The following is a 144,179-nucleotide window of genomic DNA, read 5'->3' as shown; positions in this document are numbered from 1 at the left end:
ATATACAAAATGGGTCAGGAAAACATTAGTAAGCATATAAATTACTTATTCTGTCAGAGTGGATAGATGTGATTAATTAATCCAACACAATCTCTGGCTCAGTATTTTTTTTTTATTATTATTATTTGATATTTTGCAGCCATGAAATGTGCAGCCTCATGGCCACTAATGAAGCAACTGTGCTTAGAAAACTGTATGTAATTAGAGATGTGTTATCTTAGTAACGTTAACCGCTAGAACCACCTGGAAATTATGGCATTCTCCACTGCAACTGGGTCACGTTTCCCTGGAATAAAGTGTAATTACTATGTAAATGACTTGCTCTACAGTAGGTCTGATTGCAAAGTTTGTAGAGCAGTAGTGAGTTGCCAGCACTAAAATGAACTGTTGATTAATTAACACTGCTTTTCTGTTGCTGGGTGGTTCAGTAAGTTCATAACAGTCACCGCCCGTCTAGAAAAGCAAAGCAAATTTCCAGTCGAACTAAACACAACAATAATCAGTCCAGTTCTCAGCTGACTCTCCCTCTACAGTGTGCACTCGATACAACTTGTCACAAAATACTACAATCTTCAGAAGTCATCACTCTATGTCTCATGAGAATGAACATGTTGTCACTGTATATAGTATACTATACATACATTTCAAACTATAGTTCCATAATCTGTCACGAAGGGCTTGACTGCATTGTGTTCACAGTTTTCAGTTTCATTTCATTCATTATGTATAACTCAGGTGAGGGCATCCATCTCTTCCCAGACAAGCACCTCCTCAGGTGTGTTTGAATAATTCAGTGGGCCCTCCCTTCCCTGTGTGTGTATGGATTGATCCATGCTTTGTCCCATTATTTGTGTTTGTGGCTCAGTAGGCCACGACAGCCATTTTCCTCATTCTCCCCTTTATTTCATCGATACCAACATTTCTCTCAAACCTCAGTCCTTTTCCTTTGCTTTTCTGTTTCTCTCTTTATCAGACTCAACTCATAATTCGTCCGTCCCTCACTTCAGCTGGACTTTCTGGTCCTTTCTTCACAGCTATTACTGCCACTACTTGTGCAGTTCACAGTAAAGACACAGCTGTTTCATGTGATCAACAGCATATATACAGATCAGCCACAACATTATGTCCTAATATTGTGTAGGTCTCCCTTGTGCCTTCAAAACAGCTGTGACTCGTCAGAGAGTGGACACGGGCCTTCTGAGGGTGTCCTGTGGTGTCTGGCAACAGAATGTGGTCAGTGGGGGCCTTTGGGTCCTATGGGTTGAAGGGAGGGGCTTCTGTGGATCAGGCTTGTTCCAGTGCATCCCACAGATACTTGATCAGTTTGGGATCTAGTGAATTTGGAGGCCAGGTCAACACCTTGTGCTGTTTTTCATCTTTTTTTTTTGGGTTGTTCCTAAACTGTTTTTGTGTGGCAGGCTGCATCCTGCTTGGGATGGCCGCTGCCTTCAAGGAGTGTCATTGCTATGGGGTGGGGGTGCCTGGTCTGGTCTAAGTAGGTGGTACATGTCTAAGTAACATCCACACGAATCCCAGGTCTAAAAGTTTCCCAACAGAAATTGTCACAAGACGGTCAATGTTATTCAATTCTCCTTTCAGTGGTTTTAATGTTGTGGCTGATCGGTATATATTTTCCCCTGAGCTGTTTTCTAAGACTACTTCTACTTCATCTTTTCCAAGAAAAAATCACCTCCATTTTTACTTAAGTGTTGTCAGTTTACTGTTCAGCTTATCGGCTGTGTTTTCTTTTGTCCTCTCTTTCAGGCTTACTCTGTTTACGATGAAGAGATTGGCTACTGCCAGGGACAGTCGTTCTTGGCTGCAGTGCTGCTGCTGCACGTGAGTTGACAAACCAGCAGGCTCCTGAAAAAAATCTAAGCCTTTCAAACAATGTCACGGGTTGAGAGGAATTGTTTTGCTTTCATGTGACACCTGTAGCTTTTTCAACCAACTGCAACACTGGGGGATTGGCTTGGGTTGTTTAAGTATCTACCATTTCTCAGATTCCAGACAATGGACATGCTCTTGAAAAACAGAATATATTTGTTTTATTTGTATTTATAATAGATGATGTGGTCTTTTTCATTTGTTAACATAGTTTGGCTTGCTTTTAAGCACTCCTGCTGGCCAGAGGAACTCCATCACTGCCACCTAGTGGAAAAATATTGTCTGTATTACTTTAGAAAACACAATGAGACAAGAAGGGATGTGTACAAAGTAACACAATTAAATACCTTTATGAAATGTGCAGCTTTTTATGTTATATTTATGGGTTATATTAACCACATGTGAAACTTGTATCATGGTCTGACCTGGTAAGAAGCACTGATTACTCAATCTCTTTCCGTCCTTCAGATGCCAGAGGAGCAAGCTTTCAGCGTGCTGGTTAAGATCATGTTTGATTACGGGCTCAGGGACCTTTTCAAGCAGAACTTTGAGGATCTGCATTGCAAGTTCTTCCAGCTTGAGAGACTCATGCAGGTTTGTGTTTTGCATTTGCAGATCTGAAGTGTTTTTTCCTGAACGTACATCAGTCCACTATGTTCACACACACAGTCAGAGTTATTTGGCATTTACTCACCAGTTCTACTTTTTGATCTCTCAATGGCATCATTTATACTGATGTTTGCTTTTCTCCAAATACCTTTCTTTTTGTTTATTTTTTCTTTACTGCATCTATTGATTTAATCCATTTTTTTTTTCCAATTTCTTTGTCTCCACATCCTCTTTTCTTCTTTCCTCCCCTTCGTACGTAATTTGCTTTCAACCTGTCTTTACCAGGAATATATACCAGACCTGTACAACCATTTCCTGAATGTGGGTCTAGAGGCACATATGTATGCCTCTCAGTGGTTCCTCACCCTCTTCACAGCCAAGTTCCCTCTTTACATGGTCTTCCATATAATTGACCTGCTACTGTGTGAGGTGAGTAATAAAAACACTCAGATGTTGTGGGTTTGACTTTTAACCAGTTCAGTTAAGTTATATGTATTCCATCATGACACAAACATACTTTTTTTGGCCTGAATGTGACGCTCTACCTGTCATGAGACGTGTGTCTCATAAATCAGCTGAATAATGTCATTGCTATAATGAGCGTAGTGTGGTGCTGTAACGAAGCACCACAGCAGCAGGAATTGGGAGACTGTTTAAGATTTAGTGAACTATTAACAGAACCAGGGAAGCCTTCCTCAGATCACACACAACCTTCAGACTTAGCTGAGGATTGATCTCCATGGTGGTGCAAGCTAAACAACTGTCTGCAAGATCCCATGGAAAGTTCTGTAATTACCAGTTCAAGCAGTACTAACAAATCATCTGCAAGGAAAGCTATCAGATACTGTGCATTTCCAAATATTCAAAGGAAGGTTGGTAATAGTATTAACATCGACTGCAGCAAGGCCCTTATTATGTATACAGTTTAAATATTACTCTCCCTTGTTTTTAATTAATTTTAATCTGTGATTATTCGGCATTGTGTGTTAAAAATATTTGTACATCAATTACAGTACAAAGCTGCATTAATTTTGTTCAATGTACAGTAATTAATTTGCTTAATGCGCTTTAATAATCTGTTTTTCTCAGGGCATTAGTGTGATCTTCAATGTTGCCTTGGCACTTCTGAAGGTAAGTTAAACCACACAAAAATGAATCCACACACACACACACGCACAAAACCACTGACAAACACAGCTCTGAGTAGAAGCAGGAACAGAGAGCTTGTGCCAACGGGAGCTTTGGAAAGAGTTCACACGTTGGCACATGTGAGCAGGTGAGACACATGCACACTGTCACCCTACTGTTCTGTGCTGAAAGTGGCGCACATGTTTTTTGTTGAAGGTGAGTTTTGCCAGAATAGAGTTTCAGCTATGAAAAAAAAAAAATCTTTGGAGCAACTTTTGTTTTAGATTGATTTGTAGACTTTAGATGGTTTCACATAAACCTGTTCTTTATCATATCTGTCATATCTGTTTTTTACCAAACCAAAACATTGTCTTAATAATTGTGTTTCTTCATGTTACACAAAGGAAATAAATCTTTTCTTGACAAGAATGCTTGGCTTGGATAATATAAATCTAGTCCTAACATACTTTTTTTTTTTTTTTATCATCAGACATCAAAAGACGATCTAATCCAAACAGACTTCGAGGGAGCACTCAAATTCTTTCGTGTCCCAGTTCCGAAGAGGTACCGCTCTGAGGAAAATGCAAAGAAGCTGATGGAGCTGGCCTGTAGCATGAAGGTGAGTTTAGAGCAGAAAGCAACAAGCAAGTCATTGTTCCATGTTAGCATTCAGTGGCTACGGTTATTCAGCCTCTCATTTCCTCAGACAATCACGTCATGGTCGGTTCACTATTAAGTAAGTGTTGTCAATAAGAACAGTTTAATGTCCTTTTAAATATTCAGAAATCTGTATCTGTAATACATTTTGAGATTTGGAAAGAGAAAACCCAACATGGCAAACAAGCTAGCAGCTCTGATCATTACGTGATCAGGTCAAAAATAGAAATGGATATTTTTGTTATATTAAAATCTGCATGCATCAGTGCTGCTCAGATACCAGTAGGGGTCACTATTGAACCTTATCACGGGCTTAACAGATTAAAAGAGCACACACTTCTCTCTTCCCGTATTTTTCACACACACGCTCACACCTGCGTCCTGACCTGTTTTGAACAGTCTGGCCTAGTTTAGAGGACCTGACTTTCAAGGTAACTTTGGTGTGAGATATTTATTAGCGCAAACTCTGTAAAGGAGCCAGCATGGAGAGAGATTTGAACTTTTTGCCTCTGAGTTAGACAGGTGGGCAGCAGAGAGATCACACGATGAGCTGCTTCAGCAAAAAGAATTATTGGAGAAGTTTCAGTACCCATCTTATGGGCATCACTTCTGAGTATGAATCATGAGACGGGCTGCCGATGCCTCTCAGGTGGGAGGAATAACCACTACAAAAGTGAAGATTTTGTAGTTGATGCTTCCAAATTTCACACTGCACCCATGTGAATTAAATACATTCATGTAAGAACCAAGACATATATCAAAACCTCATTTACTGCAGACTGCCTTGACAAGTTATGAAACATGTTATTTAGCAAGAGAAAATAATTCCACAAAGTAATTTGGCACTTCAGTGAACTTGGTGTGATTACTGTGATTTTAGAGCTGGAAATTAAATGTGAGTCAAGGTAGGCTAATCTGGAGCGTGGATGTCACTCTAGCGGGATTATCTGACCAGATTTACCGGTGCCCTCATTGACTAATGATTCTCTCTCCTGACTGGACCACAGATTTTATAACTTTATTCAGTGTCATCACAGATTTGTGATGCTATATCTTTAAAACAAACAGCAGCAGCACCATGATATTAATATTAGATATATAACAGTGCTAAATTTGTTTCATATTGCAGATTATCCCTCGGGTCGGTTCGTTTGGGCTTGTGTGAACAAAGCAATCGCACTCTTTTACACAACAAATAAACAAAGCTGAGCCTGGTTAGAGAGAGTTGTCTCAGCTCGATTGCAATCGCTCCCTGGAGCGGTTTGTTTGCAAAATCAACACACATTACCCATGAACCGATTTAACTACCAAGTGAACATGTTCATATACAGAACACTGGTACACGAACCACATAATAACAATACATCCCAACGCCCACATTCCTATGCTGCCTATGCTCCACTCTGAACTCGATTACAGTACAGACTGTACTGCATATTTGCTAATTTATAATGGATCAAAGTTTATATTATAAATCCCGATAACTGATGTCTATAAATCATGGCGGTAGTTGAGGGGGCCCTGGATGCTCTACTCTGTGTCCCTAATTGCTTTTCTTAGCAGTAGCTTCTGGAGACCCAGCTGTCCGTCAAGGCTGTGAGAGAGAAGATGAAAAAACAATGAGAAAGTGATGGATGAGGCAACTCCTGCCCCGAATGACCTCCCGTACTTTTTCTTTTCTTTCTCCCATTTACAGAACACATTGCAACAGAACACACTAAGAGAACGCATGCAGGCACACACGTGAGCTGAACAACATGGGGATTATGCTATCCTAGTTCTACCACATCATTAGGCGATAAATGCTCAGGGTATATGGATCACCAGGTGTATACTGTAGTATAATACTAAACCTGATTGGGAATGGAGGCGAGCGTGCAAAGACAACATTGCATTGATTGTGCAGCCTTAACTAGACACATTAAAAATTCGCAGAACAGTCAGTCGTGCTTCAGTTTGCAACTATGTTAAACCAGAGAGTAACAGAGAAACTATAAAGAAACCATAGTAGTGTGTAATACCAGATATTACATCCTAGTCCATCATTAGAAAACAGATAATTTACTGTTACTTACTATCTGTTTTATGTATTACTTGGCCATAAAATTAGGATCTGATCTTCATCTAACTCATATGTATAAAAAACACAACTTGTGTAGTCTCGTAAACACACAAAATATTGAAGACACTCATTAAATGCTCCCTCTGCTCATGCAGAAACTAAGCAAGCCTTGAGATTTAATGATGTGCAAACCTCCTTTGGTACTATCTACGGATCAGACAAGGTAATATACATATTCTAAGGATATTTGGTTTGAACACCTGTCTTGAGGGTGTTCCGCAGTATCCCTCCCTGTGGGTTTGAAGTCTGGCCTCAGGTTGCTCCAAAAGGCAAATCTTCTTCGCTTGAAGCTGTTCTGGCAGTGAGACGGACTCCCATGTTTACAGTCATCATCCTGCTGCGTCATCCAGGTTCCAACGAGCTTTTTAACTGCACAGCCACCCTGACATTATTTATAATAATAAACTTCTAGGGAAAGTTTCTGCAGTGTGCTAAATCATCTCCATCTTTATTAACTTGCGTAACCGTGTACTCATTACAGGTTTATGCAAATTAACAAATGTCGATCACTATGTCTTCTTCTCTGCATCACCAGAATGCTTTTTGTGGATCGTAAACACAGAAGATTTAAGTCTCGATTTTCTAATCAACAGTTTTAATCTTGTTTGATATGTCTCCAGGTTCATTAACTTCTGACTCCAATTAGCTTTTCATTGACGTCATTATCTTAGGAGTTCACACTCTTATTTTCTGCATACGTGATGTATTCAATGTAGACGATAACAGAATAAGTGTAACTTCGATGGAAAAACAATGAGAAACAATATCATATGACTATGTTCTAGGACAAATGTGTTGCATGTACACAGACAGCTTGCTGGATTGCATTCTTGCTTTGAAAAGCTACAGTGTTATTTTTATGTGTGCCAGTATAAGCACATTTTAAGACTATGACTATGTGAATGTGTAAATATACTGTAATATATACCTATAGCTTGTCAGTTAAATTATCGGTAGTAAAACTGGGCAATAATCACTTCATATTTTCTATTGCATGTTATTCAAACGTTGGACTGGACTAACAAAAGCCTCCATCAAGTAAAGATTAAAAATCTTGTGTCCTTGTGTACAGAAGATTGGAAAGACTCTTCCCTGGCAGCCGTCTTAAGTGCAGCAGCCAAAGACTAGTGGGCTAGTATATATTTCCTTTCTTCATCATCTTTCATGATAACCAAACATTCGTTTTTCTGGCTCTTGCTCCTCAACAGATCAGCCAGAAGAAGCTGAAGAAATTTGAGAAGGAGTACCACACCATGCGGGAGCAGCAGGAGCAACAGGAGGCCCCCATCGAGAGATACGAGGTAGACATATGCACACATATTGAGTTCACAATAAGCATGAAGATTTTGCTTTTGTCTCAGCATGACTTCTTCAACAGTTACATCAATTCTGTCTGAAATACTGCAGAAAGATAGATAAATGTGTTGCTACATCGCTACATTTTGACTGCTTCATCATAATAACCTATACAAAGTAAATCTATTTTTTGCTGTAGACCTTGACAGTCCTTGTTCCGATAATAAAAGCACCACAGCACCAGCAAAGCCATTAACTATGATTTCTGTAAGGCATGTCAAGGTTAGCACATCGGTTGTGTGCAGTACAAGGTCATCAATCACAAATACGATTTTTCTTTTGTGTCAAAAGAAGCCTCTTGCCACCTTTGAATTATTGCTTGTACAGCGGTGATATATACCATTTCAGTTGATTAGTGTAGTTTAATAATGGCTCATATTGTCAAGAGGTTTTAAAATCATTTAGAAATTCTGTTTACGTTTGATCACTGTGACATTTTTTCTTGCTTTTGTTACTTTTCCAGGTGAGCCTGAATATTTGAGTAAAAAGCATGAGAATTTGTGGATTATCTGCAATATAGACTTTATTTTAGATGTTTATACAACATTAGACAGCTATACTTAGAACTGACATCAAAGTGAAATATCTCAACAGATATGAAAAACAGAAATATAATGATCATTTAAGGAAGTTAAATAAGCAAAATCCTATGTTTCTACTTTTTGTTGGACATGTTCCGTCTCTCAGTTTACAGTAAAGCTGTTTATTGCTGTAAATGATGTACAAACAAGTTATGTCTTGTTAAACATTACAGACAGTTCCTACTATGCAATTATGCTCTTACCTGAGTGACGGGGAACTTTTACGCAATCTCAGTCTGTCTGTTGTTGCATTGCTCTGGAAACTTCTGAGCCAGGAAGAGCTGTTTACACATTCATGCACAACTCTGTATGATTAACTCCTTTTCCCTGCTGTCTCTACATTTTCCTTCCTCTTTCTTCACTTCTCTGTCTTCGTTTTCTCTTCTGGTTTGCTGTTTCGCTCTTTTCCTGTCAACATAATTTTTTTTCATCCTTTGATCTGCCTTTCTCTGTTATTCTTTTGACAACCTGTCTTTCCTGTTTCTCTTCCTTCTTTTGCCTCTCTCTTTCTGTCTCTCTCTCATCCAAAACATCCAGCGGGAGAATCGTCGGTTACAAGAGGCCAACATGCGGTTGGAGCAGGAGAATGACGACTTGGCACATGAACTGGTTAGCAGCAAGATAGCCCTGCGCAAAGACCTCGACAACGTAAGCCAAGGAGAAAGAATATATTTGTCTGATCAGCTGTCTGTGCAGCTGTTAATGAAAATGTGACTAGTCTAACAGAAGCAAGAATGTCATGTATGTGGCAAGAGTTGTGCAAGAGCTGAATTAGCAGAAGGCATAATGAAAGCGTAAGTACATACAACAAAGCCTTTATTTACTCTGAACCTTGATTTACATGGCCACAAACTGTTTGGGTGTGTGTGTGTGTGTGTCTTTTGACTTACATTGAAAAGAGAGATAGTAGAAAGAAAACCAAGAGGAAAGTAGGACAAGTCTAACTTTAAACGACCTCTAAAACACTGTGTTATTTTGTCCTGTGTGTGTGTGTGTTTCAGGCTGAGGAAAAGGCAGACGCCCTGAATAAAGAGTTGCTGCTGACCAAACAGAAACTGGTGGACTCCGAGGACGAGAAGAGACGACTGGAGGAAGAGTCTGCACAGGTTAGAGCGAATAGAAAGCCACATTAAAACTGAGCCTGCGACGAGGAAAACCGCTCCCTGAGTCTGATTTCTAAAAGTAAATGTTTTTCCTTCAAATCTCATGAGGCACACAGGGTTACAGGCAGATTGTAGGAAAGGATGGCCTGCCCTGCAACAGAAATTCTCAGGTGAAGGAATTGGTAAAAGAAGCTGCTCAAATCTCCTGGCCTCGGGTTAAGAAGGAGACTAGCATGCAATATTAATGTGTCAGGCCAAGACTCTGCAGGATTTAATTCGAACCGAAAGCAGCATCACCTGATTTAACTGGCGGGGTGTCCTTTTATAGATGTTCTTTAAAAACAAGACTGCAATTTAAATTTCCTGAGGGAGAGGTATAAATCATACCATAACTAGTCACACCTAATGCCGTTACATCCCATTTAAACATGTTTCAAGTCAGTTTATTATATATATACTTAATTTATAGCTTAACTTCCCGAATAAAGATGTCCCCAAGCATTTTCAAGGCCTTCACTATCATTTACGTTGCTTCTGTAAAGACACATCCTCTCTAAAATCAAACTTTCAATGTCAAAGGTTGTCTGTTGGTCTTTGATGGTTATTTTCTTGAGGTCAACGTATGCCTTTGAAGCCGAGGACAGACCTGTCACCCTCAGTTCCCATGTGTGTGTTCACTGCCGTCCTCCAAATGTCTCCTGTCTTGTTTAGTGTGTAGGTGTAGCGCTGAGTGATTTATGCGCTGGGGTAGAAGCTGTGTAGAGGGCATGACATTGCCCTGAGCTTCAAGTCTGCCAATACCTTTCTCTGTCTTCTTTACATGCATTGCAGTCACATGGTCTCTGGGGTCTCTGAATCTGCTTCTGTTCTTGTCCCTTCGCCACGCTACAGCTTAACGGTATCTGTGTGTGTCTGTGTTTTGTCCACAGCTGAAGGAGATGTGCAGACGAGAGCTTGATAAGTCTGAATCAGAGATCAAGAAGAACGGTTCTATTATTGGGGAATACAAGCAGGTCGGTACTACATGTCTGAAATTTAACTTGAAAAGTTTAGTAACCACGTTGATTTCTTTAAATTTGCATACACAGGACCGCTCTCTGTTTCTGTCATATTACTGATTTCTTTAAATTTGCATACACAGGATCACTCTCTGTTTCTGTCATATTACTGAAATGTGTGTCTTCCCCCACAAGTGCGTTTTAGGGAAGTGAAACTGTAAACTGGTTACACAGTTTCCTTGAAACTTTGTGAACGCTGAATTAGATTTTTAGTTTAGCCTTTAGTCTATGGCTAGTTAATATGGCCCAAAAAATCGGATCTATTTTTCTTTCTGTATTGTGGCCAAGTCACAATTTTAATAATTTTTTCTGCCTTCATAAACAAAACATTATTTTAAAACTCATAAAATGGGCTGTAATAAAACCACAAAGTGTGGTTACGTAGCCGTGCTACACCACTAGAGCGGACGGTCTTCTATAATAAACAGCTGCTGCTAAACAGAAGCATGCAGAGAGTTTGTTTTCAGCGTTTTTACTAAGGTTTTTCTGCCATTCAGGCATAACATTATGACCACCTTCCTAATATTGTGTAGGTCTACCTTGTGCCTCCAAAATTGTTGTGACTCATCAGAGAATGGACATGGGCCTTCTGAGGGTGTCTTACTATATCCAGCACCAGGACGTTGGTAGGGGAGTCTTTGGTCCTATGGGTGTAGGGGAGGGGTCTCTGTGGATCAGGCTTGTTCCAGCACATTTTTGTATTTGCTAATTCACTAATTGCATACCAGACACAATACTTCCCGGGGAAGGACAGGCGTTCCACATATTCCACAAATGGTGGCAAAAAGTAATGCGGCATTATTCCTTTTTGTTTCACGTGTTGTATCTTAATGATTAAAATTAGAATAGAGAAGTGTCAGAGAAACGACCCAAGCACTGAACGCTCAAAAGGTTGCAGGCTGGACTTGGCTGCAGACTGAAGAAAGGAATAACTCATAATGCTTAACAGGATGTAATAAAGATTGAGAGACCAAAAGCTGCCAGCAGTTGGCAGTCTTCACATAGCAATAAGTCACTGCTCGAATATTTGTTATTTTTTTAGGGCACTTACATCTCTCAAAGCACGACATTAATTAAAGGGAGAACCTCTGTTTTCTTGTTGCCGTCTTTTCATACTTTAACTAGGCCAAGCAGTCATTATCTTGAAGGTTCTCCTTCACACTCAAGGGCATCTCAACCCCCACAGTCACTACTGTGCTTGTACATTTAATCAAATCTACGCATATAGCTTTTTCTGCTGTAAATAATAGTTTTGTATATTTTGCTTTTCTTATAGTCGATTGGTGCTTTTAATATGCCTTATACTGAACTGTGGTTGTTAGAGAAGACCTCTTCCCCGTTTATCTTTCCTTATTTGGCTTGTCTAAACTCTAAACTCACATTAAGCCATTACTGTGGCAAGACCAGCCATAAATATTTAAAAATAATTTACTTTCTAAGAGTGAGCTGTTTTCATTCATTTATCAGGTATGTGAGGCAGAGAGATCTAATTTTACACACTGACCCTCACCTGAACCCAGAGTCTGTGAGCATGTTTTAAGCTTTTGTCTGTCTGAATTCCTCCTCAGATCCCATCTTGTCACTTAATGCTTAAATATAAACTTACTCAGATCAAGTGCCATTACCATCGGCATTGGGACATTATGCAACAACCCACCTCCTATTCCTCCCTGTGGAGGCAGACAGAAATAGCAGAAAGACTAATTTAGAAAAAAGACCTTAACTTTACCTGAGTCTAAAAATACTGACGGCAGATCAGACAACCACAGCTGTCTTGAAAAAGACAGGATTTGATGGTTGTGTGTCTTTGTGCGTATAGTATGGGTGAAAGCAGAAAGACTGCCAGCCGCTGCGAGCTGTGCTGAGCAGAGCCGAGTGTGAAAATGGGGCTTCTTCAAAAATAGTTCGATTTATGACAGGAAGGAAGGGGTGATGGATAGAGAGAGGGAGGAAATGAACAGAAGTGCAGAGGGGAGAGTAGAGGGAGGACAGCAGCGTTCAATCCGCTGGGATTGACATGTTGAGGGATGCCCCAAAATAGCCTGCGTTGTTTTTCAGCCCAGATAACTCAAATTATTCTTCAAATAGCATTTCCCTATTTCAGCGGCTGCGAATGCCCGAGTCTCTTTTTATGGGATTGGAGCCAAAAAAGCTCTGTGTGCTAATTGCCCCTTCAGCACAAGAGGACAGAGAAACGTCTGTTAATGGTGAAGCTAAAAACAATGTCAAGTGGTGCACTGTAATCCCTGTTGTTGGAGTGGAGCTTGTATAGTTACACTCACAGTAGCCAGATATCTGCCAGCACATGTGACGCTGCTTGTGTCTCTGAGGCCCTGTTAGCGATATGTTTCAAAATATTGGAACTCTGGACCAAGTAATGCAAAAATATATCTAGCATATTTAGTTCTCAGCTAGATGTAAATTTAGAAAGACGATGAAGCAATAAAAATGTTCCTTGAATATGTCAATTGTAAGCGTACTTCATGTATTGATATATGTTTTATTAAAGAGAAAGAAAACCCTCAGGCGGTAAAGTTACAGCAGCACCGGATGGATTATTAAGTGAAAATGTTTAGAATAAATAAGACTGAGATCAATCCTGAAATAAATTAGAATATGGAAGAAAATTTGAAACCAAAATGGCCCATGGGTGTTGAGGCTCTGCAGTCGGAGACAATAACAACGCTGTTGGAGTAAAAAAAGAAATCCTCACAAAAACTATCCTGTTCATCCTGAATTTAAATGAGCAAAATAATCCTTGACAGGTGCTTTGCAGATGGTGCAATGATAACTACTAGATTGATGGGTATCTTAAAAAGGCTGGAAATCCCACCAGAACACTCTGTCCTCCGCACCGTGTCCCTCTCAGGCCTTCTATTAATTATAGAAGAAATTTGGAAGAGAGCGAAATGCCTGCCTCCAACACAAGGACAGAACTGATGGAAGACAAAGAGGCCCCTAGACGAGACAGATCCGCTCGAAGAATATGCAAAAGCTTGGAGTAATGTCGGTTTAAAAAGAATACATGGCGAGTAAAAGGCTGAGCGAGGGCGCAGCAGCAAGCACACGAGGGTCTAACTGTTCAGTGTGGAAATCTAAGAAGGTTGGATACAGTAAAAAGGGTGATGGGAGAAAAAGATATATGCACGAAACATGCAAGAGGAGAAAGATATCTGCTGAGCTGAAGATGCTTAGATGTTTTTTTTATCTCTAAAGTGGGAGTATGAGTGTATGCTACAGAGCAGGAACAGATAAAGAGATAAGCTGTCCACAGAGAGGCGGGATGAACTCATGTACCTGTTAGGATGGCTCGTGTCACATTGATTGCTTTGTTCGTCTGCGAACTGCAGCACAGCTGTTTGTGTTTGTATGTATGCCAGCGTGTGTGGTAGGGGGAAAGAGGGGAAGCGGTGTAAAAGAGATTGGATCTATGTAAGGGTGTACACGCATGCACCTTGTACATGAACATCCTGCTGTAACATGACCTTATGACACCACTAATGGACTTTCAGTTAAGAGGATGAAAGCCACAGAGGCTGATTTACCTCAGGCAGAGTCGGGGAAAGGAACACCAGCTAGTGCGCACCTTCAATAAAGCCAGGTGGAAATCATAAAAGAAATCACGGCATTCTGAAATTTGTACTTTGAATGTTACGAGTACATCACATTTTCTTTCTTTTGTTTGCAACTTTAAGCAAAAAAGCAAATAATACGTAGATTTCATGCAGTACAAATTCACATTTTTTACATTATATCGTACAATCTTAGCAGAGCCAGTGATTTAGACTGACATATACTCATGTGATAATAACAGAATTTGTAAATTACAACTATTACCTTATTGTTGTGGTTGGATTTTCCAAGTCATGACTTTTTATCAAGGTGTTGGTTCCGTTGCTCATCCAGTTATTTATTCAGATGCACCAACGCTACTCCTTCACATTGTGTATCATCTTTGTGGGGAAACAAACTCACACAACTCTATGTCTGCATGCTGCTTTCAGAGATATATATTGTGTTTTCTTTGTCTTCATATAAAATAGGTTTTGCTTATCAGTTTTTATTTATGCATTCTGTTTTAGTCTTCTTGTTTCAGCTTACATGGTAATGGTGGTCACCGTCATAACCATGTTATTACCGACAGATCAGGAGTGTAAATGCCTGTGCAGCTTCACCTGCAATGGAAGCAGCCATATTTGCTCGTCGTGTTGATTGAACGGAGCTGCAGTGGCTGAACCGCTGATCGAGTTCTCCGCCGTCAGAAGCCGAACACGCCTCTAATCTTCAATTGTTTCTGCGTTTCCTATAGATCTGCTCCCAGCTGAGCGAACGACTGGAGAAACAACAGACTGCCACTCGAGGAGAACTGGAGAAAATCAGAGTGAGCTTTGCACACAGACACACAAAACTCAAAACGTTGCTACGCGCAATGAAACGCATGCTAGAGATTAACAGCCGGCGTTATGAGTACGAATTACACAGCTACACTTTTAGTGATAAATGTAGGAATGAATGTGTGTGACTAATATAGTTATTGAAGTCATATTACCCACTGGGTAATATGCAGTAGCAATAGCGATTCTCTAATTTCAAAAACCACCATTATCCAGGGTCTGTCCCTGCTGAATAATCAGGGTTTTAAATGTCTACTACTTCTTTAGTGCCCTTTTTTTCTATTGTTGCTCCATGCCAAAGTTATGGTTAGTGGTTATCACATCAGCATGTCTGTGAAGGTGCTTCATCATTGAGGTCATAGCGTACCCAAATGTCCATTCATGGTGGGGAATTGGGGTCTTAATAGGGACATCTCTGGGTGTTGCCTACCTGAAATTCACATGACATGGTCTGTTAACTTACCTGTAGTTGTAGGAATTTGTTTTGGTCCTGTTTTCCTTGCCCAGTGAATGGTACTCTAGTGACCCATTAATGACCAGAGACTCCAGTATCAAGGTGTGAAACAGCTCAAATACAGTTCGTCTCACTCAAAATGAGCCGTAAAATGTAACTATATCGGAAATACCCAACAGTATCACAGCAGAGTGGAAAAAATCCAGCTGCCACCTCCATGTAAACCTTAAGATCCTGAAATGGACAGACACAGTTTTGATCTTTCACCCCTGAGTTGACAGGTACCCGGAGATCCATGTTGCCATCACATTGTCTTTACTGGCAGTGAAATCAAAGTTTTTGGGAAAGAGTGAGGAGTCGGGCCAAAGGAGCCTCGCACACCTGACTTCCATCACTTGCACGCTTGGCTTGTGAACTGTTAGTTTGGACTGTAGCTGGGAGGAAGGCCATTTTGGCAGAAAGATCTGTGAGGGCTGCAAAGGAAGCAGCTGTATGTGTGTGTGCGTGTGTGTGTGTGTGTGTTTGTGTGTGTGTGTTTGTGTGTGTGTGGAGGTAAATGCCTGCAATTTCCACTTGATTTTTTTCCCTCTAATTTAATAATAATGGTTCAGAATTTCAATAAACCGTCAGCAGATGCAGTTCTAACGCTGACATGCAGTGAATGATAGATAATTGTATGTTTTAATTAGGCATTTCAAATAACGTACTGACATAGTGTTTCTCCAAAACTGTATTTAAAGTGACAGCATTCGCAGCTCAAGCACTCTTCATTAATTCATCCACTTCTCTGCAGCGATGAGGCTCGAAATGTTACGTATAATTACTCTTCAGCTTTATTGTCACTTGACAGTTTAATCCTTATGAAATGTAATATTTTAATAAAATATTAATTTGATGGAATATTCCCAGCAGAACGGGCGACGGTGTCGCTAAGGCGCGCTACCTTGTAAAGTGCTGCAGACTGTACTGCTTACTACTGTAAACTCCAGGCACTAATCTGTCTAGAATAACCTCGGAGGCGTCAGCCTGCTGGTCTGCTTGCCACGAGCCAAACTTGGAAAGAGAAAGTGAAGTAAGAATGCTCTTGCCTTAGGTAGAATAGACTTCCTTCTCCCAGAACAAGAAAATCATTTAAGTGAATCAACATAAAGAAACTAGGAATTCCTAAAAGGGCTTCAGTATAGCACTATAGTCAGGTTGGCTCTATTTGTTTTCTGTTGCTGCCTACCCAATAATAGCCCAGCTCAGACAAGGGCACCCAAAAAGAGCTCTTTCACCAAATGGAACGGCGGAGTGCAGCCCTCGGACAAGAGGAGACACAGTTGGCTTGTACAGCTACTGCACTAATGAGCTGCTGTCCTTCACAAACTAAACACAGCACTGTTCTCAAATTATAAAAAAAAAAACAAAAAAAAAACTGACTTACTGCCAGAGGACAGCTGGAGCACATTGCAGAATAACTTGATCGTAAATATCTGCATTCGGTTTAGACATTTTTCTTCTTGGATTTTTCTTACTCACACATGTCTGCATTCTTTATGTGTCTATGGTGGTGTAGTCACTTTTATGTACAGTGCTGGGCCATATATTATCAAACCTGAAACATCTATTTAGGCTTCTACCTGGAATCATTCTTTTATTGCACATCTGCTGCTCAAATAAATCCACTCTATTGACTGGAAGGCTGTGAGACGTGGATAGTTTTAACTAAAAAATATTCAAGCTAACCTCTTCTGTTTTCTCTCTGTCTCTCCTCTATCTTTGTCTGCAGTCCAAAGTTGAAGGCTGCGAGAAGTGCAGCAGCCTTTTCAACAAAGAGGGTCGCGTGCGGGCCGCCGTGACCTCGGCGCCTTCCGGGGGATCCGAGGAGACCGATGAGGAGAAGGAGGGTCTGAAGAACCAGCTGAGGGAGATGGAGCTGGAGCTAGCCCAGACCAAACTGCAGCTGGTGGAGGCTGAGTGCAAAATCCAGGTACGCCAACACACACGGTTTCAGAGAGGTCAGTGCGCAGAGTTGTAGACGTGTGAACAACTGTCTGGAGGAGGCTGGGAGTCACGACGTGTCCTTTGAGCTGCATCGATATGACTTGAGTCAGACGAGCTGCCATCACGACTCCTCTAGCTGGTGCAGAAACAAATAATCAAGCAGGCCTTGACTGCTGCACTGCTACACATTCAACTCTCCACTTGACAGCTTATAGGAACATATCAAAGACATTGTAATTGGAAGAATATTGTTGGCTTTATAATAAGACTGGAGGTTTATTTCTATTCTCTCCAATCATACAGATATTGGATGTTGAGGGATATTAATTTCTTTATATCTAGACTACCTTCTTTTATGTGACATAGAAGTGAAACGTGAAGCCATATTTCTGCTCTAATGACTTTATCAACCCAGACAAGCCGAGGTCAGAGAAATAAAAGCAGAACATTTGCTAATAAGAAGATACAGATGAATTTACTTTTGTAAATAAACTATTCACGATACATAAATGTTTCTGATTGGCTGCCACAAAGAGGACAGAAGAAGAGGATCTCAGATGATTAATGGCGTCTCTTAGAGTGGGCAGCTGCTGACTGAGTGGTGCAAATAGAAAAAAAAATAAAAAATGCTGCCATTAATAGGATTTTAATTTGTTCTTCAATCAGGACCTGGAGCACCATCTGGGGCTGGCTCTCAACGAGGTGCAGGCCGCCAAGAAGACCTGGTTCAACCGGACGCTCAGCTCCATCAAGACCGTCACTGGGACCCAGGGCAAGGAGACCACCTAACCCAATAACCCCCCCCCCCCCATCCACATAGTTTTAACCAGACCGTGTGTGGAGCTCAGTGCAACTCATCACACTGAAACCTCTGGACCCCTAACCCATCGGGCCATAACTTTAACATGAACATTAACCGTTAAACCCCAGGATCTCCTTTGCTACGGACTGTGTAACTTCTTCACCTTATCAGAAATGTCCTCGTGTTTCCCTCGTCCCACCTCTCCCGGCCTAATTCCCCCCTCTCCACCCTGAATGACTACAGCCGACAAGATGCTGATGAGAAGGGGTTGAAAACACAATATGAAGTACCACTCACCCCCCCTCAGAGACAATGTGCTTCCACCGGTCACAGAAAGAGAAAAAAAAAAAAGAGAAATGCTTCTGTCTTTGTACTGCTGATATTAAAGACCCACAGAAGGAAGGTAAGGACATCAGAACTGTAACTGTCCTGACGGGATAGAGAAGAAAACACTCCGTCCTCACCTTACCGCTCTGTTCGCCCCTCCCCCTCTAAACTACTGGCACAAAAACAACCAGTCCCTGTAAAGTTATTATTTTTTTGTTTTTTGTTTGTTTTCGGTACGAGAGCTAATAGACGCCTTTTCAGAACTGAGCTTTTTCTAATTTACGTTGAACAATACCTTTCTTTTTCTATGTACGTTCACGAATGTGCTTATGTAAAGAGGATGAGTGTGTGTGTTAAGTGCGCATGTTTTTTTTGTTGTCAGGTGTATGCGTTCACGTGCGACTGAGGGAAAAAAAAAAAGTTTGAACGCATAAAAAAAAAACGACTGAAACGATGTGTATAAAAGAAAGAAGCAGGGAGTGTGTGGAAGTCCAAGGGAAAGAAAAAGCACTAAGGTTATGAGTGTGTGCATGCATGTATGGGGAAAAAACAAAAACGTTTTTTCCCGGTTGTCCAGTTTCATTTGTTCAAATGTTTATATGCTAAAGAGAAGTTTGCTGACAAAGCCTTGACCTGAAGGTTGATGCCGATGATACTGGTGGATGTGAATATGTGATTTACGGTAAAGCTTAGAAGCTGTTGAGAAGCCCGACAGCAGTGAAATTTCAGATGTTAGAGAAAAAAAAAAAAAAACATACATGAGGTTTGTTTGGTTTGGATCTTTCAGCACAAAGACACTCAAAAAGCTCAAAACCATTCAAACCTCTGTGCGTGGCAACGTGGCTGAGACCCAGAGCGCTGCGATGTTTCTTAGAAGCCTGAATAGGCGTAAAGTCGAAAATGGAAAACACACACTCGGACCGTTGTAATTCCTGCCGCACTTAAACACACCTTCAAAACCCCGCGTCTCCCCCTCTCGGCGGCACCAGCTGCTCTGCGACCTTTGAACTCGGCTGGCGGGGTCGCGTTTAAACGCTGCTCTTGTTTAGTCCTCAAGAGCCGGTCAGATCTTCGGGATTAGTTTCACCGCTACAACCCACAAACCACACGCAAGTTACGTTTATATAAAGCCAAAACAGACCTGGCCACTTTATTAGGAACACCTGCTTGTTAAAATAGAAAGATGCAGACGCGGTGGGGAGGTTCATGGGAGGATATGTGATCTGAGATAAGGTACGGGTGTCTGTGCAAGATTAGACATCTTTATAGAGGATGGTGCAGGGAAAAAACAGCACCTTGTAGGACAGAAAATATGTTTAAACGCATCAGGAAGGCCACAAAGATGCAGGTAAGAGCAGTGAAAGGTGTCAACAGCAGGATGCAGAGGGACATGTAATAATTATTCTTGGCCTGACTTTCGTTTCTGACAGCTACTGGATGAGGCAAGAGTGCGTGGGTGATCACTGCGCTATGTGATAGGACAATGACGCAACAAACTACAGTCACAGGGTCAGAATTTGTCATAAAAATGTTCTTTGTGGTATCAGAGGTAGAAGCTGATGGTTTACTTCTGATTTGACTGTTTTTAGCTCACAATACAATCCCTCAACGGCCACAATGTACAGTCACATCGTCATCTCGAGATGGCTCCAGGAACATGACAGAAACTTGTATTTTTTTCCGGCTGCCTGCTCTCGACTCGGCGCGGAGCACCTTTGGGATGAAGCTGAGCAGGATAAGCGCGGCACAAAAGAAATCTCACAGCTCACAAGAATCTGCCGGATTTGATCGACGTTATCGAACCGGCGCGGAGCAAAAACCCCCGTGAAACCTTCCCAGCACCCTGATAAATTCACGCCTCGGAGCATTCATTCCGCTCTGGAGTCAGAGGCAGATGTTACTTGGGTGTGAGAAGATTTAAATATTGAAGTGTCCACCCGGCGCTCACACACACACACACACACACGAACGGCCCAACATGTAACTCTGCACCTAAAGTGTGGATCAGTGTCGCAGGAGTTACAGCACCAGGATTTCAAAGCAATGTCATCAGAGGTCAACGTAGAGGCCAGACACCATAAATCAGTCCAGGGGGGATGAGGGGGTTATTAAGTGCTTGCGTGTGTTTCATATTTAGCTAACTCAAAAGGGCGCTAAACAATATTTCAACTTCTCGTCATACTTCAACATATACGACTGATAAAAGCTTCATTTGTGTTGCCAGCCCTAAAATTAACTGTTACTGTAAATCTAACTTGGGAGATGGAGTCTGATTGGCTGGAATCTGGTTGTGCTGTCAGAGGTCGACAGAAACAAAGGGCCATCACTCTAAAGGCACTGGGTTGTATATAACAAACATTAAAAAAAAAGACATGAATATTGAGCTTTTGTTGATGATTTTCTACTCTAACTATAACTAATGTTGCCTACTTGTACCCACCCACCTGCTGCCGTGCTACCGTTTAATCCACAACAATGTTTTTAACGTTTTTTTTTTTTTTTTGTTTGTTTCCTTTTGCTCCAAGCTTCTCAGTCTGACTGCTGTTTGGCTAATTAAATGCCAAAACGTAGCTTTATCATCCGACGACAAAACCATTATCAACGTGTGGAAATTGTAATAGTGTAGAATGCATTGTGTATACTTCATGAATTTCAATATAAAGATATCAACACACGAATATCTTGGCCTCTTGTCTGTTTTTACATCTTCTGAATAAGTATACATTGAAATAATTAACCTGAATCTACAAGTTACTGTTTGTGAAACTGAAAGAAATGGAAAAATAAGGCATTTAGGATCTGTTAAAAGGTCCAGTGCGTAGTGTTTAAGGACATCTCTTTGCAGAAATCGAATTTAATATTCACGATTATGTTTTGAACCCTCTGTGACGTCACCCGTATGAGGTCTTAAGCACTGTTTTGAAGCTCAGTGTGGTTGCTCCTGCTCCGGCCGGTGCCAACTATACCTATTTCTCGGCTATTTTAAAAATGAGCTAACAGGTGGAGCTAAGGCAAGCAGCTAGTGATCTACGATGGGACTTGCCTGTCAAGTAGCCACGCTCTTAAGTAGTGATATATTTAAGCCTTAATAAAATTTAAATAGGTAAAAAACACACCCTTTGTATTTTTTGTCATACATGGAAAAATTAGCAGTTAGCTATAGAGACCGACACTGTTTTTTGCAAAAGGCTGTAAAGTTTTTTTTTTTTTTTTTTGCAAAATTAGGTATTTTAACATGGACGTCTATGGAGCCAGCCTCAAGTATCCATTGTATTTTTCATTTTTGAAATGAACGGAGATGTAGATTCTCTTACGCGCTTGAAAAGGGAGGTGTCATCAGTTGGTTGCAATCTGTAAACTGACAGCTAGGTGGCACTAAATCCTACACAATGGACCTTTAATCATAGAATTAACAGGAAATATCCAATATGGATGGACTGCTATAAACTAAAAATTTCTAGGTCAATTTCTGGATAGTCAGTGATTTAAGGCCATCAAAAGCGCTACCAGAGCATTAGTGACAATTATTTAGCTTATAAAATAACCGGCAACAAAAATGGTACAAGGCCAACTTAAACTGGGGATTAAGCTTTTCCACATTAACATTTACCTTCCCCTTTACACGAAAATATGTATTTTACTTTGTTTACACAATGCTGAATGCTAATCTGAGGATTGTGTAACACAAATGAGCAGGTTGAGTGCTTTCAGCAGGATTACAAAGTCTAAATATTTAATTTGACTGTGAACGTGTGTTAGACACATTTTCTTTTATTATTATTATTTTGTTGATTTGTGGTGCCAAATATTCACTCTATGCTCCTTTTGCTTCCAGCTCAGTTCATATATTACGAGTCCTACTTGTCAAAAATGGTCCTCTTTTCACGAAGAGTAGCTGCTGAATCAAAACATCATCTGGGCCTTTTTGACCCTGCTTTCCCACATCAACAACTTGCAGATAGAAATGAAACGCTGCAGCTCTGGAGGCTCTTAATGAGACGCCACAAGAAGTAAGAAGACTTAAGGTTGTGGATGTTTTGCTCCTTTATCTGTGTCTTTTAGTTTTAAAGGCAGCGTCTATAAAAAACCACGCAGCCTCGCATGTCTGCTTTCCTCTCCAGTTCCTCACCAGCGTCTCGTGTTGCAGCCGAGAAGGTGAGAGAGATAAAAGAGGCCCGCGCAGTTATAATGAGACTTCTCTAAGTCACCTCTTGGGAACACTTCTCCAGAAATCTGAGAGAGTTTTAAACATAAAAATAAACCCGATTCTTCTGGCTAATTATGTGAAAACAGCCTCTATCTGTCAGACACTTAAACAAGCCTTTTCCCTGGAGCTGCATGGAAATCTCTTCGCGGCTTGTACTCACTTTGGCTCCAGATCCATCGCTCATCTTCTCCCTCAAAGAACATGCCTCATAGCATATGGCTGCATTGTTATCTGTGTCAGGGATGAGCTATTTTCTGCCTCGGCATCGGTGTATTAAATCTACCTTGCTCACTGCCTGTACTGCTGGTCTTAGATATATCATTCGGGGTGTTTATAACTTAGAGCGGACCCATAAAATTATCACCTTTAGTGATGACGGCCGCTGGGATCTTGGATCCGCGTCGGGGGTTGCAAGGTTGCAAAGCAGCAGGCATGGCGAGTTGGAAAGCCAAGTACCTGCAGCGGCTGGAGGTAACGAGCGTCAGCATTATGCAATCAGCGTGACACCTTGTCTCCCTCCTCTTTCTGTCCCGCGTTACAGAGCTATAAATACAACCAGCAGCCGGCAACAAAGTAACACGCAAAGGTGGCACGCTGATGGATGGCTTCTTGGGTTGCTGCTCGCTTCAGTCATTGGTGAAGTGCGCGGCGGGGATGAATCTGTTTGGACCTTTGAGCCTCCCAACAACCTCTTGAACTCCCTGTCACCTGATCTCCAGGCTGCACACACTGGCACACACACACTGGCACACACACACAGTTCCACGCTGCTTTGGCTATAGATGTGTAAACTAAGCACATAAACAGTACTGAAGGAAATTTTAAAACTTAAGATAGCTATCTAAATTATAGAGAGAATATTGATACAACACTATTTTTAACACCAGTGAAACCATTGTATTAGTACGCACCAAGTATACACACAGGAAAAAGGACCTTTCATCAACTGATAAATCATATGGCTGATAAAATGTCAGCAAATAAAAATAATCTATCAAAACCCAAGCTGCCTTACTATAGGTAAAGTGGGTATAGCGGACCAAAGGCCGAAGTTTCCTTAAACAAGGCACTGAGCCCTGACTTGCCCCCAGTAGCTTGGCACTGGTGTGTAAATGTGTGTGTGATTGCGTTAACAAATGTGTCACTTTGACGGCGAAGAGCTTCTAGTTCCAGTCGGTACAAACTTTAATATGAGACCAGATATAAGTGCAGATTTATTTTCTCTTGGGCAACGAATTTGTGGTGAAATCAAGCAATAGTTTCATCTCTGTTTGATGGTATCCATGAGAATATTCTATCCTAGAATCAATCAATCAATCAATCATCTCTTGTTCAGGGACGCACACTGACTTGGAAGGACTCTATGTGAATGTTTGGATATTTTTAGCATAAGTCCTGAGCGTTGTATCTCATTAGTCTTATTCGCTCATGTGAGCTTTTCAGGAGCTACATTTGCTGCGGCCAATCATTTTGCTATCGTTTCCCACTTAATGAACAATTAGCCCCGAGGGCGATCTCAGGGGAAAACGGATAATTTTCTGAATCCGTGAAATCAGATTAACATGTTTTTTTTTTAGTTAGATACGGAGAGCTGAGAAAAATAATGAGCGATTCCACTCTAAAATGTCTTAATTTGTGAAAAAAAATTATATAAAACAGGGTCTTATCCTCAGAAGTCAGAAATGGCTGGCTAATATGTGAGAGTAAGAAATTGAGCGAAAGTTAATGATGCAATGTGTCCGACAGTTTTATTCTCATTACTTACAATTTAGGATCCTCAAAGTGCTCTATGGGGATATCATATAACAAGACAAAGTTTAGTTTATATGCTGTGCAAAACACTCGTACAGAACATTGCTCTACAGCGCCCCTGGTGGTCGAAAATCCACAGGGTGTCTTTAATCAGTCGTGTTAGCATTTCTTTGTATGTTTCTTGGAATACAAGCAACAGAAACAAAGTATGACTTTTAAATTCATGTGAATATTCCAATGGATTTAGGGGTTTAAAATGCAATGTATCTGTTCTGACTGAAATTATTCTCTCCTGCCCTAACACAACCATACTTACAGTATAATGCAAAAAGAAATAAATATACCATCCAACACCATTCTTGAATGTTGTAGAGGAAAAGGAAAGAAGCTTAAAAACATCTTTGAAGTTTTCTCTCCTTGTTTGTTTGTGCACAACACTGGTATTCATATATGAAATTATTGACGATCTGCGTGTGCTCACATAGCTTTGAGCTTTAGTTGTTTGTAGGCCTCATTAAATCTTCACCAGTAATGTTGTCATCTATAAACAGGCACTGATGTCCCGCGTCAGGAGAAGAGGGAGGGGGGTTAGTCCTGTCAGGTTACCCTGATTTGTGAGGATTTCACAGTTTCCTCTTACTCACTGAAATACAATACAGGCTATTTGAAAAAGTTGTCAACAGTCCAAGGTCATTTATTGCATGGCAGTGTACAAATCTGCGCCGCGCTTACGGATGCCTCTGGTATACCGTGTCTGATTAGGTTTCCAGATTAGTGTATGCATAACTGTGAGATCAGGAAATGGTGTGTGACGGGGGAGGGAGACGGCACACGGCCAGGTTTCATCACCAAAATATGATCTGATATTTTTGATTCGGTTCATTTTCCATCTTCCTCCTCCTCTTCTTAGCGTGCGCTCCAAGACAAGTCTTTACAGTAGACGCTGTTTGTTGTTGTTGATTTTTGACAACTCTTTGTGTAATTCCTTGATTTCAATTTTAATTTTTTGGTACTTTTGAGGGGAAATGACACAATAAAAAGTAAGCTTTAAGCAGGGATTGATACCACTAAAGAGCATATACATCCATAACACAATCTACTGATAATGAGCTTGGTCCAAATAATCAGGACGAGTTCATCCACTCTGTCCTGTGTGCTTTCTCTCAGACAAAAAGCACACTGTTTGTGTTTGTTGCTTATTCTGAAAACGCACATGTGCACAAACCCTCAACGCTTGGCGGGATGATTGGCAGCGGTGGCTGTGTGCTAATGGTGTTGACTGCTGGAGATGTCACTGGATCCTCAGACTCTGCCATCAGCAGGCCTTCTCTAAAGATGACTGACAGCTCATATTTCTGAAGCGCCATGTGCTGAAACTCTTAAGACAAACTTGCCAGTTGTGTTCCGTAACCTTGACTCTGGATTCAAACGTTATCACCTTTAGGCCTCAGAATGATTACATCGGTGGAGCTATTGCACATTGGAGCGACATTCATGGTCCTCAGAGGATGAATCTTTGAATTTACTGATCCCATGACCTTTGACAGACAGGACAGACAGAAATTTTGTACAATGGAAATTGACGGAAAGTAAAGAAGAACACTTTCTCTCGTTGAGTACACAAACCTGTGGGCCGTTGAGTTCCTCAGAGTAGCCAATGAGCGACAACAACACTTCTCCAGAAATGACAAAATGTACAAATAACAGCACTTTTACTTAAAGACAGTGTGTAGAACTTAGGCTAAGCCACTAGTTTATGGTGAATAGTGTTCCTGAAGTCTGTTACAGTGCAGAAGATTTGGGATTGTTAATAGTGCTATTGTTAGCATGGTTAGAAGCAAAGCTAAGATAAGAACATAGTAAAAATCATAGTTGCTGAACATGTTAGCATTTGTTTTTTTTATTGTGGCAAAATGCAATCCTGTTTTGTGCTCAGTTGTGCCGACTTCGTTTTTTTATGTAGAGTGTCTAATGAATAGATTGTATAGACTGTATAAAATATGGACAATGCATCTCCACTTCCATATAGTCCATTCCATTGGTCAAACTGGTGCTAGAATTCCAGGGATACGGGCAGCAAATGATTTGACTTTGTGCTTTAGTATTTTGGTTCGGCCCAAGTCCCACTAACATGGAGGAGGTGGAGCTTATGATCTATACTGCAGCCAGCCACCAGGGGGAGCTCTACTTGCTTTGGCTGCACTTTTGAGGAGCTGTCGTCCATCTTTATTTACAGTCCATGGTGTAATGCTTCCTTCAAATAGAGTTTAAACGCATGATGGGGTTCAGTACATTGAACTGGAGGCGTAACGGGTGAGTCAGAGGGAGATCCCTCTGATTGGCTGATCAGCTGGGTGAACCAGTGCACAAGAAGAGAGACCAAAGAAATGAAACTTGATAAAACAAGTTCAAATGACACGTGGAATGAATAAACCGTAGACAATTGATCAACATGATTAAAGAGCTCTTTCTAGCCTCCCAGCTAACAGTAGCTCTTCCGGTTTTCCCTTTTGAAGGACGAATACAAAATACTGCCACCTGCTGGTGTGGAGAATTATTACCTTTCATACAGATGCATACAGTATGTAGCCTACCAGCTGGCCATTGGTTGTGGTCTTTGTAGTATGTTCGAGTGCAACTTTTTGGTCGAGTCATGGTCGTCGTTTGTTGCCGTTAGTATCCTTGATATGGTTTAGTGAAAAAAAACTAAATTATGACAGATTATATATGTTCCTGTTCACACATTCGAGTTGACCGGTTTTCCCACAAAGTTTTAACTTATTAATTTCCTCACCACATTAAAGAGAGACACTCACATACATCCATTCAGCACTTCCTCAGTTTTATTTTCACTTCGTCAAGCATAGGCCATGTCACGAACAGCAGACCATCGATCGCTGCTGCCAATGTTGCTACCAATCAAAACGACCAACGCAGCAAGTTCAGATTACACCTCGCCGCTCCTCGCCGGCGGCGTCCGTCGAGCGCGGCCCCCGTTACATGTCACAAAATTTCACTCAGAATAATTTAACGGACCAGATAGGTTCTGTGAACAGGTTATCACTTCATAACGTCATAATAGGCAGCATCGTAAAACAGTTTATCTTTTTAATTCCCCTTTTTGTCAAAAATAAAAAAACAAATCATATTTACAGGAAAAACACTCATCATCACTCATAAGACTTTTCTCGTTAATAAAAATTAAAAAAAAGGGGGGGGAAGAAAAAGTATGAATCCTTGAAGTGTAGATGCGCCCAAATCAACCCTCACACACAAGTAATCCAAAAGATATATAGATGTATATATATGTATTTATCCATATATATTCTGTATATATGCTTCTCTACAAAAAAGCAAGTTTACTCTGTCTATGAGTAAATACATTCTACTCTACAATCACTAGAACGACAGTGTACATTCCCAACCAAAATGCTTTGATCATTTATCAGGAGGATGTTAAGAATCAGTGAACCATGACCAGGAAGTATGCAACAACATGCTAAATGTGACTGCAATATTGTGTGTATGTGCACATGTGTGTGTGTGTGTGTGTGTTTATAGCCGCCGCCCCCCCGCCGCCCCCACCCTCCGACACAAACGCACGCACACCCAGAGAAAAATGATCTGTTCAGCAGTTAGTCTGGTTAAGTTTGCCTCGGCGGTGGAAACGTGATCCAGGATCTATTTCTGCTGCGCTGCAGGGTTCAGAGCGACTCGTTTTCATGAAACGAGTTCTAGACACATTCGGACTTAAATCCCAACTTTCTCTGCTAATGCAACAACAAGCGAGCAGCCCGGTTGTTCCTCGGCGGGCTGGAGTTACAAAAAATTTTTTTGTTTTCACCTAACATTTCATAACTGTCTAGACGGTGAATATCAGATGCGGGGCGATCAGATTTGTGCATTCAGAGTCTTTGGTGTCTGGATAAATCCCATTCTGCTGAAAAAAACCCTCGAAACTTTCCCAGAGGCATCTCTGCATCGTCTGCTTTACTTCTTGACCTTCGACCTGGCTAGGAGATGAAGAGGTGCCACTGGGAAACAGGGCTCCAAATAGACCCTGACGTTACCAGGGCAGCCAAACCACTTACAACTCTTAAGCTAACGAACATATTGCAGCTCCTGCGTTTGTTGCCAGAAAAGTTATTTTGATGTCAGCGCTCCTCCCTCTTGATAGCTGCTAGAAAGCAAACTTAAAAGTGGGATCCGTTGCGTACAGCGCTACAGACAGCCCCGTCGCAAAGCACCACGACAACAAATGGAGTGGCTTTCCTCAGCTACGCATGGCTCAAATCCTAAATCACCAACGAGCTCCAACCACTTATACACGAATATAAACGGAGCGAGCGGTCACGTCGTCTCGGTGTGCTTGGCTGCAATACGCCGAAATATTTACACATGCGATTATGTGTGTGCTTGCGCGTCTGTCTGCGTACACGCGTGTGTGTGTGTGTCAGGTAGCCCTGAGTACGATGTGTGGGTGTATTGCTCGTGCGTAGTTTTGTGCTTCTTAGGTGTTGAAAGTTGAAAGCCCCCCCTCCCCCGCCCCAGGGAGCCGGTGCTTGTAAAACTGTAGATGGATGCAGAGTGGTGAGTGTGTAAAATGGCGGCCGCTCTTTATTGGTTTATAGGGATCTCTCCGAGATATTCGGAGCAGGGGCAACATCCATCAACCAGACTCGAGTCCACCACTAATAACCATTACGCTCTGGAGAAGTTATCCGTCATCCACAGCCTACAAGGAAACTGAACTCATCTAATCTAAGTACGGCTGGTATTGTCATCTTTAGATCAGTATGGGGAAAAGCCTCCCTTTAACTTTAAAAGCAGCAATAGTTTGTTCAGCAGACTTCACATTTTCCTCTAACTCATCATTTACTTTTCAACAACACGAAGCATTATTTTCTATGTATTAGATCACAAGCAGCTCGGATGTTTGGGTTATATTTTTTAAATCAAACCTCTGACTCCTCATCTCCGTTAGATAATAAGGAAAAAAAATGAGGCCGTGAGATAGCGGCGCATTTTTATATTCCATCTCATTTCACCATAAACCCTCACAGGACACACATCTGGGACTCCTGCCTAAGAAGGAGACGACAACACTCCAGTAAATTAACACCGTCTGTGACTGCTGATGAGGCCCACTCCTGCGCATCCCCACCAGACCTCCAGTGCCAGTTTTAGACCGGCCTCGTCTCCCTGCCCGCCCGTTCGCCCGTGCTTCTGAATGCGGTCGTCCGGCCAACGGGCCGGAAGGAGGGGGTCAGTAGCCAGGGTGACTCCTCCTCAGTCTGAGGGGAAATGAAAAGGTTGCTCACCGAGGTATGACTGTCTGCCTTATTAATGTGGGCCATCTGGAGAGAGTGGACAGGGGCAAAGAGACAGAGAGGGGTGGAGACGGAGCAGAAGGAGGGGGTTTCGGGAGACATTCTTAGCTGACAGTCAAGCTCCAAGTTATTCACCTCCACGCGAATTCTTCACGAGAACGAAAAGTCAGAGCAAAACACCGCTTCTCTCTGAACTTTGGTTTAGACTTTGAGACACGAGTCACCTAGAGGTGCTCTGTTATTTGTCTTTTTATCCAGAAGATCTTAAAGAGCCGGGGGCCAGTTTCTTCATCAGAGAAGTAAGATGATCCTGGCTCTTATTTACTCTTCCATCCAGACATATAGTCATCAACCACAACATTAAAACCACCGATTGTTCAGGTCTCCCTTTCACCTCCCACAAAGTTCAGGTGCATGAGGAAATGGACACAGGCCTTCTGAGGGTGTCCTGTGATGTCTAGCACCGGGATGTTAGTAGGAGAGTCTTTGGGACCTTTGGGTTGAGTGGAAGGCCTCTGTGGATCAGACTTGTTCAGGTCAACACCTTGTGAGGAGGCCAGGTCAACACATTGTGCTGTTTTTCATGTTTTTTTTTAAACCGTTTTTGTGTGTGTGGAAGGTCGTATTGTCCTGCTAGGGGTGCCTGGTCAGCAACAGTGTTTAGGTAAGTGGTACATGTCTAAATTACAACATCTATGTGAATACTAGGACCAGATTTCTCAGCAGAACACTGGATTGCAACAAGCTTATTGTTGTTATTCCCTTCACCTGTCTTTGGTTTTAATGTTGTGGCTGATCGTACGCAAACAAGAACTGCCTGATAGATTTTCTATAATGTTTCCAGGAGACTGAATGGCAGCCTGAGAGTCATTAGCTTCCAAAAGGCCAGTGAGTAAAGGTTTGACGACTGTATAATAGAGGCTTTGTAGACAGATCATAGGAAACCAGCGACATCCTTCAATTTACCCTCAATCGCCTTCGTTCATCTTCGCCAAAGTTGAGAAATGACTGTCATTATCACCTCGGCGTTGTCACAAAATCCTTCCTTAATTCGACGTGTTGAAACGCTGACTTTTGCGCGTCCGTCTACCTGCGTCCCAGGTTTTGTTTGCATCAAAGGCGGCAGGAAACCAAGAGATCAAACCGGCGCCCGGATCAAGGCGAGCCCGAGGAGAATCAAAGCCTTCTTGTTGCGTTCGATATTTGCCTCCGCTGACTGACACCTCGTCTCTATTAAAGGTTGAAAATAAAGAAAGAGCAGCGGGTAGGAGCTTTGAGAACAACAAAATGCCACATGTGCCGCAAACTCGTGCCCGCTGATGCCCCCAAAATTAGATCTGAATACTACCTGAATAAAGCACTCTAATGGGAGTTTAATGGAGCATCTAATCGATTAGCTGAATTAACACATACATAAATTGAATATTTGCCAAAGCAGGGTTAGACTCACAGCACTACCACTGAACAGTCAGCTACTAATAACTATCCACAAGATGGTTTGATCTCAAAAAGTTCAATTTCGCTGTGATGATGATGCGCCAATCCAACTTTTACTTCTGCAGCCTCATTAGACATTTCCCACTTATGCACAAGTCTCTGACATTAAAAGGAGCTCCATAATGAGTCAAACCCACAATCCAAAACCGTCCCCTTAACGGTGACAAACAGGGGCACGTGCATCCAATTCAAGGTCCCATTTTCACAGATAACCGTCACTGGGCCTTTTCTTTAACCACCCAGCCGGCAGCTTTCCCTTTCCCTTTCATACCAAGGTCCTTTGACAAAAAAAGCGGTTTGTGCCACCAGCAGCATTGAGAGCAGCCACGGAGAGGCGGGGTGTGATGGTCGCCAGTGAACTGTGCTTTTAGTCCCTGTAAGGCGGGCGGGACGGAGCTGATGATTGTTGCGTTGATGGTTGCGCGTCCATCGATGACAGGGAGAGGGGGGGGAACGCGTACATCAGAGCATGCGCGCGCGCGCGCGCGCACACACACACACACACACACACACACACACACACACGCACCGTATTTGTAACAGCTGTATTCCCTGCCAGCAGTGAGACTATAGAAAATGTGCTTTCTGGCAGGAAAAGTGTGTGTGTCTGTGTGTGATTAGGTTAGGAGTGTGGCGAGCACCTCTGGTCCGGGGCCTTGTAAACAAACCTCGGGCAGCAGAGAGCGTGCTCAGAAAAGGCTCAGAAAGACATCAAAGATAGAGGAGTAGGAGGGAGGGAGGAAGGAAGGAAGGAAAGAAGGAAGGAAGCATTATTATTCTAACAGCACAGGTTAATAGGAATACCAAAGATAATATTGCATCTCCTAGAACTAGCTTCGATTGCTCAGTGTATATAAAATTGGAAGAAAGCTATACTGTGATATAACAGTTACATTTCACTTTATAATTCTAAAATAATTTATAACAACAATAGTTATATTTTATAGAGTATTTACATAAGTACATCGTCATATATTAATATTATTGTCAACACGTCGTTATAGAAATACACCGTACATATATGTGTATATAGTCATGTTATAGCCACACGTACACACACATACAATGGATATACAATCAAAATGAGCTATTGCGATGCTGTGTTGGGTAAAACTCCGTCGGACATTCACATCTTCTCAAGTAAGTAAGCTCAAAGAGAGGAGTTCGGGTGTATTGCTATAAGAAAGACCAAAGTTCAGCCCGGGCCACGCGCAGTCACAGCTGAGCTCTTCTCGTAAAATCCGTGTATTGCTTTGTGTAAAGGTACTCTCCTCTAATCTGGGAGGAGACAGAGACAGAGGGAGAGAGAGAGAAAGAGAGAGGAGCACTGTGCCTCTCGGTCAGTAGGTCGGGTAATTTTCTGCCTTTGTTGTCACGCAGAAAGTTTCTCCAGCCCACTGAGTCAGACTGCTGTCAGCCGGGATAGAAAGGCAGCCCGCTCGCAGACAAGGTGGGCAGGCGGACAGACAAGACAGACGGACGGGTGGGCATGTGTGCAGCCAGGTGTCCTGTGTGTGCCAGGTGACAGGTTAAGTGTGAGGAGTGTATCCGACAACCTGCCGCCTCTAGAAGTCAGAGAAGAGATCCTGCGGGCCCAGATGAATGATAAAAGGAGCGATGGTGCGCGGCTGGTAGAAAGGATTGTCGATGAAAAGTCCACCTGCAGTGATGAAGAGCAGAGAGAGAGGGAAGGAGAGAGATGGAGTAATTAGTACACGACTACATCTAAATTCCTGCAAACATGTCTCATCCACTTGAACAATCCAGACTCTTTTAGGTGGCACTCGGCGTGTTCCAGTAAAAACATTATCTTGTGGTTGATACCAACATCTGCTCCACATTAAATTGTCCACGTTCCAGTGGGCTGCAGATTAAATTGAAACAACAGCTGAACATTTTCCAGAAATACGCTTAATTGCTTTTTCTCGCAGGAAGATGAGAGGGGAAGATCAATGGCGCTCTAATTTGTGTTCGCTGAATATGAAGCTGCTGGTTCAGCCTAAGGACTGGAAACAGAAGAAACAGCTAGCCTGGCTCGGCCCGGAGATGAGAAAATCCAGCTAATCACACTGGTTTACAAGTTATTCTCCACATTTATAGGGCTGCTGGTCCAATTAGCAGAAATAGAATAGTCATTATAGTTTTTTTAATGTGTAAGTCAAATGTAACTACGAATTGTTGTGTTTTGGTTAGCTTAGGATGGACCCCTCATATCTACAGAGGGAGAGAGTCCTGGCAGGGTTGAATTTGGTGGCCCTATGGCACCTGTCAGCCGTCGCAGCTTCTTGGACAACCTTGGAAAGGGAGGGCAACTCCGATAGTTGCACTCTGCAACTTCACCTGTAGGTGTCACTACATTCCACACAGCGGTCCTTTAATCTGAGCCCTTAGTCTGAATGTGAACCCACTGCAGTTTTGTGAATGACTATGTATCCAGTTCTTTTTGGGAGTGAAGCAAAGACTATTGAATTCCTAAAGTCTGGTACGCTCACAGCATGCTCACGGCTTCACGTGTAATACTAAATTTTTACAGATTAAAAAAAACTATGGTGTTATAAGGGCATTTTATTTCAGGAGAAAATAAACCATAATAATTCATTACAGAAAGACTGCTTTGCAAATTGGACACATAGGGTTGGAAAAATATTCGGGCTATGGACTAAAAGTCGGGATATTTTGGTCTCTACTATAATATCAAGTCACTTACATTAGATTTCAATTCAGATATTCTTTTAGAGTTTGTATCTTGTGAGTTGCCTGACTTAGCCAGACTAGCCGTTTCCCTAGGTTTACAGTCTTTATGCTCAGCTAAGCTAAGCTAATTAGCTTAAAGTGCTAGGAAGCCAATAAGCATGTCTCTCCAGATGTTAGCCTATTAATTTAATATTTTGGACATAAAGCTGAAGCTGAAAGAAAATTCTAATTACAAATATCAGATATTTGCAGAATTTCTAGACACAAATCTGTAATGACTGAAAGTGAGATGAGACACAGCTAAGCCATCTTTGTAAAGCTAATGCTCTCTGTGTGGCTTCAGGTGCATTCAAATCAATACAACGTAAATCAAAAGAATAGCAAAACTAAAAAGCACACAACGCAACACATGGAAATAATCTTCAATCGTACTGAGATTGAAGTTCAGGTGAAGACAAACTTTAAAACAACTCAGTGGAGATAAACCAACCATTGGACAAGACACTGGGTCCCCTCATCCAATGGCTGCGCCTCATAGCCGTAACCATGGAGACGTCGTCAAGAGGGTTTTCACTCGCTGGTTGGATGAGCAAGACGTGGTGAAGGGCCAGAGTAACTGTGTGTTGACTGCCACTGATGGAGTAAGCTTCAGTTTCTGCTTTACTCTTTGGTAAAGTTTGATTTAATTCTCCAGGATTTGGTTTTAATCTTAAAATTAGGCTCGTCATCACTGGGATCTCGTCATGGACGATAGTTTTGAGCGCAGGTTTTGGTTGATTCAGCTGGTGCTGGTACATGAGCAAACACAACAAATAGAGCAATGATTCTGAGATAATGAAAAGATAACAAAACACGGTGTTGATTCTCCATGTTTGCGACCAACGCGATTTAACCACTCAGATGTGAAAGATGAAAAACATGGAGGTTTAAACATGAGGAAAATTTTTTTTTCTTTCTTTATTATTTTTATGCAAATGAATTCACGTACAGAGTGCAAAAAAGACCGGGGGTGTGATTTTCTAGCTCATATGACAACAAATAAAAACTCCCCATGTACTGTAGACAGTTCCTCTGACATCAGCGAGAAACCTGCCAAACATTAATCCACATACAGTAATGAGATCGTGCAGCTGAATGCAAGACACAGGATCTAACAAGAGCTTTTTAAATTCATCCTTTGTCTTCTTGCCATTTCCTCTGAATGTCTATAAGCTGAAGGTCAAAAGGATGTTATCGAGAGGTGCTGCGGTACGTGGAAAGACTGAAATTCTGACTGTGAATGTATGAGGGCGGAATATTAAAACGTGATGTTCGGATATTCTCCGGTGACAGCGGTGTGCACAGGTTTGATCTTTGGGCGAATCTTTCCACAGGTTAGGTGTCATAACTGCTCCGTAACGTATCAATTCGGTCCAGAGCAAAAAGGTGCTGCCACATCAAGTTTCTCATTATTAGCTGAAAGCCTTTACATCAGATATACAACAGGCACGTTCAGCTTTTTATTAGAGATAAACTTTATTCATTTTTCAGCATTATCGATTTCTTCCTATACACAGCTCACAATATTTTCTTTTTACACAGAGTATGCGTGTTTTGTGTATCATATTGCAAAGGATATCCTCTTCTCAGCAAAGAATGAACAAAATAACAAAAAAAGGCTGGTAAACTGTATATAATTTAGACTCAAAGAATGAGGTAACAATTCACAGTACAAATCCTTCAAGTTTTCTTCTTATCTTTTAAGAACTTAAACCTGCAGAAACATTAAGAAATCAAAAAAAAAAAAAAAAAAATGAAATAAAAACAACAACAAAGAAACATACGCTTTTAAAATCTTCAGCTCAAGTCCTGAATCCCCATCACTGATAGTGTAGAAAAAAGTTTCCCTTCTAGAAAAAAGGCTAGGTGCATTTGGTATGTATGTCTCCTGTGCTAAAAGAAGTAGTGGGGGACGGGGTAGGCGGGCACTTTCATGACAGGCAACAGAAGCATTCTCTTGGGCAAACCTAGAGGGGAGACATGAGAAGAGCATAGCTCTGCATGAGTCCTGGGCAACAAATAACCAAGAGTTTCTGTGCTCACTACGCTACACACTGGGCTGTTAGTGTCCAACAAACAAACACCCCTCACACTTCAAAAGCAGGGCTCCCAGAGGGGGGAGTGCAAGTGTGTGAGAACAAGCAGGAATGTGTGTACACGAGTTGACAGCCTTCATTAGTGGTTAGAGCGGCCAAGAAAAAGAGAGAGAGAGAGAGGGGAGTTGAAGCGAGGAATGCAAATGGATAGAATTAAAGATTAGTAATAATTTCTATTCATTCGAGTGAAAACATAGTTTTATTGACCTGGGCTAATTGCTGAGATCTGGAGCATCGTTACCATCAGTACAAATCACAGACAGTTTGTCAACCAGCCAACAGTGACTCCAGATTGAGGACAACTATTTTGGATTTGACAGTGAGCAAAACTTAAAGGTCCAGTATGTGGGACTGGCAGAAAATGAATGTAATATTTATAATTATGTTTTCCTAGGTGTATAATCACCTGGAACTACAAATCATTGTACGTCTGTTGGCTTAAGGCCGCGACAGCCAGCTGTTTGCCGGTGTTGGGCTGTTGTTGAGCGTCTGTTACCTTAATATTTGCGCTGTGTGGCCTACCATTGGCGATAGTCGAACACTTCCCGCGGTTTTTCATTTGATTCAGCATGTTGAATCGGTGGGATTAATTATAGCTCTTCCCATTTCCCGTTTTTGAATGTCGAGTACAGACTACTGCCACATTTCTTTCACAAGGGCGTACAACGTATGTGCCAGCTGGCCGCAGTCTTTGCAGTGTGTTCAAGTGGAACTTTTTGGTCCAGACACAGGTGACATGAGGCTACGCCACAGTCAGCCTTTGCTACTGTAGTTCTTTGGTGTGTTGGAGACTTCAGAATGAGACCTTCATATAAACAGGCAGCAGCTATGTTTCTACAGGAGCCCAGAACTGACAAACTTAACACTGACTACAGAGAGGGTTTTAGGTGCCATTTTTTCTCAGGAGAGGCGAAGTGTAAATTGGTTGCAGTCCACAATCTCACCACTAGATGCCACTCAATCCTACACACTGGCCCTTTAAAATTTGTAATAACTCCACATTATACTTGTATGCACAAATCTACTACTCGTACCGCAGGTCAAAGTCTTGTTTTCTCTTTCAAATCAGTGTGGCTTATCTAGGGATTTGTTCTTTCAAGTGTGGGCCCACATTCCCAGATCTCAGCATTGTTAATAATATTATATATAATACTACAAATCCTATAATGTTCTAATCCCTGTGATAGATATTTGGGGTCTATGTCTTAATGTGCCACATTTTGTGATGCAACGTTGTGTGTCCTGTGACATAATACTCTTGTGTTCGTGAGTTCTACAGCATACTTAGTATTTGCCTCAAAGAAATCCCAAAGCAGCAAAGCACAGCACAGCGAAAAAGCAGGAAACAGGAAGCATGTATCAAAAGTATGAAGGACTAGTTCCACCAGTTTTCATGTGCATTTGTTATCCTCTCTCACCGAAACTAAAACCCCTCTGTGGCTGACCCACATACTTTTTTAGATTTGTGTACAGACTTTTTGGTTAATCGGAAAGTGGATTTAACATTTGCAATTTACAGCCCGTGTAGAAAAATTATTATATTTCCAATTGCATCCTCACCTGCAGCTCTACATTATAACAACTCACTTCCACCATGAGAACATGCATTTGGTTCCTTTGTGTTTTACCATGCATGAATTTAATGACAGGGACAATGACCTTACAATAATCAAGGTCTTAACCTGTATTAAACCTAAATTGCGATGAAGAAACATTTAGCTCCAGAAACTCAGCCTGAGGATAACACTAGCTGCAATGTCTAGCTTTTTTCAAATATCATGAGGTGAACTTCCTACCTACTTGTGGGAGGTCACAGCTCAGGTTAAAGCACAGGGCTGGTTATACAAGCAAGGGTACGTGACATGCACTGATGAGTAACAGGGCAGAGGAGCATTGATTTAGGTGTTACCATGCCCACAGAAGATACAGAACATTTAATCACGTATATATTTAATACTGATTTTCAGTGATCTGTTATGACACAATCTATTGAATGGCTTAAGATGAAATTTGTGGGTGAGTATTTCACCGAACTATTCCAGTAAACATAGCTGTCACAATGACATGTAAAAAAATAAATATCTGTGTGGATGCCATGGATATGAAACACTCCATACTAATTCTGAGTTCCAGCATTTATAAACACATAAACTGAGGTGCACTTCATATTCAGGGCAGCTGGCTTCTCAGGGGGTTGCTAAATGTCGGCCAGGGGCCTCAGACCAGTTCCTCCCAACACATAAGACCCATTCAAACTCCAAGCAGCAGGACTGACAGAGAGGCCTCCTAATGCTACACGGGTACACAAACTAAACAAGGCTGAGTCTGTTGAGGTACATATTGCTGTGTGTGACAGTGAGACGTATGGAGTGGGTTTTGGTCCAAAGCCTGCTGTTAAAGGTCAAAGATTAGCATAGGTTTTCTCCTATAAATGTATTTATATTTCTGTGTGCAGCAGTGAAGACATGAAAACCCCTCAGCAGGAATAACAAGTCATGAGAAGTACTTCAGTAGGAAAGCTGGCCTGCAGCCCTGCCCTAAAAACAAAGGGTAAATACGAGGACCTTACAATGCGTTCTTCTAATCTGAACAGAACTGAGTGTGTTGCAGTACAGTCACTGTGACTAGGTTATTATAAGTCCAGGAACAATTGTATATCGAATCTGAGGCGGCTGTTCTATTGTGAAGTGTTCTCCTCTTTTAGCTTCATTCAAGATATGCGAAGGCGAAGGACTGATCAGAGCTTTAGACCGACAACAGCGTCTTACTGACAGAACAGTGGTCCAACCGTAAGAGATGAGGGTGTGAAAGGCAACAAGCAGATTAAAAAAATGAAGGGTAAGCAGACAATTAGTGGACAATTATCAAAGCACAGACAGCTCTGACTGAAGCGCGCCAACACAGAGCCGAGAGTTTAAGCTTTGTATATAACAGGCATTGTGTGTCATCCCTAAAACCATCATTGGATTATAATAGGATCAAGTCACTTTGAGAAAGGCGGAAAAATTGAAGCAGTAAACGGGAGAAAAGAAGGCGTGGAGGTGTAACTTAAACCTACACACTAATGGTTAGCAAGGGAGGAAGGACACAAATGGGATGAATTGATGAGGAATGGACAGAGAAAAAGCACGTACCATATGCGGGAGCAGCTGCTGCAGCAGCGGGGCTGTAGCCGTACGGCGTCCCGAAGCCTGTGGGGGAAGAGGTTAGAAGGTCAGTTTAATTCTGTACTCGTACTTGTACTTTTCAACATCTTCAGTAACTTTAGATGATTGTTTTGGCCTTCCTGAATTCTAGCGGACAGCTGTGGGTTCAGAATAAGAGACCAGACTGGGCGGTGTGTTCTTACATAACCGAAATAAACACGTAGCTGAACCACAAAGAGTTTCAGGACAAAGGAAAAAGTACCTGTCAATGTTGTGTTATTTCCTGTTAACACGGTTTATCAATGTGTTGCTAAGCAGTCACGTTAACAGCGTTAATGTCACCACTATCCTGAAGGTTACTGTAGGGGGTGTGAGAAAGCATGTGGTATTTCCAGTACAACTGGAGGGACATCGGGGATGTTTATTTAGCAAAGCAAAATGAAAGGAGCCTAAAGCATAAGAAAATGTCAGACCGCTAAAGCCAACAATAAAAGAATAGGTCACTTTTGCACAATACCATCATGACAAATATTAAAATTCATAAAAAATTCTGTTCAAAGACCAAAATGTCCTCCTACACACCCACAGAGGAATCTATATATGTTGTAATTTAAGATGTATATGTACTGCAGATGTTATATTTACAATATGGCAACTATCCTCTCACTACCTGGTGTGACATATCCCGGCGCTGCTGCACTGACGAAAGCTCCCCTGGCGAGGGCTGCTCTTCCTCTTCCTCTGGCTACCTGAGCTGCTACTGCTGAGGCTGCTGCTGCTGCGGCCAGGGCTCCTTTAGTCTGAACACAGACATGACAGTATTACACAACTGAAACTTTCAAGCATCATGACACACAGATAGACAGATGTGTGTGGATGAATATGGCGCACAGGAAACATGAAATCAAACACACCAAGACAATGTTCTAACACATTATGTCCTCATTTTACACAAATCTGTTAGCATACAGCCTTATTGACAAAAGAAGAGGTAGCGTGGAGACGGTAACTGCATAGTATTGATCTGCTAAACTTGTTAAAACTTGTTGTACACAGTGTTATTGATTACTGATGGTGGAACAGAGCGGACAAATTGTCCGACTGCTTTAGAGAAGTGGTCAGAAAATGGGTTAAACAGCAATCATTATCTGGCTCTAAAATGGAATACAATAGAGTGATTTGATGGTTTGTTGATGTCTTGGCCCTGTTTGTTTGGTGTGCACTATAAAGTGAGTGTCTCCCTACCTGAGGCAATATCTTCTTTTTCTTGTTTGCAGCTGCGTTGGGACCAGAGAAGAGTTTTTCCAGAGCTGCTAGAGCAGCGCTGGCCTTTGCTACCTTTTTGTTGGGGCCTGCCCCACGAAACTTCTGTCCATCAACCTCCACCTGACATGCAAACACAAACAAAATGTTAAATGTGGATTCCAATGTGTTTTATGATGAGTGTTAGACAAAAGTAAGGCTCTTCATTTTGGGCCTCCATAACATACTCTGTTTTTATTGTATAACTGGTTATTTTTTAAAGTTGCAATTCTGTCAAAGCCAAAATAATGTTGCCAAAAATTCATGTGTTTATCAGTCCTCAGTGACTCAGGCAGCAAGTCTTGCTGAACAGGACAGCTTGTTTAGTGATGCCCTGCTGTCAAGCAGGCCTTCTAATCAATCAGCAGAGCGATGGAGCAACCAGGCATGTCGGGAAACAGCACACCCCGCAGAGAGCAGGCCTGCCTCAGGAACCAGGCTGACTGATTGACTCTACCAGGTGATCAGCCTGTTTCTAAGTGTACATTTTAGACACCACATGTGTCTCCCCCTGGTTAAAGTGTATGGCCAAATGTACATGTAAAACTAAAACACTTTTCTACATTATTTTGTTCATATGTTATCACTCCATGATCATGGACGTGTGCGTTTGTTTGCTTGTGGACATGCAACTCTCACCTCCATAACAAAGCGTTTGTCGTGGCTGCCTCCACTTTCAGAGATGAGCTCGTATTTGAGGCCTCGTCTCTTCTCATTTAGCTCCATGACAGGATTCTTTCCGCTCGCTGTCAGTATGGGACCCTGAGTTCGCACCTGGTGTGTGAAAAGTTGTCAAAGTTATTTCATTTAAAACCACATTCATTGGTTTATTAGAAAACAATGAATGTGGACAGTAAACCTGGGAGCATGATATGCAAAAATTGCCCTTAGGCCAGAAATAGGATTACCAGAGCATGACTGCATACATCTATCAAGATTTAACTGAGCTTGCTCGCACTTCGTGTTCTTAAACCACACTGACTTCAGAAGCTTAATGTGCTATCAAAGCTTTTCAAACTTAAAAGCATTAGAACTGAATGTATGCATTAGTTTGGTGACACTTTTCTGAGTCCCCACCTCCAGCGTGTTGGAACTGTCTGAGGAGTGTGTCGGGTTATTGCTTGTGTGCGAGGACGTTTCGCTCTTCCCCTCGCCGTCCGACTTCTCGTCTGAACTCATGGGATCCAGGTCTGAGTCGAAACCTGTCGGGTAGCCCATCGCCTGGAGAACCTTGAGAGGGAAGACGATGAAAAATGAGGATGTGTTATAGTTAAGCAGACATTTTTGCATATAATAATATAATTTTGTTGTTTACTATGCAGTAACACGACAGTCTTGCTAGTTAATGAGATAACATCGGATACATTTTGTGATATGAAAATAATTTCATAAAAACCAATACATTAATGTCGGCTTTGCTTGGAGAGGCAGAAAGCTAGCCAGGTAATAAGCGTCAAGTAGCACGGTAATGACTTGAAATCGCTTTAAGAAGCAGCAACACTGCAGCGGACTGCATGCGGCAAAGTCTGATTTAATTCACACAATGTTTCAGTAAAAGTAAGACAATAGAAAAGCTGTACGGAGTCGCATAACGCTACTGAAACTCCTTGACAGCAAACGGGGCAGCAAAGTGGTTTAGAACAATATCCAGGAAGAGGACAAAGGGACAACGGCAAGTCTTTGACCCAAATAGGTGATTGTGGCGCAGCTGCTGAAACAGCCGCTACAGCGAGGAGAGTGTGTGTGAGAGAGAACAGGCGACAGAGGGAAGCTGAGGGAGCGAAAGACAGATCAAAAGGTGAAAGAAAGAAAGTGAAGAGAAGGAGAATAGAAAAGAGGGAGAGATAGGGAGAAAGAGCCTTTTATGGGAATGGAGCGGATAGTGGATTATCCCAGCTCTGTGCTCTGGAGAGCCTCTTTGTTCACAACCACTTTGGGATTACACGGATTTGCCCACCTCCATCTTTCCTCTCACACAGACACACAACACACAAACACACACCAACGAGCACGCACAGATGAAATCAGGTTAGGTTTGAAATCTTTTTTTTTTTTTTTTTTATTTCTAGAAGGTCTTTTTTAATTGTTCTGTTACGAATATGTCCAAATTACGTTAGAAATAAATGAAAGAGGACCAAAAAGAAATGTTAGATAGTCCAGTTACCTTGACAGCAACGTGGAGCTTGGCGGTCTTCTTGGAGGATCCAGATGCTTCATAAATGGTTCCATCCAGGTCCACAGACATGGTGAAAACCGGAGCGTGAACCGGCCCCGACTGGGACAGCAGGCGATACTGCAGCCCCGGTCGGATCTGGTTCAACCGCATCAGGGCGTTCATTGGCTGATTGGAGTCTATGGCTTTACTATCCAGGACTGGGAGATGACAAAAAGGAGAGCAGATTAGGTTAGATTTAATCATGGTTCACAGAGTGTAACTATTTCCAGACATAACGTAGAGAATAAAACATATTTTCTAGTGATTTTCAGACAGTCATTTTCATGATTGAGTGTGTGGTTGTGTGAGCGAATGGGTAGACGTGTCTGTGACTGTAAAGCGCTTTGAGCACCAATAGGTAGAAAAGCACTATATAAAAGCGAGACCATTTACCATTTACCATGATTAATAAAGCTGCCCTTTGATGTCGTTTCTACTTAAATCACTTTCTTTGCGTTTGCCTGTATCTAGAAATGCCTCTCTGCCTCCATTAGTGGTGCATCTTCCCCATGTATGAAGAAAGAGCTAGGGATGGCTGGGTGGCCTACTAAAATGTTAGAAATCAATACCCCTGATCTGCCTCTAAGTGGTGAAGGGATAAAGGAAGACAAAGAAAAACACAGGAAAAAGATTGCCTATTTGTATGCCCACACACTCTGAATAGCATTAAACATAACTGGGGCCAGGGACGATAAAAAGTGGAAAAAGAAACGTACCTTTTCTCAGATTCCTCTTCATTTTCTTGATGAGGTCCTTGTCATCCATCCCTCCATCCTCATACGGCCTCTTCAGACCTAAGCCTGAAAGGGAGAGAGAGAGAGAGAGAGAGAGAGACTTACTGATCGATCAATAGCTGCAGGAGATGTTTATGTGAATGTACACAAAGGCACTTGTGTATGACAGAAACACAGGGAGGAAATGTTGCAGAAAACAAACGATACATGAGAACCAGCATAAGGTGGATAAGCCCCGAGTTAAAATAAACAGAACTGACAGGCGGACAGTCAATCTTCAAAGGAATACATAAGCTCCTTTCCTACATGCACCTTGATCTGTAAACGCTCTGGCAATTTTCCATGTTGCCATCATGATCTACCAAAAGGCCCCAGTCGATTTTTCGATGTAAGTCACTCTGGAAATGTGCCAGCTCAAGATCTTATGAGATTTCCTTGAGTCTTTTCTCTTATGTAAGCAAAAGCGGAAACATTCCTACACAAAGAACGCACTTAAAGCGATTTCACCGTGGGTATCTTGTCCTCTGTGTGACATTAAAGACAGCGTTATCAATGTTGAGAGGAAAAATACGATAAACTTGTCTCGTTTTTAAAAGTTCTTTTCTGCCAGCCTTATTGACGAAGCTGCCAGTGGTAGTGTGCTGAAAAAAAAAACACCTAATACAGAGAGAAAGGTCATGTCAAGTGTGAAACGATTTGACAAGCTCTTGTCTGACCCAGAAAGTGTAACTGAACCCAGGCATGTTGTGGTGTCGATGTGAGAAAAAGGGGCAGAGATGCCGACAGACATGACGTCAGACAGATTAACACAGTGAAAAATGAATTCCTGTTCACCAAAAGCCTGAAAAGAGATAATCAGATACACAGAGACGCAGACTGAAATGAAAGACGTGTGGAAGAAAGACAAACATCGGCCGAGACAAGGGATCAGAGGCGAGCAGTCATGCAGGTAGATGGGTACACACCGTCTTTATCAGACCATGGATATTTCTGTGACGCTTTGTTTGAGGGGAGAGGCTCCATCTCCAACACCTTGTAGATCTGTCCGAACGCCATGAGCCTGAGAGCGTGCTGTTGAATGCAGACAGATAAAGAAGGCTGAGCATATAAATCAAAGACAGATTTGATATTAAAACATGTCCTGTTGATTACCAGTACAGTTATGCCATTTTAAGTATTTAAGAAGTTTAGTATTCCACTTACTTAAATATAAATATAGTTTTACAACAGGTGAGTACTTCTTATGACAAGTACACTGGATTTTATGTGTAAAATTGGTGTAATGATCCTTTACAATATTATCCCTAAACCTTTTATTATCATCACTCACATCTCGTAATAAACACACAGTGTGAAATTAAGGTGTTTCATTTGTTATTTAAACTGTGATGACTTACTTCAAATCAGTGCTGTGCAGTTTACTAGATATATCTGAGACAGATCACATATGGCTGATCAATAATGTACATTTGGTTCTTAAATTCTGCTGTAGAGTTTTATGCCTCTTGGCCAGTGTTGGCCACCTGCGACCCTCTAAAGGATAAGTGGTATTGGATTATGGACAGATGGAGTTCTTATTAAATTAGAGGTGAAGCTGCAGCACTCGAGCAGGACAGAGATGTGGCCTTAAACTAAAACATCCATGAGTGACATTCGACTTCACGAATGTGAGAAAGCCCTATCCAGACGCAGAAGCACATGGCCAACTTGTGCATCTACTGTGCAGGTACATAAATACACAAAGCAATAAAACTACTCAAAAAATGACTTCTGCGTTTAATTCCCAATATAGCTTGAACGCCACCAGCAGATATAAAGATTTATCTTTACTTTGACTTATCAGTCTCAATCTGCATAGGCAAACAGATAACCAAATGGCCCACAGTGGCTCTGCTAATATAAATCCATTAGGGAGGTAGAGTGTCTCAGATATTCATGACGCCCGGTGTAGCTCATTGACAGAACAGCTCCCTCTCTCCTATCTGCTCTTGTATCTGCTCCAATACAATTATCCCCATTGACATTCCAGCCTCGTTCAGGCTGCCTTCAAAGGAAATGGACGGCAGGATTCACTAAGCCATGCGGCTCTGAGGCTGCCCTGCTCAGTCGAGTGTGTGTGTGTGAAGAAGGACGTGACAGCGTATGCACGCAAATACTGTCCTCAGGGTGTCAGGGATGGATTTATGGCTCGCAACGGCAATACTTTCCCACACCAATCATTTAAATGCGGCACCACACGGCTCTTTCTGAAGACACTTGTGTGTGTGTGTGTGCATGCAGATGCTTGGGGTGGTGATGAGGTCTTCCTGTCTGGTAATAGGTCTGTTGCTTACTGATTCCTCCACACTGACAGATCAGGGTAAGTAGGGCTGATAACGACACTGTCTTCAAGCTGCACCGTGTGTGTGCGTGTGTACCTGTGCGCTGTAGGTAATGGCCTCAGCTTGCTGGTCGGTCATGTTGGCTAACGTGTTCGTTGGCTCTTTCTCACATGGGTCATGTAAACCTGGACCACCTGGGCGAAGCAACAGAAGATGAAACAGGCACACACATAAAAATAAATCACCTGTTGTCACCTTATGTCCTGACACTGCAGCAGCACTTAATTGGGTTTCACTGTCATGACAGCAGTGACAGTGGGAATCCTTACGGAGATAAATCTAATCTTCAACCTGTAATTGCACCTCATTTGTATTCAATTTGAATACTGTAGGTGAATAAATATTCCCTCGTCGATGCAGCATACATTTTTACCTGTGAATTAAACATGAGCTGCTTTTATTTGCATTTTGTTAAACTCTAATCTGCTTTTAAAAAATCTACTCTCAGTACTTATGCTTGAGTCTGGAAGGACATCACTGGCTTTACGACACAAGCAATATTTGTAAAATGAAAATCAGCTTTATGCTAAGACATTTTCCCGAAGGATCCACAGCATTCAGCTGCCCCTCATTAAGATGCTCTCTTAATGACGGCGAGCCTCAGACAGCTGTGCCCTGCTGGGTCACCGATAATGTCGCGACCTCTCTTACAGAAGCGGCTCAAAAATGTGCAAAGCAGGGCTGCGATGAATCTGCTCATGTAAGCAAGCTGAGCATGTTCCATAGCTCTGCTCACCGGCAATGCCAAGAATTCGCATGTAAACACACGCGGTAATTGTCGACTCAGCCATAGGTAATGTTCATACAGAAATCATGCCAACATACCTGGTAGCAGTATGCCTGAGGCCAGACACTCCATGACTCGACGCAGCGCTTCTCCTGCCCCGAGAGGTCTGTTGCAGGTGGCGATGGCCTTCTCACAGATGAGCTCTAACGGCTATGAGACATAGTAAACACAGATGAGCATGCAACAAAAGAGAAACTGAGTGTTTACCCTTTTTTACACAGGCTTACGTAAGTGAAATGAATGCTAATGTAACATAATGGTGACTGAGCCTATGACTTACGAATTCAATTATTGCAATACGTATATATTTGCATTATTATGAGTTGGGACTCTGTGTCAGCATTTGCAGGATAAAAATAGCTGTATTAAGATGGTCCTGATGTAATTGTTGTAAACAGAGATCTGGATAAAAATGCAGAATGCTGAATCGTCATCAGACAAGAGCCGATGCGTTCAGAGAATTCTTGTAATGCAAACCGAACACGTCCCACTCTTGCAGTTTCACATTTAATTTAGTCGCAGCAGATCTTTAACGTCTTTATCAGTGAGCTTAGCACTGCGCTGCTACTGCTCACCACAACAAGGTCATTTTTTTAACAGCAGATCACTTTGAAATATTTCAGGGAGTAAACGGAGCAAGAAAGAGCAGCCACGGTGAGCTGTTAGGTAAAGAGCTGCAGGCGACAAGCTGCACACCTCAGCGAGTTAACAAGCTGCTTTCACTGCTCTCTGCTGTTCAGAGACTCATGCCGTGTGAAGCATACAATCAGATCACGGTTGCTCACAGACTGATGGAAAAAAGCCAATTATTGCCTCCAGTAACTACAGGTGTTTCCAAATCAACTGGGGCTGATATTCGAGATTGCTGTTTCAAACTTAGTACGGAGTCAGACTGACAGATATTCAACAAATATATATCGTAAATCTGTTTATTTATGGATGATTCATATTTCAGAATAATTTCATTAATGAATAATAAATAAAGTTACAGGTGGGAAAATAAAAGTAGAAAAAAGTCTCAACGCTTCCTTTTCATTTTATAGGATTAACACAAACACAGGTGACTTTTCCTAAAGACTCACCCATCCCTTGAGGGGTTCCCAGATGGAGTGTCTATTGCACATGTCTCTTAGTATCCTGAGAACGATAACGCAGGACTTGAGTCCGTTCACTCGAGCCTGAGAGACGGATGGAGAGGGGTGAAGAGGGAAAGACAGAGGGAGGCAAGTGGGAAGATTAAACAGAAAGAGGACGGAAGGAAACAAATTGAGCACAAGAGGAGTGGCATTTGTGCAGACACAAACAGATAGCGGCCTACTTTACACCACAAAGCCACAGTCAAAATAGTCCTAATAGTGAAACTGATTCTAAAACTCTGCGTGAGCTCCCCGCAGACAGGCAACAGTCTGGGATATGTTTAGAACTCTAAACATTGAATTCAGCTCACTAAAAATCTGCACTTATTGTTTTACGAATTAGGTTTCTTTCTGTCAGTAAGGTAAGTGCGTCGGGAGATGGATGGGGAAGGGTATGGGAGGAGAATCAAGGGAAAGCATTGACATACTGTACAGAGCAGGCAGGTTCACATAATAGCCAAAAAGAAAAACAAGTGTCAACCATTGCTTTTGTAGCCTTATGATACCTCTTACACTCACAGTTCATACACAGTGTATGATCAAAAATGTGTATAGCTAAACGTATGATTTATAGAATCATATGTGGAGTTAATTATCAGAATATTTATAATTGTTCCAAGATATACATTCCAATTTATGTTCGTACAAATGTATAAATTTGAATTTCTGGTTTTGATAAGCCTAAAGTGAGTGGGCACGATAAGCACCACCGTGTTAGATAACAGTGAGTGTTTCCCCTCCGGGTGGATCGTCAGGCTACAATAAGCACAGGGCACGAAGACAGGAAGTGAGTGGGTGCCGACCTGGAACCACTTGGCGTGTCGCAGCGCTGCCAGGGCCAACAGACATCTGTGTCTATCCAGCACCTCCCCCTCCTCCTCCTCCTCCTCCTCCTCCTCAGCCTCCACTCTCTGCGCAGCAGCACCCAACACTGCCACAAAACAATGACAACCCAATATAGAGAACGTAAAACACACACACACGTCACATCCGACTGTGTGTGTCTGAGTGTTGTGTGCGCGGATGTATGTGGACACGCTTGAAAGCGAGCGTGAAAACATACGCACGCACGCACACACAGGCATGGATATTTTGGTACATACAAGGCGCTTTTCATGCCATAAAGTTCCTCTCTCCGTGTACGAATGGCTCGCTCTCTCTGCAGTTCACAGATCTGCGATGAACACTCATCGCGGCCTTTTAAACAGCGTGTCATTCTCAACACCGTGATCAGTCTGACATGTGCCGACTGCATCACATGTTGTTATGGATCCAACGCCCCTCCGACTCATAGATGTGTTGAAAATAACACACGCCGTTCAACAGTAGTTTACCAGTTACTGACAAATCAGTGAAAGGGAGAGCAACCAGGGTCTCAACGGGAGAGGCAACTTTGTGGGATGGAGAGCCCCCCACAGACATACACCACACAAATACCTAAGGAGTGTTTGATTTACTGTGAGTGGGCTCTGTTGGGGCACATCCAGTCATTTCCTTGTGCCCAGCAAGGTAAATCAATCTCTCCTGTACGTATTTGAAGAGGATTCTATTTATTTTGATCCGGTCTGCGCCAGGCAGGAGTCAAAATAGGACTTTGCTTTTCTTCTTGATTACTTAAGGTGCACTTGATTTCACAGGCTCACGGAGAAATGGTGCAGAGAAAGCAATTTAACAACCTGTCTAGGCAAACACAGAATCAAGCGCTCCTAAAGTAGAACTGAAAAGAAAAATAAATAAATAAATAAAAGTTCTAAGATAGTTTGACCCAAAACAAAACAGGAGGGATCAAGGCAGGGTTTAGTCAGAGCATTGTGGCTGGTAAAGGAGCATTCTTATACTTTCATATGTGAGCGTTTGATTCATACAGCCCAACACACCAGGTTGGTTGAGTTGCTACGCTACGAGTCACTCTGCTACTTGAGAATAAGCAAAAAGTCTACGATATGCAAGGCAAGCTGAATCAAACGCAGGTGTGTATGAATGGGTGCTGTTACATGGGGTTTCCAAAGAGGGGTTTATTATGTGCGGGAACTACTGGAGGTAGAAAAAACAAAAAGAGTCCTTTGGGTCTCTGTGAAAACACAAGAAGGTAAATATTTTCCTCATCACTCTCCCGTAAAAAGCAAATCCTTTCCTCATCAGGTGTTAACTTGAAATCTGTCTAATAAGGAGCAGGACAACCACTCGCAGTGAAATGCAGCTCTTCCTCTATCTATAGCATGGAGAGGTGTGTTCGTCTGTTTCTGTGTGACGTGTAACGATGTTTCCTGAGGTCTGTCGGAGAGATCCCAGCTGCATGTGGGACCGCTTTGCTGCTAGTGGATCATTATAGTCTTTCTCTTCTCGCTTGTCCTCCCACTGTTCTCTCAAACGCTCAGCTGGACGCTCCCTCACTCAGCACGTCTGCGTTGCTGATGCCGTCTTGTCCCTCGCTCTCATTTAAAAAAAACAAAAAAACAAAAAGAAAGAAAAAGCTCCTTTGCTATCGTGCCTCCTCCAATTTACTGTCACAGGACACTCCCTGCCCCTGTGACCGCACAAAGCCGTTGAGCTGTATCAGCCCGTAAAGTGCACGCATACATGCAATACATATGCGTGCCCAACCTATACTGTTTCAGATATTAAACTGTAATTTAAATATTTAAATCAAACACAGTCACTACAACTTAAAAAGTGACATAAAAAAATTACCCAATGGAAAAAAAGCACCATTTTAAATCAATATATTGATTACCTGACATGAAATCAGAAGGCATTATTGATCCAGCTAACAACATCAAATAGTTCACTGAAACATTCTGCACACATGCAAACACAGATGGCAGATGGCTTTTTGATTCTTAACATCCATATGTTCCATATTGTTGTTGCGTGTGTCCGCGTGTCTTCCAGAGATATTTTAACCCCAATAAATTGCTAATAATGTTCTGACAAGCAAAAGCAGCCACAGACTTAACGGAGCTAAAAGAGGCAGTGACACTGGACAGCAGCGCTGGCATTTGTGCCTGCTGATGTACGTGTTAATGTGAAAAAGTATTAGACCCTGCCTTTTAAAATATGACCCCCATAAATCCGAGCAATTAGATCCCCAGACTGACAGGTATTTTCATACGTCAGGTAGAAAATACGGCCGTGCGCGCGTGTGGATTGCGGTGGAAGGGAACATGTGTGTGTAAGACTGCGTGCTCTTCCTGCTGTGCTGGAGAGAAAATATGAGCGTTCTTCCCCGTCTTGCTGAGGCATGCGGAATGATGTACGGCGAACCTCCGTGCTATCTCTCATCTCTCTCTGAGACCTGAGTGTCTAGTTGGACGGGTGCCACAGGATGGATGGGCAGCTTGCTGCTGCTCGGTTATTGATTTCGTTGGCCTGCTGGCCTTGCTTCCCCATCCCACCTCCCACAACTAATTATAACCAGTTCCTGCTATCCAGGCAAACAGGGGATCAGGGGACAGACTGTTAGCAGACATCACACCAGACGGTTCCTGTGTGTTTGGTACTCTGATACTTTACTACTTTACTCTTTTGAGTAAATTGAGCTTGTTGGAGTGGCATACATTTATATTAAATCATTCATTACTTTTATGTATCTGGATACATCTCCTGCCTTTATTAATGTAGGTGCTGGTGGTCAGCTGATCCCAGTTCTGCTGGCTTTGTGACATCCTGCTGCAGCCTTGTGACTTCATAGCAGAAAAACTGATTGCCGCTACAGTGGGACGGACATTCACATCCTGCACAAAGCATCCTTGACCTCACTCTTTTCTCACTGACAAAGTTAGGATTTTGTGCTACCAGCTAATATTAACTGACTGGGAACACTGTTCTGAGGTCAGTGAACGGGAGAACTGACAGAAAGCAGCATTTGTCCTGCATGTTTTTAGTGACCAATTGTCTTTTTAGAGATAAATGGATGTGGTGGGCTCTGTGGCTGCCTGAGGCATTTGGATATGTTTACCTTGTGACAGATTTATTTGCCAAATCATGACATAAGTTTAATCCAAGAGACCACTTCAAGCTTAAAATTAGTCCAAATTCTCTGCATATTTACTAATAACTCTGTAGCTCTCATACCAACTCAGTGCAGGCTTTGATTCACTGACTACCTTAAAATCGCCACACAGTTTGCTTCCAACACACGTCAGTAAGACACTGATCCCTCATTGGTCCACTGGGCCTCTCAGGAGCTTCTCTAGTTGCCCTACTCAAAATTCAACACTTGTGGAGACTAAGCATTTTTTGTCCTGGCTTCTTGATTATGGAACAGTCCCTCTCTAAGGGTTAGAACATTATTAATGCTTCCTTGCCTTGATTTGCCTTGACACATGCTATATTTCTGGTTGTGTTTGCAGTATTTTCTTTGTGCATGTATTTTCTCCTGTGTCAGCATCACTTAATGAGGTCACACCTCTTGTTTGAGAAAAAAACAACAAAAAACTGTTGAGCCCTATAATAACACATTCAAATTTGATATAATATTTAAATCAGTCTTCCTACCTGGACCATTTTTTGTTTCATGTTCCTCTCCTTCTTCCTCCACTTCCTCCACTTCCTCCCCCGCCTCCCCCGCCTCCTCCCCATTCTCCAGCTCCTCGTCTTCCGCCTCCTCCTCTTCTTCTTCGTCCTCGTCTTCCCTCATGGCCGGTGAGGTGAGGGTGATCTTCAGTGTGAGTTTGGGCTCTGCTGTCGTTTGTACCAAGATGGCCGCCTCAGGCAAGGAGCTTGTGACCTCGTATTTCTCTTCTGTCAGCTTCTGTCATGTGCCAACAAGACATAACAGGGTGGTCAGAGGCCAAGGTCACAACATGACTCGGTGCAGATGAAGAAGGTAAATATACGAGAGCCGTATGCTGCTGCTGCTGCTGCAACATCACTACGCATAATACCAGAAATATTAAGCCAAAAATGCGCATGAAAGGAAGAGAAAGAGATGAGCCTTGCAGGTACCCTTTCTCCTGTTATTTCTACACAGAGCTATGTTAGGCCCAGACCCTTCAACAGATATCAGAGCAGACAAAGGACAGGGAAGGGAAATCACAGCAGAAAATTTGGGGTTTCAGTTCCTTTCTCTTTTTTTTTAAAATCATCAAATAAATGTGTCTGTTGAAGACAAAGGGAGAAAAGATCATTTGATGTGTGGATAAAAGCCGGCCGAGGTTCTAATACGAATGCTACCGACACTGTAATTATCACGTGTTTATGTGTCTGTCTATTCATTAGTGAGATTGTCTGCCTGCATATGCACTGTTAATCATTCTGTCAGCATACACAGGACATACATGTACAAAGGAACATAGCAACACATTTTAACACATGCAAAAACAACACGCATATACTGAGAAACCATATGAAGCCATGATTACTGGATAAGAGGATGCAAATTAAAACACGACATAAGTCATGCAATGTCGTTTTAAGTGCATGTGGTTTCTGTTGTACCTTATGCTGCTCATGTTCTTGCAAGTTGTTGGGGAACTGACTGTCTATACAGTCACATTATTTGCATGAAATTCCCTCCAAGGTATTTAATTATTTAATGTAAATAGTTATGATTAAAAAAGTGCTGGAGTTATGCATCCATTGTGCTTACAGTTACTCCAGGTTATCAAAGTAATTGTGATGTCCTCCTAAGTGACGAAATCTGTGCCTGCGTTGGTGATTCGGCCGCTGTTTAAGTGGGCAGCGAGTTGCAGAGGGGCTCATCTACATCCCATTTGGCTTTGATGAGAAAATCAAAATCTCTGGTCACTGGGTTGCAACATAAGATTACCTCCCTGCCTGCACACACCCACAGGAAACACACACACTCCTTCTCTATGTCCCTCTCACAATGTTAACTGTGAGCAGAGTAGATGTACGGGGCAGTTTTCAAAGAGCATTTTTTCACTAGCTGTGTAACTACATTTGTATTTATTGCTAAACACAAATTAATTAAAGGGTTTACTGTAGGAAGAGTATAATCCCTAGGGGCTAAACAGAGACTGGAAAAGTAGATAGTTTAATTCCTAGATTATAAAATACAAGTGCCGGGGTCATTTAAAAAAAAAAGCAAAAAAAGTAGATGAAAAATATGTTGGGAACATTTCAGCCTGCGTGGTGTGTATGCCACTGACTGTGTGTTAAGTATCTTGTGATGCATGAATGTCAGGTGCCTCTGTCTGTGCCATGACTTGTTAATGATGAAATGTGACACGGATGTAACGGCCGGAGCATTAATCACACATGGCTCACACATACGAAAACACCTGTCAACGTCTCACTTGTCGATATGTGACTGACGCTTACTCTATCAACGCTTTTCTCCGCGCTCACGAGCCACGCGGTGAGAGTTAACGCATTTAATCAGACTTTGGAGGCGGCAGCACTAAAAATGGTACTTTCTGGGATTAAATTTGGAAGACTGTGACATCACCACGGCTTTAACGGAAGGCTGAGATGCGAACGTGTGTATGTTTGTGTGTGTGTGTGAGAGAAAACAGTATGGGTCTGTATGACTGCCTATGTGCATGTGTGCGTCTCTCACCTCGATCTGTGTGGGTAGATTGAGACAGACAGTGTCCAGCAGTGTCTGTGTGGGTTTGTCTCTGCACATCAGCACCAGCTCCAGGTCCATGTCGCCTTTGATCAGGAGTCCTTTTGCCACTAGGCCAATCCTCATCACTCCGCACAGCACGCCACCGCTGCTGGAATCCCTGATTTTAAAGAGAAATATTTTAATTTGCAACTGAAAACCTCCAAAGACACAGTTTCTCCATCTTTTCTTAGTCCTTAAGAAGCATAACATAATTCTTTAAAATAAGAAAATGACCTTGTTATGGATTAATATAATTTGGCATTATTATAACTCCTATTACATGCTCAATTCTACAAATATCTACAATTTTAAGTCACAGCTAATAAATAAAACTACACTCCAGGCAAGAGATCCAACGAAAAGGATTTTTTTCTCAGCATAATAAAAAGCAAATGTCTAACAATTCTTGGAATGTAGCTCCATGATTAAAAGATTAAAATACAAGGTTACAGTTAACACTGCAAAATAAGATCAGACAAGGCATTACAAGAGCATAATGAGAAATAGTGAAACCACAATAAAAAGATTAGTGGACATAGCCAACCATGACTACGAAGAGGTGGAGATCATTTCCTTCTGCCTGGAAGTCCCCATAGTAGTTTCTTACCCGTTTTCACTTATGCAACTGTTTGAATGCATTCAAAATACTGAACACGCTTCTGTCCTTCGTGGGACATACCAACAGTTTCTAGTATAGTAGGAACCGTTACGATTTGGCACCGCGGGGTACCGTGTATACCGTGGGTATCGTGCAACTCTAAGGGGGCATAAGGGATAATTTATCAGTCAGGTTTGTGTCCAGGTTCACAATCAGGGACTTTATTCCATAAACCTTTATCAACAATCAGAAATCTAACTTTTAGTAATGTTTTGTTTACTTCCTTGTAGAGAGTTAAATGATATGAAGCCTCTGCTGGGTGACTGACCAAATCAAGGAACAAAACTCCAGGAAGGCATTTCTCCCAGACAGAAAAGTAGTCCTGCATGTGACATCCCTAAACACACACCTTACAAATTTCACACTTTGGTTGTTTTGAGGAATCAGGTACAGCATGTAATTACTGACAGTACCGGAAGTCAGGTTGTTACCTTAGGATACACATGGGAGTGGTGATGAAAAACCTCTGCATTACTTCTGCCTACCTGTGGCATTCACTGGAGTCCTCAGCTTCAACGCCGGGCTCGTCGCTGGGGTTTTCCTCCTCCTCTGTGCTGTCTGCTGGTTGACTCTCGAACTGGTTGTGGAGATCGCCGCTGCTCTGATCCAGCCAATCAGAGACATGTTTGAGGGCGCACTCCACAGTCGATACCAGCGTCTGGACTGCCTCTAGCTCCTGAGAGGAGGGGTAGATGGTGGAGTGCTTGGCCATGACGTGGCGGTCATCGTTACTGAAGGAACGGAAGGACCTCTGAAAGGGAGAATGAGAAATCACGTTAGAAATCTAATTTAGCATATTCTGTTTAAAATTCACAGAAAACACTGGGACCTGTGGATGCACACATCGCCGTATACATTACAAAAGTATACAGATACACACTCTCCGTCCCTTTGTCTACAGCAAGGTCACCACTGAAGAGTGGCTTTCAGCAACAGATTGAGGTTTAATCCATCAAATCAAGGCTTTGGGCTCCTTGGTGGAGACTGAAATACATCCAAAATTAAAAGTACACAGACGTACAGTAAAAAAAAACACACACTCTACTACAAGCATGTGTGCAAATGGCATAACATGCATCTCTTTTATGGGAAGGAAATCAATTCTGAACTCAATGACAGCTCCCATTTAATGTCGCTGACCCTGACTCACGCGCCCGCACGAGTACACACGGCTATCAGAAATTCATCTCACCATCCGTCCTCACATCCTCTCCAGCCTATCCTAACTCAATCCGACATTTTGGCCTTGGGAATTCATGTCAGCTCTTCAGTCTTTCTCATTCCCCCCCTCCTACTCTCTCCAGGAGGTGTAAGGAGGGAAACCAGAGAAGGAGAGGGACATCAGGTGTGAGGCATCAGACAGGGGAAGCATGAAGGAAGATAAATGACAGAAAACAGAAGGAGACTGCCACAGAAGCCATGAAAGGAGAGAATAGATAAGAGCAGAGGAGAGAATCTTTAAAGAAGAAAAAAAGATATCCTAGGAGTGGAAACTGAATTCAAAGATGAAAAGAAAAGAGATGGAGAGAGGAGCAGGTGTAACGGTGGCGTTTGTGATTTACATCCTGCAGTGAATTTCACCCAGATGGGTCCCGGTGCTTATATACCGTACATTCATGTGAAAACAATTTTATAAATTGTATGTCAGATGCTTACATCCCTTTAAGTGTAATTTCAGTGAACAGCGGTTTATGAGGCTAAATGTCAAATGGTAGACCAGGGAAGATTTAATCATATTATTTAAATGAGTGGAATCACATCGAGAGTTTATTACAATCTATTAACAAAGCATAAAATTCACTGCAGCACATATAAAGAAAATTATCTGGGCTGCGAGTTTAATCAATAACAGAATTATTCATACCACAGATAATTAACTGCCTTGATCACTCAAGTTTAATTTGGCCTTGTTTGCCTGTACATCTCTTCCTCTCTCTTTCTTTCTTTTCTCATTTTTAGACATAAAAACATAATATTACTTTTAAAAAAAACTACTGTTTACACTGTTACTTGGTAACGTGAATTTGAAGAATGGGGTTCATTTTTAAACAGCAGAGGTTATCACATTATGCTGCGGAGCCTGAGGGGCATAACACAGTTCAACATGTGGAGCTCTCAACAAGCTGCAAAGTAGACCTTCTTATCTCCAAGACCCACATTTCCTTTTATTCGTTACACGCATACACACACGCATCTACTCAGAAAGAGCCGCACACCAGCCGTCGTAACAAACACAGACACACACACACAGAGAGGAGAGATGACCTTTTCCGAGTAGTATGCATAGTGTAGCTTGAGTGCTACTATCAATCTACTTGAAATCCAAGGACCACCTGCGCAAACACACACATATACAGTTTCCATCATTTTATTACGTGGACTAATATTAATTTCCTAGAGTCTCACGCTTACCATAACCTTAAAGCTGAAAGTCCTCACCCTGTAATTTACTGATTGAGTTACGGGGCCTTGCTTTTTGACCCTAAAAGGGAAGCGAGTCCCCATAACGTGAGTAATGCAAGTACGCATACAAATATGCACACAGGCACACAGATAATACACACTTTATCCCAGTCCTAATTGAACTGGTGACATTCTGTTTCAGCGGAGTGAGTGAGATAAAGCCATTAACCAAGTGGAGAACAAGCACTGCACAACAACTGCAGCCTTTCAGCCCGTTGTAGCTCAGTTTGTAGTGAGTGCCACACAAACGTTTGGCAGAATTACCCTCCCTTCCCAGTGATTTAGATACCTAGCTAAGTTATGCTGGCTATATATAGTTACATAAATTACCAAATATGTAACTGAATTAAATTACAATAAAATCATTTGTGACTAATAAAAGATTAATTTAAACAACTGTGGCCTGCCAGCTGTGAAAATGACAAACGTATGTGAGTTTCCTGTCTTTTAATTAAGTAAAAACGATTGTATAACTGAGTGCATCCTTGTCTGCCCGTGTGCTCACTTGCGCGTCTTCTCGGAGCAGTGTTTAACAGACCAGTAGTTGCAGATTTTATGAGCTGTTACTAATGGGAGCTTCTGCAGCCATAAACCACAATGTGAGGTGAGTGCCTATGTATCTGTGCATGCGAGCCGGCACTACACGACCGTGGGGGAGTTGTGGCCCAGCTGCTCTGATCGCCATGTAAATCAGGGCAGTTAAGGAGGGCTCAGTGACAAGAATCGACCCCCGAGGCCAGCGTGAGGCCGGATAATGTTGCAGACATTTACACCAGTGACACGATGAGTTAGGAGCCGAGATACAAACTGGTGCAGGATTCCACCGTTTCACGAGTGATTTGAGACGACGGCCGGGTGAAGATTTCATGGCGGTTGCAAAAACAATGTTTTCCAGAGCGGTCTGTTTGATATCACTGTGACCAAGCCATAACTTGCAGGCGATCTGCCTAATATGTTCCCTTACCCTGTGTACCTGCGTGAGTGAGAACAGAATAAATTACACATGATAATTAAATCACAGGGATCAAGATCCATAACAACTGCCGGTGTCAAAATTACTTTGCGCAAAATTTCGGCATAATGACCTATAGCTGATCCACGGAAGTAAACAATACCTTCAGTTGCGTTGTAGTGCTGGACTTAATGAAGCTGCGTCTCAGAATTTAAATTAGAGGTTATACTAAACAGAGCAACATTTCTACGACAAGGTCAGTGCTGCCGTTAAAACCATCAGACAGGATATCTACAGCAGGTTTTCAGAGGTGGAACTCAAGACAGCGCATGGAAAATAAATTTTAATTAAATGATTATCTGACTCTTCATGTCTTATACTATGACAGGCTGTATATTGCCATTGTCGGCGGCATCCCAGAAATCGAATGATAACATGGCGAGTACAATGTTATTATTTTCTAGTGTAGAGGGACTAGTGTATTAAAATAATAACGTCTCAGGATCGAATAAGTTATTTTTATGTTATTTCTGTAGGCTATTTTAGTGCACTGTGGAATGGAAACCTTGATATAAGCAGCGGCTGCAGGTAGGTCACCGATAGGTTTTACCAAAGGACACTTTTGAAGCTCAGTGGCACAGAGGTCGAGTGTAAGTGGAGCTGAGGCGGGCAGCCTTGTACGCTTCCACTTACTAACCATTATTTTGTAAAAAAAAGCCAAACGTATGAAAGAAGTTCAAATAAACAGACCGGTCCCTGACATAATTCCCATCAACCACTGACCCAGAAGCAGACATGAACATACTGTATTTAACGGTTACATCCCAGCAGTCTGAAAGCCACCAGCACACACCATGCGCTGCGCGTGTGTGTTTACATATACCTTCATGTGCCACTGTTGCATGGTGCTTTTAGACCACACACTTACCAATTACACTCCATTTCACGCTCCAGTGAAGGCTACCAGCTGGCAGGCCCATGTTACGTAACCACATTAGACAGCATTTACAACTTACTGTGTACTAAACTGCGCCAACACACACACATCAGTGGAAGAAAACCCCTGCACATATCATAGCAAAGACCCTTTGTTAAGGCATACATGAAAACTATAGATTCAATTGGCACATAGATCCCATTCAATCAAATAATACACAATGTCTTCCATCTATCACCCTCCACTTTCTGATCTTGTAGTAAAACCTTTTCAGTCCAAGGTGTTGTGGCCAGACACGCAACCTGTCAGGAGCAGCTACTTCACTTAAGAAGCATCATAATCCGATGACTTTCCCCTCCATTGCCTGTCTCTCTACTCCTCTTATCTCATACCACCTCTGTGTAACAATCTGCTATAAATTACATGACCCAAAGCCAAGGACAAGACTTGGCGGAGCAATATCGGCTGTGATTCCTCACCCGCGTCCATGTCATAGTTGCGTCTATTGCCTATTATTTTTAGGGCACCATTTAAGATTACTGTACAGTATGCGCATGTGTGTTCAGGCAGTGGCCCTGACAAGGTGTTTGTGTGCTTTTACTTTTAATAAGTCATGTGCCTAAAGCGCAGGCTGAGTACTTGGATGGCAGCACCGATGCAATGTGAAGAGAGAATGTGAGGTGAGGGAGAAATGATGCGGAGAAGGCCTCTGAAGGTGAACAAACAAAGGAAACAAAGGTGAGAAGTCTGCAGAAGGAGATGAGGGGGAGGTGAAAAGAAAAACTGGATTTAAACATTTTTTTTTAGCCAGCTGCAGAAGATACAAAGGTTTGTTTGTCTGGAAGCTCACAGCACAGGTCAAAATACCCTCAGAGTAAGCCTACACTGCAACCTAGATACGCAAATCACCACCCATAAATATCAAGCAAAACAGTTTCTGAAGTGTAGTTTGAAAAAATGTCACACGTCTTTAGCGCAACATGAAACCACGAAGAGTTGAAGGGAAAAAAAGACAATCAAAAACTTCAAAAAGCTGTCGCAAAATAGGCTGGGAGTGATGGGACAAGCAACACTGAACAAAACAACTCTGTGCCTCCTTTGCAACATCCAGCAGCCTAGGGGAGATTGCATTAAAAATTCATCCTGTGATTTATCTGCACTCTGCTTGGCAGGCCACACTCCGCTATCCTGTTTTATTGTGCGCCCTCTCTCTCTCTCGCTCGCTCTCTCATGCTGTCTTTCAAATTACCACATGCACACAGTCACGCACACACACATGACAGCGCGTTACACACACATCAAAACATATAAACAAAACCACACTTGTGGCTGCAGCAAAATACCAAATTGGCTGTCCATATCAGGCCTCTCAACTGTCCTGCTAAACATGGGATGAAATGGGATAGAGAAAACTAAAACACCTTACACAGGGGTATATACAGAGCATGCCATCAATTTTCCCCAGACTGTCTTCTTTCAGGAGGGATGACGTTCATGTAAAGCCTGTTATAATCAGTCAGGCTTATAAACCAGCCTCCCCAAATGTGTCAGCATGGTTTAAAAGGTTTATTGTCTGCCTATAAAATATTATGTCCCAGCTGGTAAAAGCAGATGAGCTGACATTGCTTTGTTTTGGGCATTCATTTGTAGTACTGAGTAGTGGCGGGTCTACCTGACGAAAACAGAAAACAGAAAAATCGGTTCACTGTCCACAGCAACGCAAGTATCTGGACTATTACAGTGGGTCTGATTCTTGGTGGGTGGCCGCCGTTGTTATCTGTTGTGTTTCAGACAATGACTCAATGAAGATTCTCCAGAGCAGATGCTAGTGGCTCCTTTAGCAACACTGCTTTCCATTGCATTTTGTTAAACAGTTTGTTTATCGGTATATAGATGTAGTTTTCGAACCGCGTTACACTCCAAGAGGGTGTAAGCAACCATTTGCAGATAAATAACACAAGTGCATTTTATAATCAGCACCATTTAAGTTAAATCAGAATAATTAATCTTTACTGATTAATGTCAGAATAGAGTTTATTTAAAATATGTGATGAAGTTTTAAGGCAAAAGTTAACCACAGGCCTTATTGACCAATACAAAAAATAATCAGCAGTGCAACTAGAAAAATAATCAATAGATTAATCAATTAAAGATGTATTTTTAGTCTTTAGTCTTCTATGAACTGTGTACCGAAAGCACTTTCGTATTTCAATTTCGTATTCAACCCAGGGTAAAAACGGAAGATGTTCTGCATGGCGGCTTCTGCAGTGTTTCACCCACAAATGGAGAAGTGAACAACAACTGGCATATAAAACAAGCACAGCACACAACAACCTTGATGGATACAAAAAAAAAATAAAAAATCGTGTCATTGCGCATGATTTGTGTAGATGCGAAAAAAACAAAAACAAAAAAAAAACGAATCAAGACTCAGGCAAAAAATGTGGCCATGTGTATTCATTAAATGCAGAAAGAGGCTCAGTGGAAATCCAGTGAAAAGAAGCTGTTGGTGCGATGCGCGGTTTCCGTGTTGACACCTTTGCCAAGGTCAGCATTTGCCGCATCACCATAAGTCAAGATTAATCACAGGTACTGTGTTTGCAACACTGGCATGCAGTGGTCTTACTACCCTTGGTTATTTATGAGCTCGGCCATGTGCCCTCTTCTGCAATATCCAACCTCAGCACCTTCAGGAACATCTTGTTTTCTTTCACTTTCTCTTAATCATTCATTGTTCTCATACCCTTTTTTTCCCCTCCCCTACAAAGCACTCATCCACTTACTTCCTTTTTGTACTCATTTTTCCTCATTCCTCCCCTTGTTCTAGTTTTTAATAATTCATCTTATGCTCTGCCACCCCCCCCCCCCCCCCCACCCCCACCCCTCCCCAAGGGAATAGCTCCCACTGTCACAGGCCAAGACCATTAATCAATCCCTCGTCTTGCTCTACCTCTCCCTTCTCCTAACCTCTCATCGCTACCTCACTTCTCTACTCCGCACCTCTGTTTTTGCTTCCGACATCCTTTCAGCTTTTCATCTCTGGTGTTTCTGTCCATCATTTAAGTTTTTTATGGTCTTATCTGCTCCCACTTGTCATTCTCCCTTTCCACTGCTCACTTTGATCTTTGGAGCCATCCTCTACTCCTCCTAAACAACCCAGCAGCTATTTTATGGCATACCCTTCCTCCTGTAACAGGCCTCTTGTGCTTATGTAAGGAACAAACCTTATTCTTTACTCATTCAGCATGTCAGCAGCGTCTGTGCACTGAATATAAAACTGTAGTTCAATGACAATCCATTGCATATCCTTGCTATTTAACATATGTCAAATTAATATAGACAAGAGGCAATTAATTTCTAACGTGATTACTACTCATCTAAGTACAGAAAAACAAAGGCAGAACAGAGAACAAGTCCACAAAGTCAAAAGATAAACACATTGAACAGCCAGTAATTAAATCACTCTTTTTTTCTCTCTTTCTGTTAATTAATCACCACTGTCCTTCCTTTCACTTGCATGTCCATGTTTCCTTTCATGGTTCATTTTCTCACCTTCCCCTGTCTTTTCCTTCTCCTCTTTCCCCAAAGCAGGAATCTATAGACTCCCATCCTCTCCTATCCGCAAATGCAAATCTATACACTCCTGTCTGCACAAGCTCTTATCAAGTATCTCCGCTGTCACGTCTAGAAAGAATTATCAGATTGAACTCTCACACCCGGCAGTCTGGAGGCTGCTGTGGCTAATCCACTCGCACCGCCGCACACAAGCATCTAGCACCTCCAAACAGAGAGCGCATTACCATGCCGGCAGGAGAAGTGGTCACTTGTTCCCTTTCCTGCTGACGCCCACTTCTGGAGTTGCTGGGCGCGCGGTGGGGTGCAGAAGCGAGGTTACCGGTCAGGATGTTGATGTCACGTCGTTTCCGCTCCTCATGTGCTCCTCTGTCACTCTGGCCACCACTCTACAAGAGGTTGTCCTTCTAAGACACAAACAAAGAGAGGAGGAAAAGTCTGATCAATGCTCCTGCAAATTGATGTTTCTCCTATAACAGATAAAAACATAAAAACATAACTATTATCTAAATTAATAATATAGTAAAATAGTAAGAGCAAAACTGATTTAAAAAGACAATAGAAAGCACACTGACACACACTGCTTGACACAGCGGGGGTGCAGGGCCTGTCCTAGAGTAAAAGATCTGACAGACTGGCTGATCAGCCCATGCCGAGATAGACATGTGGACACAAACGCACAAGGACACACACAGGCCTTCATTCATTTTTCATGAGTTGGCAGGGGTCTGTGGGAGGGGGATGTAATACAAACATGTACTTGTTTTAATACACTGGGTTACACACTTGAGCCTAACATGCCCTCCTTGGCTCACACATGGGGGCACGGACACATACATGCAAACCAGCCGAAAGACAAGCAAACATGTTTTTTCTTTAAAAGTTCCAGCCTCTTTATCAGAAAAAGCAGCGACAGTGAAGTGTGTGTCTGCTTTACTCTTAAGTTATAACAGTGCAGCACTTCCAGTTCACCGCGTGGTGAACAAAAAAGAGGGAAGGAGGAAAATAGAAAGAGAAGAGGCTGACAGGACACAGAGCTGGACATGAAATTACAATGTTTAGTACTTAGCAGGAGACCACTGTGAGTGCTCCTTCCATCAAAATGTGTGACAGTAATCGTTCTTCTAACTCTTTCCCTGACCTTTATTTCTTTCAGTGAACAAAAATCTGAGGTGACAGTAACAACACAATAAATGTTTCAATGACGAATAAACCGTGCAACTTTATGGTTTTAGCTTCCGCTTATAATAAGTTTGTGTGATTTTGCTAAAAAGTACATTAAAGTTTCTTATGACTTCTGCCGTCAGCTTTTCCCATGGCTCTGGAGAGCAAACTAAACATCTTAGTGTTGCTATGAAAACACTTTTATCAGCACGGAGCAATCCAAGGTGAACAGATACACGGCGTTCCTATTCACAATGCGAAATGTCAACAGCATCACCGCTGACAGTACACAGGCGCATCTGGCCACACTCAAACCAGAGCAATGACATTTACGGAGCAGCCCATGTTTGAATGCATTCACACAAGTCGATTGCTCAAAGGGTCGGGGCGGATTCAGGTGCCACACGTTGAAGCGGGCGTGGGAAAGTACAGTAGTGTCCTTTTCACAAGGTGTTCATTCATAGTAACGTTTTTCATTGAGGCGATGAAAAGACAAATTAAAATCTTTATCTTCCCACTTTGTATTGCCTGTGTTAATGTAGTACTAATGTGTGGACTTGATCTTCATTCAGTGCTGACAATGTTTTTGTTGAAGAAAAATATCAAATCTTTTCATAAATTACATTTTAATAATAAGTGAACCTCTGATGTCAAATCTAAAGTGGCAATACATCTAAAAATAGTGTCACGGCCTCGTTATTGGATTTGGGTTTGATATGCAACACCCATTAATCCAATTAGGCAGGATCTACGCTGACAAACAATACAGACAGTGGCGAAACCCAGGCCAAAGTAAAACCACACATCTATTAAAGGGCATTACAGACACCAGACTGTATGTCTCTGCTGTTGGTTCATGCCTAACCAAACCACAGCCCTCAGTATTACCGGACAAGTTTCTTTAAGCACTCTACCTGATAAATAAACAGTGTCTCATCGCCACGAGACTACATACATCTAGGATTTTATCCGGACGCCGTCAGGGGACGGAGCAGACAAATACACATGTGACTGTTGGTCTCTAATGGAGTAGTCCTGCCGGGGGATTTAACGGCGTCGATGCTGCAGCCTCCCAATGAGAGCTCAGTGGGAACCAGGGAGGGAGAGAACAAGAGGAGAGAGAGAGAGAGAGGGAGAGAGAGAGAGAGAAGTGAAGAGTTTGAGAAAGGACAGGAGTGGAAATAACCAAGAATGGGAGCAAGGATGGAGAGAATGGGCAAAAGAGGCAAAGTGCAAGTACAAATACAAAGTGGTGCAAAGGGACAGAGGGGAATCGAATAAACAACAGCGCCAGATATTGAGCTGGCCCCTCGGGCAAACAGACTCCACCAGAAGCTGCTCCTCATTTTCTCTCCAGCTCGCCCTTTCTGAGCCAGTGGCTGCTGGCCTGCCGCACTGACAATTACCTCCTCAACACACCTGGCAGTGGCGGCGGCAGCAGCAGCAGCAGTGTCAATGCATTTGCCCGTTACCTTAAATCCAATGCTCCTTGCTAGAGGGGGGGAAAGCTCTCTTCCAACACGACTTGGCCACTTAGCTCTGTATGCACATGATTATAGTGCACGCACACAAACACAGACACAGATACGAGCACCCTGCCAAGAAGCACAACAACAATGTACCAGCCCCCATTTGATTCTCATTATCAGAACAATTCGGCGCGAGACAGCGACACCAATTCCCTCTCTTTGTTTCTCTCTCGTGGTGCTCTCCTTCTCATTTTTCTTTAATTAAAATCAAGAGTGCAAGAATGACAAATGCACAAGCAGTATGGTTTCAATACGTCAAGAAAAAACAAAAAACAAATTTGAATTTATATGATCTTTGTATCAAAGCTGAAGATGTTCAGATTGCCAACATGCTCTGCCTCCCCTGTCTCCCACTGGGACAGCGGGTGTCTAAGTACACCAGGTTTGTACATGCATGGCTGAGCATTACTTGTACAAACTGAAACTGCCTGGTTTTTTCATAAATCCTCATGTGGCTTTGCCTTCCTTGGCTTCACACTGACCAATTATTACATTTCACATTTCCACCCCCCCCCCCCATCTCTTTTTGTACACCTCCAACCATTTTCCAGACCCCATTTTTCTTCTTCTCTCTTATTCACACCATGCTGCCGGGTCATTAATGTGTGATTGTGTGTTATTCTCCTGAGAAGGAGAAGGGGGGGGTAGAGGGTGGCAGAACCGCTGCCTCATTAACGCTGGTTGTGGCTCATGGACATTGCGTAGATTTGCGCATGGTGCTCACACAGGAATAAGCACAAACACACATCACCTACGGTGGGGGAAATTTCATACAGGATAGTACTGCAATATTTTACATCATAAATAATGTGTCGATACATGTGTGACAAATATTTTTTGTGTAACTTAGAAATATAAATTGCAGTTCTTGTTGCTACATTAATAAAATCCGTTGCTTTTTCATTCAACAAAATGGCGCTGTTGAGTTTTTGTTTTTCTGAAGACGGCAGAGGGGACGATTAGTATGCAGGAGAAAGTTGTGAGACAAAGAAAAAAATGTTTTCTTTGGGTACAGTACATAATTTGTAGTTGGAAAGAAGTAATAAATCACAATATATATATTAGTACCGTGGCGATATAGTATCACGAGTCCTCTTGTGATTCAGACCTCTGTTTGGTTCCATAATAATTTAATATATTTCTCCCACAAGTTTATGCATGAGGGAAACATTTTAACTTTTCAATGCTAGAATAATAAAATCTATGCCGTTGCAGTATATTTCAAAATCACAGTTACATCAGCATTGTGCGGCCTCTAGAGATTCCCATCCCTGAAAAAAAAACACACAGCCGTGCTTTGTCCTTCCTTCTCCAAGAGTTGGCGACTGCATTGTTTTTCTATGCAGAGGATAAAAACACAGGGTGGGAAGCAACTGAAAGATGAAGGTGAGATAGCCCGGCTGGGGAATTTGCTGAGATAGCTCTGAGCAGCAATTTACACCTTTCTCATATGATAACCATCAAAGAAGATGAGCGGCGGAAGAGCCGGAGTGAAGGGAGACAGAAGATTGACAAAAGGCAGAGAGAGTGTGCTAATTAGTGTTGGAGGAGCTTATTTTCACAATGTATTCCCTTTAGAGCTTAGATTTTCTGCTTACTGGTGTAATAAGATTAACATACTTTTGAAAAACTCTTATTTTTGCATAAACATTGCTGATTAGTGACTGCAGAACGGGTCCAATCACCAGCCGCAGTGGCGACAGGATTCCCAAATTCAAGACAAACTCAGTCACTATTCTAGTCAAATGAGCTCTAGTTAATGGATAGTTTGATGGTAGAACAGCTAAATATTTTGTTTAAAAAACGAAATCATTTCAGGAAGTTCTAGAGACTGCAGAGTGGTTATACGCAAGAAAGCACTGGACCCTAAAAAGAAGCTTCCTGACAAGATCTTGAATGAGACATCATATAAAACGAAAGGAAAAGTCAAACACATAGCACTGATTTACTCTCCCTGCGTTTCTTTTGTTGCAGTTTGTCGCTTTCATATTTCAGTGGAAGGCTCACATATCCACCTACACGTGTGCACATACGCTATATTGGCAAATCGTGCAATTCTGAAACTTGTTGTCCCCTCATGTTATAATTTTTTAGAACTTTGCTGCTTTGTGCAGACTCAATTATTATTTTCTTTTTATTAAACTGTATTTTGTTTGCTCCAAAATCCTGCCCAGAATCTAAATATATTCAATTTATAGCCACATAAAAGAGAGAAAACCAAACTGTCGCTTTGCTTTTTTAGCATTTCAGTGACTTTCAAAGTTGCTGGTCTATAACTTTGGCGTTAAATGTACTTAATGCGAATTACTTGACGATTAAATCTTGTGGCTTAAAACTCCATGATCTTTCACCTGCTGTCACGTATCATATTGTACAGATGCCTCCTAGTACTCCAGTGAAGCAAACATACGAAGATGCTAATCTCTGAAAAATAAGTGAGCAGCTATAAATATGGACGGTGTCTCTGGCAGCTAAGTCTGGAGTTATTTTAGAGCATAACTGTTGATTTTTCCCTCACACAACTATTCCTAGGAGAAGTATTTTAGACCTTATGAATGCTTTCCTCACCAACACTATTTCTGACGCATCGGGTTTAATTCATTATACCGCTGAGAGGGTGTTTGAGTAGCCGCTGGGTTATATTATTACCCACATGTGTGTCTAGCTCCGGGGTGACTGGTGCCGTAATGTTTGCATCTGGGAAAACATCTGCAAAAGTGTGCGTTAATTAGCTGGACAAACATCCCCATACAGACAGCAGCACAAACAAAATAACGAAACTCTTAAATCCAGGTGGTGCGCAATAATCAGAGTGAATGCAGAATCACGCTCCAATACACAGCTCTCTAACCACCTCTGCTGCGATGAAGCATGCCTTGTGTAAACAGGTGTTACCAACTGAGATGTCTGTTTGCTTTGCATTTTTCACAACTCTAGTGAGACAGCAGAGGAGATGGAGGCAAATGGTCAGAAACAGATATTGTTGGATGAAGATAAACCCCGGGAGATTTAGATGATTGGAAGGAGAGAGAGGTATAGATAGTACAGAGAGGCTTTTGCATCTTCAACGGAGACAACAACGAGTACATTCTCAGCTCTTCTTGAAAATACACAGCTAAAGAAATATAAAAATGCATGTCTGAACTTTGATGAAGATTACAATTCTCTACAAACTCTCTCGATGCATGTGATGTTTCCCAGATTCATGTTCCATCCCCAACCTATCATCTCATCTTCATGCATTTTTAATTTCCATCTCATTGCCCGACTTCTTGGATTTCTTCTCATGTTTTCTGCTAGGTAAAATCTTTAATGACCCCACATCTAGCATAGCAGGCTAGAGTATAAGGAGAATGACTGTAAATGGGTCGACGAAAATAGAAATGAGTGCAAACTGGCCTGGATAATGCAGGGTTGAGGGCCTTATTTTATCTTAACCAGACTGTCATGCATATGCTTATTTATGCATGCTATATTTGTATGTGTGCAGAAGCAGCAGCACCAGCAGCAAAGAGTTTTGTAAATCAGAGACTCTGAGCATATGACTTCGACACGTGTCCCAGATCATGTGATTTTGGTGCAGTGAATATTTAAAACTACAGCCTGGCTTTATGTGGACCGTCTGTTCTTTTGTTTCTTTTATTGCCACAATAATAACTGTGTGAAGATAAAGGTTTTGCCGACAGTCAGGAGTTCTCTGTAAGCACATTAAAAATCGCTACCAGAGCAGTAAATATACCTAATTCATAGATCAAATACTAAACATCAGAACACTGAGCATAAAACCTAACAATGTCCAAGTGTTTCGTCCTTAGGTCGTGGGAGCTTTTCCTTCCCATAATGGACTGATTTCCGTTCCAGTTCCAGAAACAATAGTTTCCTTCTCAGATAAGAATGAACGTCCGTACAGATGATATTTTACATTTAGATACCTCTCCAGAATGAAGATGGTATTTCCTTAGCACATAAGAAGACGTAAGAAAAGACAGTAAGATTAACCAGTGTGTAAAAGCAGCCACAATTCCAGGAGCAGGACTGTGTGTTTAGTCTAAACAAAATTTCAGCTTGGGAATAGAGAAACAAACAGAGGAAATGAGACACATTTCAAAGGGAACCCAGACTCATTGTCCTTCTTATTGTATCATGGCACGAGAGAGGCTCACTGGCAATACTGTGAAGGCAGGAGTCAGCCAAGACCAAAAGAAGCCCATATTTCATTTTATTTTATTTCACTTCAATTCATTGCAATTAAACTGATACAGAAGCTTACTGTGGTACAGGCAAAAACCGAACAATTCTCTCTTGAGCGAGCACTTTTATTTAGTCTTTTGAGAGAAAAGCCCACATAACCCGTCTCTTGAATACATTTATGGTTGCTTTTGTCATCTGCACAAAGAAGAAAAAAATATATTTGACAGTAAACAGTCAAATATAAAAGAAGGAACTCCTCAATAACTACTCAAAGGTATGAGTGCTCATGAAAAATCTTAATGGACATCCACATCTTAATGTGCCGTCACTTCTTTGCTGCATCTCTCTCAGCCAAACATGTAGTATATACACTGTGGAGAATTTATACTTTGTAGCTCCTTTTTTATGCTGTCTTTCTGACAAGCTTATGTATTTTTTTCAGTTTTTTTTCCCCCCCATCTGCCCATCTACACTTAGTGAAATAAACAGACATGCCCACTGCCAACTGCAGCATGAAAACACTGCCAGGAACTGGCCCATTAAACCATTACAGAGTAATTTAAAACTATGGCCGTCAAACTTGTCATCAAAACGAGGAGCCCTGCTGATTTTCATTAAAACCTTTTTATCAAAAACAGTTTTACACCTGAGAGCCAGTGTGATTAAAATTCAGACCATAGTTGGAAATACCAAAAAAAATTTTAAAAAAACATGGACCACCCTGAGGTAGCTCAGCTTCTTCTGGTATTATTGAGCTTAAATCTTTTCTGCTGACATATTTTTTTGATACAAGTAAGCATATTTATTAGAGTTGTTGCAGCCACTTTTATTCACTTAAGGATTTAAATTAGACTTCAAAACTGATTGAAACCAGTGGGTGAATATTTATATTCTCGTTATAATTGGTGTATTATAGTATGTGATGGCACATGTGATTATTTTCAAGAACAAGACAATTTTTACAATCACATATTCTGAAGAAATGTTCCAAATATAGATTGATCTGTTTCCGATCCTCCATAGGATTACAGAGGACACACATTGACCCCACTCACAGACACGCTCCTACTGACTGCCACACTGATTTCCCCACTGAGCTCAACTTATGCACCTGGTCTGTTCCAATTTATCTTAGCTCTGCTACTTCTCTTAAGTCCCTCTACAGTTATTAAGTCTTCTTGGTATTGCACATGACTGTGCGTTTAGTTTCGCTTGCCTGTGTGTACGTTTCTTCATTGTGTCTTTTGAGATGAATCAGATTTTTTTTTTTTATTCCAGAGAAAAAAAAGTGAATAAAACTTTCTCACATTCAGACAGCTGCCACTGAAAACCACTGAAATTAAGCAAAAATAGATTTGTGCTATTTTTTCTTTAAACACAATGTGCATTAGTGGTTTTATTGTTGGTCCTGTGCCTATTTCCCCGCTGCTGTGATGACTAAACACAGCAGGTCCACAACTGCCAAATAACAGGGTTTAGCAGTTCAATGACTATTACCTTTAATCACATCTTTGCTTCTTTTGAGAGCCTGCAATCAAGAAGTGGGTCAGCGAAGCCCACGAGAAGGACGGCAACCAAACACGCCGTGTGATGTATGCAGTGTACTCCATGGTGGACAGGCTGATGCAGAGGACAAATGAGAGGTGCCTCACCAAAGAGAAATAAAAGATGAAGACAAATGGCCACGGTTTAGTTTATTGATTGAAATTTGTATTTCAATCAATAACACCGGCAGGACAAGGCAAGGTCAACTTTTTTGAACCCTGTAATTGATTTCTGTTACCACTGATGAGCTGCCTTTAGTCACCATTTTCACTGTTGTAGCCTCCATTTTTCTGGGCGTGGGTTTACCTGTGAAATTAAATTGTAGGCTACCCAAAAAAAAAACGAGCAATCACTGCTTGCCTTGGAGAATTATAGTCTTCCATGTGTAAGCCTGTATGTGTGGGGTACTACACACAACTACAGTGCCTTGACTGGGTCCAGGTGCAGGCCAGGAGAGGTCAGAGCAGAGAGTATTGATGAGAAGGCAGAAAGCAGAGAAACCGCTGATGTTGCTGCTGGGAGGGAAATAGATAACATTGACAGAGGAGTGTTACTCCCCTCGGTCGATTATTAAAATGGGGAAAGCTGTATGTGTTTGCAGTTCCTGCTGACGGTGGGTCAGACTTGAGAGACCTAAAGACACAGACTAACAAGGATAGATGAATCTATCCATCCATCAATCTGGTATGTAGTATATATTTCTGCATCCATATCAGTTGTGTGAACACTGTCCTGCGTCAGAGTGGGGAATAAATAGACTATCACTATGCCAGAACTGAAGCATGCTGCAACTGTGTGTGTGTGTGTGTGTGTGTGTGTGTGTGTGTGTGTGTGTGTGTGTGCGCGCGCACTAGTAGGCTCCTGCTGTGCTGATTTCGGCAGGAACAGATGGTCCTGCCAGGGCTCCACGGTCCATAGAGTGTGAGAGGACTTGTGAATGTGCGTACGGTGAGTGTGTGTATGGGCCCTGCTGATTTTCTCCTCTGTTTTTCCTCAAATAATCTGGCGCACACTTCCGCGTCCCACCTATTTTGCATACCGCGGCACACGCGCACGCAGAAGACACACTGGCAGCGATTGTTGCCGTGCAGTGTAAGTGATATCTTAGTGGTCTTTGGCCTACTTGCCTGTTTCATTGACACTTAGCAGCTTAATCCCGCTTGAAAGGCTCTTCAGTGCTAAGCTCATGTTTGCCAACACACAAAGATGTCACACTGCCACCCTCCCCTTTGTGTGTGTGTGTGTGTCCCAGCAGGTTTGTGACGGGTTATGAACGCACACTGCAACAGTTAAAATTCAAACAAATAATAACAGAAAATGTGAGGAATCGTTATGCGCTACGGTAATGGTTAATTCAAAATGAACCAAAGCATAAATTATTACCAACACACAACTAATTATCAATTTATTAACTCATTCAAAACAAGTTCACTACTACTGCGCTTGTTAAAATACCTAGACTACAGAGATGAGTCAATAGATATATGTGGAAAACATAAACGAGAGAATAATATAATGGAAAAACAACAGTGATACGCTGAAAATCTATTACTGAGTGGCAACCATATTAGTATAATGATTTCTCATCAATAACTGGAAATCCGATATTATATATCCCTAGAGATGTCCACTTTATCACACACTCACATAGAATGGTTCTTTATCCATGTTCACCCCCACAAACTAATCTGCCATTTGCTACGCTTATACAGACACTAGTATTCTGTGAATAATATGAATAAGACGCCTGATGTAAACATCTCGGTTAGAACAGGCCGGCCCAGTTGGAAGGAATTTTTAACTGGACTGAGAGGGGTGGTGTAAACCTTTAATGATCCACCGATTTGGAAAACTGCTTTTACTATTTTACTGCTTTTGGCGCATGTGTTCCCTCACATCATGTGACTTTAAGGGTTTATGGGAAGGTCAGATACATGGCGCTGGCTAAACAGTGGTAGTAAAACCGCTGTTGTTCAAGCAAGAAGAACAAAACCTGAATTGATGTGAGCAGCATTGTTGGAAAGGTAGCTCTGTACCCATCTCTGCCCATGTTGGTCATTTTTTATATCGAATCTTGTCAATAAAGTTGAAAAAAACAATCGCTGTTCTTACTTTGTCATATTTCCAACAGATTCTAGGCTCCACACCAGGACGAACCACTTCAAGCTCGTCAAAAAAGTACCCAATCAGATCATTTTATTTAGCTTCCATGCAAACAGTTGTAATCTCTCATTTCTAATTACTGTGCTGAAAAAAATATTGTCCATATAGTGCAGTTACTGAGTTTAAAAGCTGGGGGTGAGGTCAAAGCATGAAATGGGTCATAGAGGTCTTTCAAAGTATTGAGGTCAGAAGTTATCATCTCTGTAATGTTGCTAAAACCCTCCCAATTATGAAATGTATACTGTACGTTATGAGCTATGAACTCGCGGGGCAGCTAGGGTTGTCCAGATGTGAACTAATTCCCTAATGGCCTTCTACTCCACTCTACAGTTACGTGTCCACCCCTCCCCACCGCCCTCCCCATCTCTCTGTCCATTTTCATTAATAAAAGCAGTGGAGTGGACGGCCGTGGCAGATGAGCAGATTAGCGTGAAAGCTAAACTAAATGAAGCAGTTTTAAGAAATAAATTTCACAGAACAGGCTCGGAATTAAATAATCCAACATTTTTTGTCATTACAAAACATAGAATAACTTGGGAGAGTGCATCCTGCCGCCCTGTCTCTTCCTGTTTGCCAGTGTTTTTGTTAAATTTTCACTCTCTTTATCTGCTGCCACGCCTGTCTGCCTCTCAGTCCTCTTTTCTCTGTTCAAACAGCAGAGACAATGTCTTGCATGCAGATCGTTTTCTCCTTCAGCTGAAATTCACGGATATTGCCAACTATTGATTTTGAGAAAATAGAGTGAAAAAATATATATATATATATATGCTTTTGTACTAATACTGTATATTGTTTCAAATAATGCTCACAGGCAATGAATTAACACACACATGCTCAAGTAAACACATATACAGGGCAGTCTGTTGTGTATTGTTCTCCACAGATAGACGACATAAACATGTCTGAGCATGAAATCTGTCTGCTAGTCGTACTCATAAAACGTCTGCTTACATTGGGCAGCTTCATTTTCACTGCCTACCCCCTTGCTTCTTAATCTGCAGTGCTTTAGCAGGGGTTGATCAGTGCCTCCATTCATTCCAGGTCAATTTGGGCAGTGTGCTCGATATGGCCGTCTCATTACACACTTCCTTCCTGTCTGTCTCTCCGACTCAGGGGAGAAGGCAGAGGGACCGAGAGGGAGAAAGGAAGTAACGGGAGGAGGAGAAAGAGCGGAGGAAGGGTGGGAACACGAGAAGGAGGGAGGTTAGAAATGAAAGGGGAGAAATGAAGCGAACGCGCGAGAAGGTTTACAGTATTGCGGGGAGGAGAGGAGCGTTAAAAGCAATATGCGTGCATGCAGGGAGGTATTAGGTAGGCAGATATCGGGATGACTAAAACGGAGAAGGTGAAAAGGGTTGAATGGCAGCATGTGACTGATTTAGAGAAGACACGTAGGTGAAATTGGGAGGACAAGGAGGAGACAGTGACTACATCGTTGAGGGATAGAAGACGAAACTGCAGGAGGAAGATGGAAATACGTAAAGAAAAAATGGATGAAGGAAGGGAGGTGAGGACAGGTAGAAAGCAAGGGGAATGCATTTTTTAGATTAAGACTAAAACAAACTTCATTTAGCCACAGGAACTGAACTGGTCATTAATAATTAAAAACAATTTATTATGAATTATGGAAATCGTATTTCCTGCATTTTTAAATTTCCAGTTTATCTTTCCAGACTGTCTTTCCAGAGGGAAAACTATTAAAACCACTGATTAAGATTTAAAAATTAAAGGAAAATTCCAGTTATTTTAAAACTGAATTGTACTTTCCTGAGTTTGCCATCATTATTATTCTTCTATGATAAAATGTTTTTCAAAAAGGAAGTGTTGATTAGAAGAGATATTCACCAAGGAACTATCTGGGTAATAAACAAACTTCGTTGTCTTGGTGACAATAAAGAAACACTTGACGATCATGGCCAGGATCAAAACAAGAAGTTGTTTCCCCAGCTGAAACCTACCCTAACACCTCCCTTTGTCACCACAGCAACTTCTCCTGGCTTCCTCCTTTCTTTACGTCATAATTAACACAGTCGCTAAAAGGCTTTTTCACTTGAACTTAAATGTCTTTGGTTTTGGGCCACTTGCTGAACTGCGATACAATTTAAAAGCAAGGTTAGGTGACTGACACCCTTCTGTCTGGTCAGGTTTATCCGTTTCCATCTGCCTTTTGTGCAAGGATTTGATGGCTGAAGGTCCAAACGCCATGGTGGTCGCTAACAAGAAAGAAAACAGGCAGGCAAGAAACTATAGAGAACCAAGAAAGTGAAGAACAGAAACTCATCGTTTGCTCAGTCTGGTTCGGCCATTTCTTTTACATCAGTCCTTAATTGAACTCTGTGCCAAAAGAAGTAACACATGTGACTCTCAAACTGAATCCCCTCTGCTTTTAGATTCTGACGCGTATCTGTGTGTGTGTGTCAGTGTGCGAAAGCATTGGATTGCAACAAGGCACGAGACAAAGGAGGGAAAGAGAGTGAGAAATAGATTCAACCTCAACTTTTCCCTTTGGGATTGGTCACCATGGCTACGGAAGCATTTTCAGCTGAACGTGGGACAAACATAAGGAAGAGTGAGAGAGAGAGACAAATTCAGACAGAGAGCGATAGCATGGCGGCACTGAGATGCTATCATGAAGCGCTGAAGTGCGTTTATGCAGGTAAATAGATCTAAATGTGACGCGCATAGCAGATAAAGCAGCACTTGTGGTCACAAATGGCAGATAACACTGCATCAACATATATACACAATATAATTTAAACCTGACTGTCATCAGAGTGTAACATCCAAGAAGCAATTTCACAAGCCCATCTGCCATATATAGCACTGCAGCTAGCTAACCACAGGATACTTGATCTCCAGCAGAAAACACGTAAGGCGGCAGGATAAAGCAGTGACTCAATACAAAATGGAAAACGGAGACCAATGAGAACAAACAGCATCAAGAGTTTATAACATCTCATCTTACATTCAGACAATCAGACTTCATCTATATTTCAAGAGCTACGGAAAACTGTAACAATGGGCCATCGTGATCCAAGATTAGCGGAGGGCCCCTTTGATAAGGAGGAGGACACGCAGGGATCACGTTTCCATGCTGGCAGCGGCTGATCTCCAGTATCAGCGGAGAGCAATTTGTCCGAATTCGGTGACAAACTTTAGGAAGAGTAATTGAACTTGTGCATTAACAATCCGGTTTCTCATTATCTAACCAAGTAAATTTAACTGAAACTCAGCTATTGTCTACAACATGACCTTTCATTGGGGGCTCTGAATGCAAAGGAGCCAAGAGCATCCGCATGCAAACGTGTTGATAAATCAATTAATAATGGCATTGCTCACTTTACAGCAACAGATGTGGGACATTTGCTTGTATCAGCAGTTTGCTGATGGTTTACAATCTGCTCCTTGAAAAAAAAGTAAGTGGGCAAAAATTGTGCTCGACATGGGAAACGACTGTCTCAGTTCTCCTCTGCAATAGTTTTGTCAATATTCGCATTAAATAGAGCCAGCTTTAGTGGTGATGAATTATTTATAGAGAATAAAGGAAAGACACGGTTCTGCTTGACAGTGTTGCCATGGACCTACCAACTATGTGTGTGAGTGTTGGGGGTGGAGGGTGGAGGGTGGGGGGGGTGTGTGTGGGGAAGTGTCAGTGAGTGAGCATGTGAGCAAGGGAGAGAGAGAGAGAAAGAGAGAGAGAGAGAGTGATGCGCTCTGCTGAGCTCACCGGCAAAGTCACTGCTTTCTCAAGGACACTGCGGCTAAGGGGCAAGAAAGAGACAAGGAATGACACAAAGGAAGAAGATGCGAGACTAAAACAGAAAGTTCAAATTCCGCTTGATTATAGAGGGCCAAGTAAGATACAGGAAGGGAAATAAGAGTGATAAAGCAGACAGACGAAGAGTAAAGTGTGAATAAAGAGGAGGGGATGGACATAAGGGCTGAGTGGTAGGATGTTTGTGTGTGCAAAGGTTGAGGGGCCCTTTTGGCTGGCCCCACAACAGTTGAGGGCTAAGATGTGGTTTTAGGGGCTTACGATTAGATGGGTTAGAGCTACCGTTGATGTGTTTATTGCAAGGGGCTAGGGAACGTGTTATGTCAAATGGAGAGAGGAAGAGAGAGAGATATGATGTAACCAGAAAACAATGCGTGGCTTATTTCCCGCTGTCTGTTTAACACGACATCCATCAGGGCTACAGGCTACAAGTGATGTCGTACAAACAATCTTGACCAACTCCAGTGCCCACAAATCTTTTGAGGAGGAAAGTTGGCGATTAAGGTCGGGGCAATCAAATCATCTGGGCAGAAGAGTAATAACGATGTAGTCACCACGTCACCTGAGCACAGTGTAGTTTAAACTGTTTACAACAACATGACTTTGATTGGTTGCAGGACCTTCCCACTGTGTGCAGAAGTATTTTTTACTCTCTGTATCAGCTGAAACGCACCACATTATAAAATGCCAATGGCGTGTTACCAGACTAATATTCTGATAAGAACTGAGTCTAGCTACAACTGTTTACCATAGTGTAGTAATTTGACTTAATAAAAGATTTCTATGATCCATCTCTCAAATTCGGTGCTGATTAATGTTTGCACGGATTCTCAGTGATTCAGAGACACATCCTATCAGCAGCACTATTGCTAAACTAAATTGAGTGAATTAACACTGACAAGCCACCCAACACGGCATCCCGCTGAGCAAAAGCAGACATGGTATAGTTTTGTTACGTGCACAGTGAAGCAGAGCAAAGCAGCAGATTTTTTCTGCCCGGTTCAGTCTCACCAGCAATCAATTATTTACACATAAACACACACACACACACACACACAGCCCCCCAAAACACTCCCACTGAGATGATAGTGCAGAAGGCCGCTGGGTGAATTGCATAAAAGCTACTTTGCATACATAAGTAGGCAGTTTACCAAAGCTGAGAGTGAACCCGACAACCACTAGGACCACAGTCCCTGACCGACTGTGATCAAAACATGTGCCTCACCTAAAAGCATTGTCAGTGTGCGTAACAAAGACCACGAATGAATTATGAATGTTCCAGAAAGACATAACATGTCTTTGTGTGAACTTCTGTTATGGTTAATACATGAATTCCTAAATTATAAAACTACGCAGTTGATTTTAAACCAATTTTTAACCAATTTGGTGACCTCAGTCTTCCAAATTCTTAATCAGTTCATCTTTGAGTCCAAGTAAATGGTTGTGCGCAACAGGAAGGCATTTGCCGAAGTCATTCTTGAGTTATTAGGCCAATCAGCTGCTTAATCAATTGGGTTAAAGCTTCGGCACTGATGGCAGATTTATAAACATCTTGGTAGCTAGGGCGAATATACTACACAGGCAGGCAACACCACAAGTGTGCAGATAAGTGGACTAACACATAGATGGGAGATGATTTGCAGAAGCGCATTTCAGAAGTACTCACCCATCCGTCCAATTATGGTACTATACAGGAGCTTTCTCCTCCGCCCTTCTAAGTGCTTTTGTATCAAGATGTGAAAAAATGTTTCCATTAAAGAAAAAAACGAAGAGCTGCGCTGGCATTTTTGTTGCTGTGTAGATATGCATTCTCAACAAGCACTATGTCTGAAAATAGCTCTGAAGATCCAGTCTGTCCCCCTCTAAATTGCTGGACAAAAGAAATGTTCTGCCTAAAGTATAGCACACGATTTAACAGTGCAATTTCTGTAAGCGATAATCCTGGCTCTTTCCACATGAACTCAGGCTGGTAACAGGACACATAAGATGAATAAACACGTTCATGCACACAGGCAAATGCACTCAGTCTTGGGCCCGGCAGGGGTGTGAATCAACATCTCTGCTCCAGGACTTCTCTTGTATTCTGGCTTATCGAGCTGCACTATAAACAATCAGCCACCACTATCAGCAACAACCCTTTATGAAGAGTGAGACAGAGCTCAAGATGCAGTATACGGGATGTATAAGTAAACATAAGGTACGAGTGGATTCTGTTATTCATTTCACTCACCTTCCTCTGTCCTCCCGTCTGTCTACGTGTCCACTTTTGTTTCTCGTTTCGGCGTGCACCAGCCAGTCTGTCTGTCCGTCTGCAGTGACAGCGTCAAGAGAATGCAGGGTTCAGCACCTGTGAGGACACAAGGTCAAAGGTCAGTTAAGATCACTGCAACAGCAGTTAAGGATCATGTTCAGCTTAAGGCTTAAGTTGGGGGGGAGGGCAGAGATGCAAATAAAAATGGGCTCGTAATGTAAATCAAAGCTTCTCTTGCACCTACACCCAACAAGAGAGAGAAACGCTGGCAAAAGAGAGTAAAATTAAAAACCACCAATAGGTGGCAAGTGGCTCATTATTCTCTGTGTGATATTAATACATCTCTGTGTGTCATATTACTATTTCCTCCTTCCTGGGAACCTTAGACAAAAGGGCAGTGGATATCTGGTGAGGGCAAAGGGGACAGGGAAAAAGAAAAAAGAAAAACAATATATATCGGAAGCTTCCAGTATAATCACTGGAAAGGAAGAACGGATGAAAGAGAAAAATACGAGGTAGAACCAAGGACAAAAAACTGTAAGTAAACTCAAAAGGATTTGTAGTGCACAAGGACCAGAAAATTCCGATTCTGCCCCTGAAGACAAAGCTGCCGTTAGCTTTTCATTTGCATGTCTGTCGCTACACTGGAAACTTCATTTCCCTCCTCGCTTTGCATGCAAACAGTTTACAGAGAACTGGCTGAAACATACTGCACCTCTATTGCAGAGGATCAGATAATACTCTGCCACATATTCCTCTTAGCATATCGGCAAGATTCTTCCAACACGAGCCACATTTGAATACGTGTTTAATGGCCTGCTGACCCATTCTTCTTCCATTGTCCCAGCACGGCAGAAAGAAGTTGCTCACTATAGTTCACTGCGATGATAGTCCGATGTGTGTCATACTGCAATAAACACTGCAGCGTTTTAACTTCAATTGAACTGATGTACATCCTGTCTGGTCCCCATTAAAACGTGTTTTACATGACTACCCATTTCACAATCGTGTCAGACTACTATTTCACTTCCTAGATGCAGTCTATGCGCCGTGTCATGGTTCAATTGCGAAACAAAGCTTTAGCGAGCACTGCATTTACACCATGACAACATGCTTGCTCATGGGCTTGTGTTCAGTGCTGTTTTGGCAGATTTTAGTCGGACGAGGAAGCCAGTATTTACGTGCGATAGCAGCACAGTTCTCTTTATCTCCCATCTCCTAAATAACAAAGTGTTAACGCACAGTGAACAGAGAAGGAGATGAAACTGATTGCAGAAAATACTAAAACTGGAGACCCGGCATTTAAAGTCTTAGAAACTACAGGCACTGTTTTATCTTTTTTTGCACTTTATACTTCCTTAACATGAACTCTTTCTTCTGCTAACTAAATACCTTGGGGCAAGATTAATTGCTGAACCACCAAGAGTCATTAAACAATCTTCCTCGGGTTTATTTCATATTATCATAAATCAACAAGGATAACTCTGACTGCAGGACCACAGGGAAATGTCAAACTATCTTGTGTGAAGATTCAAGAAGTGAGTCACGGCAAAATTCCTAATAGACGACACACTGCATACTGGGCACTGCAATCAATAAATCACAGCCATCAGAGACACTATGTTCTCACTTGTCCCTACCTGTGTAAAAAAAAATAAATAAAAAAAAGTTTGACGACAATGATGACCCTGACAAACCAGATAAAACTAACTGACGACGGCACACCTTCGCACAAATATGAGACACAAAAGCACAGCCAGCAAAAACCAAAGCAAAACAAACGTACGGCGTTTGCTGTTTGAAGAGTCTGTCACACCTTGGATAACAGAGCATAGCTGAGGTGGGTGTGGGTCGGTGTAATGGATGTCACGGCCTGGCAAGATAAACTGGTTCCCAGTGACACGCTGATCGCCACACAATATACCGCAGCTGGTACACGCACAAAACCCTGCTGTACTTTTTTAGAGATTTGGCATTTCTCTTACTGCATGTGGCATTCAGATGCTCGTTTCATATAATTAACACAAAACGTACGTACTTGTATAGTATACAATGTGGATCCTTGAAAAGCTAAGCTAAAAGTCTGTGCTTTCCATGGATATCTTGAGCGAAGGCCAACTACGCAAAAAGACACGGCAAAATAAAGTGCATCGTTACAAGCCAATTAAAAGAACAGACAGAGCAGTCAGAGCGGTTCCACAATTAATCACCATTAAGTCAGAAGTCTGTGTTATTAAAAGCAAACAAATTACACAATCTGCGCGGCGAATTCAATATGGAACTGACTTATGTGTCATATCCACAGCGAAACTGGAGATGTCCATATATTCAAAGATAATCCCTTTCTATTACTATCACTCGAGAAATCTGATAAAAAATATTACGCCGAGGTCAAGCACTGTGGCTTGTAAATTATTTTTCACACCTCTAATTGGGCATGGCGGTCTTTTTTGAGTTGGCAAAAACAACATCAAGTTCCAGACTGGAGCGGTCTCTGTGGCAGAGCGCCTCTGCAGGGCTTAATGGAGACATACAGTACAGTCAGATAATGATTTCCAGTGACTGACACGTGTTCTCTATATAGAGCTCATGGGAAGGAAAAACAACCTTCTGTTGACAGCATTATTTCATTTTTCAATCTCGTTTGTAAACCATTACTGAGAACATGAATCGAGGTGTCAGGCTAAGAAGCAATGGTGCAATGAAGCGTGAGCAAAGACATCATTTTATGCTACAGCAGGTGGTATAGGGACCTCACTTAGAGAAAAAAAAAATCACAGCCAGTAACATTTTTAACTTGTAAACTGCAGACTGTCACAAATGGTTGGTTTTTCATTACATGAGCGCGAAGGAACGCAAATAAAAACATACATTTATTGCACACTAATATGTAAATCGACACAGAAACCCATGGACAGGCACGTACCTATATGTCCCCGTCTGAACACAACAATTCTATGCATTCTTCCGCTAAATGAGTCACCCACGTAGTTAAAGGTATTAATTTTCACACCTCTTAATAGGAAAATTCACACCTAGAGCGCTTGAATTCATGGGGCGCATTTTAAAACCTTTCAACCTTTTTATGTTTAGATTATCGTGAGTAAAGGTGCTTTCACCACGTATTTGTCTCCGGTGAATCACTCACGGCGTTCCACATAAAAGTGGATGTTTCATCAGTTTATGCCCTCACAGCGCTGATGTGCGGTGATGAAGCCAATAGGAACCGAAAAATTCAGTTCTGCTGTGCTGCACAAATTAGAGTGAATAAGGGGGGAGCTGCACTGTATGTGCTCTGAGTGGTAACAGCGCTTGGCCTTTGACGTGGGTAAGAAAATGATTTCATCCTTGGTTCCGAGCAGACGTTTGCGCCAAATTTAAAGACATTTGTCTTTAAGGCAAAACTTGAGATGCACTATCAAGCAAACGAGAATGGGGCCAACATACAGTATGTACGTGCATGTAACGTTCCACATAAAAATATAAAGCCTAAAGTTATCTACTTGATATTTGCCGCCTCACGTCCCTTGTGCTATGACCATAATGTTGCACTTAAACACCTGAATGCAAAGTTGGCTACAACCGATGGCGAGCTGATACATACTGTACGTTCTGCGCCTGTGCGAAAGGCAATAACTCTCCACACCAGCAGGTGGCAGTAGTCTGTATTTAACTTTCAAAATTGGAAACCAGAAAAACCCTCATCAAATGGGATTATTTGGAAGGTAGGATGAGTTGCAATCCGTCATTCAGAGCTGGCCCCTCCTGATTCATGACGATCGGTTGTTCTGCAGTTAATCCATTACAGAGGATTATGTAAATGTGGAAGTACTTGCGTACTGGTATGTTCAGATGGCATGAAAATGTAAAGCAGGAAGAACATTCTGTGTTCACTACGCACTTTGTTGTTTTGTTTACTAACTTCACTTCCTTTTTTTCTTCTCTGGCACTGGTTGGCTAGGCTGAACAGCTGATCTCTCTGAGCAACTTGTTCTGCAGTCGATTTAATTTGCAGAAGTGACTGAAAAAACGTTGACAGAGGTTCCAACCAGTGCCAGGGGTCACACGCGCTCCCCAACAACCCAACACCAGCAAACGACCGACCTTCAGCTTGGCGTGTCATGGCTGTCATTTACTTAACATAAGACATTTGATACTGGAGATGTTTATAATAGATTCATTCTGGTGAATTTAACCAGAGAGCAAATTATTTAACAGAATTTTAAGCGGATCGATATATTAATGTAACAGCGGGAATTTAGTCATTGAGATTTTCTGTAGCTTTGAGCCTAAGAGAGATTGACATGTCAAGGGAATCACATTAGTTGATCCCACTAGACCATTCCATTTCATTCTAAATCTCTATTCAATTTGCGAGATAAAATTAAAATGACAATTCCTTTTTAATATTCATACACTTTACCAGTAATTGTCATTTGACAGAGTATCCATAGCCCCTTTCTCAATTTAAAACTATTCCACGTAATCCTAATCCAGATAATCTCCGTTATAAATTACTTTCATTACAGTGGCGCTCTTGCATACACACATCCAATTAACATGTGTTCAACGTTTTAAATTGATTGCGTTCTTCTGAGACCAGTTTTGATGCATGACCAATCCCAAAGTGAAGCTGACCAGATGATTCAAAAGGTCACACATGTACACACACCTGAGGAGGCCCAGGAATTGGTTCTCCGTTTCTACATTTATGTGAGACAGGCAGGTCCATAGATCACTCCTGACTCAGCTTTTGCTTTCGAATTCCAATCAGGAAACAACTAGAGGGTGAAGACAATATGACTGTGTGGAAGAGAGTGAGATAGAAGGATTATGAGCTGGTGAAGCGATTGCATTCTTTCAAGCACCACAACAGATTACAGAATCCAGCAATGTCACAGGATGATAGAGCGTGAGAAATAAAGATGCTGCTACAAGCTGGCATGCGGCTCGGTCAAGTGAAGGCACATACGGTACAGAAGTGGCGACAGTGAGTGGTGCCAGGGTGTTCCTATGTTCAGCCTGTTGTTCTTCATTCTTGTAGGTGAGGAAGCTTTGATCTTCCTCTTTCCACTCAACGATAAAATCAATTTAAGCTTATGCTGATGCAGCCATTGTAGAGTCACTTATTGCAAGCCTTTATTCCCAGGAGCGAGTGTTGGGAAAAATCAAATAGCCCTTCCTTGTACAGGAAATGATTCTGAGACCAGTTCAAATGAATCTGAAATTTTCAATCTGAACATAAACCAGTCTGCTACGCCTAAGAATAACTTAAAAGATCACACTATGCTGCAGACAACAACAAACAAATTAAGTGACCATTGTCACGCGACAAACAGACAGACAGACAGACAGATAGACAGATAGACAGATAGATTCTCTTAAGGCCTCAAACCCAATTAGTAAAGGACTGACTTCTATTTAGAAAGGAAAACAATGTAAAGCTTTTTCAGCATTGCAGCATTGTATCTTTCCACTATTGATCAAAGGCTTTCTCTCCCCCCTTTTTTTTGGGGGGGGAGGAGAGTTGGGGGGGTTAAAAATAGATACTGGCATGAGGACTAAGCAAAATTATGCTGCAGCGACTTATTGGTTAGAAATAAGATGCCTGTTCCTGTACCTTAAGGATTTTTTTTTTTACCTTTATTTTCTTTTTTAAGCAAAGCTGATGGATGAGACACTAAGGAGAGGTTGTAAAAGCAGCAGTTCTGAATTACACACCCATTCACACAAGGATTCATGCATTTCTGCAAAGTATACACACACACACACATGCACAGCAAGCCTTTCTGAGATATCACTAGAGACTTCTTCTATTTATCCCTCCGGATGTCTTTCTTTACCTGAATGCTTAACCTGGTTGTTGATCCATATGTCATTGTATTTCTTCTGTAGCAACCAAAAACAAAATGTTGCGTTTAAAATGTTCGTTTCCTCCAGTGGAAATGCAGCGTAGAGGAAGTGAGTTTCACAACAGTTTCCCGTTTCTCACGGAATGTGGAAGCAGGTGCTGGTTTGCTGCGACATTAGCGTGCAAGGCACAGGTCATTAGAATTTATAGAAAACCACTATGAAATTAGCCATAATTTAAGGAACTTAAATCTTAACACAATAACATGTTATGCAGCAGAACACGTGTAAAGTCTTCTGACTCTATCGACTGCACAAGTGGTTTTGACGCTTACGCAGCATATAAGGCACAACTACATCCTGTAGGGAAAAGCCAGTCAAAGTTCAGGGAAGAACATGGCAAACAGCCCCTTTTCTGACTTTACAGGAGTAGCTGAAAAAAGTTGGAAAATGTGGCATAGTACAATATTATTTCAATGCTGTAACAATATCTTGCCGTTTTATATTAGAGGAAATTGCACCAGTGAGATGTCTTGCCTAAAACTACTGGGTAGCCTCTATTCAAGTATCACAATTTGGATACCACGTGCTAATTCTGCATCATTTTGGGATTACAGAATAAAAAAATTTAAAAATATATTAGAAAAGTATTCCTGTTGCTGTCGTGTCAGGCAAAACGTAGCCGCAAGTGTCGACTCTGTCGCAAGGGCAGCTGAAAAATCAAATTTTTAACAGGAAAAAGGCTTAAAACAGTTTCTTCACCTGTTGGTAGATGTAGATGTGATTCAATCTGCAACACAGCATAGCAGAGAGTATTAAACGGATTGATAGACGGTGAGAGGCGACACAGGAGTGTAACAAAAGTACTTGTATGAACGACACTGACAAAATAGCAAGCCAAAAACAGTACTCCTCCTCTATGGACAAAGTATGAACATATGCCTGTCCTTCAGTGAAACATTGGGCTATTATATGGTCTATTTGATGTCACAGGCACTCTGCTGCTGCTTTGTATCTCCCCTGTGAAGTGTTTCATTTCATTCAATTAGCCACGCAAGTGTTTGCGACCAATGGATGCGATTCAGTCTTTTTCGAGTTTTATGAACCTGTGGTGATTAAACGCTGTGCACACCCTATACTATACCAGCCTGACCACTGACAGACAACTCAAACAGAACATGAAAAGGGCAGACAGACTAGGCCAGGGAATATAAGGAAGGAAAGGCTTTATTCTTTGTGTTTCTCTTACCCTTGTGTGTTTTGATACACAACCACACAAAGAGTAAATGTGAAAGAGTGACTAACACTCGCCCTAGGCTTCATAACGTAGCTCTTAACAAATCTGAGCCTTACCCAATCATTTCACTTCTCTCTGGGTTGCCATAGCTACAGCCTGCCTCCTTGTCTGTACTTTGGGATGGGTGAGACTTTACCACTGTGTCAGCGTGTGTGCGTGCATGAGTGTGCGTATACTGTGCGGTAACCCCAGCAGATGGGGGTCTTAACACTTCCTCTCTGTCAGCCTTACATTCACACTCCCATTGGACGTCTGAGATGAGAAGGTGTGAGATAGCGGAGAGGTGAGCTACGCTGAGAGAAGGGGATTCTGAGAGAAACTAAATGTGGAGCCGCGACCCGACGAGTGTCGTCACATTCAGTACTGAAACGCATATGGAGAGCAATAAACTGACTTGTATTCTAAGGACAGAGTTTGGACTGTGCTACCTATACTTGATGCATGAAAAAGATTCTGCAGGACAGTCGACAACATCAGCAATTACAATACAGTGTTTACATTAGAAAGTATGTGAATAATTTCTCAGGCAACCTTCACACATAGAAAATGTTGTCTAAATACAATGACCATTCAAAAGCTTCACCTGAACAACAGGCAGACTTCTAATTAAAATTTAACTGTACAGATTTGTAATTTAACCATAGATGATAATGTTAACTTTCAGGTTTTGATAAGACACATTTTATTTACTTTTCTCTAATGGCCATTTTATTGTCCTACAACTTTATGGACCAAACAATTAGCAGCTAGTAACAATACAAACTGGTTGCCATGCTCATACTAATAATCATATCTCAATTTACTACTTTTGACTCTTGTTTTAATGGTGATTATATCACACATAGTTTTTTAAAGCATATAATTTTTTTGTGTACCTTTTTAGGATTATTATTTCTCTGTGGGTGTGTGTTTAATATAATAACCTACCTAAAAACAATGATATACTGCTTGCAAACAAATGTTTTTCCTTCCCTGCACTGCTGAAATACTGCAACAGAGCAAAGCACTGTGAAATCTGAAGCTACTGCGAGTCAGAGGAAGCGGCGAGAAAAAGGGTGTAAGTGTGTGTGTCTGAGTGAAAATGAGAGAGGGAGAGAGAGCACTGCCGAGATTGCATGCACCTTCTACTGCTTCCGTAGACAGGTCAGGAAAGTCCTGACGGACAGTGATGGAGCTGTGTATATGTATGCGCACATGGAATTAGTGTCCTACACCAGATGTCACCTTGCAAGTGTGCGTGTTTGTTTGCTATCAGGTAGATGACAAGAATGATATAACACTTGAAGATCAACATAGCACTAAAACTCCCACCATCTGCCCGCCAGCAGACAAATATAAACAGTCGTCTCTTACTCTGCTATTTCTTTATCTCCCTGCATCGCTCTACTTTTCTCTCTGTTGTAGCTCTCTGCAGTGCAGCCATCCATCATCATTAGGAGGCGAATATATGACCTGTCTACGCTCTCTCTGTCCCTTTACTCTCGGGAGAGGGGTGAGGGAAGGACAGGAGAGGTGAGGAGAGGAGAGGAGGGTAAAGGGGATTGTGTAAGGTGAGGCTTAGGTCATATTAAAAAAAGAAAAAAAGCTGTGATGAAATAAATATAGGATAAAAGATTGAATGACTCAAAATCTCCAGTCAGTTGATTTTACTCAGTATGTGATCATTGTAGATCTCTTTGCCTGAATTAAAAATGATCAGTATCACTATCAAGTAAATAAAACAGAATTGTTACTACTTTTCTTCCTTCTGATATTTGATTTGATCAGCTGCATTTGATCACTCCTTTTATGGAGAGGACTGACAACAGTGGCGTCAACAACTGTGTCATTTCTACGAAAAGGAGTAAATTTAGACCAATATTCTGTAAAGAAACACAATTTAAATTCAGAGGGTGGCCATATCGGCTGGCATTTGAGTTATGTGCCAAACTCTGTACATTTAGGGATATCTACCAAACTATATTTGTACTATCATGATTCATGTTAAATCAAACAGCGCCAAATGAGAGCGAGACCATGTCATCACTGCAGTCAGACACAATCACAGCAATAAGTCAAAAGCAATCGCAGGGGTGGATACGCCGTCTTCTTCACGCTTCCTTTAATATTCCCAAGTGTTTACGGGAACGTAGCAGCGTGTGCAACTTGAGGAAACTCCTGATGAAACGAAACATTTCTAAAATCTGAAGGCCGTGCCATATTTAAGAGGCTGAAGGCAAGATTCCCCCAAAGCGGCCAGGCAAGTTCAACTGTTCATGGACAACAAGTTTGACTTGTTGTTAGATGGTTGGAGAGAACTGGTATTTTCGCTCTCTGGAAGACACAGGCATTTTTTTTGGCACCCAGCCACTGGCTGCATGAGAAATGTCCTTTCCAAGTTCTTACCAACATGCTATTCACTACACTAAAACAATATGTGAATTGTAGAGTATGCATTTATTTATGTGGATTGCAGAAGCTCTGCAGCCTTGCAGTAACACCAGCAGTAAAATCCAGGTACTGGTACCAGCATTGGTTCAAATTTCAACCATAGTGCGTATGCACTTAAATGCAAATGACTCATTGCAGTTGTGCAATAATAACACCACCAAATAAAGTCAAGTATGATATGATTAAAAACTGTTGTCAGAGACCATACAACAATATTTGAAAAACCATAACTCATTCATGATTTGTTTTTGTGTAGCCGTCTGCAATTTTGCTCAACCAACTGTGGTAGTATTGAACGATCAAGCCAGTATGCCGCACCAAACACAGGATGGAGTTGATTGATCACTAAAGGAGGACGAAGAATCACAACCAAATATAGAAGAGAGGAACAGGAGGATATGAGAGTGAAGGATGGCAACCGCAAAGATGGAGGAGGAAGAGGAGGAGGAGGAGGTGGAGGAGAGTGGAGGGAAGCATACGGATGAGGGGAGGACGATCAGAGGACAAAGTATTGTCTCCTGGTAATATGTAAAAATAACTCTGCTGCTGCTGCTTGGTGGAGGAGCTAACTGGGTCAGAGAATTCCCACAGAGAGAGAGAGACAGGAGAGAGAGGGAGAGGTATCACATTGATTCAGTCTGTGGTATCAGCGTGAAGCAGGAGTCAGTCTCTCTTCACCTCTCAGGCTGTTAAGGATGAGGGGTGTCTCGGTGAACATCCATCCCACATATTTCCACATCCATCTATCTATTCGCCCATCTTTCTAATGGACTGTCCTCCCTTCCTCACCCTCCCACATCTTTCCTCCCCCTTTTCCCTCCATCTCCGCTCCCTTTGTTTACACCCTCTTCCTTCTACTGCTAATGAACACAGCCTCGACTTTATCACATTTAGTTGTGAGCTTTTCTCGCATTCGGCTGCGGAGCACCTCACATGCAATTAACCCCACTCTCGCTCTCCCTCACCCTTCATCGTCTCACTTTTCTCTCACTGTAATCCACTGCAAGGGTGAAAACGCAATAAAACTTCAGACCCGGTTATCTATTAACAATACACCGTCTAATTAGCCAGAAGATGAGCAATCTGACACACGCGTATTAGTGATAATGAGTCAGAAACTGACTGATGCCCTTTTAGAAATAGTTTTTTTTCCATTATTGATTCATGTTATTCATGCTTTTTAGTCATTCACACCATCCTTGATCAGTCAGCACCTCCTCCATCTCTGTCCACACAGTGTCCCATTCCCAAGAACCAAAGCGTTGCTCTCTCATTGTCTGACTAGCATAGCGCAGAATGACATATTATAGCATAAATTGGCATAGCATAGCAGGGAACCAAGCACTTTCAGTCTCTATTCGATTGCTCCTTTCTCTGGAATACTTTGAAAGAGACCGGGTATATCTGAGCATAAAACTGTCTGGTCTCATTACCTGTTGTTTCTGCTCAGCCAAGCCTCCCATGTTTTACTGATATTCCCTAATGTTTACTCAGCTGCTGTGGGCTCAATATTCGGGAATTAAAGATTATTTGTTTACTTGATTGGACAAAACCAACAGTTTTCAGCGGCTTTCAATACATCAGCTGTTTGAGATCGACTTGTCACAGTAACCCCTGCACAGTTTTAATCTATGAAATGTAATCTCACACACCGAATATTTCAAGGTCTGCTGTGTTTCTGGGGTGTTACTATTTTTCCAGCCTGCGCCGCAGCTATAAGAGTAACCCATAAACCATACGATGTGCCCTGCTCAGCAATTCTGAGCAGTAATTAAATCTTTATTGATGAAGAATGCTGTAAGCATACCAACTATGTTGCAGACTATTTATCAGGCTACTGTACATATGCACTAGCTGTATCAGCCGGAGTCATATATCTGCAAGATAAACGAGAGGCGCTCTTTTTTTCTTTTCTTTTTTTTTTTTTTATGGCAAAGGTACACAATAATGTGAAAAATGCATATGCAAATAACTTCATGGTGAAGGTCAGTCTATTGCATTGCAATTAAACTCACCTTTACCACCTGGTTCATTGTACTTGTAGTTTCTCTGCTAATGCATATTTCTCTATTAACCATATGTAAAATTATTATGCCTTCACAGTGATACCAAGACGTACTCATGTGTGCACATGCCAGGATAGGGCTAAAATCAACGCAAGGCCTGAATGGATTAACCTGCTGTACTGGCCAGTGCAAAATGGGCAGGGCTGATTCTTGGCTGGATAACCAGGGACAACAGAAATAGCCTAAGCTGACTACAGCATATGTAATACGCTGCAGCAGTCCTGCAGGGTTCTACAGTTTTGCATCTAAAAACCACATGTCGTGTTTGTGCTTGTGCAAAAGAAGCGGCTATATCCGTTACTGGGGTGTGCATGTGATGGCGATATCTGTGGCGCAGGGTCTAAAGTGTACATCTATCTATACAAATGAGCATAATATCAGCCTAAGCGCGTGGGGCTTTTAGTTGAAGAAACACTACAGCGTAAGAGAAAGCACACTGTACAGTAGCTACTGAATTTTATATACCTCATGTGTATTTTTGTACGTAAGCAGAAAGATAGAAGATAATATGAATTTAATTTCAACACCTGCATAATTACTTACTGGTTTAAAGGTAAACTGATACAGTAACCTGCTTATGCTTGCTCCCAAAATAATAAAAAAAAAAAAAGTTGTTTGTTTAGAATCCAGTAACTGAAACGTCTGAAGTCCAAAAGCAGTAAAACAATAAAGATGTTTTATGATTGACATAGAGACGGTCTTAAATTCCAACTCACCAACCTGAACCAATTAAAACAGATAAGAGTGCCCCTACACCTCATTCATCATAAAAATCTAACTAGATCTACAAAGAGTGAGAAAACATTATTCTATCCACCACAGCGACGATATAGTTTACAGTACACATGATACAGCGTGTTTAACCTTATCCGAAAAGGGAACATGCTCTATTTAGCATTGAGATTTATGATAGCAGTGAAATGTATTTGTATTGCAATGATTTTTTTCTTTAATCCCAAATACTTTAATAAGTCAACCAACGAAAGGATGACACGAAGTATTTCTCACGTCCTAATAACAGAACCTGATATGATACAGTTTGCCACAGCACTAACGTGTAGTGTAGAATATGTAGCTAAAAAAAACAAGGCTGGAAGCAGGTATCATATGAATAAAATACAGTAATAATCCACCTGCTTCATAAAGAGGAGCAGCCTTTCCCTCCTGCTCTAATAAACACGTTGTTCCACACTGTAAATCTGTCTATAAAATGGGTCAACTTTTATTCAGTAGTGCAAATTAAGACTGCGAGGCACAGCTGAAGTCCTGTCGAGTGTCGAGACGGTCTGAATATATAATACGCCTTCCAACTCAAAGTGTCAGAGCAGATCTCGTTCTCATGAGGTTTAATTCCATTTAGAAAAAACCACACGCCTCTCAAGTTTTGCTGGTTGTTTGCGTTGGTCCATTACAACTGGCAGTAACGCGCCTCGCTTCTTGGCATCAAACAGACAGGTCTCAAAGGAGATGTTTCCAGCAGTCTTGATGGGTGCACAGCTCTGCCCGGCGAGAGAAAGTACTTCAGAGGATCCATTTCCACACTTGGAATTTTGCCTTTACCCCTGACACCCACTGAAAGTCGTTCGCAGGCCCTGTGTTGCGATCTGCATCTTTTTGCCATCATAAAACTGCGGACGGTGGTGCAATACAGAGGAAATAATACCTGGTATGGCTTTCCGGCTCAATGCAGCATCCACCTGTGTCATCAATTTTTTTTTCCTCTCGTTTACGGTAAACCAGCTCCTCAATTTCCCCTTTGCATAATACGAAATGTTGGTTCAATGTCAAGGCATATCATTTTACGAGTTGGTGAAGTTGTGTTTTGTTGTTCCGTGACTAGACACCATTAAATAACAGCGCAAATAACTTGAAATAACTATATCCCAAATTACAAACAAACTGTCACACAATACTAATAGCTGTTCCAAAGAAGTTGAACCCTTTCATCAAAACATCCCTTGAAGCATTTTCTCCTGTGACACATCCTTTATTAACATCCCTTTCTAAATAAATGAACAGGGATTTAATAAATGATCACTGATGTTGTCAGATTAATATTCAAATGTAGTCGGCGCACAACCAAAAAGCCAGCACACACGTGATCCAGCATTGTGAGTGGCTGGTCCAAGAGGCGCTTAATTTAGTGCAGAGCCATACTACAGTGACATACCCTCACTAAAAGACACTAACAGTAAGGATAAGCATCACCGACAGAAACAATACTGCTGCACAAGATGATGGAACATTTTTAAAAATTACCAAAACATGACCAATCGTTCTACAAGACACTCGGATGCGTTAAAGCTCGTAGCCACGGGCAGAAATCCAGCTGTGCAGGGGCTCCAGTCACATAAAAGTAGTTCTAAGATATCAAGCAGCAAAAGCAATAAAAAAAACAATCATTTCGCTCTTCTCAACGAAACTGATATATTCAGCACCATGGAGAGCAAACACCCCCAACAAAACTTAATATACTACAAAGTTCTATACAGATCAACAGACCAGATCAAAGTTTGGAAAAAAAAAAAAACAGAGGAAGTAATGCCCAAACTAACAACATAGACCAGTTTATGTGGACTTGCCAGCAGCGGCTGCAGATGATACAAGTCACAGTGTGTATCATTACATCACTCTTAGTAACGCAAACCACAAGGGAAAGCCCATATCCGTTAAAACCTCAATACAGTATATTATATGACTTTGGGCAGAGACGGCATCTTTTTCATAAACATCAACAAGGCACATTTTCTTGGATTAAAGGAGTCACTATTGTGGTAGTGGCGCTGTTATCATTTCCACTTACAGCTCATTTAAACTTCAGCAGCAATAAAAGCTCCGCAGTGGCTGCTTTTTTTTTTTTTTTTTTTAGATTTAATCTTAAATTTACTGATAACTGTAAAGCCCCACGATGACATATCAGACTTCTTTTTTATCCCTCATAAGCCGAGGCACTGTCTGGTCCTCTTAGCGGAGGCTGGGCGCTTGTTCTTCAGACTGAGCTGGTAACAGAAGGTGACTGAGCCTTTAGTTCTCAGGCTTTGCAACTTCCTGCCAAAAGAATCTCATTTTACCAAGATCGTGACACGATATCTGCGCAGCGTGCCTTTTGGTCTCTTGCGACCAAACAGAAGAGGGGTGTTGAAGGGATGCTGGTAAACAGCATTCAAGTCTTCTTGAGAAGGTGCCCACTTCATAACCACAGTGTCATAACCACACTTGCTGCAGCTTGCAGTACCGTACGTGACTGGTGTGACTAGTGCCGTATAGGCTGTGATGTTTGTTTGCTATAGAACATATGTGCATGGAAACAAAACATTTGATTATGGTTTTTGCCCACCCACTGAATCCACAAATGAGTTTCACCTGTCAGTCAGGTCAGCTTCACATGCGCTTGCAAGAGCTAACGTGTGTTTTTTTCTGAGTTTGAGGGTGGTGAGAGAGGCTGTTTGTTACGAGTTGTGGTGGAGTTGTCAGACTGTAGCTGTAATGAGCTGGGGTGAAATGTCTAGCATATAGCATTTCTTTATTCCAATGTAAGACGCATCCAACAGTAGCCTGCCTATAGTTAGGACGTTGGTGTGAGTGCAGTCACAACACTACTCTACAAAGCTTAATTTCCGAGTATTATTATTATTATTATTATTATTTATTTTTGTAGTAATATTGTGTTCATGTAGTTCTAACTCTCACCACCTACACACAAAATGTTTGAGACACATCCAAACGGACATCGCAGTAAAAGAATGTGGGAAACTGAGAGCTTAAAATGCGAAGACTAAAAATAGAAATCAGCATCAATTAAAAAAAAAAAAAAAAACACTCCAACCTCGTGACAGATTTAAAGCCCTAAAGGTGGATATTACTTCTAAGAAGAAAGTGTAAACCTTCTGACTGTCAAGTTAACTTCACAGCACACGAAAGAGAACAAGTTGTATGCTGCCGCAGAAGCCAGAAATGAGGATGAATTATTTTGTGACACCAAACACTTTAGACAGACAGAACAAACAGGCAGCGAGATGGTTTATCGATTCCAGCAAATACAAATAGATTTTTGCACATATACACATCTTTTGCTATCCTGTCCCTTCTTTTGCTTTCACACACACACACACACACACATACGTGCACAAAGGCAGCTGGCTGAACGGTGGCTGCGCGTACGCAAGCCAGGCTGATGTGTGTGCTGGAGTGAGACGATGAAAAGATCTCAGGAGAAATATGGTGATGCTTCGCGGCAAGTGCTGCATGTCTGCTCGCAAGCGTGTGCGAGTGTGCCTGGACGAGTGCGCTGTTCGGCTGCATCCTCTGCTTTTTATCCTGAGCCTCTCAGCAGCCACAAAAAAAACATGGTTGGATACAGCTCAGCACCCCTCAGGCACATAAGTCAAGTGTGCATGTACACATTGGAGCAATACTTTAGGTTCCAGGCTTCATTAAATTGCATACATAACAATCATATCCATTTAGTGTCAACATTTTTGCCACCAAGTTTTGCAAGAAGTTTCACATCATTAAAGAAGGTCGATGTAAAGTCAATTAGCTACTACCTGAGAACTGCAGGCATTGTAATATGCAATATTAGTTTGTCAATAAGCAGCAGCTCTACAGAGATCCTGCATTCGGTTTTGATCCTTGCATGTGTGCCAGCGTGGTCTGCCGTGTGTGAAAAAGATAGGGACTAGAACCCCTTAAATCCCACTTTATTAGATAAACAATCTAGCCAGACACGGAAATCTGCCCCACACAGCATCTCACTGATAATCTCCATTACCAATTACGGGGTGATACGCCACAGCTTAACATGAAAGCAGCAATTAATCTGCTAACACCGGTCAGTGGGTCATTGTGGTAGACAGAGAAAATATTGCTCGCAGGCACGCACATGTATTCACCAAGCAGACATATCACAACAGCTCTTTTTTTTTTTATAACTGAGCTATAATTTTCTTTCATTTCTCTAAAAGCAATTCAGATGTAGTTGACGCTCTCTTTGTACCATCTATTGACTGGGTTGTCTACAAGAGCGATGCAGAACTTAAAAGTGGTCCCATCACTTCTTCCCCTCTCACACAGCGGCACAAATACGTGCTCTAAATCGGTCAAATCGCGGCAGGCTTGTCGCTCCTTTTGACGAGGTTCCAGATCCCGCACACCTTCAATGAATAAGCCTGAAAGTACTATATTTATATATATATATATAGCACAGACTTTTATTTAATTTTTTATTTAAAGCTCAGCGAACAACGAGACACACTCTGATTTACCACGTCCTGACCTCACACAGGTTCAGACAATGTTTGATTCCTGTGACAGTCAAAAGAGCAAATTCTAACACCTTTTCATCATCCTCAATCCAACCTGTCTCCGTTATAACTTTCAGTCTTCTTTACTGTTATTTTTGGATTTGACGGAGACAAAGGCAAAGGAAAATGGTGTCAAGGAGGGTGTTTCATTCTTTTAGGCTACCACGATCAGGCAGCTATAAACCCGCAAAAAGAAGTGGCAGTATCTTTCGTGTTTGATGTTGATGAGGTTAGCCAGTGACATTCAAATAGTCAGGCTAATGTATGAATAAGAGAGTTAATGACTTGGTGATGGAGGAAGCTCGAATACAGGTCACATTTAGATTTGTGTGTTGTCTGTATTAACAGCAAATAATATCGTTTTGGTATCACTGTTAGTTCATGAGACAAAAAGGAACAAAGTTTGCAAAAGAATCTTTAAAAGCAAACAAAAAAATATAGGAATTTTGTACAACATGACACATCAAAAATGTTGCTCCGTGAAGTGTAAAATGTATTATTCAGGCTTTATTTTAATTTCCTAGACCACAGCATTAATAAAATAATCCTAAAAAAAAGTAATCAGACTAAATGATCGCAGATATAATCATTTGTCAAGCGCTAGTACCCAGTTTTGAGCGTATCCCAGTATACCTGGTCTTCTGCTGCTTGATTGAGCAATTAGATGCAAGTGCCTTGCTCTATGGCACTTAAACACTGAGCTGATTAGACCAAATTTTTGAACCATATTGGGATTTCAACTGGGACCTTTCCAGCCTTCCCCCAAACATGGTCTGCTTGGTTTGAATAAATAGCTCTATCTTCCTGGAAGCCAGAATGAGGGCAAGCTATGGTTTCCCTGATCTAAGCTCTTTTTGACACAGTAAGCAGAGCTGGGACATGAGAGGAAAGAGATAGGGGAGGGTAGTGTGTTCTGTAGTTGTGCGCGCATGGGTGCGTGTGTGTGTGCGGGGGGTGTGTGTGCATGGGCATGGATGTGTGCGCATACTTCAGTGAGTGAGGGAGGATATGAAACAGTGAAAGAGCTCGGCTGGGGTCTGTGTAAATGGGTTAGCAACATGTGTACGCTATGGGTGTTGCTGGCTGCTGCTGGCCGGTGTGTGCACGTGTGAGTGAGCAACTGTGTCGTAAGGGAGAGCAGACAGTGAGTGATGGAGCAGCTGGCCCCCCATATCACACTGTCAAACCGGAGACTTTCTCTTTACCCCATCCATTCACTCCTTTAGTATGTGTATTTGTACATTTGGATCATTATAATAGTCCATTCATATTTTTTTTTTACTACTCATTCGATCCCTTGTTTGAGAGACTATTCTATTCACAAAGAATAATATTTGGTTTGCTCTGGAGCTGTCCTCAGCTGTAACACCTAATCATAGTGTCCTCTCTGGTTGATCTTATTACCGTGGTCACCGTCTATTGCCTTTACTTTGTTGCCTCATTAATAATCTTGAATATATGGTATCCTCATTCTGTAAATGATGCATAAGGGCTGTAAAAGTAAGTGATGAGTTAATGCACTTTAACAAACCCACTAATTGAATAAAAAGACCTTAAGTTCTTAATTTCCCTAACCCACATTTACCACCATAATCTCTTTCATGGTACATCTATGATCTCATCAGCAAGTAAATATGCAAAGAGTGGACTTCCGAAAGCCTCCTTGTTTATATACTCCTTGACTCAACGAGACAACACAGTGTTTCTCAAATGGCAGAGCGTCACGACATCTCAGATTTTGTCCAAAGACAAGGCTATACATGTCTTGGACATGGTGAGAGTTTGTAATCATGTGGGAACGTGTGTGACATTTATGTCTCTGTTTTGAAGTCTGTTTTTTTTTTTTTTATGTGCACTGATATGGAAACATTTAGGATTACGTTGCTTACGCTGTCAGTGTAAAAAAGATTCATTTCAATCTGAAGACCAGAGACTGCTTGAGCAAAATTCATTTCACGGATAGCTACTGTAACTAGTAAACAAAAACCTGTTTCCAATGTATTACTTGAAATATCAGGTCTTTATGGACAATCAGTTCCTCATTCATAGTAGTATCCTGTTTGAATATTTGAAAATCAGAAGCCAAACAAAACAAGCAACGTCTTTGGAAAACCACTAATTGTGTAGGTTCCCCAACACATCTTGCCCTGAAGGCTGCCTTTGTTTCTTTGTATGGCGGCCACACAAAGGCAAAGTTCAAGTTAACAGTGACTTTAAGAATCAATCCCCAAACAGTTTCAGGTTCAGTGTTTGTGTGGAGTGGTGCAAGCTGTGGTGCAGGAAACCTTACATGGCCATCCCTCGCACTCTCTGCCCGACTGTCTTTCTTTGTTCCTCCGTCTCTCGGTTTTGTCTCCCCCTTTCTCTCCCTCGCTCGCATCTTGCGCCTCTGTCACTCTGACCTATTCCTGGATTCCACACCGAGGTGAAAGGAAACAGGAATGGCTGCGATGGCTGTTAGCAGCAGCACCATTTTTTTTTTTTTTCTATGAAGAACCATTCTTCCTTTTGTAAGACACATAGTCAATATTCCTGTGTTGGTGGCTTTGTTCCGTTGCCAGTTGGGAAGATATCGCTCTACCAAACATGTTTGTCTGACTAAAGCCATTCTTCTTCCTGCAGATGAAATGCAGGAGGAGCGTGTGTCTGCATGTGCATGGCAAAACAACACAGCTGAAAATCTGATAATGGTCAGCTGGATGGATCGGAGTCAGATGGGTCCTGCATGTGTGGGCATATTCAAAACAGCAGCAGCACTCTCTCGCTATCTGCCCTTTGCAAAGTCTCTCCTGCACCACAGCACCACTGGGACTCTCCCCAACTCCCTGTTGTGCTTACTGGAACCTCAGCAGCCAGTTTCCATATCAGCCAATTAGGAAAGCTTTTACTAAAGCTCTAGCCTATTGGATTAGTGCTACATTTCCTTGCCAGATGAGACTCTAAATGTGCTGCTGTATGCTAGAATCTGAGAACTGGTGGGCAGACTCCTTTTTCACTGATAGGCACCGGCCACCAATACTGCACGCTGCAGAGGCAGCGGCAAGAAGCGAGACATCCCGTGACAGTACTGTCTCTCCTCTGCTACTGAGTTTGTGTTACAGAGACTCTAAACTGTTTAAACCGAGAACATAACATAAGGCAAACCAGAACCAAGGCATACATAAAACAGACACAAGGAGATAAACCATAGAGGTGACAGCACACATAGAAGGAGAAGGGGCAAACAAGAGAGAACAAAACACAGACCAGATGTTTTAATCTTTAAAATGAAACTGTTACTCTCCCTGGAGTTTCCTCTTTTCATCCCACTGAACATTTTTTGGGGACTTGTTCTATTACTCATCACAACCGCGGGTGTACTCTAAACTAATCTGTCATTTCTGATTTTATGAGCAAAACATACTGGGCTTGTCTTGGAAACAAAGAAAATGGTGACTGTTTACAGAGTGTGTGGACTATATTAATGTACCTGACAAAGCCATGCTTTTCTGGTTTGTGGCTGATATTAAATTGTCGCCCTGCAGTGTCTGTGTTTGTATTTGTTGTGCATGCTCAGAGTGCCTAGTGTCGCCAGTTCTCTATGTGTCCTTAATCTCAGTATCTGGCCCCAAGTACAGTAAGTTCCATTAGTGGAAATTAAATCCATTTCAAATCCATTGAAGCAATCCAAATCCACTGGGTGCGCTTCAATCACCTGCCAAATACCAGGAAAATCAAACAGCAAAGGCTAAATACTGAATGGTCCTACTTTATATCGAAAACTGCCTCTAAACCCGATCAGTTTGGGATTTATACAAGATAGAACAAAGTCAGTGGAAATACGTTGTGAATATATTGTTTGAACCCTCCTCAATTCAGGTGTGTGCAAGATCTACTTTAGCGATAATGATAACTGAGGTAAGCCTAAGTCCAGAGACACAGATTGAAATCTATGTTTTATCTTCCTTTCATCATCCAAAATGATGAAAGGAATTTTGAAAGAAATAGGAGATGAAAGAAAATCAGAAAAGAAGAGGACAGAATGAGGAAAGTGAATTACGTAAGTCAATGAAAAATAAACAATGGTGAGCTGAAAGGAATGTCAAAGATTGGACCAGAGGAAAGATTAAAAAAAAAAAAAAGATTTACCATATACCTTTTTTATACCAAGAAAGAAAGAGCAACTGGAGCAGACAAGGACAGATTGTGTATAGTGCCCATATAGTACCAGCTCCCTCTCTCCATCCTTCTCATCCTTTTTGCCTCGTCAAAACTGATTGAGAGTTCTCTGTCACATCAGTGCTCATGGGAAAGAGCCTGTGAAGGTGCTCAGTCAAGTATACAGGTACAATATACACACACACACCCTCTCTGCTCATTTATAGGCCACCACTGAACATTTGCACTTCATTGACAAAAATACATACAGATGAAGAACCAAACACACCAAAAGTAAGATTGTAATAACCCCATCGCTCCCTCTCCCCAGTGCACTCACAAAGTCCGCTGTATGAAGCACAAGCAGAACATTGTGCGACAGTAACAGGCAACAACTAAAGAGGTCTGTGTTTCCACTCAATAAATCAACTATATCTAGGCTAGCGAAGCAAGAGCAAGGGAACTGAAACAAAGGCACCCTACATTTTCACCTAACTGGGGCAGGTGTGACTGGGCGCGTCGGGAGGGGCAGCTCCTGCACACGAGACAGGGTGGAGCAGGGTGGAGCACACAAAAATAACCTAAAGGCAACAGGCCATTAGTCAAGCCTGGCGACCACCGGGCACAAAGGCAGCGATAAACCAGCACGAACCAATGAGAACCAGTGGGCCGCCGCAGCAGAGCAAATACAGCTCAATTAGGCAGCCAGTCAAAGCAGAAGGGCACTGTCCGGGCGTCAACTTGACATGGTGGAAGTTGCACTTTTGCATAACACTGTGTGTGGTAGGTGTGAAGCCAGCTTGTTTTGTTATTGTAAAAAGAAACGGAAAAGAAAAGAAAAAGGTGTGCGTTCATAGCACGGGTTTAGGTATGCCAACAAGCTGGTTCAGCAAGAAGAGACGGCAGTTCAGCATTTCTTCTTCACATTCGCACGCACACGTGCACGCGCGTATAAAATAGAGAGGGTAACGTCAAACCTCGATGATGAACCACTGACTTTCAATAAGGTAGTTTTGGTTCCCTAAAACGGCGCTAAGGGGAACGGAAAAACAAACAAGCAGACTCTCAAGCAAACAATAAAAGAGCGGATATAAATACTTGCCACATTTGTATTAGCATGAATTGGAAAAAAAAAAAATAAATAAGACTAAATAAGTCCTCAGTACTGCTGATAGATAAGTCACCGTGTTCATAGTGCGGAAGTGGGTTATCAGACACCTGCTATCTAAGATGAGCTACAAACCGCCACCTCTGCTTTCCTCGGTGATTACTTCGGAGCGTAATTCAGTTCGACAACAAAACACATTCCCCAAACAATGACTGACAACACCGTGGACTCACAAAATTAGTAAAGTCCACCACGTGCACGGTTCCTCTTTTCTTTTATCTCTTTCTTCTTTTTTTTTTTATCCGAAGCGAAAGCAAAAATAAACAATAAACAGCTTAAAAAGCTGCTTTAATGTTGCTAAACTTTCAACCACCCGCGACTGTGTGACAAAGAAAACTCTTGCTACTATGCGTCTCCCCCTCGGGATGAGACGCTGACCATTCATGCAAAAGCCTCCATTAAATACAAGAGTGGGGGAAACACAGCCTGAGAGAAAATATCAACCAACTTACGGTGTTGGCCGTTAGCTGCTCGGGACTCCGTCACTGACACCGAAACATAGAAAATCCAAACAAAGCGGGGAGGAAAATCGCCGAATCCGAGAGAAAGGAGAGAGCCGATCTGATCTGAGCTGTCAGCGTCCGGCCGCAACGAGGAGAAGTCACAGACTGTGAGCGCCTTGACAACCGGGGCAGCGAGCGCGAGCCCAGAGCCGCCTGCTGGTGTCTCCTGTCTCGCACGAGACAAGAGAGAGCGCGAGCGAGAGAGAGAGAGAGAGAGAGAGAAATCCCTAGAGATGAATGGAGGGACTGCGCATGCGCGGACGGAGCCGACCCATTCCGGTGGAGTAAGGCAGTGTACGGACTAAGGGCTGCAAAAGGACAAGTGCACAAGTGCTGCATTCATGTACCCACTTTACAGTTCATCAGGTACACAAGTAAAAATGAATGTAGTAGGATATATCGTGTTGCACCCTCATTTTTTTTTCTGCAAACCCCATTTTAGTCAGTGGGCTATAGCCTAAATAACAGTTTATATTTAATTCAGTCCTCAAACTACTTCCTCTCAAATGATCATACAGTTGAATTACAACCTTTCCGTTGCTGTTTCAACACAGATTGAACACTATAACAGAATGCATAAGAGTGCATTCATTTTCACTAGTGCACCTAAGGAGTGTACTTACAGCTGGGAGTGTAAGGTGATGTAAACAAACTGCTTATCTGCGGTATCTTATTTAGGCAATAGGCTATAGTTAATGCAATTAGTCTGTCATCATTTGTCCGATTCATCCATTAATCGTTCAAATCAAGGCTGCAATATCTCAACATATAGTAAATAATGAGTCCCTGATGTGTTCCCAAAATCACCGGTGACATATCACAATGTCTGTTTCGTCCGATTAACAAAAATCAATCAAAAATCAAGTGGTGTGAAAGAGTACAATCAGATCAGAGGTGGCTATTAATCAAATTAATATGTATTTTTTTCAAATGCAAGACAACAACAATAACAGCACATGCTTGTTTAGTGACAGTTAGTCGATTACCGTAAAGTCGAACAGATTTTTCAGCACCGCATGTGACTTTCTTTGCGAAAACAATGCGAAGGCAAATGGGCAAATCAGGATTAGAAAGAGCACAGGAGCAGCTTGTATCACCCGGACTCTCTGCTCATCTGAGAGAAGCATTACTCTCTCCCAGACAGTCTTATAAATAATTCAGCAATAAAAAGCTTGCCTCTGCTCCCCTGGCTGCATGCAGCAGCGAACGCCTCTGACGCGCCCCCGTACGGTGTCCAAATCTATGCGCCACCAATTAAAACAAATCTCGAGCAGAATAAAGTTCAATCAACATTCTTGTTGCGAAAACGGCTGCGGCCGGTCAGACAGATCAGCCGGGGATTACGAGGCTTCTGTCAACTATCAATAGCCTCGTGTGAGACAAGAGGGGGAAAGAGGAAAGAGGGGAAAGGCTGGAGGGAGGGAGAGTGGGAGGAAGGGAGGGGAGGGGTGCGTTTCAATGCGCAGACGGTGCAGAGCGACCAGCCTGTGATGCTGTTTGTCCTGTCCGCGGATCGGAGGAGGGCAGGGGAGTCATCCACGTTTTAATCCAAAAAAACGGAGCTGTCCCGGAGCCCCGCGTCTGAACCTGCCGCATGCGTGAACGAGCCGGTGAGAAGAAGAAAGGGTGGAGGCAGAAAGAAAGAAAGAAAAAGAAAGTGTCAAGCCAGGAGAAAAGAGAGCGATTTACCTGCGCACCGCTCCCGTTCAGTCTGCCGCTATTACTTCCCACACGGTGTGGCTTTCGGGGCTGCCGCTCACTCCGAGCTGCTCGCCGCTGAACGGGAATTTAGACGACGGGATTTGTTCACGTGGCCACGCTCGGTGCTCCTAATTGGCGGAGCGGCGCTGGGGCTGCTGCTCGCTCGCACCTGTACGGTGAGCGGTGCAGCGGTGCAGGACGGGAGGGGTTGGGGGGGGGCAAGACAGGAGATAACAGATCGGTGTGAGATAAACCTGATAACATAAATCCCTCTCTTTTATTTATTTATTTTATTTAAAGTAATTTTCATAGCCCAATCACCTGCATAACACTACAAAGATACACTATTCAGTCTCCAGGCTTGTTGCTGCTGTTGCACATTGTGATAAAACCATAGATGGGCAGATGGAGTCATTTCCTGCTCATTTAACAACATTCACTTCTTGTTAGACATCTTTCAGTTGATTTCCTTTTCCCTCTTTTGAATGACCAATAGGCTGTGCACCCGTAAGCATCGAATGCATCCCCAAAACAGCACTTCACACTAAATGCAGCAGCGATAATATCATTAATTCACTTGATTTGCTGTAGTGTGTGCCTCTCCTCAGCCCAGGGGCCTTTCTGGCACAGCCACACACAAATACACAAAACACACGCGCGCAGAGCCCATTTAAACGGATGTTTTAAATCGTTTGTTTGGAGTTGAGGCACTTAAACCAGGCAAACCTCAGAATACAGCCAAACCTCAGCTGAATACATACAAGCAACCGCACACACACGCACACATACTCACACAATTATTCATCTACCTACTGAGGCCACGGCATAGTAGCAGTCAATGGTGCGGGAGTATTTTTAGATTTCATGTGGGTTGCAGATGCTGCTCTACTTAGCCAGGTCACGGCAAACAGAAAAGTGCTTTCATCGTAACATCCTATGGCCTTTGACGTCCCCTCAGATCATATCAGTGTTGGCCCTTCTGCATTTACTCTCAGTTTTTTTAAAAAGAGCCAACTGCCTTTTGTTTTGTCCCCACCTTCGCTGTAGCGCACTTGTCTGAATGTGATGATGAGTCGAGTAAAAACACAAACTCTCTTCTCTCCTCTGATGTCAGATTGGACCCTCGACTGGCCTCGAGGCTGTTGGCAACGGTGTCTTCCCCCTACTCAGTTTTGGCCTGAATTAAAAGCATGTTGGGGGCTTTTTTAGGGCAACTAAGGGCATTCATAATTGACTCTGGGAAGTCTGGCACAGTTGCAGCTCCAGATAATTTGCTGCGAATCATCTTGCGAGTTTGTAAATACATCTTCAAGATGTTTCGCATTCGAGCTGCAGAAAGCGAACATATGCTGCGCCTTGATGTAGGTTAGCTGTTGCAGCATAAGCCTTAGCGCGACTCATGTTCCCAGACTGGAGGGGTTCCCTTGGTTTTTAGAGTCAGGGGGTGGAGGGTTATTATCTAGGAGAACAAAAGCTGAAGAACAGAGAGCAGAGCAGTTTTCCCCTCCTCCTGTTTCCCTCTATCCCTTCCTCCATCCGCCCCCATCATCTCCTCACCCCCCTTCCACACACCGACACAAACGCCTGCCATCTGACACCCCTCTAAGGAGCCCTTTTTTAGAGATGTCTTCTAAAACACACACACACAGAAACACACACACGCAGGCATTGTTGGGAGCCGCGAGGATGAGCTCCTATGTTCTCAGTCCAAGGAAGGAAGTGGGCCAAACGGCGTAGAGAGAAACAGACGGAAGGACAGACAGACACCCTTTCCGTGCGTTAATCAGGCCTCCGTGCACACCAACAAGAAAAAAAAAAAAAAAAGAGGGAGAGGCAGAAGGATTGAGAGGGACTTTCTGTTGGTGGACCACTCAGTGAAGGTCGCAGCGTGTGTGCATCAACCGTTGGTCATTTGGTGTGATGCCACTTGGCCGTCTGACCACAAGCAGGACACGGGGAGTTGTGTGCGTGCTCGAGGATCCTTGCTGGGCCGGACAGAACTTCGACGGGCAGCAGATGGTGGTGTCAGCGTGGGATGGACACAAGAGCAAGGTGGACTCTCACACATGGATGAACACAGGCTGCCCTGCCCGTGGTGAGACAGCCAGGGTTGCCATGAAGAATTTCAATAAATACTCCACCACCCTTGGTAATTCTTAACAAACGCGTACGGTTTCACCCGTCTTGCTTTTCCACTCCTCCGTTTCCGCCATTCTTATTAGAGCTGCTGATTTATGTAGACCACGGTTGTCATTTCTTTTCTAATTAAAAAGTTTCCTTGCCGTATTGCCGAGGAGATGACGTGCCACTGTCAACAAAGGAACATTCAGTCTGTTTGAATATCTACAAATGAGCCCTGTGAACGACATTCAGCACATTGCTGGCGTTAAACAGGTGACGGGAAGTCTCTGTCAGCCTAATTTGTTTAAACATTAACACTTAAATAAGACCGTATGAAATCTATAACACACACATAAGCACAAAAACGTACAAATGCCCAGGCACACACACTTCCACGGGGCTGTGGTTGAGCAGCTGTCTTGGGAGTGGAGGACATCTCTATTGTTGTGGTGTGATGGATGAGATGGGAGCCTTAAATACAACACTATAGATGGAGGGGAGGGGAAATTTCCTGCGCACCCACGCTGTGTACTTTCCTTTCCGCAGTCGACATTAGAACGGCGTCTTTTTTTTGACATGGATGTCCTTCCTCTGTGTCCGTTTCCATCTCATGAAAGGTGAGGACAAAAGCTGTCAAATTATGATCTCACAGAATGAGCAGATGATGACATGACACCTCCACAATACTGGTATTGTACGAGGGAGATGGATTTGCTTTTAAAGCATGTACTTATGTACTTTGGGCGGGTTGCTTTGTATCTAGCATTAGATCAGTAACTAATCAGTACACCACTCACTTCCCTCATACAAGTCTGGCTATCTTTATGAGGACGTTCTTCAACAGAATACATTCCCTCGAGAACCTCACTCTAACCTGAACAATAACAACCAAATGCCCGCGCCCAAAATATTCTAAAATCTAACGCTAAAGTCAGCCCATTTAACCTTCAAATAGCCCTTTGAACATGTGTGAATTGCCTCACTTTCCCAAAACACCTCAAACTAGAACCAGCTTTTGCATACGAGCCATAAAAGTGCACAAACACACACGCAAATGTAGGGGGTTGGGGGAATTATGCGTGAGCATCTGTTGTCAGTGAGAGGTGACGGTAAGGTGAGAACACGCTGTAGCCCACACCCAAAACTTGACACAAATAACCAATAAAGACACACACTGGTGCAAACACAGACCAACACTTCCAGGCACACACGGAGCCAGTGGTGTTGTGTGCAGCTGAAGCCTTTGGCTGTCAGACTTGATCTCAGTCTCTCTGTACCCGTGGTGACAACATGACATACACACTCATCAAAGGGCGGATATTCTCTTTTGTTATCCATGATACTCCAGGACCTCCTTTCCAAAACAACACAACAGTAAGTTTTCCATTCCACAAGCACAATGAAAAAGTTACCCAATGGAATTAACCTAAGATATAAAACATCGGTTATTTGGCCATCAAAATTGGAAAGACAGCTTCATGCCATCATTTATAAGTGCATCTAACAACATGTTGGATGCCCTTCCGCTCCAACTGAACCTCTTAGTTCAGCTGGAACCGTTTCATTCCAGCTTTCACATACAGATCAGATATCATCAAGGCATCCGGCAAAGGTAGTAGCTTGCTAATCAGCCTGAAATGCCATTTCATAAGGCTCGTAATATTTAACTGATTACCCCGAGGGCTAACTCTGAACTAATACCTATAGAGAATAAAGTGTTTGATGAAATCAGACTGGCCTCTTTAGGTTTTTTTTTTTCCTTTTAAACAGCCCCCAATTCTTATTAAAGCAGTTCATGCATTGTCTTTGTACTGACTCTAGTCATCTGACATTGGCGTTCATTTGACTAGACTTGAATTTGTTTAGATTTTTTTAATTACTCTTTTTGCTCTCAATAGTTCTTCAGTTTTCTTTCTGAAGAACTACACTTCGGATATTTTAAGAGACTGCACCAAATGTTTTTGTGACAGTGTAAATTAAATGAATAATAGAATAAAAAGGAGACAAAAGCTAACCTCGGGTCAAAATGATAAAGCAGAAATCCTTTACAATGGTTCTGACAAATACTGTCATGTCCCTCTATAGTACATAATGCAACGTGGTAAAACACTGCAGCATGCCACACTCAATGCCTTACTAATGAAAAACACTAACAAGGGCCAGAGTAGATTAGTTTGTTAGTTTAGTTCCAGTGATTAGTTCACTGATGGTATATTTGCATTCGCATTACCTGGTTGCTTAATGATGCTTAACCAACAACAACAAGGCAACAACAACAAAGATGCACAGATGCAAGATTATTTCAGTTGGATCTTAACTGGGCACACCCGTATGAATCACTCCATTTGCAGTGGAGTACTTGCCTTTCACCCTTTCATACATTAATACACACATCTATATGTGCAAACCTGCCCGAGCACAAAGGGTGGGGAGATTTCAGACACGGAAACACACACACACACACACACACACACACACACAAGCGAAGTGAACAGACTTCTGACTGTTGGCTAGATGATGCAAAGCTGTGAAACCGACAATGTGTGCGTTTGTCACTAATATTGTGTCAGGCTCAAGTGTAAAAAGGACATTAAGATCGTATAAAAAATGAATGTTTAAGGCACTCAAAAAGTATCCAGCACTATGAAGAGAATGTGAAGAAATAATATCTTTATGCTTACCGTGCCGCAGTACCACTTTCTACCACAAGATGTGATAGTGAGTCAAAGTAACAGTAATGTGAGGAAGAAGAAGTAGCGGTGCTCAGAGAGCGGATTTTTTTTAATTTTTTTATTGTCTATAATTAATGCGTTTCATCCAGCACATCTCGGTGCAAGTTGGTTGTTGGATAATTTCTATGTTGACTAAAACCGTTTAGGACCTGGAACAGCCTCTGTGGGCTATTGCAGAGCAGACATTTTTCCACATTCCTGTCAACAGTGAGTAGTTTTATATATAATCCTTCCTACCCTGCTTCTACACTGGTTTAACTTGTATTTAGACACATATATTTGGAACTAATACTTTTAGTCAAATGTGCTTGATCGGGTTTCATACATCATATAATAAACATGTAAATGTTTAACATCTGATGTCAACCCACAATAATACTTATTGGTTATCTGAAACTGTTGCTTTATTGTATGGTAGCTAGAGGGGGTGTTCTTTGCACACCTTCTTAAATGGGGCCCTCTCTAGCTACCACATCATTGTCTAGTTAAGAGGAGCCTTACTAAAGCTGTACTGTACAATGGCTTTGCTGGAGGTTATAGGTGCTTTACAAAATGTGCCAATATAAGTAGCCATCAGGGCTCCCTTGTTTTTTTTTTTTTGTTTGTTTGTTTTTTTGGGTGGGCAGCAAACATTTGCCAGGGTTGCCTCTCCTGGCAGTGGTCCTCTGCTTACATGGCATCTCATCAAATTTACAATGGCTTTACACTTGAGTACCCACTGTGAGTTTGCCACCGAGAGAAAACAAAACAAGAGGCGGCGGTGCGCAGAGGAGAGAACACCGAGCAGGCACTTCTAATTGCCGTATTGATCTTGACCTTGTCAGATATTGGTTTCTTGAGATCAGTGAGGTACATCAATCCAGCCAGTCCAATGTTTACGCCATGTGCTCCATCATCTCTTTCCAAACACCTGCCCGTTCGCCCGTTCCCCCGTCCTACTGAACACGACTATGCTTTCATCTTCCCCCATGTTTGCATCCATCCACACAAATCCTTCCTCTTGAGATTCAAGACTTCAAGCCCGTGTTCATGCAGGACTTCAAAAGGTGGAGAAGGAAGATGAGATCCACCAGGGAAGAGAAAGAGAGAGACTCATAGACTGTCTCCTATATCTAAACTGTAGATTTTCGATGAATATACAACCACCATTTTTTTGCAATTGATTTGTAAAGCTTTGTTTTTGCTTCAACCTTGATAAAAAGAATAATATATAGCCACTGAATTCAAATTACTACTGTTTTTTTGTTTGTTTGTTTTTTATATTTTTAGCTAGCATGATTTAGGAAAGGAATAACCACCTGACGTGTGATAAAAAAAAAAAAATTTATGTGAAAATAGTGTGTGTAATAGCAGACTATGAGACAAACAAAAACCTTGCATCACTTTTTTCTGTGCTTGCGTGTGTGCATGCCTGTGTCCTTCTCAATCCTTCCATCTGTTGAGAAATAACAGACCTTATATTAGAACAGGCTGAACCAAACTATGTTCCAATAACTGCAGAGACAAAGTCTGTGCATGAGTCAAATATTTTGTTTAGTGGCTCCCTTACTCACTCTGCACTCTCTGAACAGGTGCATTTTTTTTTTTTTTGCATAGTTTCAGTCACCACAAATAAGCACAAACCTGCGCTTCTACATGCCCATTATACTCTACATGCTTTGTTTAATATTCCTACTACTGCTGATTTTAATGAGATCGCTTAATTTTAATGTTGCAATCTTGTTTCTTTAAATGTTAATTTAGGCTGAAAAAAAAAAATTGCAAGTAGTGACTTCACTCATCAGGTCTTACTCACAGTATATGATCAAGAATGTGATTTAATTTGCTGCCAGAGATGACAAGTGTGACTTTGTGTTGGTGTCTTCATAAGCAAACAGAATGAGTGACTCTCCCAATAAAGGAAAATTTTCATGTTTGAAAAATACTACGTTGAGGAATTTCCTGACACATTTTTGCGTTTGCGGTGCTCGATTACAGGAAGTCACACCTGATTTCCAAGGCTCTAATTCTGTGCTGTATAACGTTAACAAGAATCCTTTTTATGTCTCTTTATGACTTCTGTCCGCATTCAGAATTTAATTGTATCAGCGTATACTGTTCATGGAGTAAATGAATGTCTCCGGCACGGGCCTCATGCACGTGCTTGACGCTGAATTCATTAGCTAAACAGGTGGCTCATGGTTTCACTGCGGCTAAACCAAACAAAAGCTGCACTTTGTAGGATTCAGTGTTGCTAACTGTTATGGGGAAGATATCTTCTCAACTGAAACAATGACTGTTCCGTACAAACCCATTTGTGAGGCCAACTGTATCAGATGGCGGTTTAGCAGAGCATACACATGTTGGTACCCCATGCATTCGGCATGTAACGCTGTGTGCGAGGCAATGCCTTCATAAACAAACAAACCCAAAAAAAACAATCCAGGATTTGCATCCAATCCAGCCTTTGAAACACATACAATATTCTATTCATGCCATGCAATTACACACTTAGCGTGGTGACTTTATCATGACTAAAACGGTGCACTATTATTACACTTTCTGCCACCAGGTGTGGCAACAAGTATTTTTTACAGTGAAGTGTGTTTACTCATTTAACTTTTATAGATTAGGATTTATACAAAACATGATCACCTTGCGACATATGATGGACTATAATTAATTTATCTACCCAGCAGTATAGGTAGTTAAAATTAGAATTCCCCTCATCAGCTGCAGCATTAACATGATGCTTATTATTGATCAGAATTGTTACTATTAAATTATTAATAATACTACTTTATCCTTAAAAAGCTTCAGTAAGTATTATTTTGTTTCCACTTATAATGGAGAGTCTTTCAGCTGTTATACTGATGGCTATTCTGAGTACTATGGTATTGTGATATCATTCTAGCCACCAAGCCCACATGTCTCTGTGCATACACCTACGTATGTCATTGTACATTATGTAAACACAACCACTATACGTCCATACAGTTCTGTGCTGATAGTTGTGTGCTGATGTCTGCGCACTGGCGTGTGTATAGGTGTGTATTTTAGAGCAGAATATTAAGAACAATGGAAATCCTTGGGATTAAGATCCAGCTGAGCTATGTGTGATTGGCACCTCTCTGTTTGTAGTACATTCTGTCACTCTCCCCCTTTCTCCTTCTATTTTTTCTCTTCCTGTCTCAGACCCTCTCCCTGAAAAACATTAGCTCACTTTTTATTTTTTTTTGCCCTCGCCGTTCCCTAATGGGGGCTCAGCCTCTGGATTCTGGATACTAGGATGAAAATGAGTCTAGGATATTTACATCTTTGGGACTAAGCCACTCTTAATGTGTCCCGGGCCCTTAATCGTCTTCTTTTATTTATGAGCCTGGCATGTTGGGTTTAAAGGCGTTAATTACAGTTCAGTTTTAGAGAGGCAGCTGTCTGGAGAACACACAGCACAGGAAGATATGTGTGTGTGTGTGTGTGTGGGGGGGGGGGGGGGGGGGGGGTGTAGGTGGGTGTGTGTGTGTGTGTGTGCTCGATACACAGAGACACTCACGCTTTCGTAGTACTTTTCATTATAACGCTGCCTCTGATAAAAGAATTTCATTTCCTTCGGGGGATGGTTTATTACAGACAAACCTTACTTAATAGACCTTTTTGTCAGGTTAGTTTTTTAATTTAACAAAAATGGACGGCACATTACACCTGGAGTGAATTATATTGCGTTTACGCTCATTGTAATAGATATAAAATTGAGTTTATATTCGACCCGACTATTGACAAAAGAGACTGACATATAAACTGAAACTGTCTAGCAAAAATGAAGTCCCACGAACACAGGAAACACAGGTGGTCCAAAAATAATCTAAAACTTAAGGCTCATTTATAGTAAGCATGTAACCTAGGCACGTAGCTTGCGCTGGTGTGAGCCATTTATACTTTGCTCTGTAAAAACGCCACCCAAAGATTAGTCAGTGCTGTGTCTTTTTTTGTCAGTCAGATTAATTTTTGTTTCTGCTTCCTGCTACACTTTCAACAATGGCGACTGAAACTTTCGCTGAAATTTTACACAAGAAGACTCATACAAATGTTTGTGTCTCCGAACCTCCTAAGTAAATGTTTTCTCCTTGAAGGAAAGAAGGAAGCAGCAGGAAATACTAAATCGGAAACACGCTACTACCAAGCGGCCCAATCACAGCTCTTGCGGTCTGCGTTGCCGAGGCGCATAGTTACATTTCTGGGGAGGTGCATGTCAGGCATTAGGGTCTGCGTAGGGTCTGGGCTGACGCCGTAGCTACAGCATCTAATTGATACAGAAGCATAAAGCGTGCATTAGCTTAGTGGTTAGAGATGCTAATTTGGGAATGTGTGGTCTCTTGTTCAAATCCCCTCAACGTCCATGGCTGAGGTTCTTTGAGCAAACCAAACCACCCCCCAAACCATTCCAAATGTGTTCACAATAGACAAGGTATGCGTACAAATTGATGAATTAAACGGATGACTGAGAATCTTCACTAACATTACTGGCTTATGAAATCACGTACATCACTGTTCCCTGCACTGCTGCTAAGTGGCCCCCTCTGAATGCATTGTCTGTGTCTAATGCAGGAACTCTGTGTGCTCTCTGTTCTCTGCCAGGTCAGTCTTGAAAAAGAGCTATTTATCTCAATGAGGCATTTACCCGATTAAATAAAGGATATAATAAACTCAGACACAGTGCGTGTAGCCTGTAGTGTGTTCTGGACACACACTGGTGCAAAGCTTTCAGAAAGATCGTGCTGTCGTTCCTTTTAGTCCTTTTGTTTTGCAGGACTGCACCACAACGATACCAGGGCGAGAAAGAACAAGATGAAAAGCAGACGCACATATTTACAAATGAGAAGAAAAAAAAAGTACACTAATTAGTCATGGATTCATAAAGAAACTATCCTCACTCTGATCACTAATTACTAGTTCACGCATATTTTTCTTAGTAATTTGGATTTTCCTGTTTTCCGTCGTATTGAAACAGTGTAATCAGTAGGTTTAGTCTTTTTTTTGAGCCGTGATCAAAATGAGCGAGTTTTACATTTTAACATCAGTGTCTGTCAATCAGTGTGAGCGACGAAGGAGCAGGGGAAGCCACCTAAGACAGCATTCTTAATTTACAAGGAAACAAAAGTAAGGGAAGAAGGATAAAAATAAACAGTGGGTGTCTGCTTTCAGAATATGAAAGTCTTTTCAGATGGTTTACCACATGTGCGCTTGTTCGCCAGAGACGTGAAAATGAAAAGAAGACAGCTTGCCAGAAAATAAATAAATAATTTTTTTCTGTATTAGGTGCAACTAGAAATCTGTGTACGTGCCGGGGGGGGGGTCGGCTGAGACTAGATTCACACCTGCTGAAGATTTTTTTCCCAGACACTCAGAAATCTGTCACCATCACATTTTTGTCTGTCTCATGCTGACAGATTTCCATTGACCTTTATTTACCACCTATCCGCTCATCTGCTTCCTTTCTTCAATTTTTACATTCATTTATGTCTCACTTCTGCATTGGGTTTCAGGGCACAGATTCCTTCCCACAGAGATGAACTCCTTCTCTCTTTATAACCATCTTACTTTTTTTTTTTGATCTCTCTCTCTCAAGCTCTCTTTCTTCTCACACAGTCCTCTTCTCATTATTCCTCCTTTCTCGGTCTTACACTCGTCTCTCTTGTGATTCGTGTCACTTGTTCTCCTCTTCTTATCCGTCCCGTTATAATTACAGAATAATAGGTGCTATGTCGTCATGAAATCCTACATGGCGCCAGACAGAAATGGAACGAAGCACATTCATATTGAAAGACAGAGAGTGAACAGAAGAAACTAAAGTCAAACATTTATTTTTGTCCCTCACTGCTATCATCCAAAGTTGGTGCCATGTGATCAGAGTAGGAACAAAGCCAAACACAATGCTGGTTCCAGGTGGTATAGGAAGTTGAAGATCTACTCTAAATATCTGGGTATAGTTGGTAGCAGTGGTGTAAGATGTACTCAGATATTTCACTTAAAGTAGTAGTAAAACAAATTAAAAATACTCAGCTCCAGATACAGCTCCCATTCAAAGCTAGCTTAAGTCAAAGTATGTATCAGTGAAATGAACCACCAGAGGAAAAGTGTGCTTTACACACCAACATTTTCTGTCAGTGTTGTATTTTTATGTCATACTACTGGATTAGTATTATTGATGCATTAAAAGGCAAGCAGCAGTTTCACAGCTAGGGTAGAGGTAGAGGCCTAAAATTAACTACTTCTGTCACAAGTGTAATAGAGTAAAAGGTAAAATATTTCAGTCAAAGTAACATAAAATGAAAATACTGCAGTCAAATACAAGTAGGACTGGACTTATTAAATTCACTTAGCTGTAGTTATAGCTTTCAGTCACCTCCCGGGAAAACAAATTCAGATGGGAAAGGAACCTCTGGGAAATATTGTGTTAACAAATTTTTACTTATTGTGTAATTAAAGGTTAAAAGAGTACAGCAGTCTCGCATATATTACAGGGTTTTGCTTTGTATGTTAAAGGGTAAATACTGTTTTTTACAACCTGGACCTTATTTCTGGCATAAAACGTGATTGTTTACTCACCCATATAACTTTTGTATAATTTGTAGTCCTTCGGGAGATATTTAGAACTGCGTATATCCATATAGTGGGAGTGACTGGGGCACCAAAACACAGCCTCTACATAGCGCATTATCTGCCGCTAAACTCCTTCATTTCACCAATATTATGTTATGATACACTAGTGCTATTCCCCGTTGAGTCTGGAGTTACCTGTCTGTAGTCTGTAGGTCTGTAGGTCAATCCACAGACCCCGGATGATGTCTTCTGACCTGGATGATGTCATCTCTGATGTCGGCTTGTTTACCTGTAATTTGCTACTGCTATGGTTCATCCTCAACCTCAGAATTGGAAAAATATTCAGCCATGTTGCAAAAAACTAGCAGTACGATAACAAAATATTGGTGAAATGAACAAGTTTCACGGTCGATAATGGAACGTTACTTGGAGGCTGCATTTTGGTGCCCCAGTCACTCACACTATATAGATATACACAGATCTAAATATCTCCTGAAGGAATACAAATTACACAAAAGTTATATGGGAGAGTAAACGATCGTATTTTATGCCAGAAATAAGGTCCAAAACAACAGTAGTTCCCCTTTAAGGCTCCCTGGGTCCAAGGACTATTTCCTGAAAACCTCAAGAACCTCCACATGGATAACAGAAAAGCACCACAAACCATCCAAGAGGCAAGACATGGAAAACAAAACAACGTTTCTTCGTTTTTAGTGTGTAAATACTAAATAAGTATAATTTAGTGTTTTTATCACCCTAAATGGCATCAAACATTAAGATTTTCTTCACTGCACTGTTCTTCACTTCTGTCAGATTCTTGAAATAAAATGGCTGATTACAGCACGCACTGAGTCGAGACGGCATTATGCAAAGTACACTCTATAAAAAGTATAAAGTCAAAGGGTGCGATCCCACATCAGCTGTTAACGTCCTCATGTGTGGTCTCCAGCTTTTTGTTTCTGCTAATGCAGCAGAATCAAACCACTTTCCTTTAAGACACTGTAAGTTCAGGCCGTAAGATCTCGTTTGTTTGCCATCCATTATCTACAGACGCTCAGGCAGGCATAAACACATTCATACATTCAGAAAGGGGAGTTGTCAGCAACAATGCAATGGCACTGCAGCGCTGACAGTTGTTTCCCAGCTGAAGAAAAAAACATCTGAACAATGAGGTCAACATGTTTTGGTATTTCCGTCATGCTAGCCAGCGTTGTTTGAGTACATGTGTTCTGTGACACAAGTGCACGCAGCCGTAATACAAGATACAGACAAACGTACCATTTAAATGCCTCATTTAAGAGGATTTATTAAGTATTTCCTCTCTTGTGTAATGTGATGATGTTCGTAATCAAATGAGTCATGAGGAAAAGGCCACATATGACAGTATGACAGTAACAATGCAGTGAAAGTATTTATAGTTTTCAGGAAAGCAATAAGAAACCAGCCACCTGTTCCTCTAACTATTTACTGAGCAAGACCACCATGTATGCATGTGAGTCTGTGGGTGTTTGTGAGCGAGAGAGAGACAAAGATGGGTGGAAAATAAGGATTGCTTTAACATAACAGCACAATCTGCAGTGAAGTCCACTCGTCTTATTTGTTAAAAAGTGCCGGAGTACGAACAGACTTATTATAAATGTGTTTAAAAGAAGAAGGCATGTAATGCTGCTGTAATTGTTTCCCCTAACTCACGCTGACAGCCACAACTAAATTCATGCTCATTATACGTAAGTAATCAATGATCGTTTTTATTGATGTCCAGCCCAAAGGAATAGGGGGTCACCAGGGACAGCCTGTGTAATTGACCAAAATCAATGCACTCGCACAAATTGGGTTGGGAGCCAATGGAAGGATGAGCTTTCCTCAGAAAGCAAGGGGTGATCTCACCCATCTGAAGACAAAACTGTGACCTTCAGCTGAACTTCTTCTTACCCCCTCAAGAAGTTAGGCTGTACTCTACGATATGTGCTACATAAAGAAGTGTACAGTACAGTATGCGGTGTTGGTATGGAATCACACGCTCAATAATTATCACTGGGCAAAAGCCTGAGGCTCCCAATGTTGGCTATGTTCATTTTGAATTTAGTCCATGTTGAGATCTATCAATCGAAATAATCCATTAAGGTTAGGGTTAGGGTTAAACTTTATGCACGCGGTCCAGACTTTGTGAGGGTCACTGCATCCAGAGAGAAATTCTGACTGTACTCTGTCTTATAATAAGGACTCAAAGACTCCAGTAAAAGTATGTTGTAAAGTAATCAGGGGCTTCTCGTGAACATTTTAAAACAACTACTGCAAGCTGGCAGACAATACCATCATTAGAATTTACTGTAGAACACAGGGAACATGATATCAGTCCCAAATTTGAGAGGCGTATCCTGTTAAAACCAGTAATTTGGACATGCTAATTGTATTCTGTAGTTATAAAACATGTCCATGATTAATCCAGTGTTATCATAGAACCCTTTCAAGCTTTAAGTAAAAACCCTTATTTGTGAAAACCACAATCAGTTAAATTCAGCATCAGGACATCACTGTGGTCAGTGATATCAGCAGGTTCTGCTGATATCACTGACCACAGCATTCAATGGACCTCATACACACAGAATGATGCCATAATTAATGTTATTGGTGATTTTTGTTTTAATGTGTAAAGGTCTATTGATATAGTAACCGTTACTGCCCTCATTTCAACTGTGTAGCTCCTCAGGGATCTGTACTGGGAACATTATGATTTCACTTTAAAATGCCCCCTTTTGCTCACATCATGGGTTTGGCACAGCATTTCATGTAAGTGTTAAACAAGTGTAGCCTTTAAAGGACTTCAGATTGTTTAAATTTAATTAACTATCCAACAGACTAAAAAAAAATTATGTGCAGGAACATCCTCAAGGAAATTTACCATTTCAAAACTGTCACGAGAGTTTATGGGATGTTGTGCTTGGGGAAATGAAGCCATCATACACGCTTCAGTATCATTACACCTGGGCTACCGCAATGGTCTCCCAACTGGCATAAATCAGAAGTAATGTTATAGACTCTAAATTGTCCAGATAGAGACAGCAAGTCTCCCAACAAAAAGCAATATAGGGGCTGCATACTCTGGCTCTTGCAATCTCTTTAAACTGGCTGCTGGTTGGTTTTAGGATTTATGATTTTTCTCATTACTTTATTGACAAATCACTTCATGGCTGTGCCAGGATCATATTTCTGAATTACTGTCTCCCTACCAACCTGTACATCACTTTTTGTTGGAGGCTAAAGTGGACTGAGCTTTTGCTGTCAGGGTACCTGAGCACTGGAATAACCTGCCATAGGAAATAGTTCTTAAGGGTGTTAATACAGTTTTGTTTTAGTAATTTTATCGCACCTCAGATTTTCTTACATACACAATACTAGTATTATATCTGTAATATATGATGTCAAAAATCACAGGTGTAATGTATGATGAAGCAGTCGTCAGCTGTCCGTGGGGTTGGTGGAGACCTTTTTTAAAAATGATCTTAATAAAAATATCAAGCCATGTCTCTCTCACTCTCCCCCACACTGACATAATGCATTCCCTAACCTCTGGTAAAAGAAGCTCTCTGTTTTTTGTTTATAGCCTGGGTTGTATTGAAAATTCCCATATGAGCTGGCTTTGGATGCTTGCAGGTATACACTTTGTGTGAAGAACAAAAGACAGAATGTTGTCTCGTACTCAAACTAAAACTTTGGGATTGTTAAGTAAATACCTCTAACACAGCTGTTGTTGGGGTTTAAATTTGTAAAGCGAGTGCCAATGCACAAAACAGGATGTGTTGACCCTGATGTCTGTATTCTGAACATCCGCTCGGTGCCATGGAAGACTCCAAACATTTACCTTCAATGGCCGTCAGATGATAGCTGGCTCCCAGATTCTTCGGCCCCTCACCCTGACTTTAACCATCATGACTAATGTCCTCCAAACAACTCTTTGTAAAACTTTATATAACCTGAACCAGCCACCAGAGTTTGAAGGTCTGCTTCAGACTGAGGACCAGTCCTCACTTTGAACAAATCCAAAGCCTAAAATTCACAGAGGTGGAAGGACGCACACAAACACACACACACTGCTTTCCACTTCAGTTGTGTGTTTCAGTAAGGGGCTGCAGCACTCTGCAGCACTCACCTTTCATTTCAGTTAGGCAGTCACAGACCCACACAAACACAAACACAAACACACACACACTACACGCTCACACAAGGGAGTTGCTCTCACCTCAGACAACCTCGCATTTACTCACATTCATTCCTGAAGACCCAACCCTAACCCTAACCCGGTTTAAATCTAAAATATGTCATGGCAACGTATTCACTGAATCTCCACAATGTGACGTGTAAAGATGTGTGGGCTATAAACAAATTAATTAACCAAACTGTGTATGGTGTCAAAGACTGATTAGAAGTGGAATAGCTGGTACAAAAGTACAAAGTTCCTTCTCTATAAAAGTTTAGCAGGAGGAGTTTTGGCCTGTAGTTTGGAATTCAATATGCCTGATGAAGATCAGGTGGGACAAACAAATCATTTGGGCAGACTTTGTGCAGTAACAGAAGAACAACAGTGACATAGGCATACACTTCATTTGAGTACCTTTTGAGTTCAAGGTAAAGATAGTAAAACTTAAAAGCAATTGTCGATAAGCATACATCATATAATTTGTTGATTTGTTTTTATTTCTTTGTATCGGTTGAAACACGCCCCAATGATGAAATCCAAATGTCACCAGACACATACTGTGATGAGAATTGAGTCTGACTACAGTGGCTCTTCTCTTGTTTCCCTCTGAAGCATGGATTGATGCTTTACTCTTAAACAAAAGCAAAATGTTGGGTCGAATGTGCAAATTAATCTGCCTGAACACAAAGCTCTGCCACGTTTTTGCCACGACTGATCTTTTTGACTGACTACAAGCACAACATCTCTCCGATTAGCGTCATTTATCACTTCTTTAATACATTTTGCTGACTCAAATCTTGATAGCCTTACAACAATCAGAGCTCGCTCGGTTCTTTTTTATTCCCTCAACCGAGACGCTGTCTTGTCATAGCTGGAACATTAACGGCAGCTAACAATTACTGCTGTTAATGATGTTACTGTAGTCGCACATGTATTTAACAAGTCAAATATCTAGATTTATTTAATGTCAGAGTTGGTTCATTCCCATTGTTGCTCGTATGTTAACATTTATGACGAAGTATACAAAAAACAACTGATGTGAATATTATTTGTCACTCATCTTATAGCCTGAGATTATGTTTGGTTATTTTTGGCACGGCGAAGTGAAGCGAAGCACCGGAGGAGTGTGAAGCAACAGACTAACGAGACAGCCAGCAACTTGTCTGTGCCTGCTCATTATCCTCAAATGGAGGCTGTGTGTGTGTCTGTGTCTGTGCGTGTTCGTGTGTGGGAATGTGATGTTTTTAGTAATGATTATTGATAGTCAAATGGACGTAAATGCTGCATGAATGTTTCACATGCAAGAGAATTACAATAAAGATTTGCATGTATTACACTCGGATTAGCATAACGTAAATTTATGAATGTTTCTGTGGCTATGTCTTTGACAGTCAGAGGCCATCATTTCACCCCGATCCCGCCTTGGTTGACTGGGCAAGCCATTTTGAATCCCACTCACTTTTATTTTTTTATTTTTTATTCCTTTATTCCCCCCCCCACCTCCTGTCTCGGTCTCTTTCATTCTATTGTGGGAGGCCAGCCAATCAATCATCGAGCACTCGCAGGGATTTGTCTTGCAAGAGTGTTGTGTCGCAGTGCAATAAATGATAATTGATATAAAGGAGCGGGATGGAAAGCCGAATTACTCAGTGTTGGAGACTGCGGGGTGTTTGGGTTGTGAGATAACACAAACTAATATTCCTCAAGAGATCACGAAAATGTGAGAAACACGATATAGAGAGACATTAAGAAGTGTAAGTGAGAATAATGATGGAGAATAAACACCCTTTCTTTTTTGCATCGTGTCAAAACTGTGAAATACAACCTTATGAACATACTGTATATACATGACATGGAGTACTTGTCAAATCTGTCACTACAAAGTAAGCTGGATATACATTACATGTGATTTATGCGTGTTAATATTTTGATTAATTTGTCTAATACACATGAAAAGGATTAATCCCAGCTATTGGATCATATTGGGATGTCACAGGAAGTAACAGTGTTATGTGCCGACAACAGCACTTAAAGTGAGAGCTTGTAGTTTAACTGAATTCTAAATGGTCAGTTACAGGTGGAGAGAGGGAGGCTGTGATGGAAAAATAATAAGAAAAAAAAGCGCACAGGTGAAAATGAGATTGTGTATCGAGGGAGAAACATGGCCGCAGGTGAACAAAAGGAGTGGTGGATGGAAAAGAGAGTGGCGGGTATAGGAGGGGGAGACGGTGAGGAGGGAAGGAGCAGCAGAGACTTCTATGAAGCCAAACACCTGAGGCCCTGCTGCCTCTCCTCTCCTGAGATCTGACGGCAGAACGGCAAAACGATGTTGGCAGGATTATTGGAGTCTAGATTCTTATATGTTATCAATAATAGATGTGTGTGCGTGTGTGCACGTATGTGGAACATTTTGCCGCTCCGAAAATGTTAGATTTAAAGTACTTAAAGCTAATTTATGGAACACTTTTCAAACAGAGACACAGGAATACATCATAATTGAGTTCAAACATGCTACATACCACAGTATACAAGTAGCAGAAACATATATAGTTAACTCCAATAAAAACTAGCCCGATATCAATCACTTTTTCGTGTCCAAGTTCTGGAGCGAAACACTCACATTCCATAAATTGCACTCTGGCTTTTTTCTTTTTTTGTTGCTTGAGCTTAAAATAACCCAACACAGCTGATATCATGACAGCCATGCTGACAGGTCTCACTCAGATTCTAGTTACTGGCGTTACTCGTGACGCACCCCTCTGTACAGCGTGCCACTCTAAGTTGCGTTTATTTGATAATAATGGATTGTACCTGTGTTTTTCCTGATGGTTTTGTGACATTATCAGTAGTAGTAGTAATAGTAGCAACTTATTGAGTGTTAGATTGATGAATACTAATAGAATCAGAGGTGGAAAGTAACATTAAGTAATGCAGTTAATGATAAACTATTGTAAATTACAATATTACCATAATGTGTTTTGCAAAGGGGAAGCCTATCCCAGCTGTCATCGGGCGAGATACCCCGGGTTGCCAATCTATTGCCGGGCTAACATGACAACCACTCACACTCACCTATGGCCGATTTAGAATCACCAGTTAATCTAACAAGCATGTCTTTGGTGGGAGGAAGCTGGAGTACCCAGAGAGAACCCACGCAGACACAGGGAGAACATGCAAACTCCACACAGAAAGGCCCCAGATGGCCGATGGATTCGAACCCAGAACCTTCCTGTTGTAAGGCATCAGTGCTAAACACTGTCACACCACCACCCCTCTAAGTACTAATTAATAATTAATTACTAAGTACAAAGTGGGGGTTGAACCGACTTGTCGACTTTGCTGCTGTGCCATGACAGTGACAACACGGACACCTCAGAGAAAACAGATGAGGAGCTCAGTCAGTCATTGCGGTGTGTGGAAGTTAAGATGAACTTAAGATGAAGCCCACTCTACCGCCACATGCAGAATATGTAAGTCTGTCCTGAAATCCAACAAAAAGCACTACTGCAATGCACACTCATCTAAAAAGGCATCCGCTAACACTAGCAGGGGAACGGTCCAAATCCACTCGGCGACAGTCAATTAACAACTTCACCTGCAGTAACAGAGAAAATGAGGCTCCACATCAACAATATGCTGATCAGTTGGTAAATTTGTCTAAAGTTATAAGACCTTTAGCCGCTATACACGGCAAAGGATTCTGAGATATATCGCATTTTAATCCCGGCTACATTATTCTATCTTACAATGCATTGTGAAGTACTATTCAACGCTATTGATGATGCTGATTTATAAACATATCTGCAGAGCACAGTATTGATAAGCTCATGTGTTTATGTTCAGTTCTGTTGTGTTCTGTTAGTTGACATTGTTGCTGTGGTTGTAGAGGGCTGTTTATTGGTTTTTTTTTGCAGAGCGAGAGCAAAACGGTGTTTATGGTGATGGCGTGGGCTACAGCAGACAGTAGCCCGTGTTCAAGCTTCTATTACCTTGCAGAAAAGCTTCTGTAGCTTCTTTTTACATGATGTATTCAGGTCAGAGTTATAGATTTCATTGTTACAAAGCATTATTTCTACTGTCTTTTCATGTGACTTGACTTTCCCCATATTAGTCGACCTTTAAAAATCCCGAAGTCGTTCAACCCCTAGTACGAAGTAAGAATTCTTTCGATTTTTACTTAAATTAACAAAAAAATAGCCGATTGCAGGACTTTCATTTAAGTGAATGTTTTGAATGATTCTCCCATGACTTAAAAGTGTGCAGACTCAAGAGTGGACTTTAAAAAAATGGCACAAAAATAAGCAAGAAAATCCATCATTTTAAAAGTATTTTCCCATGCTGCAATAACTTTGTGGATTAACGCGCCTTCCAGACGGACATCATAGGAACAGTGAGATCAAGTTGTGCATCGAGGAGTCACTTGTCAGAGGTGCACTCTCAGTTAAACAGGCAGGCAGCTGGGACATCATTAGAGCAGGCAACCCTGCAGCAAATGTTGCAGATGATCTCTATTCTTGTCAGGGTGGATCTGACATGAAAGCTGAAGTGGTGGCAGGCTCCAGAGAAGACTTTTCTCCAGCAAAACGCGATGTGAGGTTAAGACAGGGGCAGCTTTGTATACAGAGGTGATGTATTTATAAATCTCGGATTCTCTCTGGTCTATTAACCACCCACTGGTTTTTAACTGTGAGTGCTGAAGAGTCTTTGAACTAGTAGAACGTGTCCGTGCCTCAACGGGACACCTCCGTGCTTGCCCTAATATCACACCAGAGCAGCGCTTGGGAATAAATGGTCAGTTTGAGTGTTCCTCTTTTAGTTCTGTGATGTACTTTAGTGAACAAAAAAAAACCTGGACCTTCACCACGTCACCAATGGAGTGTTTGCAAATGTGTACACTGAAGTATCTTCTGTTCATGATTTGTGCCACTGTGCTTAATTTTCATTGTTTATAATAGGCTACTCACCATATACCATATTAACATTTACATCAACACAAATTTATGAGAAACTAGAAAGACAAAATGCTTTAATTACTAACGTAAAGCTGTGAAATACTGAGCCTAACACTATCTGCTGGAGCACAGCGCTGCACCCTGGTGTGAGTGTGACTGCGAATGTGTAATTTTGCATGATCAAACCTGCCACGTGTGTTTTTCACTGATCTCAGATATTACCGAGGGATCATACTCTGTCACGAAGAGACACTGTGGGCAAATCCTTTTCACTGGTGTGCACACACACACACGCTTTCTCTTTTTTTAGTCGCTCACAATCCAGGTTCGGTGAAAGTTTTGCCGCAGTGCAAAAAAAAAACAAGACTGACCTGTTTGATGGTGATTACGGTTAATCTTATTTAGCAAGTATGATTAATTGGAGTGTTTATTGAGTAATTCGTCTCCTTTTGTGTTTTTAAGCTCTCGTGTGTATAAACGCCTCATTCATCCTTTGAGCTTACCACCGTTTTCTGCATCCTCACAGACGGTCGCTTACTTCTTTCGGATCATTCCTCGCTCGGACCCTACAGCTCTTTCTAACATTTGTTTGCGAGTAACGCTGTGAAGGGAAAACGAAAAAGGGCAGGCCCCCGGGGAGCGCCTCGGATTGTCGCTGGCTGAATTTTCACTGAAGGTCTTCGATGGGCAGATTCATCGGATTGATTGCACATCCCTGAAGGCCTCAAACTGAAAGGCCTGGACTATACACACAGATAAGACCTCCTCCTTTCCTATGATAGCAGAAAGAATAATACATTGACTTACATATGTCGCTGATGTACAATAAAGTTTTATCCAAGCTTTCCAAGATGTGAGAGCATTTTGTTGCAGACTGAAGTTTGACTCTGCAACAAAAGATCCTCAGAAGGTGGTGCTATCATCTTTTATTTCTTTATTATGCTGTTTCTCCTAGCTAATATATGCATGCAACATGTTCAAAATCCACAAACCTTTCAGTTTAGCTACCCTAAGCTACTTAGCTACTCTTAGCTACTCTTTTTGCTCTTGCAATTTTTTTATTCTGCATTTTCTGTAAGCTGTTGTGAACTGCAATTTCCCCATTGCGGGACTAATAAAGGTTTTTCTTATTCTTATTCTGTTCAGACTTTCATTTCAGACAGGCATTAGCTCAGGATGGTGACTCCTGTGATGTCTCTATGAATGTCTTTTCTATTGTTGACCAAGGTGACTGAGGTCACAGTGACCCTGTGACCCGATTGTTGGTGGGGACATTCCCTCTAATGTAATCTCTGCAAAATTATACCTGGATATGGTTATGCGCGCTCCTGCGGACATGAAAATAAGTTAATGTCTCGCCGTCGGTGCAGGAACGGTCAACTAAATTGCTATCAGACCATAGCTGCAGCTTCACATTAAAAGCATTTAACCAGCCGTTCAGTGGGTTTGTCAGTGAGATTGGCACTTGTCGCTATTGTTAATCAAAAATATGCAGATGAAACTGTCATTTTGTTTGTCAGTCAGAAATATTCCTTTGGACCAACGAGGCAAGAAGGAGAAGCCACTGTAATCTGTTAGATGAAGAGGTGCAGGCAATAAATAGGCTGTGCACCTCCAATGATTCATCAAGGTAATAACCAGCTCCCTTTTATGTAGCCTGCTGTTCACAGGCTCGTGCCATGTGCAGCACAAACCCCAGTCACGGTTGCTCACAGTGCGGCTTGTTTTGCTGACCCCAGAATTCTCTGACCTGTAGTGTAAGAGCGTGTTTGCTGTTGCCGGCGGTAACTACGATATGTTGCCCAATCAAGCAGGGATTAAATGTTCAGGAACTGCTACTTTAACAGAGTCACTTCTCCGTACATAAAATGAGCTCAGCGTGGCACCCAAGTTAAAAATTGTCGCTCTCATTGAGTAGTGAACAGAACCCCAAGCAACGACGGAGACAACGTCCTGTTTTAGCATGCAGGTGGTGTAGTCGTGGACCGGCAGGAGTGGACTATGATGAGTGGAGTAAGGATGCCTGCTGCTACATCAGCATGTGGGGAATTCAGACCTGCACCATTCAACCTAACAATAAAAACACCTGACAGCACTGCCTTATTAATGTAGATGCATGGTGCATATAGTGTATGTGCACCAAATGTAACATTTCAAGTTGAGAGCTGTAACCTAAAGCATTACTGATATCCTGGTGAATATTGAAAAAGCAGGAAGTGTGACTGAAGCAGTGGTGCGAGAGCTTCATTAAGCAGACAATGATGCAGAAGCCTCTTATGATGCAGGCAAATAGTCTGTCAGTCATTACAGACATGCAGGTGTGATCACGTACACACAGCGATCCTGCAATTCCCAGACTCACTGAGTTGATTTTGTCTCATTCAGAGCCTCGTGCCTTTGAGCCTCTGTGAGGTCCAGGGTTTCCAAACAGCCCCGTCAGCTTCTTTTCCCTCACATTTCCATAATTCTGAAGGTCACTGAAGGCTTCACTGGATCCAACAACTGCAATGCTATTATGATCCCTTTTAAATTGCTTCTGAGTGAACTATGTCATCATATAAGTCTCGAGTTATTCTATTGTGAATAACGGATAGAGTGGATGCAAACATAATAATATATCTTCCAGTGAAATGGTTCATTTTAATGTACCCATACTATACAAGCCTAGGATGATTGAGGTTAAAAACTCATTGACCTTTCACTAAGTAGATTAGTTTCCACTTTGAGAAAAAACACCACAACCTTTCTTTTTGTTGTTGGTGCACATGTACCTTTCACCTCCTTCTACTCTTCTAACCAACAAAGAAGTTGCTTCCATCAGGTGTTAGTCAAACTCTTTCAGGGTCGCCCAATTGCGTCAATGCTGACAAGAAAGATGATGAGATTGGAGCGTTTCTTGGTGCGTCGCCTTGTGATCGTGTGATCGTCACAAAACAGCAGTAGGTGCAATAACTCACCTCCCCCCATGGTGTCTATCCACACACAAGGTTATATATACTGTATATCTGTTATTTACAGAGCTTCTGAGATATCCACCTGTGAGATCTGGGGCGCCTGCCCAGGGTGAAAGTAATTCAGTTTTTGCTGGTCAAACCCACAGACCTTGCTCATGAAAGTTATCAAATCAAACGTGTCAGAGGAGTACAATAAATACAAACATTTCTTCCATAGTACATGGGTAGAGGCAGAAATCTGCTCAGCTGATTTCAGGAAAAAACAACCTTGGCTAAAGCTATCTGCATGGCCATGTAGCATATTGACATAAGCGAGAACATGCGCTTCCTTCTAGCTAAGGTCAAATGAGCTCGTGTTGAGAGCAGAACAGAGGCTAGCCACAGCATAGCTCGGGTAAGACGTCAGGAACTTGGCGTTCTGTGCCAAAGTTGCTAGCAAGCAGTTGCCCATTTGCACACTCAGGAGGCATGCAACAACATTGTCAGTGATTCTGAATCCAATTTGTGTCGAGCTGATGGATGCGAGTCCCGTATTTACTCTCATTTTAGCTTTGTGTTGGATCTCCACCAACTCCAGAGTAAATAGCTGGTGAGTGCTCCGCTGTGTAGCTAGTTGTAGACGTCGCTGAAGGGTTGACACGGCAAGTAGGAGCCTTCACGAAGAAAATATTGAATATTGATTTAAAAGACATGCAAATGATACTCGTTCACACAGTCACCAGTATCCACAATCATACAGCCATGAGGACAATAAATAATAACAACTAAGCTGTTTAAAATACAAGATATTTGTCTCTCAATTATAAAATAGTAGCATTGATCGTACAGATGACCCTGGGGTAAAAACTGTTTTTAAGTCTGCTGGTCCTGCTTCTCAGGCTCCTGTACAGGAGGGCAAACAGTTTGCGTCCAGTCTGCGTAATGTCCTTTAAAATTTCCGTCGCCCTACTGACACGTCTTGAACTTGCAATGCACTCCAGAGAAGACAAAGGACATCTGATGGATTTTCTCAGACAATTCTTATTATTCTCTGAAGTGCCCTCTTGTCTGCCTTAGAGCAGCCAGCATACCGCACCAATGATACAGTGCTCCAGCACAGTTTCAATGGCAGTGGAGCGGTAGAACGTCACCAGCTGATTTTCCAGCAGGTTGTTGTTGCGGAGTCTTGAAGAGGAACTACTGTTTTTTTTACAACCTGGACCTTATTTCTGGCATATAATACGATCGTTTACTCACCCATATAACTTTGGTGTCATTTTTAGTCCTTCGGAAGATATTAAGCTCCAGCGGAGCGCCGCGTATATCCATATAGTGGGAGTGACTGGGGCACCGGCCTCTAAATAATGCATTATCTGACGCGAAACTAGTTCATTTCACCAATATTTTGCTATGATACGCTAGTGCTATTCCCCATTGAGTCCGGAGTTACCTGTTATCTATTCGTGGACATGCAGCAGTTTGTTGTTCTTTGGCCAGCTGTTCAATTCTCTGCCTCCGCATCCTCCTTTCGACAGGTAACTCCAGACTTAACAGGGAATATCACTAGCGTATCATGAGAAAATATTGGTGAAATGAACAAGTTTCGTGGCAGATAATGCGTTATTTAGAGGCTGCGTTTCGGTGCCCCAGTCACTTACACTATATGGATATATGCGGCGCTCCACTGGAGCTAAATATCTTCAGAAGGACTAAAAATGACACCAAGGTTATATGGGTGAGCAAACAATTGTATTATATTCCAGAAATAAGGTCCAGGTTGTAAAAAAACGGTAGTTCCCATTTAAAAAGGGTAATCTCTTTGCTGGGACTTCTTCACTACTGCTCTGGATGCTTCTTTGTCCAGGATCAGTCTTGGGAGTCTTGGTAGTCCCCAGGAATTTAAAGGTGGAGACCTCCTAATGAAGGCATAGCTGCTGATGAAATGAAATGAAATGAATTCATTCCAGTGTCACACATATTTGGGAGCCAACAAAATGGTACTCTCAAATTAGTCCATTTTAGTGAAGCAAGGACCAATGTTACGGGGTTCTGGTGTTGGGTTGTGATTTATGTTCACAATTTATAGCTCACTTGACCAGTTATTTGTCGGCACTTTATTAGCATTTGACTATTAAACACGCTTTGTTGGAAATTACAATGCACGAAACCAATATTTTCTGAAAGTAGGTCCAGATTCAAAACAGAAATTGCACATGCTCACGTCTTTCTGCATCAGAGAGCCTAACCTTGATTCAATTGTGCCAGAGTGTCTAAGTACAGAGACAGAACAGAGCACATAGTGTTTTGAAAAGCCAATTACAGGACTATTTATTGGTGCTTCAGAGAAGGAGGATTCATTTAGTTTGCTTTGTATGAACACCACTTGAGCTGTCAGCGCATTCACGCATGAGCGGACATGAAAATATTGCTAATGAGGATCTGAGAAGCTGCGCGGCTCACCCCTCGAATCAAATATGTATGCAAATACATACAGTACTTAACAAACAAACAGAAAGAATATCCAGGCGTATCAGATATTGGGGTTTTTTTCCCGCATTTTGTGCGCTTTGGTGCACAGGTATGTGAGTGTTTGATCTGCGCGTACAGCTTCCGAGTCTTCTGATGAAACCTGAAATTTGCCAGAGAAGACAATATCAGCCAACCGTGCTGTTCTGTAGAAGGACGCCACCAATCGTTTGATTCTATAGATATTGGAATTGAATTGGAGGAGAGCAGCTCAGGTCAAGCCAATAAATAAAGTCAATGAAGATGTTGCATTACTTAAGCAAGGACTGCAAATATGAGCGCTATAAGGAGGAGAAAATACGAGAAAAAAATCAATGCCTTTTAAAAGGACTACTGAATTTCACCATTCGACGTGAATGTAGCTGACTACCAAACACCAGACACTGGGCATATTGTAATCAGGTATTCTTGTTTCAGCTTTGTTGTTTTTTAGAGGATAATGGTGCGACGCTGCACCAGATAGGGACTGTGCCAGTCAATAAACCCGCTGCCGGTCTAAACTCCCGCCTCTTATTAGATTTCACCCATAAATAATTGATGACTTTGCACCTCCCCCATCTCCTTGAGTCTCTCTCTTTCTGTCTCACCCTCTCAGTCGGCCGTGTAGAAGGACATTCAAGGTTGAACATTGTGATTTTATGTGCATTTTATATGTGTGTGTGTGTGTGTGTGCGTGTGTGTGTGTATGCATAAATCATGACACAAGAGAGCAGAGTTCACGGAGCGGCGAGCATCGCGGTTTGACTCTCGGAGGCAGGAAGCTGATGGAGGTGAAAGAGGAACAAAAGAGAGAGAATTTCCCACAAAGCCAAATGCACAGCGAAGCACAATAAGGTTAAGTGCATCAAGAAAATAACATCATGGTGGAGTAGTATTAGCTCAGAGTGGATGGAAAATTTATGATCTGCTTAAAGAAACTGGGTCACGGTGCAGGATACAAACATGCCATGTGCATGGCTTGAGGTGAAAAACAATCATCTTGAATTCTAAATCAGAGAAAGGACGAGAAAGAATGGACTTGGGCTTTCGCAGACACAGGTCTGCAGGTCATCAGGTGTCCACCGTTTACATTTCTTCGCATTCAGAGCGACTTCACGTGGACAAGATGCACGCGACTGATTAGCAAGTGAGATGGCTCTCTGCTCACATCATCCAGTATGCAGATAGAAAGGCATTAATACAGAATTATGCAAATGCGAATTGTTAGCTTCTGACACATTTCATGAATTTCAAAACAGAGAGAGAACACATAATTTGTCCTTTCCAGCGGCGCCTCTGTCGAGTAGATGCGCGCGGCTAGAAGAGAAACAAAAAGTCAGAGGTACAAAGGGCGGGATAAAATTCTAATAGTTTAAGTGAGCGGAGTAACGGCAGCTTGTTACTGTGAACCGGGGAAGTGACAGCACAAAGATGACTCGCTGAACATGCTGCTCACAAACTGCAGTCACAGTTTGAACTTGACACTGAAAGTTCTTTCGCGACCTCAAAAACAGGAGTCGGCAAAACAGTCTCACCACGATGTCCGCTCTACTGGCTGCTATCAAGATTCTGATGGTGTCAAACAGTGTTGCTCTGCAGATGGAGTCGTCTGGTGTGTAGACGTTCAAATGCGTCCAGTCCATCTAATCTGGTTCGTATTGTTGCTTCCATTAGGTGACTGCTCAGAAATGGAGATGAAGATGAGTCTCATTCCTCAACAGGAATCAAGCCAGAATCAATAGAAATGTCATTGCTCCACTGAACATTAAGATAGATAGATAGATAGATAGATAGATAGATAGATAGATAGATAGATCTCTCAGACCCACTCCGCACCTACAGTACTTTTTTTAATCACATTGTTTCATTCATTCTCGTTCTGAGTTCAGTATGACAGTCACATGTTGACAGGGTCATGGTCTGTGCCAGCTGTGCGGATGCTGAGGGAATAAGAAAAGATTATGATTAACTCACAGTCTCTCTCTCTCTCTCTCTCTCTCTCTCTCTCTCTCTCTCTCGCTCTCTCTCTCTCGCCGTGTGTGTGTGTGTGCCACTGAACAGGATTGGTCTCCAATGGTTTTCCGTGACAGTGTTTGGTCAGTTTGATTTGTTCTTCTCTATCCGCGACCTGCAGGAGCCCTTTTAGTGCTCCTGTCCAGGTCAAACAGTAAACTGTGGCACTGACCCTGCCGGGCTTTGGAAGTATTTTTGCTCAGGCCCTTGTTGCACTTGCTTTACGGTGCTTTGAATGACAACTCTACGTATCTCTTAGTTTCTTTACACTCCCCCTCACTCCTGCAAATGTGCACCGGTGTGAATCCATGTGTGCACGACAGCTGATTTATTTTATACCTCCAGAGAGCTGAACGATGATGAGTTAGACTACCTTGTTGGGATGGTTTCTGCCTCTAAAAATAGGAATCCATTACATCAGAAATGTAGCAACTGTGCGCGGTGATAGAGACGATAGAGTATAACAATGTCTGTCTAAACAGAGCTGAAAGGCAAGTCGTCGTAGCCAGCCGCGGATTGTCCCCTTCAGATAAATCTGCCTCAGTTCCCAGAAACAACCATTAGCATTACATGAGATCTACGGCCTCAGGTCTTCATGTACTCGCCATGAAAAAGTAAAATACAGGAAAGGATTTTTTTTTTTCACCCCAAAATTGAGCAACTTCTTATGAAAGACACCATCCTGCAATGCTTCCCAATGCTGCTAAGATGTCGTTGATTGTGAGTCATCTGACATCATCCAGCCAGTTTGTCTATAATCTAATCTGCTACAAAGGAAACGTCCTCAGATTAAGGAATATGACAGGATTCTGTGAGGCATTTGAATCTTTTGTTTTTTTTATGCAGTTTTCAGTGTTTCCTGAATTGTTGTCCCTCTGGACTGCTGTCCATGGTGCTGATCACTCCCTATCCTCAAAGAACGACACATGTGAGAATTCAGTTTTGGCTCTTTGCATTTGCTATTTTTATGCTGTTTGTGTTGCTGTTTTTTATTTTTATTTTTATTTTTACGAACCTCTCTGTGCTTGAGCCAAAACCAAGTAGCTCTTTTTTTTGTTGATGTTGTTTTGCTCCATCTCATTCAGTGGGGAATTTAAGAAGTGCACAGCGTGTCTGAGTGAATTACGGATTATTCTTTTCACCTTGACTCCTTTGACTGATTTTAACAATTTTCCTTACTTAACATATGAGAGCAGGCCAGAAACAGGACCTACTCCTGGTCCCACTCGCCCAGGAAACCATCTGTTTGGAGACCAGTCTCAAAGCGGAACGTCTGTAACCACCGAGACCCCTTTGAACCTCGCTAATGTGTGTCTGAGAATTATCTCCCTGCTCAGACAACCGTCCTGAGATTTACTCCTCACTGAAACTGAAAGTCAGCGTCCACGTTCTGACTTTGACCAGTATCATTCATTCATCTTCTGTACCCGCTTATTCCTGTTAAGGGTCGCAGGGGTCTGCTGGAGCCTATCCCAGCTGTCTTCGGGCGAGAGGCGGGGTACACCCTGGACAGGTCGCCAGTGTATTGCAGGGCCAACACAGAGAGACAGACAACCATTCACACTCACATGCACACCTAGAACCTTAGACTCACCAATGAACCTAATGATCATGTCTTTGGATGGTGGGAGGAAGCCGGAGTACCCGGAGAGAACCCACGCAGACACAGAGAGAACATGCAAACTCCACACAGAAAGGCCCAGTCGAACCCAGGACCTTCTCGCTGTGAGGCATCAGTGCAAACCACCTCGCCACTGTGCAGCCCTTGACCAGTATCTACTGTAGAAATTCAAGTCAAGCACACTTTTCCTTGAATTGCAATATCAGCTCTTGGCAGCCCTCTAGTGGCTGAAAATGACACTGCATGATGTAAGAAGTATGGAGGAAAGTTACTGTGGGATTTACCAAAGCATTTTTATTGCCTCTGTATCATTAACTTAGAGTTATGAGCTGATGAACAGCTAGAATAGGAACAACACAAGGTTTATTTATTCTGTGATTGTCCCTGGTGTTAAAAACCTGCTGTTTATTTTTTTCAGCAACCAGATCCGAAAATCCACGGTCTAAGACGGTGTGGCACATTTAGAGAGGAATGACAGCGGACTGAAACTCTGCAACGCAAGAGAAGCTCGGGGAAAGTGAAACCATCCATCCCACTGAAGTGTCGGTAAGTACTTAATCCCATAATGCTCCGGTGGACTTGCTCACGGGCCAAAAGTAGAAGCGAAATTGTTCCTGGGCAGAATTAGTGCATGCATGTAACCCCTGTGACCTACAGCTGCACCCACTGGTGTAAAAACATCCAAAATGTTTTATGGAACTTGCCTAAATCAAGCTGCGACTCTAGGATTTTGAATTCTACACTTCAGTTTTAAATTAGGTGCACAACTGTGGAACCATTCAATTATATAAACATTAATTTCCACCTGCCTTGTGCATGCATCTGTAGCAGAGTAAGCGTGATGCATAGAGAACAATTATCCAGTCCCTGACCATGCACTATTATGCAGGTGATAAAAAGCAATATTAATTTTTGCAGGACGAGGTAGGGTAGCAGTGTGAAGCAGGCTGGAGTGAGCTGGAAAAAGTGGGTAACAATTTATTTGCAGAGTAAAAAAGAAAAACACCAAAAGGGACAAAAAATTGGACAAAAGAATTGCAAACAGTTGCTCTTAATGTCTCAAACTGTTAAAGTGCTGAGCTGTGCTTCTCCTAGAGCGGACCAGTCTCTAGCTATCTCCCCTTCTACTCATACTGTATGTAATAAGACAGGGCCTCCCTCTTCGGTTCAGACAGGTCAGAACTTTCAAATCATAAATACTGAACATTCAAAATAAATAAAATATTTGTGCATTCAAGATTTCTCGTAACTACCATTACTTTATCACATGTACACATTTCCGATCAAATCTGAGATCTGGCATGCTTTCCCTTTAAGCACCAGCAGCACAAGGTGGATTCCACGCGGGACTCGGACTCTGACAGGTGATGACAGTATTAACATGCGGCAATATGCGTGTAGGCTGAAAGCTCAGAGACACAGGGCCTCAAATAAATTGCTGTCTGCACTCAGGAGTGTAAACCCGTGATTCAACACCTTTCCAGAGTGTTACTATAAGAGCTGCACCTGCTGCAGATGAGTCACCTTCAGCTGGCTGGGCTGCTCGGACACACGCATACACGTCAGACACGTGCCACATGTTTTGTCTTCTTCAAATAATCACTTGAATGACAATGGACACTGAACACCACTGTGTGCGTTGTACTGTTATACTAAGCAACAGTTTTCTGACTGCAAAGTAAGTTGGTCGCAATATTTTAAAAATAGCATAAACCAAAACTGATATTAATAGTTTTACACGGCTGACATACTTTTTACGGCTGACCCCGCTGCTTGAGTTCTTCTCGACTCCTGTCTGCTTCCTCAAACTGGGGCCTTGTCGACCATCATCTCACGTCAGAGACAACTGACTATCCCTTTAAGGGGGAACTACTATTTTTTACAACCTGGAACTTATTTCTGTCATAAAATACAGTTGTTTACTCACCCATATAACTTTTGTGTAATTTGTGTTCCTTCGGGAGATAATTAGATCAGCGTATATCCATATAGTGGGAGTGACTGGGGCACCAAAACGCAGCCTCTAAATAACACATTATCTGCGACGAAACTCATTCATTTCACCAATATTTTGTAATGGAGTTACCTGTTATCATCATCCGGGGTCTGTAGATTGACCTACAGACCCCGGATGATGTCTTCTGACCTGGATAATGTGCACCCGTGACGGGCGGCGCTCAGAGACGACATCATCCGGGGTCTGTAGGTCAATCTACAGACCCCGGATGATGATAACAGCTAACTCCGGACTCAACAGGGAATAGCACTAGCGTACAATGACAGAAATTTGGGAAATGAACGAGTTTCGCTGCAGATAATGCATTATTTAGAAGCTGCGTTTCGGTGCCCCAGTCACTCCTACTATATGGATATACGGTGATCTGATTATCTCCCGAAGGACTACAAATTACACAAAGGTTATATGGGTGAGTAAACGACTGTATTTTATGCCAGAAATATGGACCAGGTTGTAAAAAACAGTACTTTCCCTTTAAGGAGTCCCTGTTCATAATCACAAACAGTAAACTTATTATATATAATATGATCAGATTTGAAACGAATAAACTGCATATATCAGTTTCCATTTGAGTGGGTCAGGCAAAACAGGAACTGTTAATTGTTTATTGTTCCATTATTGCCCTCGTAAAGTCAGTCTGTTTCAGATCATGTAATAAAAGGTCATTACCAGATAGGTGAACAAGTGCTAATTCAGTACTCTATGATTTGTGTTGCATCTGACTCTTTATTGGAGTGTGTGTTTGTATTTCCCCAGTCCAGAGTCCATGGTTTGAAGATTTCTGATTTACACTCCTCATCCTCCTCCTCTTGTTCTACTTTTTTTTTTCTTTTTTTTTTTTTTACAGCTTTGGTCTACTTCAAGTTTGATCAACAGTATTGTGATAAATCGACTTATCTTATATGCAGCAGTCCTTAAAACAATTGATCTATATAGCATTAACTCGTGAACTGCTTTTTTAGCGTCTTAACAATAAGAAGTTTGGTACAGTTATCAATAAAGTTTAATTTAACTTAGTGACAAGTGTTTGAATGTGTGTTATGGGTCACAGTTCTTGCCACATCCGCTCCAGTGCAGCCAGGTGGTTTCGGTTTAGTGTGACATTCAACTGTCTTTGGTGCCCCCTACAGTCTGAAACACAGAACAACATATTTTAAATGATTTACAGTGGAAATGTACATTCACAGTCCATTAGGTCCACTAGTCAAAACAAATGTATTCTAAAATAACCATAAATGTTAGCTTTAGGAAGATTGTGGTATTCGGCATTTACTAAACACTTTTTTTAAATAACTGATTTAACTGCATTTTCATTTTGGCGGCTGTAGTTTATAGTGCTATTGAATTGTATTGTGTTGTGCCGACACATGCTTCTTTTGTTCTGACACACCATTTTAATCTGTGGGCTAGACTGAACAACGGAAACCCCTCTGTACAGTTTAACAGCTGCACAATCTACACCGATCAGCCACAACATTAAAACCGCTGACCACCACAGGATGCCACCTGACACGGGCACACGCACAAAAATGATTTAGGAACAACTCAAAAAAACATGAAAAAACAGCACAGGGTGTTGACCTGGCCTCCAAATTCACTAGATCCCAAACTGATCAAGTATCTGTGGGATGCACTGGAACAAGCCTGATCCACAGAGGCCCCTCCCCTCAACCCGTAGGACCCAAAGACCCCCACTAACAACATCCTGTTGCCAGGCACCACAGAACACCCTCAGAAGGCCCATGTCCATTTTCTGATGAGTCACAACTGTTTTGGAGGCACAAGGGAGACCTACACAATATTAGGAAGGTGGTCATAATGTTGTGCCTGGTGTAAACTGAACATTAGAACGGTGGTGAAACTAGGATTTAGTGCAGGACTGTTACATTAGGATGCATTTGTTTTCACGAGTGTATTTAATGAACTGGCAAGTGAGTCTATATTTACAGAAGTTATAAAGGTAAATAAAAAAAAAAATGGTTTTGGCAGCTCTTCAGAATGCACATCATAAATACCGGGACACGTTTTGACCTTAAAGCTAAAGCGTTTCACTGATTTGGGATTTGTAATACTGATGTAACAGCTCTGTTGAAGGGAGTCCAATTATATATTGGATCTCCAAAATAAACCATCTGGTCTGCGTTGATGCAAATCTGGACGGGCAATTCTCTCTGCTTGGATCAGAACCATTTCAGAGGAGAGCTAGGAGAAATATAAAATCAGGTGTATAATGTGGAAAATATTTCTCTTCCAACAGCAGATAGAATAGAATGGAATAGAATGTCTTTATTGTCATTGTACAAGTGCAACGAAATTAAGGTGACCTGAGGTCCCCCCTTAAGTGCAGTAAAAAAAAAAAATAAAGGTAAGGAAATGTAAAAAAAAAGGTAGAATAAAAAATATGTACAAAACTATAGACACTAACATGACATAACACTGTTATTGCACTTCACATGAAGTTATTGCACTTGTTTGTGAGAAATTATTGCACATTACACACATGAAAGTTGCACTTATGAAATGAATGCACACATTATTATTTGTGTTGCACTTATGAAATGAATGCACACATTATTATTATTCACATTATTTCTTTAATGTTTGAGTTGTTCTGTGTGATTATGGCTCATGCATAGAAGCCATTCCTCGGTCTATTAGTGCTGGCCTTCAGTGTTCTCAACCGTCTACCAGATGGTCGCAGTTCAAAGAGTGAGTGTCCAGGGTGGGTTGTGTCCTTTAGTCTGATGATGTCTGGATGATGTCTGGAAAACAACTATACTTAACTAGACAACAAACTGCACTAAATATAGAGAAACAAAGGCAGCTGTTGAGTTGTTGAGGTTCTTGGAGATGCCACACCACTCATCCCAGTGGCTTCTTCCATTCTAAATGACTGGTGAGGAGTAGGTTTTCATTGGGAACCCCTGAAACTCACATGACCATGGTCTGTTAATGACCCCACCTCCGACCCCTACCAGTCATTTAGAACGAGAAAGCTTTGATGAGCTTGATGTTTCAGCTTTATTTTTTCTGGATATATTATGACCTTAATGGCCGACACAGACAAATTATCTTTTTTTTTTTTTTCATTTCAATTTTATTTGTATTAGTTTACATATATTTCATAAAAGTAATGGAGAAAACCAACACCAAGAAAGCAGTGGAATGAATAATGAATAAATGTCTTAGTCTGCCATCTGTAGGTCAATAAAGATTTATTTGGATACAATAAGAAAGACCAATGTTGGAGACGGTTACTGCTTCTTTTTAACTAATACTGCCAGTTTTTACATGTCTTAATGTGTATGCATTCATTGGTTAACACTGGGAGGTTTGTTTTATTTATTTTCTCATGTTGCTGGTCCAGTTTCTGATTTAAACGCTCAGACCATTACATCAACCACAGCGGACCCATTAACACAGGGTTCCATATTTCTATACATACGTGAGGAACTGGACTAAAGAGACATCTTGTCCTCACAAATACAGCAAAGGACGGCTCCATCATCGAGCTGGATGAAAGCACGCGCCGCTTTAATTTCACCTCGCTGACAAAACAAGGCTTCAATAATTCAGCTCTCAGGCCCCCTGACGCTGTGACAAATAGAGGCCGCATCAGTGCAAAGTGCCAAAACCAGATGACAACTCAATCTGAAACGATGTCGCCTCTGACCTCTTCCTTTTTCACTTCATTTTGCCGTTGCTGTATTTTGCAGCATTTCTGGTTTATGAGGCGGTTTACAACCATAAGTGACAGGTTGGATGCTTAAAAGCAGGTCCCATGACACAAAGTAGACACCGAGACAAGGTTATATGTCTGTAGCACATAAACAAAATGCTTATGCTGTTGTCGAGATGTGACCCGAGGTGAGTTACATATCTCTAGGTTGCACCGTGACATTATAGTGTTACAGGTTTATAGCTGCTGTGACATTTATTCACTGTCTATTTATTTGACATGTAAACTATGTGGTCACTGCAGCAACTTAAATATTAACATTTTTATAGATTAAACTACACAGCAGTAGGTAAATATAATTAAAAGTAGCTCAAACTCCACTACCTGCATAATTAAAAATGCTTCTTGCACATTAGTTACAATAATCTAAAGCATAATATACATTTCCTCAGGCAAATCACACCATGGAGCGACTGCGAACACCCTGTCACCTTTTGTTTTCAGCCAGGCCGCTGGAACAGACAGAAGACCTCTGCCCGAGGATCTCAGCCAGTTGAGATCTGCTAAAACGGAAGTGATGCAATCCCTTTTGCTGGTTCTGGTTAAAAGCCTGGCCGCTGAGTTTTGGACTGTCTGGAGTAGTGAAACTGCTTCAGTGGTTAGACAGGTAAAAAGGCTGTTGCAGTAATCCAGACGTGATGAAACAAAAGCATGTAATTTAGTCTCTGTGTCTTTGAATGATAAAATGGGCCGAATCTTGGAAATCTTCCTCTGATGGTAAAAACATGTTTGAACTGTCTTGGTAATATGGGACTCAGGTCACAGTCAGTCCAGACACTTAGGTCACAGTCAATCCAGACACTGAGGTTATTCAAAACAGTACTGATGTTCTTGCAGAAGGAACCAGGCAAGGGCAGAACTTGTTTTGGCAGCTTTTTGATGTCGTGTAGACAGTTGTGTAATGAACTCAGATTTCCCATGTCTGACAAGTTAAAAGGCAGGTAGATGTGGGTATCATCCGCATAAAAGTGGAAGGAGACACCCTGCCTGCAAATGAAGTCTCCCAAATGAAGCACGTAAAGCAAATAAAACTGGTCCTAAAACCAATCCCTGAGGAACACCATATTTCATATTACACATATTCATTCATTCATTCATCTTCTGTAACCGCTTGTCCTGTGAAGGGTCCTGGGGGGGCTGGAGCCTATCCCAGCTGTCATCGGGCGAGAGGAGGGGTACACCCTGCACAGGTCATGTTACACACAGATGATTTAAAATTATTTACAGTAACATAAAACCTTCTATCTAATAAATATGAGGGGAACCAGTCATCAGATCATCAGTGATGTGTATCAATGCTGTCATTGCTTTTCTTGAGTAAAAACTCGATTCCTGCAGCTGATTAAAGATCCAGCGCATAACTCGTACTGAAAATTGATCATCCGCAAGAAAGCAGATGGCAGCGTCCAACTAAATCGTTATCTTGTTCTCATACGGAACAGTATGTTGTTCTTGCTCTAATATCAGGATAATTATGTAAATGCACTATCATAGCACCGACTGCATTGCACAAGAATGTGCAGCAGATGCAGGGTATACTGTAAAAACGGCGTAGAATAAAGTTCATCCTTCATTCAAAGCGATGTTTAGGAGCTGCACGGGAGCAGCGCCGTGCAAATTTGTTCTAAATTACAGCAAGTTTGACTGGAGTAAAACAAAAAAATTTAATTGCACTGAAGTTTTGCACTATAAACCAAATTATCCAAGTGAATATAACATTAGCAGCATTAACTCTGACACTTTGGAGAATATAATGGAGGCAAGAAAAGAACATTTAAAAAAAAATAAAAAATATGTTTCTGGCAGCAATGAACGGCTTATGAAAGCAGCACGGAAACTCTTAAAACTCGAATAACGCTAAATGGATTTCTGTGCTATCTTAAAAGGAAATTGTGTTTCCTTTGCTATATGTATTACGTGCCTCTTAGATGTATTGTATTTGGTATTATATCACGTAATTAACCAAGAAGCAAGGCTAAGATTTTATTATTTAGCCTTATCAGTGTACACGTTGGCCTCTAAGCTTTTGTGTTGTATTTCTGCTGGAGGCAAATGTGCAGATGCTACTGAAAGTGGGTGAAGAATCATCTACACGACATTTGGTGCCAAAATAACTGTTGTGGACGACTGACAGAGGATTGTTAATATGCATCATTACACCGAGAAAAAAAAAAGTGAAGGGAAGTGAAGTGAAGTGAGACTTTACAAAAGATGGGAGGCTTGACGGCTTTTCTATTTTTGCCCAAATAAACTTTCGGGTTTGAGCGTCTCTACTACTGTATGTCCCCTTGTGTAAGCATGCATACACACACATAGCGGCTCAGTCCAGCAAATTAGTCGTGTGGGAAACCAACTCCAAACTGAAACGCTCCATTACTTCAATGTGTGTGTGTGTGTGTGTGTGTGTGTGTGGTTATCATACTGTATCACACTTCCCACTTTACTTCTTTATCTACCCCCATACTGTTGGGTGTGTTTTCAGCAGTTATGGTTCCTTGGTCTTGTTTGTGGGTAGCCAAAGCGTCTCTCTCTGAAAAACACACATATTAACATACAGCATGGAAGGATTACATGTGATGCGTGTTGCATGTATGATGGGATTGCGGTGAAAACCAGACGAAAACGATTCAAAGACGAAATGACAGTGATCGCAGTGAATCCCAAATTTTCTAAATTCAGCTCGTATCTATGGACACAGGAAACTATAAAGCTATCCAGAGAGTAATTAAGAAATGGTATGCTTCTCTACAAACTGACCATACTGGCTCTTTCTGAGTTCAGATTGAGGCTACAATGGTACAACTTCTTTGATAAAAAGGTGTTTAGTTGAAGATATATGACGTTGTTCTTATAGCTCCTTTCTCCTGGATAAAGAAGCTTAGAAGGAGGAAAAAACTATAACTATGGAACAACTCAAAAAATGCACTATTTAGGTCTGAAATATTATATTCAGGAATAAAAAAGAAAAAAATAAGAAGAAAATAGAAGAAACTTCAACAAAACCTTGCTTGCTCCTTAGCGGTGCAGGCAGATAAATACCTTAAAAATAATTCAAGGCCAGTAATTCAATTGAGCCTCTTACGTTACCTCTGTGTTTTTGAGATGTACAGCGGTTTCATTTTGGTGTCTAATGTTATTGTGTATACATACTGCACCTTCCTTCAGTGTTCACGATTTCACATGTACATATACCGCTGTGGTTTCTGTACTGACAGGCGACTGAAAAAGCATCTTTGCAGAAGCTGCACATACGAAAAAAAAAGAGGGTGAACAGGAAGTGAAAGACCATGAGAGGGTAATAGCGATACTAAATTTTAAATAGAGCAGAATACACTGCACGCTGTCGTAGCTGGCATGTGTTTACATGTCACCGTAGTATCTTAACTAACTTTTGAAGCACATCACATTTAAATTGAAAGCACTGTGCACATTTAAAGAAATATGTTTGCTTGTTTGTTAGACATTAAATTATCAAAAAAAGGAAGTAAAAAAAAAGCAGTGTGAAAGGAACAAAAGAAATAGTGTTATAATGAATAGATTTTTATTTTGTTCTCTTTTTTGAAGACAATAAACCGTGCGTAAAGCATCATTAACCAAACACAATATCACTTTGCAACAAAATCTTATGATGCGTTGTTGTGATGTGTTATGATCATCCTCGAAACTTAATGAACATATGGGCCTTTATCTGCCCCGACCTCCTTCCTATGCAGAATAGTCATCTTTCATTCATTTATTCATCTTCTGTACCCGCTTATTCCTGTTAAGAGTCGCGGGGGTCTGCTGGAGCCTAACCCAGGTGTCATCGGGCGAGAGGCGGGGGTACAGCCTGGACAGGTCGCCAGTCCATCACAGGGCCAACACAGAGACACAGACAACCATTCACACTCGCACTCACACCTACAGCCAATTTAGAATCACCAATTAACCTAACACAGGGAGAACATGCAAACTCCACACAGAAAGGCCCAGCCAGCCCACGGATTCGAACCGGTGACCTTCTCGCTGTGAGACATCAGTGCTAACCACCTTGCCACTGTGCCGCCAGAATAGTCATCTCACTTCCCGATTTGTTCCTGTTATACATACTATGGCCACTAGAGGGTGTGGTGGCTCTAATGTAAACAGAAGCTAACAATAAAATGCTACTATGGGGTTATTAGCGATGGGAAATGCAGCTCTTTGAAGGGAGCTGGATCTTTTTTTTTGTGTTTGTGCTTGTTTTCAGTCATATTTTTGATTTGTTAATACTGCACTTCACTTCATCGACACATTTAATGCTGAAGTGCATTTAAATGCTGCGACACTTTGGGCTTAGTTGGTCATCTGTCATTGCTTGTGAGGGGAACACTCCTAAAGGGTGCCTACAGGAAAGAAGAAGGGCATTCTCGAACCAGTCATGGTTAGCTGGTAGAAAAACAAACAATCTAGAGACTCTAACTTTTTGGTGAAATGCTCACCGTGCAGTTTGCAATGATGAACGTGTTACATACTCTGTAACAAATATATTCAAACCCAAGACCTCAGCAGCTGCAGCACTCAATCAAACTGATACGTTCTAGCTGTCTTATCCCCATATATCCAAAATGAACCCTGACATATTCAGTATCTTTGGGAACTTTGGGCCCTCTGCTAGAATTTAAACTTCTCTGATTTCAGGCTCATTAGGGGGTTTGAAAGCGAGATGAATCTTGGACAGCGTTAATTTATACTGGCACTTAAGTGAAATCTGGTATGACGTAATCAAGGTTTAACTGCA

General features: G+C 41.8%; 2 protein-coding genes across 3 annotated transcripts in view; one reads left to right on the top strand and one right to left on the bottom strand.

The window, feature by feature from the left end:
• The window catches only part of rabgap1 (RAB GTPase activating protein 1), a 67,161-nt gene extending 46,027 nt beyond the window's left edge, over positions 1 to 21,134 (top strand). For both annotated transcript variants that reach the window (XM_084572192.1, XM_084572191.1), the window contains 12 exons: positions 1,765 to 1,839; positions 2,356 to 2,481; positions 2,782 to 2,925; positions 3,586 to 3,627; positions 4,115 to 4,243; positions 7,612 to 7,704; positions 8,878 to 8,988; positions 9,342 to 9,446; positions 10,373 to 10,456; positions 14,811 to 14,882; positions 17,121 to 17,321; positions 18,002 to 21,134. In XM_084572192.1, the coding sequence (XP_084428318.1) occupies positions 1,765 to 1,839; positions 2,356 to 2,481; positions 2,782 to 2,925; positions 3,586 to 3,627; positions 4,115 to 4,243; positions 7,612 to 7,704; positions 8,878 to 8,988; positions 9,342 to 9,446; positions 10,373 to 10,456; positions 14,811 to 14,882; positions 17,121 to 17,321; positions 18,002 to 18,124 (1,305 nt within the window). In that variant the 3' untranslated portion in view covers positions 18,125 to 21,134. The remainder of the gene's footprint in view (positions 1 to 1,764; positions 1,840 to 2,355; positions 2,482 to 2,781; positions 2,926 to 3,585; positions 3,628 to 4,114; positions 4,244 to 7,611; positions 7,705 to 8,877; positions 8,989 to 9,341; positions 9,447 to 10,372; positions 10,457 to 14,810; positions 14,883 to 17,120; positions 17,322 to 18,001) is intronic.
• Positions 21,135 to 32,736: 11,602 nt separating this feature from the next.
• Positions 32,737 to 103,198, bottom strand: strbp (spermatid perinuclear RNA binding protein). Its single transcript, XM_084572017.1, has 19 exons — positions 102,259 to 103,198; positions 79,535 to 79,651; positions 63,165 to 63,344; positions 55,498 to 55,763; positions 54,304 to 54,472; positions 52,278 to 52,533; positions 48,584 to 48,711; positions 47,727 to 47,822; positions 46,683 to 46,794; positions 45,894 to 45,991; positions 44,442 to 44,547; positions 43,459 to 43,542; positions 42,692 to 42,900; positions 41,605 to 41,757; positions 41,167 to 41,301; positions 40,471 to 40,611; positions 39,896 to 40,025; positions 39,214 to 39,270; positions 32,737 to 32,910 (listed from the first exon to the last, which is right to left on the bottom strand). Exons 3-19 carry the CDS (start codon positions 63,165 to 63,167, stop codon positions 32,816 to 32,818), a joined length of 2,238 nt encoding a protein of 745 aa, XP_084428143.1. The 5' UTR covers positions 63,168 to 63,344; positions 79,535 to 79,651; positions 102,259 to 103,198; the 3' UTR covers positions 32,737 to 32,815.
• Positions 103,199 to 144,179: the final 40,981 nt, after the last annotated feature.

Source organism: Chelon labrosus (assembly GCF_963514085.1).
Source record: "Chelon labrosus genome assembly, chromosome: 22".
NCBI lineage: Eukaryota > Metazoa > Chordata > Actinopteri > Mugiliformes > Mugilidae > Chelon > Chelon labrosus.
The sequence above is the reverse complement of the archived record's forward strand: the minus strand, read 5'-3'. Positions and strand labels throughout refer to the sequence as shown.

What these genes read in the sequence shown, in the direction of transcription:
- strbp (XM_084572017.1), bottom strand. An exon ending in ACAAACGCTTTGTTATGGAG is followed by an intron (nt 40,612 to 41,166) that starts GTGAGAGTTGCA and finishes TTTGCATGTCAG; the next exon opens with GTGGAGGTTGATGGACAGAA. An exon ending in AGCAGCTGCTCCCGCATATG is followed by an intron (nt 32,911 to 39,213) that starts GTACGTGCTTTT and finishes TCATCACTGCAG; the next exon opens with GTGGACTTTTCATCGACAAT.